We start from the raw sequence: 142,788 nt of genomic DNA, 5'->3' as shown, positions 1-142,788 counted from the left end.
TGGACCACCACGAGCATGCCTAGGTATTCCTTGCCATGCTCGATCACCGCAAATCAAATAGGTGTTGCCAGGCAATGCCTTTGCACTGTCATTAGCCCAAATCTTTGTGTCATTTTTTCCCCCAACCACAGGTTCTATAATCGCCACACATATATGTTTCGTTCCAAAAGGGATAGCTCCTGGGTGTAAGCCATAATGCAGGATCATTGACATTTTGCTTATAATCACCCAGTTCAACACATCCTGATTCATTTGCTGAACTATTCAACATTCTGCTACCTAAAAAGCCCGATTTCTTGAGGATCCCAGGGTAATGCTTTGTTTAAGGCAGCTAATAATTTGGCTGTCCATTTACTGCTGTCATCTAACCTATTGCATGTGGCAGTGGATAGCTTTGAAAAATCAGTTGTATTATATCCGGGTATTCCAACCAAACATGTACGAAAAGGATCAGTAGCAGAAGCCAATGCTAAGCAAAAGGAAGTAGTATGCGTTTTGTTAGCCCATGTTACCCATAAGTTTGGTGGAGAATTGAGATACATAGCAAAAACGGTATTATACACAAATAAGATGCAGTAGATCCAGGACCACACGATCGCAGTAATATTGGATCAGCTCTTCTTCAATCACCGTGCCTTTCTGTTGACTCCGTGGAACTTTGGGGATCAAGTACAGGTCTTGCCCATCTTGCAGGTATCCAAAGAGGTCCTGTAGGGGCAGAAACACAAAGATAGCCCCTCCCCCAAAATAAGACCTTTGCAGGTGTTTGCCGTACTCCTGTCTTAGGGTCCTTATACCGTACCCATATGGTACTAGTATCTTGACATTCAGATGAAGAGCTAGTATGTACAACTACGGGTGGATACTTTGCATCTCCAAAAACACACAAATGGTTAATTACGAATAAGGTTTTCAACAATCTTGAATGCGGATCAGCGATCTCTGCATGATGCGCCAAATGCTGTTTTAGGGTACCATGTGCCCGTTCCACTATAGCTTGTCCTGTGGGGGAGTGAGGAATTCCCGTGACATGTCTTACTCCCCATGTCTTCAAAAAATCTATCCATCCTGTGGCTAGTATAAGCGGGACCATTGTCCGTCTTTAACTGCTTTGGGACTCCCATGACAGCAAAACAACTAAGCACATGTCTTTCGACATGCAATACTTTCTCTCCAGCTTGTGCCGTTGCCCAAATAAATTTACTATATGTATCAATAGATACATGCACATATTTTAAACGTCCAAAAGAAGAGACATGAGTAACATCCATCTGCCAAAGGTCATTTGAGACAAGCCCTCTGGGATTAACTCCCACTCCTAATCCGCAACCTCCATTATGGTTACTACAGATTGGGCAAGCTCCAACAATACTACACGCCTCCGCCATGGAGATCCCAAATTCGACATGCAGGCCTTTGGCATTTTGGTGGAAAACCGAATGGGCCTCTCTGGCTAAAACAGTTTTTGCAATGGGAACAGCAGTGAAAACAGAGACCAGCCTATCCGCCCTATCATTACCCTCTCCAAGTCCAATATTCCCTTTATGACTTCGTATGTGGATTATAGAATAGGGATTTTCTCTAAGCTTCACTGCCTTTCTGAGTTGGATAAAAAGCTCATGTAACCTCTTATTTTGGACGTCTTTGATAAATGCATCCTCGATTCGCTCAACAATGCCCGTTACATAAAGTGAATCAGTTACAATATTTAGAGGCCCCATCAAGTTCATCATGGCCCATACGACGGCAGTCGGTTCCATGGTCTGTAAAGTATCCTCCTGTCTTGCGTGTAACAATTCCTGTTTCCATGAACCGTTGTCTTGCCATGTAACGGCAGCCCGTTGCGATTTACGTCCTGCATCAGTATATGCTGTTACCGCGTCTTTTATAGGGTTCTTTTCTCTTTTCGGGCATGTCATCCAGTTCCATTGCCCGATCCATCGTAATAATGGGGACTCAAAGCTATTAGTCTCAATCACACAACCAGCACCAAGCAACGCCTCTTGCAAATGTTCACTATTCTGTAGATACCATTGTAAAGAGTCTTTTCTTTGCATGGGTAAATATATTGTGGAAGGCTGGCAGCCTTGAACTTGTAAAATTCTTTCCCGTCCTCGTTTTATCAAATCCGCCAAATTTTCCACTTGTTGTACCAAGGTTTTAGCCTGCTGTAAAGCAGGGGATACCTATTCAAGAATACCCAATTCCCCGGTTTTCTTTAATTGCATGAGAGCTCCAATCAGGTACCGATGCCCTAACCACACAGCAAGATCAATCGGAACAGTAGCATCGAGTCGATGTACATGTCCTGTAATAGCGCGTTCTACAATTTGCTGTATGAGAGTTTTCTGATAAGGGGTAACTCTAAGTTCTTTCGTAGGGTCCGTACCTAGCAATTCATTTGGTATACCCACTATGGGCCGTAGCCACTGCAAGTCTCCTAAAAATCTTTGTGCATCATTAAGAGTCCGTAGTCGCGACTGTAACTGTAATTTCTGAGGGGACGCAGTTTTGTCAGTAAGCACCCATCCTAAATATTTCCATGGTGATGACTGTTGAACCTTATCTGAAGAAATTACCAGATTAGAACATTGTAACACTCGTTGGATGTGTTCAATCTGCTTGTCAGAAAAGGGGCGCAGCTTGAGCTATATCAGATTGAGATATATCAATCATGTAGATTGAGATATATCATCCATGTAATGATAAATTATAACATGTTTCCATTGTTCTCGTAAGGGCTGTAGTGCAGCAGCTGCATATAATTGACACAAGGTGGGGCTATTAGGCATACCCTGTGGTAATACTGTCCATTCAAATCGTTGATCTGGGCCCTCTCTGTTAAGGGAGGGTAAGGTAAAAGCAAACCGTTTTTGATCCTGAGGATGTAAATCGATTGTAAAAAAGCAATCCTTTAAATCAATAATTAGCAGAGACCAACACTCTGGAATCATGGCTGGATTAGGTAGCCCTGGCTGTAAAGCACCCGTCGGTTCCATCTGATTATTAATCTCTCTCAGATCATGTAACAATCGATATTTACCTGACTTCTTTTTTATGACAAATATTGGAGAATTCCATGGACTAGTGGACAAACATAAATGACCTTGTTGAAATTGCTCTTTGACCAATTGATGAGCATGAAATAGACTTTCCCGTTTTAGTGGCCATTGCTTAACCCATACCGGTGTGTTGGTAGTTCAGGTAATGGGAATTGGGAAAGTCCAAGCAATGGCTAATAGGCCAAAGGGTGCTCATTCGTAAGTACAACCGCCAACTGTGAGAGTATATCCCTTCCAATTAGACACTGCACAGTTGGTGGTAGTTGTACCACAGAAAACACAGCAGAAACTTGACGACCCTCCAGTTTTACTTTTAACGTAGGTGTTCTCTGAGCAAATGTCATACCCCCAACTCCAGAAACCGTAGTACCTGATGGAAACAGGGGCCATCCTTGGGGCCACTGTGATGGAGTAATTATACTAGAATCTGCCCCAGTGTCCAAAAGGGCCATAAGGATCAGTTTTTGATTGTCATAACCAATCTCAACCTTGTGTCTAGGTCGATCATTTAATGTCAAGGTTAAAAGAGTCAGTCCCCCTGAAGAGCCAAATCCTTCATCACCTCGATCCTTATCAGTTAACGACGGCATTCCCTTTGTAAGTTGTTCCAATGGGATCAACTGAGCGATACGTTGTCCATTGGTTATCCGTATGGGAGGAAAAGGGGTATATAACATTATCATTATTTCTCCGGTGTAGTCAGCGTCAATAACGCCAGGTAAAACAAAGAGTCCCAGCATTGATGCCGATGACCTGCCGAGTAATAATGCCCCCACAAACTTATTTTGAATCACCACAGGACCATACACTCCAGTGGGAATTCGATGTGGCTGAGTATTTAGGAGACTAATGTCTACAGCGGATGCCAGGTCAAGTCCGAGACTCCCTCTTGTTGCTGGTCTGAGGTGGGAGACGCTACCTGCTGTGCAGCAGCTACTTGTGTCTGCGCGCGGCTGCTCCGATTCGCGCTCCCAACGGAGTTTCCCGAACGGCGATGACAGGCTCCCGTTTTATGATTATCCGAACGACACTTGACACACCACACACCGGAGGCAGTACACTCTTTGCGAACGTGGCCCAGAAGGCCACACCGAAAGCACCTTGCTCGGCCAGTCCCCGGGGACGTCTTCTGTCGAGTAACGACCGACGCTTGGAGGGGTGCAAGAGCTGCTAACACTTGAGTCTGAGATGCCTTAGCTTGTTCTTGTAACCCAACCCCCAACTGCTTTATAGCCTCTACTACTAAAGCTTGAGGTCCAGTGGGCACCTGAGCCATCCTTTCTAATGCTTCCTCTATTGTCCAATTGGCACCAAGAGTGCTCAAAATATTACGAGTAGTAGTATTACAATTTTGTAAGGCACACTGTTTTAACAAGGTTCCTCGCATATGTTCAGGAACCCCAGCTCTCTCTGTAGCTGCAGCAGCCTTGTCTATGAATGCCCCAAACGTTTCGTCCCTGCCTTGTCTTATACCCATATAAACCGGAACGCCCCCCCGGTTCTTTCACTCGATCAATAGCTCTCCTTACTAGTTGCATTGCCTCTCTCAACTTATCTGGACCTATCATTGCTTGTGCTTCAGTGCGTAAAAACGGTCCAAGTCCCATAAGTTCCTCTACAGTCACTCCCTGCAACGGATCCCCAGGCTGTCTCTGAATTGCAACGGATTCATGCACTAAACTCTGCCAATGAGCATTAAACAACAATTGCTGATGCTGGGTAAATATCAATCGAATTATCCCTCGGCAGTCAGCAGGTAATAAAATTTGTGTACTCCAGATATAATCTAACATTTGTTTCGCTGGCTCGCTATGGACTCCAAATTGACTGACCGTGGCGCACAATTGGGACAATAATTTCCAATCCAAGGCTGAAATTGTCGCTTGCACACCGCCTCCCGGAATTGCTGGAATGTGACAGGACAGGCTAGCTGTGCAGCCACTTGCAATACCTCTCCATCCCCCCGCTCCAGCCCTTCCCGAGCTAGCGCAGCCCAAGCTTCTCTACATTCCTTTGCCATAGCCTCAGCCAGGTCCGCTTCCGCCCCTGGAGTTGGCTCCGACAGAAACGGATTAGTAGGGCTGCTTGATGTGTCCTTGGGAGCAAACTCGCTCTCGGGGGCTGAGGGTACAGAAGGAGGAGGTTTAAATCCATCAGTAGAAGGAGGAGGCGATGGAGGCAAGTATACGGTAGACACACTTGGGGGTAAGGGGGCATCTCGCGGCCAGTCAATCCCGTACGTCTTATTCTTTTCACGAGCAGCAGATGCCTGTTCAGCCGCCCTCTGTTCTGCCTGATATCGTAATAACTCATTATGTACAGCCCTCCATGGTTTTCCAAATTTCTTGGCTGACTTATCCCCATCAATTGCAGCCTCCCATAACCTATCACCCAATTTACGCCACTCAGATAATTCGTGAACAGTATGCGGGTTCTGAAAACAGCCCTGGGAGTGCCCATAAGCTAACAACCCAGGAAGATCCTTTTGTAAATCGATCTCCCTAATTTGTCTCTTTTGTAAGAGACATGTACATAAATCATATGCTGCTTGCCTCTGCATACCTGAATATCGTCAGCGCGCGCTGTTGCAGCTCTCCAAGGTCTCGGCAGCACGTTTCAGCCGGGTACGCCGATGCGAACGCCCGGGGCTCGACACAGTTTTCTTCGCTGTGTTTTAGCCGTCCTCGCTGCAAAGGACCTGACCACTCGTTGCTCCGTCGTGGATCACGTCGGGGTCACCATTTGTCGGAGACCAACGGGAGACAAGCACATCCGATGATGATCAACAAGTCTCAGTTTATTCAGAATTATCTTATGACTTATATAGCAGAGTTAATTAGCTCATACATATTGCAAAAGCCAAGCTCCTTATAGGTGGCTACAGTAGAAGGCATTGTTATCTATTAAATGGATACAGTAGAAGGCTATGCATCTTTTCCCAAGACACTAGTAGCAAGTCATGTACCTTTCCCAGGACACTAGTAGCAAGTCATGTACCTTTCCCAAGACACTAGTAGCAAGTCATGTACTTTTCTCAAGACACTGGTATCTACATTATTTTCTAGTTTCTAAACCAAGGTCCTGCATTCCGTGTCTAGCTACATTTAAGCAGGTCTTGTGATCTTGTTGTCATGCCCCTTGTCACGTAGCCACTATTCAATAATATCTTCCACATTTCCCCCGTCTTCTTTTAATAAAAACAAATTATTTTGTGTTTTATGGACCATGCGTATAACTATATTCTGTAGATAGGCTACAAAACAGGGTAAAAACAATATAATCAACAAAACCATCAATCCTATACCTATTGCATACATAATCATGGTCTTAAGCCAGGGACCAATACCGAGAGATGATAGCCAGGTATCAAGCGGGTTAGTTACAACAGTAATATCCTTAGTGTGATTCTTAAGCCATTGCAATTGCTTGTGAATTGATTCTGAATTAGAGGAGAGATTAAAACAACACATGCCCTCAAAATCTTTACAACCATGCCCATGAGCCAATAATAAAAAATCAATAGCAGCTCTATTTTCAAGTATCTGATGTCTGAGATTTTCCACGTCCTGTGCTAGTTCACTCAATATCTGTGTTGTTACGTTTGATTGCTTAACCATCCAGCATGCTAGTGTATTTATAGTACGAAGCGCATGAGCAGCACCTACCCCTGGAACAATTGACGCAAAAAAGTTAGCCGTGGGTCCCCACAGTTCTACTTGATCACTACAGTCGGGTGTGAGGGTTGCTACAGCTCGCTTATCACGATGTGTCTTATTAAAAAGGAATTGTGATATTACAGTAACATTTGGTGCGAAAAGAGTCAATTTTCCCAGATAACATGGACCACCACGAGCATGCCTAGGTATTCCTTGCCATGCTCGATCACCGCAAATCAAATAGGTGTTGCCAGGCAATGCCTTTGCACTGTCATTAGCCCAAATCTTTGTGTCATTTTTTCCCCCAACCACAGGTTCTATAATCGCCACACATATATGTTTCGTTCCAAAAGGGATAGCTCCTGGGTGTAAGCCATAATGCAGGATCATTGACATTTTGCTTATAATCACCCAGTTCAACACATCCTGATTCATTTGCTGAACTATTCAACATTCTGCTACCTAAAAAGCCCGATTTCTTGAGGATCCCAGGGTAATGCTTTGTTTAAGGCAGCTAATAATTTGGCTGTCCATTTACTGCTGTCATCTAACCTATTGCATGTGGCAGTGGATAGCTTTGAAAAATCAGTTGTATTATATCCGGGTATTCCAACCAAACATGTACGAAAAGGATCAGTAGCAGAAGCCAATGCTAAGCAAAAGGAAGTAGTATGCGTTTTGTTAGCCCATGTTACCCATAAGTTTGGTGGAGAATTGAGATACATAGCAAAAACGGTATTATACACAAATAAGATGCAGTAGATCCAGGACCACACGATCGCAGTAATATTGGATCAGCTCTTCTTCAATCACCGTGCCTTTCTGTTGACTCCGTGGAACTTTGGGGATCAAGTACAGGTCTTGCCCATCTTGCAGGTATCCAAAGAGGTCCTGTAGGGGCAGAAACACAAAGATAGCCCCTCCCCCAAAATAAGACCTTTGCAGGTGTTTGCCGTACTCCTGTCTTAGGGTCCTTATACCGTACCCATATGGTACTAGTATCTTGACATTCAGATGAAGAGCTAGTATGTACAACTACGGGTGGATACTTTGCATCTCCAAAAACACACAAATGGTTAATTACGAATAAGGTTTTCAACAATCTTGAATGCGGATCAGCGATCTCTGCATGATGCGCCAAATGCTGTTTTAGGGTACCATGTGCCCGTTCCACTATAGCTTGTCCTGTGGGGGAGTGAGGAATTCCCGTGACATGTCTTACTCCCCATGTCTTCAAAAAATCTATCCATCCTGTGGCTAGTATAAGCGGGACCATTGTCCGTCTTTAACTGCTTTGGGACTCCCATGACAGCAAAACAACTAAGCACATGTCTTTCGACATGCAATACTTTCTCTCCAGCTTGTGCCGTTGCCCAAATAAATTTACTATATGTATCAATAGATACATGCACATATTTTAAACGTCCAAAAGAAGAGACATGAGTAACATCCATCTGCCAAAGGTCATTTGAGACAAGCCCTCTGGGATTAACTCCCACTCCTAATCCGCAACCTCCATTATGGTTACTACAGATTGGGCAAGCTCCAACAATACTACACGCCTCCGCCATGGAGATCCCAAATTCGACATGCAGGCCTTTGGCATTTTGGTGGAAAACCGAATGGGCCTCTCTGGCTAAAACAGTTTTTGCAATGGGAACAGCAGTGAAAACAGAGACCAGCCTATCCGCCCTATCATTACCCTCTCCAAGTCCAATATTCCATTTATGACTTCGTATGTGGATTATAGAATAGGGATTTTCTCTAAGCTTCACTGCCTTTCTGAGTTGGATAAAAAGCTCATGTAACCTCTTATTTTGGACGTCTTTGATAAATGCATCCTCGATTCGCTCAACAATGCCCGTTACATAAAGTGAATCAGTTACAATATTTAGAGGCCCCATCAAGTTCATCATGGCCCATACGACGGCAGTCGGTTCCATGGTCTGTAAAGTATCCTCCTGTCTTGCGTGTAACAATTCCTGTTTCCATGAACCGTTGTCTTGCCATGTAACGGCAGCCCGTTGCGATTTACGTCCTGCATCAGTATATGCTGTTACCGCGTCTTTTATAGGGTTCTTTTCTCTTTTCGGGCATGTCATCCAGTTCCATTGCCCGATCCATCGTAATAATGGGGACTCAAAGCTATTAGTCTCAATCACACAACCAGCACCAAGCAACGCCTCTTGCAAATGTTCACTATTCTGTAGATACCATTGTAAAGAGTCTTTTCTTTGCATGGGTAAATATATTGTGGAAGGCTGGCAGCCTTGAACTTGTAAAATTCTTTCCCGTCCTCGTTTTATCAAATCCGCCAAAATTTCCACTTGTTGTACCAAGGTTTTAGCCTGCTGTAAAGCAGGGGATACCTATTCAAGAATACCCAATTGCCCGGTTTTCTTTAATTGCATGAGAGCTCCAATCAGGTACCGATGCCCTAACCACACAGCAAGATCAATCGGAACAGTAGCATCGAGTCGATGTACATGTCCTGTAATAGCGCGTTCTACAATTTGCTGTATGAGAGTTTTCTGATAAGGGGTAACTCTAAGTTCTTTCGTAGGGTCCGTACCTAGCAATTCATTTGGTATACCCACTATGGGCCGTAGCCACTGCAAGTCTCCTAAAAATCTTTGTGCATCATTAAGAGTCCGTAGTCGCGACTGTAACTGTAATTTCTGAGGGGACACAGTTTTGTCAGTAAGCACCCATCCTAAATATTTCCATGGTGACGACTGTTGAACCTTATCTGAAGAAATTACCAGATTAGAACATTGTAACACTCGTTGGATGTGTTCAATCTGCTTGTCAGAAAAGGGGCGCAGCTTGAGCTATATCAGATTGAGATATATCAATCATGTAGATTGAGATATATCATCCATGTAATGATAAATTATGACATGTTTCCATTGTTCTCGTAAGGGCTGTAGTGCAGCAGCTGCATATAATTGACACAAGGTGGGGCTATTACGCATACCCTGTGGTAATACTGTCCATTCAAATCGTTGATCTGGGCCCTCTCTGTTAAGGGAGGGTAAGGTAAAAGCAAACCGTTTTTGATCCTGAGGATGTAAATCGATTGTAAAAAAGCAATCCTTTAAATCAATAATTAGCAGAGACCAACACTCTGGAATCATGGCTGGATTAGGTAGCCCTGGCTGTAAAGCACCCGTCGGTTCCATCTGATTATTAATCTCTCTCAGATCATGTAACAATCGATATTTACCTGACTTCTTTTTTATGACAAATATTGGAGAATTCCATGGACTAGTGGACAAACATAAATGACCTTGTTGAAATTGCTCTTTGACCAATTGATGAGCATGAAATAGACTTTCCCGTTTTAGTGGCCATTGCTTAACCCATACCGGTGTGTTGGTAGTTCAGGTAATGGGAATTGGGAAAGTCCAAGCAATGGCTAATAGGCCAAAGGGTGCTCATTCGTAAGTACAACCGCCAACTGTGAGAGTATATCCCTTCCAATTAGACACTGCACAGTTGGTGGTAGTTGTACCACAGAAAACACAGCAGAAACTTGACGACCCTCCAGTTTTACTTTTAACGTAGGTGTTCTCTGAGCAAATGTCATACCCCCAACTCCAGAAACCGTAGTACCTGATGGAAACAGGGGCCATCCTTGGGGCCACTGTGATGGAGTAATTATACTAGAATCTGCCCCAGTGTCCAAAAGGGCCATAAGGATCAGTTTTTGATTGTCATAACCAATCTCAACCTTGTGTCTAGGTCGATCATTTAATGTCAAGGTTAAAAGAGTCAGTCCCCCTGAAGAGCCAAATCCTTCATCACCTCGATCCTTATCAGTTAACGACGGCATTCCCTTTGTAAGTTGTTCCAATGGGATCAACTGAGCGATACGTTGTCCCTTGGTTATCCGTATGGGAGGAAAAGGGGTATATAACATTATCATTATTTCTCCGGTGTAGTCAGCGTCAATAACGCCAGGTAAAACAAAGAGTCCCAGCATTGATGCCGATGACCTGCCGAGTAATAATGCCCCCACAAACTTATTTTGAATCACCACAGGACCATACACTCCAGTGGGAATTCGATGTGGCTGAGTGTTTAGGAGACTAATGTCTACAGCGGATGCCAGGTCAAGTCCGAGACTCCCTCTTGTTGCTGGTCTGAGGTGGGAGACGCTACCTGCTGTGCAGCAGCTACTTGTGTCTGCGCGCGGCTGCTCCGATTCGCGCTCCCAACGGAGTTTCCCGAACGGCGATGACAGGCTCCCGTTTTATGATTATCCGAACGACACTTGACACACCACACACCGGAGGCAGTACACTCTTTGCGAACGTGGCCCAGAAGGCCACACCGAAAGCACCTTGCTCGGCCAGTCCCCGGGGACGTCTTCTGTCGAGTAACGACCGACGCTTGGAGGGGTGCAAGAGCTGCTAACACTTGAGTCTGAGATGCCTTAGCTTGTTCTTGTAACCCAACCCCCAACTGCTTTATAGCCTCTACTACTAAAGCTTGAGGTCCAGTGGGCACCTGAGCCATCCTTTCTAATGCTTCCTCTATTGTCCAATTGGCACCAAGAGTGCTCAAAATATTACGAGTAGTAGTATTACAATTTTGTAAGGCACACTGTTTTAACAAGGTTCCTCGCATATGTTCAGGAACCCCAGCTCTCTCTGTAGCTGCAGCAGCCTTGTCTATGAATGCCCCAAACGTTTCGTCCCTGCCTTGTCTTATACCCATATAAACCGGAACGCCCCCCCGGTTCTTTCACTCGATCAATAGCTCTCCTTACTAGTTGCATTGCCTCTCTCAACTTATCTGGACCTATCATTGCTTGTGCTTCAGTGCGTAAAAACGGTCCAAGTCCCATAAGTTCCTCTACAGTCACTCCCTGCAACGGATCCCCAGGCTGTCTCTGAATTGCAACGGATTCATGCACTAAACTCTGCCAATGAGCATTAAACAACAATTGCTGATGCTGGGTAAATATCAATCGAATTATCCCTCGGCAGTCAGCAGGTAATAAAATTTGTGTACTCCAGATATAATCTAACATTTGTTTCGCTGGCTCGCTATGGACTCCAAATTGACTGACCGTGGCGCACAATTGGGACAATAATTTCCAATCCAAGGCTGAAATTGTCGCTTGCACACCGCCTCCCGGAATTGCTGGAATGTGACAGGACAGGCTAGCTGTGCAGCCACTTGCAATACCTCTCCATCCCCCCGCTCCAGCCCTTCCCGAGCTAGCGCAGCCCAAGCTTCTCTACATTCCTTTGCCATAGCCTCAGCCAGGTCCGCTTCCGCCCCTGGAGTTGGCTCCGACAGAAACGGATTAGTAGGGCTGCTTGATGTGTCCTTGGGAGCAAACTCGCTCTGGGGGGCTGAGGGTACAGAAGGAGGAGGTTTAAATCCATCAGTAGAAGGAGGAGGCGATGGAGGCAAGTATACGGTAGACACACTTGGGGGTAAGGGGGCATCTCGCGGCCAGTCAATCCCGTACGTCTTATTCTTTTCACGAGCAGCAGATGCCTGTTCAGCCGCCCTCTGTTCTGCCTGATATCGTAATAACTCATTATGTACAGCCCTCCATGGTTTTCCAAATTTCTTGGCTGACTTATCCCCATCAATTGCAGCCTCCCATAACCTATCACCCAATTTACGCCACTCAGATAATTCGTGAACAGTATGCGGGTTCTGAAAACAGCCCTGGGAGTGCCCATAAGCTAACAACCCAGGAAGATCCTTTTGTAAATCGATCTCCCTAATTTGTCTCTTTTGTAAGAGACATGTACATAAATCATATGCTGCTTGCCTCTGCATACCTGAATATCGTCAGCGCGCGCTGTTGCAGCTCTCCAAGGTCTCGGCAGCACGTTTCAGCCGGGTACGCCGATGCGAACGCCCGGGGCTCGACACAGTTTTCTTCGCTGTGTTTTAGCCGTCCTCGCTGCAAAGGACCTGACCACTCGTTGCTCCGTCGTGGATCACGTCGGGGTCACCATTTGTCGGAGACCAACGGGAGACAAGCACATCCGATGATGATCAACAAGTCTCAGTTTATTCAGAATTATCTTATGACTTATATAGCAGAGTTAATTAGCTCATACATATTGCAAAAGCCAAGCTCCTTATAGGTGGCTACAGTAGAAGGCATTGTTATCTATTAAATGGATACAGTAGAAGGCTATGCATCTTTTCCCAAGACACTAGTAGCAAGTCATGTACCTTTCCCAGGACACTAGTAGCAAGTGATGTACCTTTCCCAGGACACTAGTAGCAAGTCATGTACCTTTCCCAAGACACTAGTAGCAAGTCATGTACTTTTCTCAAGACACTGGTATCTACATTATTTTCTAGTTTCTAAACCAAGGTCCTGCATTCCGTGTCTAGCTACATTTAAGCAGGTCTTGTGATCTTGTTGTCATGCCCCTTGTCACGTAGCCACTATTCAATAATATCTTCCACATTTCCCCCGTCTTCTTTTAATAAAAACAAATTATTTTGTGTTTTATGGACCATGCGTATAACTATATTCTGTAGATAGGCTACAAAACAGGGTAAAAACAATATAATCAACAAAACCATCAATCCTATACCTATTGCATACATAATCATGGTCTTAAGCCAGGGACCAATACCGAGAGATGATAGCCAGGTATCAAGCGGGTTAGTTACAACAGTAATATCCTTAGTGTGATTCTTAAGCCATTGCAATTGCTTGTGAATTGATTCTGAATTAGAGGAGAGATTAAAACAACACATGCCCTCAAAATCTTTACAACCATGCCCATGAGCCAATAATAAAAAATCAATAGCAGCTCTATTTTCAAGTATCTGATGTCTGAGATTTTCCACGTCCTGTGCTAGTTCACTCAATATCTGTGTTGTTACGTTTGATTGCTTAACCATCCAGCATGCTAGTGTATTTATAGTACGAAGCGCATGAGCAGCACCTACCCCTGGAACAATTGACGCAAAAAAGTTAGCCGTGGGTCCCCACAGTTCTACTTGATCACTACAGTCGGGTGTGAGGGTTGCTACAGCTCGCTTATCACGATGTGTCTTATTAAAAAGGAATTGTGATATTACAGTAACATTTGGTGCGAAAAGAGTCAATTTTCCCAGATAACATGGACCACCACGAGCATGCCTAGGTATTCCTTGCCATGCTCGATCACCGCAAATCAAATAGGTGTTGCCAGGCAATGCCTTTGCACTGTCATTAGCCCAAATCTTTGTGTCATTTTTTCCCCCAACCACAGGTTCTATAATCGCCACACATATATGTTTCGTTCCAAAAGGGATAGCTCCTGGGTGTAAGCCATAATGCAGGATCATTGACATTTTGCTTATAATCACCCAGTTCAACACATCCTGATTCATTTGCTGAACTATTCAACATTCTGCTACCTAAAAAGCCCGATTTCTTGAGGATCCCAGGGTAATGCTTTGTTTAAGGCAGCTAATAATTTGGCTGTCCATTTACTGCTGTCATCTAACCTATTGCATGTGGCAGTGGATAGCTTTGAAAAATCAGTTGTATTATATCCGGGTATTCCAACCAAACATGTACGAAAAGGATCAGTAGCAGAAGCCAATGCTAAGCAAAAGGAAGTAGTATGCGTTTTGTTAGCCCATGTTACCCATAAGTTTGGTGGAGAATTGAGATACATAGCAAAAACGGTATTATACACAAATAAGATGCAGTAGATCCAGGACCACACGATCGCAGTAATATTGGATCAGCTCTTCTTCAATCACCGTGCCTTTCTGTTGACTCCGTGGAACTTTGGGGATCAAGTACAGGTCTTGCCCATCTTGCAGGTATCCAAAGAGGTCCTGTAGGGGCAGAAACACAAAGATAGCCCCTCCCCCAAAATAAGACCTTTGCAGGTGTTTGCCGTACTCCTGTCTTAGGGTCCTTATACCGTACCCATATGGTACTAGTATCTTGACATTCAGATGAAGAGCTAGTATGTACAACTACGGGTGGATACTTTGCATCTCCAAAAACACACAAATGGTTAATTACGAATAAGGTTTTCAACAATCTTGAATGCGGATCAGCGATCTCTGCATGATGCGCCAAATGCTGTTTTAGGGTACCATGTGCCCGTTCCACTATAGCTTGTCCTGTGGGGGAGTGAGGAATTCCCGTGACATGTCTTACTCCCCATGTCTTCAAAAAATCTATCCATCCTGTGGCTAGTATAAGCGGGACCATTGTCCGTCTTTAACTGCTTTGGGACTCCCATGACAGCAAAACAACTAAGCACATGTCTTTCGACATGCAATACTTTCTCTCCAGCTTGTGCCGTTGCCCAAATAAATTTACTATATGTATCAATAGATACATGCACATATTTTAAACGTCCAAAAGAAGAGACATGAGTAACATCCATCTGCCAAAGGTCATTTGAGACAAGCCCTCTGGGATTAACTCCCACTCCTAATCCGCAACCTCCATTATGGTTACTACAGATTGGGCAAGCTCCAACAATACTACACGCCTCCGCCATGGAGATCCCAAATTCGACATGCAGGCCTTTGGCATTTTGGTGGAAAACCGAATGGGCCTCTCTGGCTAAAACAGTTTTTGCAATGGGAACAGCAGTGAAAACAGAGACCAGCCTATCCGCCCTATCATTACCCTCTCCAAGTCCAATATTCCCTTTATGACTTCGTATGTGGATTATAGAATAGGGATTTTCTCTAAGCTTCACTGCCTTTCTGAGTTGGATAAAAAGCTCATGTAACCTCTTATTTTGGACGTCTTTGATAAATGCATCCTCGATTCGCTCAACAATGCCCGTTACATAAAGTGAATCAGTTACAATATTTAGAGGCCCCATCAAGTTCATCATGGCCCATACGACGGCAGTCGGTTCCATGGTCTGTAAAGTATCCTCCTGTCTTGCGTGTAACAATTCCTGTTTCCATGAACCGTTGTCTTGCCATGTAACGGCAGCCCGTTGCGATTTACGTCCTGCATCAGTATATGCTGTTACCGCGTCTTTTATAGGGTTCTTTTCTCTTTTCGGGCATGTCATCCAGTTCCATTGCCCGATCCATCGTAATAATGGGGACTCAAAGCTATTAGTCTCAATCACACAACCAGCACCAAGCAACGCCTCTTGCAAATGTTCACTATTCTGTAGATACCATTGTAAAGAGTCTTTTCTTTGCATGGGTAAATATATTGTGGAAGGCTGGCAGCCTTGAACTTGTAAAATTCTTTCCCGTCCTCGTTTTATCAAATCCGCCAAAATTTCCACTTGTTGTACCAAGGTTTTAGCCTGCTGTAAAGCAGGGGATACCTATTCAAGAATACCCAATTCCCCGGTTTTCTTTAATTGCATGAGAGCTCCAATCAGGTACCGATGCCCTAACCACACAGCAAGATCAATCGGAACAGTAGCATCGAGTCGATGTACATGTCCTGTAATAGCGCGTTCTACAATTTGCTGTATGAGAGTTTTCTGATAAGGGGTAACTCTAAGTTCTTTCGTAGGGTCCGTACCTAGCAATTCATTTGGTATACCCACTATGGGCCGTAGCCACTGCAAGTCTCCTAAAAATCTTTGTGCATCATTAAGAGTCCGTAGTCGCGACTGTAACTGTAATTTCTGAGGGGACACAGTTTTGTCAGTAAGCACCCATCCTAAATATTTCCATGGTGACGACTGTTGAACCTTATCTGAAGAAATTACCAGATTAGAACATTGTAACACTCGTTGGATGTGTTCAATCTGCTTGTCAGAAAAGGGGCGCAGCTTGAGCTATATCAGATTGAGATATATCAATCATGTAGATTGAGATATATCATCCATGTAATGATAAATTATGACATGTTTCCATTGTTCTCGTAAGGGCTGTAGTGCAGCAGCTGCATATAATTGACACAAGGTGGGGCTATTACGCATACCCTGTGGTAATACTGTCCATTCAAATCGTTGATCTGGGCCCTCTCTGTTAAGGGAGGGTAAGGTAAAAGCAAACCGTTTTTGATCCTGAGGATGTAAATCGATTGTAAAAAAGCAATCCTTTAAATCAATAATTAGCAGAGACCAACACTCTGGAATCATGGCTGGATTAGGTAGCCCTGGCTGTAAAGCACCCGTCGGTTCCATCTGATTATTAATCTCTCTCAGATCATGTAACAATCGATATTTACCTGACTTCTTTTTTATGACAAATATTGGAGAATTCCATGGACTAGTGGACAAACATAAATGACCTTGTTGAAATTGCTCTTTGACCAATTGATGAGCATGAAATAGACTTTCCCGTTTTAGTGGCCATTGCTTAACCCATACCGGTGTGTTGGTAGTTCAGGTAATGGGAATTGGGAAAGTCCAAGCAATGGCTAATAGGCCAAAGGGTGCTCATTCGTAAGTACAACCGCCAACTGTGAGAGTATATCCCTTCCAATTAGACACTGCACAGTTGGTGGTAGTTGTACCACAGAAAACACAGCAGAAACTTGACGACCCTCCAGTTTTACTTTTAACGTAGGTGTTCTCTGAGCAAATGTCATACCCCCAACTCCAGAAACCGTAGTACCTGATGGAAACAGGGGCCATCCTTGGGGCCACTGTGATGGAGTAATTATACTAGAATCTGCCCCAGTGTCCAAAAGGGCCATAAGGATCAGTTTTTGATTGTCATAACCAATCTCAACCTTGTGTCTAGGTCGATCATTTAATGTCAAGGTTAAAAGAGTCAGTCCCCCTGAAGAGCCAAATCCTTCATCACCTCGATCCTTATCAGTTAACGACGGCATTCCCTTTGTAAGTTGTTCCAATGGGATCAACTGAGCGATACGTTGTCCATTGGTTATCCGTATGGGAGGAAAAGGGGTATATAACATTATCATTATTTCTCCGGTGTAGTCAGCGTCAATAACGCCAGGTAAAACAAAGAGTCCCAGCATTGATGCCGATGACCTGCCGAGTAATAATGCCCCCACAAACTTATTTTGAATCACCACAGGACCATACACTCCAGTGGGAATTCGATGTGGCTGAGTGTTTAGGAGACTAATGTCTACAGCGGATGCCAGGTCAAGTCCGAGACTCCCTCTTGTTGCTGGTCTGAGGTGGGAGACGCTACCTGCTGTGCAGCAGCTACTTGTGTCTGCGCGCGGCTGCTCCGATTCGCGCTCCCAACGGAGTTTCCCGAACGGCGATGACAGGCTCCCGTTTTATGATTATCCGAACGACACTTGACACACCACACACCGGAGGCAGTACACTCTTTGCGAACGTGGCCCAGAAGGCCACACCGAAAGCACCTTGCTCGGCCAGTCCCCGGGGACGTCTTCTGTCGAGTAACGACCGACGCTTGGAGGGGTGCAAGAGCTGCTAACACTTGAGTCTGAGATGCCTTAGCTTGTTCTTGTAACCCAACCCCCAACTGCTTTATAGCCTCTACTACTAAAGCTTGAGGTCCAGTGGGCACCTGAGCCATCCTTTCTAATGCTTCCTCTATTGTCCAATTGGCACCAAGAGTGCTCAAAATATTACGAGTAGTAGTATTACAATTTTGTAAGGCACACTGTTTTAACAAGGTTCCTCGCATATGTTCAGGAACCCCAGCTCTCTCTGTAGCTGCAGCAGCCTTGTCTATGAATGCCCCAAACGTTTCGTCCCTGCCTTGTCTTATACCCATATAAACCGGAACGCCCCCCCGGTTCTTTCACTCGATCAATAGCTCTCCTTACTAGTTGCATTGCCTCTCTCAACTTATCTGGACCTATCATTGCTTGTGCTTCAGTGCGTAAAAACGGTCCAAGTCCCATAAGTTCCTCTACAGTCACTCCCTGCAACGGATCCCCAGGCTGTCTCTGAATTGCAACGGATTCATGCACTAAACTCTGCCAATGAGCATTAAACAACAACTGCTGATGCTGGGTAAATATCAATCGAATTATCCCTCGGCAGTCAGCAGGTAATAAAATTTGTGTACTCCAGATATAATCTAACATTTGTTTCGCTGGCTCGCTATGGACTCCAAATTGACTGACCGTGGCGCGCAATTGGGACAATAATTTCCAATCCAAGGCTGAAATTGTCGCTTGCACACCGCCTCCCGGAATTGCTGGAATGTGACAGGACAGGCTAGCTGTGCAGCCACTTGCAATACCTCTCCATCCCCCCGCTCCAGCCCTTCCCGAGCTAGCGCAGCCCAAGCTTCTCTACATTCCTTTGCCATAGCCTCAGCCAGGTCCGCTTCCGCCCCTGGAGTTGGCTCCGACAGAAACGGATTAGTAGGGCTGCTTGATGTGTCCTTGGGAGCAAACTCGCTCTGGGGGGCTGAGGGTACAGAAGGAGGAGGTTTAAATCCATCAGTAGAAGGAGGAGGCGATGGAGGCAAGTATACGGTAGACACACTTGGGGGTAAGGGGGCATCTCGCGGCCAGTCAATCCCGTACGTCTTATTCTTTTCACGAGCAGCAGATGCCTGTTCAGCCGCCCTCTGTTCTGCCTGATATCGTAATAACTCATTATGTACAGCCCTCCATGGTTTTCCAAATTTCTTGGCTGACTTATCCCCATCAATTGCAGCCTCCCATAACCTATCACCCAATTTACGCCACTCAGATAATTCGTGAACAGTATGCGGGTTCTGAAAACAGCCCTGGGAGTGCCCATAAGCTAACAACCCAGGAAGATCCTTTTGTAAATCGATCTCCCTAATTTGTCTCTTTTGTAAGAGACATGTACATAAATCATATGCTGCTTGCCTCTGCATACCTGAATATCGTCAGCGCGCGCTGTTGCAGCTCTCCAAGGTCTCGGCAGCACGTTTCAGCCGGGTACGCCGATGCGAACGCCCGGGGCTCGACACAGTTTTCTTCGCTGTGTTTTAGCCGTCCTCGCTGCAAAGGACCTGACCACTCGTTGCTCCGTCGTGGATCACGTCGGGGTCACCATTTGTCGGAGACCAACGGGAGACAAGCACATCCGATGATGATCAACAAGTCTCAGTTTATTCAGAATTATCTTATGACTTATATAGCAGAGTTAATTAGCTCATACATATTGCAAAAGCCAAGCTCCTTATAGGTGGCTACAGTAGAAGGCATTGTTATCTATTAAATGGATACAGTAGAAGGCTATGCATCTTTTCCCAAGACACTAGTAGCAAGTCATGTACCTTTCCCAGGACACTAGTAGCAAGTCATGTACCTTTCCCAAGACACTAGTAGCAAGTCATGTACTTTTCTCAAGACACTGGTATCTACATTATTTTCTAGTTTCTAAACCAAGGTCCTGCATTCCGTGTCTAGCTACATTTAAGCAGGTCTTGTGATCTTGTTGTCATGCCCCTTGTCACGTAGCCACTATTCAATAATATCTTCCACATTTCCCCCGTCTTCTTTTAATAAAAACAAATTATTTTGTGTTTTATGGACCATGCGTATAACTATATTCTGTAGATAGGCTACAAAACAGGGTAAAAACAATATAATCAACAAAACCATCAATCCTATACCTATTGCATACATAATCATGGTCTTAAGCCAGGGACCAATACCGAGAGATGATAGCCAGGTATCAAGCGGGTTAGTTACAACAGTAATATCCTTAGTGTGATTCTTAAGCCATTGCAATTGCTTGTGAATTGATTCTGAATTAGAGGAGAGATTAAAACAACACATGCCCTCAAAATCTTTACAACCATGCCCATGAGCCAATAATAAAAAATCAATAGCAGCTCTATTTTCAAGTATCTGATGTCTGAGATTTTCCACGTCCTGTGCTAGTTCACTCAATATCTGTGTTGTTACGTTTGATTGCTTAACCATCCAGCATGCTAGTGTATTTATAGTACGAAGCGCATGAGCAGCACCTACCCCTGGAACAATTGACGCAAAAAAGTTAGCCGTGGGTCCCCACAGTTCTACTTGATCACTACAGTCGGGTGTGAGGGTTGCTACAGCTCGCTTATCACGATGTGTCTTATTAAAAAGGAATTGTGATATTACAGTAACATTTGGTGCGAAAAGAGTCAATTTTCCCAGATAACACGGACCACCACGAGCATGCCTAGGTATTCCTTGCCATGCTCGATCACCGCAAATCAAATAGGTGTTGCCAGGCAATGCCTTTGCACTGTCATTAGCCCAAATCTTTGTGTCATTTTTTCCCCCAACCATAGGTTCTATAATCGCCACACATATATGTTTCGTTCCAAAAGGGATAGCTCCTGGGTGTAAGCCATAATGCAGGATCATTGACATTTTGCTTATAATCACCCAGTTCAACACATCCTGATTCATTTGCTGAACTATTCAACATTCTGCTACCTAAAAAGCCCGATTTCTTGAGGATCCCAGGGTAATGCTTTGTTTAATGCAGCTAATAATTTGGCTGTACCTTTACTGCTGTCATCTAACCTATTGCATGTGGCAGTGGATAGCTTTGAAAAATCAGTTGTATTATATCCGGGTATTCCAACCAAACATGTACGAAAAGGATCAGTAGCAGAAGCCAATGCTAAGCAAAAGGAAGTAGTATGCGTTTTGTTAGCCCATGTTACCCATAAGTTTGGTGGAGAATTGAGATACATAGCAAAAACGGTATTATACACAAATAAGATGCAGTAGATCCGGGACCACACGATCGCAGTAATATTGGATCAGCTCTTCTTCAATCACCGTGCCTTTCTGTTGACTCCGTGGAACTTTGGGGATCAAGTACAGGTCTTGCCCATCTTGCAGGTATCCAAAGAGGTCCTGTAGGGGCAGAAACACAAAGATAGCCCCTCCCCCAAAATAAGACCTTTGCAGGTGTTTGCCGTACTCCTGTCTTAGGGTCCTTATACCGTACCCATATGGTACTAGTATCTTGACATTCAGATGAAGAGCTAGTATGTACAACTACGGGTGGATACTTTGCATCTCCAAAAACACACAAATGGTTAATTACGAATAAGGTTTTCAACAATCTTGAATGCGGATCAGCGATCTCTGCATGATGCGCCAAATGCTGTTTTAGGGTACCATGTGCCCGTTCCACTATAGCTTGTCCTGTGGGGGAGTGAGGAATTCCCGTGACATGTCTTACTCCCCATGTCTTCAAAAAATCTATCCATCCTGTGGCTAGTATAAGCGGGACCATTGTCCGTCTTTAACTGCTTTGGGACTCCCATGACAGCAAAACAACTAAGCACATGTCTTTCGACATGCAATACTTTCTCTCCAGCTTGTGCCGTTGCCCAAATAAATTTACTATATGTATCAATAGATACATGCACATATTTTAAACGTCCAAAAGAAGAGACATGAGTAACATCCATCTGCCAAAGGTCATTTGAGACAAGCCCTCTGGGATTAACTCCCACTCCTAATCCGCAACCTCCATTATGGTTACTACAGATTGGGCAAGCTCCAACAATACTACACGCCTCCGCCATGGAGATCCCAAATTCGACATGCAGGCCTTTGGCATTTTGGTGGAAAACCGAATGGGCCTCTCTGGCTAAAACAGTTTTTGCAATGGGAACAGCAGTGAAAACAGAGACCAGCCTATCCGCCCTATCATTACCCTCTCCAAGTCCAATATTCCCTTTATGACTTCGTATGTGGATTATAGAATAGGGATTTTCTCTAAGCTTCACTGCCTTTCTGAGTTGGATAAAAAGCTCATGTAACCTCTTATTTTGGACGTCTTTGATAAATGCATCCTCGATTCGCTCAACAATGCCCGTTACATAAAGTGAATCAGTTACAATATTTAGAGGCCCCATCAAGTTCATCATGGCCCATACGACGGCAGTCGGTTCCATGGTCTGTAAAGTATCCTCCTGTCTTGCGTGTAACAATTCCTGTTTCCATGAACCGTTGTCTTGCCATGTAACGGCAGCCCGTTGCGATTTACGTCCTGCATCAGTATATGCTGTTACCGCGTCTTTTATAGGGTTCTTTTCTCTTTTCGGGCATGTCATCCAGTTCCATTGCCCGATCCATCGTAATAATGGGGACTCAAAGCTATTAGTCTCAATCACACAACCAGCACCAAGCAACGCCTCTTGCAAATGTTCACTATTCTGTAGATACCATTGTAAAGAGTCTTTTCTTTGCATGGGTAAATATATTGTGGAAGGCTGGCAGCCTTGAACTTGTAAAATTCTTTCCCGTCCTCGTTTTATCAAATCCGCCAAAATTTCCACTTGTTGTACCAAGGTTTTAGCCTGCTGTAAAGCAGGGGATACCTATTCAAGAATACCCAATTCCCCGGTTTTCTTTAATTGCATGAGAGCTCCAATCAGGTACCGATGCCCTAACCACACAGCAAGATCAATCGGAACAGTAGCATCGAGTCGATGTACATGTCCTGTAATAGCGCGTTCTACAATTTGCTGTATGAGAGTTTTCTGATAAGGGGTAACTCTAAGTTCTTTCGTAGGGTCCGTACCTAGCAATTCATTTGGTATACCCACTATGGGCCGTAGCCACTGCAAGTCTCCTAAAAATCTTTGTGCATCATTAAGAGTCCGTAGTCGCGACTGTAACTGTAATTTCTGAGGGGACACAGTTTTGTCAGTAAGCACCCATCCTAAATATTTCCATGGTGACGACTGTTGAACCTTATCTGAAGAAATTACCAGATTAGAACATTGTAACACTCGTTGGATGTGTTCAATCTGCTTGTCAGAAAAGGGGCGCAGCTTGAGCTATATCAGATTGAGATATATCAATCATGTAGATTGAGATATATCATCCATGTAATGATAAATTATGACATGTTTCCATTGTTCTCGTAAGGGCTGTAGTGCAGCAGCTGCATATAATTGACACAAGGTGGGGCTATTACGCATACCCTGTGGTAATACTGTCCATTCAAATCGTTGATCTGGGCCCTCTCTGTTAAGGGAGGGTAAGGTAAAAGCAAACCGTTTTTGATCCTGAGGATGTAAATCGATTGTAAAAAAGCAATCCTTTAAATCAATAATTAGCAGAGACCAACACTCTGGAATCATGGCTGGATTAGGTAGCCCTGGCTGTAAAGCACCCGTCGGTTCCATCTGATTATTAATCTCTCTCAGATCATGTAACAATCGATATTTACCTGACTTCTTTTTTATGACAAATATTGGAGAATTCCATGGACTAGTGGACAAACATAAATGACCTTGTTGAAATTGCTCTTTGACCAATTGATGAGCATGAAATAGACTTTCCCGTTTTAGTGGCCATTGCTTAACCCATACCGGTGTGTTGGTAGTTCAGGTAATGGGAATTGGGAAAGTCCAAGCAATGGCTAATAGGCCAAAGGGTGCTCATTCGTAAGTACAACCGCCAACTGTGAGAGTATATCCCTTCCAATTAGACACTGCACAGTTGGTGGTAGTTGTACCACAGAAAACACAGCAGAAACTTGACGACCCTCCAGTTTTACTTTTAACGTAGGTGTTCTCTGAGCAAATGTCATACCCCCAACTCCAGAAACCGTAGTACCTGATGGAAACAGGGGCCATCCTTGGGGCCACTGTGATGGAGTAATTATACTAGAATCTGCCCCAGTGTCCAAAAGGGCCATAAGGATCAGTTTTTGATTGTCATAACCAATCTCAACCTTGTGTCTAGGTCGATCATTTAATGTCAAGGTTAAAAGAGTCAGTCCCCCTGAAGAGCCAAATCCTTCATCACCTCGATCCTTATCAGTTAACGACGGCATTCCCTTTGTAAGTTGTTCCAATGGGATCAACTGAGCGATACGTTGTCCCTTGGTTATCCGTATGGGAGGAAAAGGGGTATATAACATTATCATTATTTCTCCGGTGTAGTCAGCGTCAATAACGCCAGGTAAAACAAAGAGTCCCAGCATTGATGCCGATGACCTGCCGAGTAATAATGCCCCCACAAACTTATTTTGAATCACCACAGGACCATACACTCCAGTGGGAATTCGATGTGGCTGAGTGTTTAGGAGACTAATGTCTACAGCGGATGCCAGGTCAAGTCCGAGACTCCCTCTTGTTGCTGGTCTGAGGTGGGAGACGCTACCTGCTGTGCAGCAGCTACTTGTGTCTGCGCGCGGCTGCTCCGATTCGCGCTCCCAACGGAGTTTCCCGAACGGCGATGACAGGCTCCCGTTTTATGATTATCCGAACGACACTTGACACACCACACACCGGAGGCAGTACACTCTTTGCGAACGTGGCCCAGAAGGCCACACCGAAAGCACCTTGCTCGGCCAGTCCCCGGGGACGTCTTCTGTCGAGTAACGACCGACGCTTGGAGGGGTGCAAGAGCTGCTAACACTTGAGTCTGAGATGCCTTAGCTTGTTCTTGTAACCCAACCCCCAACTGCTTTATAGCCTCTACTACTAAAGCTTGAGGTCCAGTGGGCACCTGAGCCATCCTTTCTAATGCTTCCTCTATTGTCCAATTGGCACCAAGAGTGCTCAAAATATTACGAGTAGTAGTATTACAATTTTGTAAGGCACACTGTTTTAACAAGGTTCCTCGCATATGTTCAGGAACCCCAGCTCTCTCTGTAGCTGCAGCAGCCTTGTCTATGAATGCCCCAAACGTTTCGTCCCTGCCTTGTCTTATACCCATATAAACCGGAACGCCCCCCTGGTTCTTTCACTCGATCAATAGCTCTCCTTACTAGTTGCATTGCCTCTCTCAACTTATCTGGACCTATCATTGCTTGTGCTTCAGTGCGTAAAAACGGTCCAAGTCCCATAAGTTCCTCTACAGTCACTCCCTGCAACGGATCCCCAGGCTGTCTCTGAATTGCAATGGATTCATGCACTAAACTCTGCCAATGAGCATTAAACAACAACTGCTGATGCTGGGTAAATATCAATCGAATTATCCCTCGGCAGTCAGCAGGTAATAAAATTTGTGTACTCCAGATATAATCTAACATTTGTTTCGCTGGCTCACTATGGACTCCAAATTGACTGACCGTGGCGCGCAATTGGGACAATAATTTCCAATCCAAGGCTGAAATTGTCGCTTGCACACCGCCTCCCGGAATTGCTGGAATGTGACAGGACAGGCTAGCTGTGCAGCCACTTGCAATACCTCTCCATCCCCCCGCTCCAGCCCTTCCCGAGCTAGCGCAGCCCAAGCTTCTCTACATTCCTTTGCCATAGCCTCAGCCAGGTCCGCTTCCGCCCCTGGAGTTGGCTCCGACAGAAACGGATTAGTAGGGCTGCTTGATGTGTCCTTGGGAGCAAACTCACTCTGGGGGGCTGAGGGTACAGAAGGAGGAGGTTTAAATCCATCAGTAGAAGGAGGAGGCGATGGAGGCAAGTATACGGTAGACACACTTGGGGGTAAGGGGGCATCTCGCGGCCAGTCAATCCCGTACGTCTTATTCTTTTCACGAGCAGCAGATGCCTGTTCAGCCGCCCTCTGTTCTGCCTGATATCGTAATAACTCATTATGTACAGCCCTCCATGGTTTTCCAAATTTCTTGGCTGACTTATCCCCATCAATTGCAGCCTCCCATAACCTATCACCCAATTTACGCCACTCAGATAATTCGTGAACAGTATGCGGGTTCTGAAAACAGCCCTGGGAGTGCCCATAAGCTAACAACCCAGGAAGATCCTTTTGTAAATCGATCTCCCTAATTTGTCTCTTTTGTAAGAGACATGTACATAAATCATATGCTGCTTGCCTCTGCATACCTGAATATCGTCAGCGCGCGCTGTTGCAGCTCTCCAAGGTCTCGGCAGCACGTTTCAGCCGGGTACGCCGATGCGAACGCCCGGGGCTCGACACAGTTTTCTTCGCTGTGTTTTAGCCGTCCTCGCTGCAAAGGACCTGACCACTCGTTGCTCCGTCGTGGATCACGTCGGGGTCACCATTTGTCGGAGACCAACGGGAGACAAGCACATCCGATGATGATCAACAAGTCTCAGTTTATTCAGAATTATCTTATGACTTATATAGCAGAGTTAATTAGCTCATACATATTGCAAAAGCCAAGCTCCTTATAGGTGGCTACAGTAGAAGGCATTGTTATCTATTAAATGGATACAGTAGAAGGCTATGCATCTTTTCCCAAGACACTAGTAGCAAGTCATGTACCTTTCCCAGGACACTAGTAGCAAGTCATGTACCTTTCCCAAGACACTAGTAGCAAGTCATGTACTTTTCTCAAGACACTGGTATCTACATTATTTTCTAGTTTCTAAACCAAGGTCCTGCATTCCGTGTCTAGCTACATTTAAGCAGGTCTTGTGATCTTGTTGTCATGCCCCTTGTCACGTAGCCACTATTCAATAATATCTTCCACATTTCCTCAGGTGAATGTGTGTGTGCTGGGCTAGCTGGCTGTTGCTGCACCCCTCCCAGGTGCTCCCTGCAGGGCCCCAGGCTGGCGGTGCTGCTCTGCAGAGCGAGTGGGCTGTTGGGCCCCAGGGCCACAGGGTGACTCCTGACTCAGCTCTGGCCCGTGCTGCTCAGGGCAGGAAGCAGACCCAGGCAGACATGGCTCAACATCCCTGATGCTGCTGGCACGTGTCTGTGCTCATGGATGGTGCTCAGAGTGACCCCAGGGTGTTTGCAGTGGCACACGATGTGTTCATGTGTGCACTAGCTCCAGCCTGTGGTGTTTTTTTGAGGGTGCATGAGTCACTCTCCAGTCCCCCTTCCCTGTGCTTCCTGAGTCCCCACTGCCTCTGCTGGGAATGCAGAGAAACTCTGGCTTCCCTATGCGTACCTGGACTTAGCATTTTACCTTTGGGTGACTGCATCATGGGCTGTCCCTCACTTTGTGAAGCTCTGCTCACTGCCCACCCCCAGGCACACGCTGTCTCTGGAGATCCCCTGAGCTCTCCTGGTGGCTCAGGTTCCGCTCCAGAAGGATGGGCATCTGTCATCAGCACTGTCACCTGTGCGACAGCCCCAAGCAGGCAGTTCACCATCTCCACTAGCACTGGTCACTGAGAAATGAGTCGTGAATCCAGCCATTGGTCCCTACCACATCACACTGGGACTCTGAGCTTGTCCCCTGGAGGCCATGGAGTACACAGGCAGAGCAGCGGGCCCTTTTCTGGTGCAATTGCTGGGGCATATTTTTGACTCCCTCTTCTGAAGAAAAGCCAGACTTGAGGCACATCTCTGAGGATATCCCCTTTTATTTTTACCTGGTCAGCCGGTACTCACAGGAACACCCACGGGAACACAACCCTACAACCACCGTGCAGAGAGAACTCTTGGGCTATATACATGCACGCTAGAGCACAGCAGGACAGTGGGGAAATGAGGAGACCAACCCCCAAAAGAGAAAGTCCTTCTGCTGTAGGTGGGCATGTCTCCAGAAAAGCTGCAGCCCTCACACAAAGGTTGTAGTGAGGAAATGGCTGCTGTGGCAATGGGAGAACGGTCCTGAGGAGCACAGGGTCTGTCCCCACAGGCTGCTCCCACTCTGCTTTGAGCATTGGAGCACAGTAGAGGGAAGGGACGAGGCCATGGTGAATCCTGGCCGCCACCCTCACAGGAGAGGGGTGCGAGATAACACCCTGATTGTGGCCAAGGGAGCTGAATTGCCCTAATGCACATGGGACACAAGGCCTCACCCTGTCTGTGCTCGTCTGAGCCTGACTCTGTTGCCATGGGCACCCTTGGTGGCAGTGCCAAAAGAGGGGCTGCAAAGGGAAACACTTACACTCCTTACACTGAGGGCATCCGAGGGAGCTCAGGCTAGCAGGTTCTGAAGTTCCCCCATCTCTGCTGATGAAGGGAGAAGCCTGGCTTCCTGCTTCAACAGGGTCTCTGGGTCAGACTTGGAAGAGCGCTTCCTAAGGATAAGTGCATTTTTTCTTTTGCAAGAGTGTAACAGAGAAAAGTGAGACAGGAAGAAATGAACAGCACTCATCTTTGATGCCAAATAGCCTTGGAGTGAGGAGTAGATGCACGTTGGACAGTTACTGGTGCTGGCATTGTAGCCAGTGAAGCAGTTTCCTGAGGGCATCCTTGGGCCCCTTGTTCCGCAAGCTGTAGCTGAGGAGGTTCACTGCTGGAGGCACCACCGCCTACAGAAGAGCCAGCACCAGATCCAGAGCTGGGGAGGAGGTGGAGGGGGGCTTCAGGTAGGCAAACACTGTAGTGCTGAGAGAAAGGGAGACCAGGGCCAGGTGCGGGAGGCACATGGAAAAGGCTTTGTGCTGGCCCTGCTCAGAGGGGATCCTCCGCACAGCAGTGGAGATCTGCATGTAGGACGGCACAGTGGAAACAAAGCACTCAAAGCCCAAACAAACACTAGCCGCAATAACCCCAGCTTCCCTGAGGGAGGATTCTGAGCAGGAGAGCCCGAGAAGCTGGGGAATTTCACAGAAGAACTGGCGCAGGACATTGCTTTGGCAGCTGCTGCCACTTTGACACAAGCTCTGCTGCCCAGGAGGGTCCCGTAGTACAGGGGTCTGCAGATGGCAGGGAAGTGGTTATGGGCCATGACAGTGAGAAGAGAACACTCTGGTGATAACAAGAACAGGAGCAGGAAGAGCTGGGCAGCACATCCTGAATAGGAAATAGGCCTGGTGTCCCCGAGGGAATTGGCCATGGATTTGGGGACAGTGATGGAGATGGAGTCAAGGTCAAGGAGGCAGAAGCTGAGGAGGAGGAAGTACCTGGGGGTCTGGAGGTGCTGGTCACAGGCTACAGCTGTGATGCTGAGGCGGTTGCCCAGGAGGGCAGGCAGGTAGATGCCCAGGAAGAGTGTGAAGTGCAAGAGCTGCAGCTCCCGTGTGTCTGCGAACGCCAGGAGGAGGAACTCGTTGAGGGAGCTGCTGTTGCCTAGATGTTCTCTCAGGGCACAGGGGGACTGCTGGAGAAGGAAGAGATGTTGACAAGTTAGGACAGACTTCTATGAATAAAACTTTCTCCTAACCGTCTCGCCTGATCCCAAAATATACACACCTCTCTGCATGTAAGAAAACTCCTGTTATTTCCCTTGGCATAACCTTGATTAAACTACTCCAAGCCTCAGTAGTGAAGCCTGCAGGCCTAAGCTTGAACTTTAACCAAACCTGTGGGCTACTGCTGACACAACAACTGCAGAAGCAGCCAGAATCAGCCCTCCAACATACAGAACACAATGGACAGAGGTCACGGTTAACCTTTGAGAAGATACAGAACACAACGGACAGAGGTCTCAGTTAACCTCCGGATAAGATAAGGCACTTTGAAGCAGGAACACAGCAACCGTCCTGGGATGTAGACACAATCCATTTACAAGGAAAGAGACCAGCAACTCAGGAAAGAAGACTGGAAGAGACTGTCACTGGCAGGCGGGGAAATAAGACTGGAAGGAGTATAATTAGCCCAGAATGTCTTTGTTCTGGGTCCCTCTTTGGAGGCACCCAGCTCCAGCTGAAACAAACGATCGTATAAGAGTCTGACTCTGACTTAGTGGTGAATGCCTGGGGACCTTTATACCAGTTTGGCGACCCAGATGGGACCGAGGCTTCTCTGTTTGGTGTGACTCTGTGGAGCAACCGCTGGCAGCATATGTGTGAGTTCACCTTATGGATTGCTCCTCAGGGTCGCACTGATCAGGGATACCAAATTTCCACTAAGTATTTTATTTGGGGCTCGAGTCCCTTGAAAAAGGAAAAAAAGCAGGTTATCTGGGGTTCAAGTTCCTTGAAAGGAGGGGGAAAAAAGAAGAAGAAAAAAGGGGTTGGGGGTTTGAAAAAGGGAAGAGGGAAAAAAAAGTGGGTTCAAGTCCCATAGTGTGCACACTGAAAGGGGTTGAGTGAAGGGGTTTGAGTTCTCCTCAAAAAAAAAAGCAAAAAAAAAAAAAGCAAGAAATTTGAATTTGAGTTCTACCCCACAGATAAAACACCTTCTGGGGAGACTTCCTGAGACTGGGTGAGTACTACATTTTCTATGTTCCTCTAAGCTTTTACAATTAGGTGGAGTGGGAGAGGAGAAGAAAGAAACAGAAAAAAAAAAAAGAGAAAGGAAAATAGGACCTGGATTAAGTGCCCCAAAGGGGACACCCTTGGCAGAAATTATTACTATTTGGAAACATATTGCAGGGATTGCAGGTATGTCATGGAGACAATGAATAATTTTGTGCCGGGAGGACTGGGCTTTTATTAGTCATGATGGCAATGCAGCCGAATGCTGGCCGGCAAGTGGTAGTTTTGATTCACAAGTATTAACTTTCTTACGGCACCAGCTTGAGGATCATTATCCTGGTCAACTGGATTACTGGTATGTGTGGGACAACTGGGCATATGAACGCCAGAAGGACAGCACAATCTGAACAATGGTGATGCATGCAGAAAGTAGCAGACAGTCAGTGCATGGTAGTAATGATAATGGCAATGGGAATGCTAAGAAGATTAGAAAGGTGAATGAGAATGGAAGTTATGAAGAATGTGAGGAAGGGAAAAATAATGATGAAGGAGGGGCTGCTTCCCGTTGTCTCCTGCCCTCCCATTACCAACTGCGAATGCTGAAATAATACAAGCCCCCTTATGGGCAGTCCCAAAAGCTGGTGCCCTGTGAGAGGGGGGAGCAGGAGTAGCCCAAGTGTTTACTGCTCGAGTTTATGGACCCTGGGGACAGCAGGATTTGATTCTGTGGGGGCAACAGACCCCTCGGTTGCGGGAGGATCCTGAGAAGGTCATTCGAATTGTGAAAGGCATCTTTCAGGCATATGAAATACGCCTACCTGGGGAGATTTACAGATGTTAGTAGACACTCTGTTTACACCCGATGAGAAACACGCGATTTTAGCTGCCAATCAACATTAGGCAGAACAGGGAGGGGATCCTGAGGCTCGTGCCCGCACTGGCCCACTATAGATCTTTGGTGGGATTATTGGAATGATGCGGATCACAGGCAGCTTAGACAGGCTCGGAGAGGATTGGAGGAAGCTATTAGGCTTGCAGGTGTTAGACCAGGGAATTGGTCAAGAGTAAGGGAATGTCAACAACAACCTACTGAACACCCATCCGCATATCTGTTGCGTTTGTTTAAGCAAATGTGACTGTATGGGGGTGGAGTGGACCCAGAAGCTGAGGCTCAGAGATGATTAGTTGTGTCTACTTTTGTTGATCAAGCTGCCCCAGATATAAAAAAGTCTTTTTCTAAACATGTGCCTGATTGGCCAGGAAAGACTGCAGATGAGATTGTCCGCTTGGCAACCTTTGTATATGACAGACGTGATGCTAAGAAATTAGAGGAGGAAAACCCTAAATTAAAAAAGGAAGAAGCCACAATTGTGGCTGCAGTCATGTGAGGAGCTATTTACTCCCTGTGAGTGCAGAACTGGGCTTTTTATAGGACCAGGTCATGGATCTTTTCCTGGACGGTGGACGGGTGGGATGGCAGCAGGACGAGGAGTCATGAGGGGAGGAAGGGGAATTCCATTAACTTCTGCACCTGGGTTAGGTTCTTGGGAGGGTTATTATTGTGGGAAGTGAGGACATATGCAGCGTGAGTGCCCAAGCTGTGCACGAATTCAGCCACAGTCAGGGGTGAATCCTCCTTCGGGAGAAAATCAAGATGTAGGCCGAACTGATGAATGACTAGTTGAGGAGGAATATCCTTGTGCTTGTATTCGATGTGTATGTATGTTTTTGGATGCAATCCCTTTGGCTAGTCAGGGCTGCATAACCAGGAAAGTGGCTGGAAAGCAAGTAACCTTTCTAGTGGCTACCGGGGCTACTTTATCTCTTTTGAATTATACAGATAAAGGGTTGTGTTCTGGGGAGGTCTGGAAAATATGGGGTGTGATGGGGGGAGGAGAAAAACCCCTGAGCAAACCATTACTGGCAGTTATAGATGCAAAAGCAATATGGAATCAATGTGTTTTGGTTGAAGAATCCCCTGTGTGTTTCTTAGGGCGGGCTTTGTTACCAGCACTTGCTGTAGAGACATGGGCAAGTGCCAGCGGTATGGATTTGGTAATTATGGGTGTTTCAGAAGTCGGTGCATCAGAAGTGCAAGTTCCGGTGGCAGATGTTCCTCTTGAACTAGGTGTTCAAGCACTCCTCCACTGCTGTGCCTGCTAAACTGTGGAGTGGGAAAGGAACAGGCGTGGGCTTGCTTTTATCTGCAGAGCCTGTATCCATAACAACTCTCCAAGGCCCCATCCAGCTGTAAAACAATATGCTATCCCGCATGAGGCAGAAAATTGTTCCAAAGCAGATGGATACCTATGTAGAACAGGGGATTCTGAAGCCCTGCATTTCTCCTTTCAATACACCCATTTTACCGGTACATAAACATCGCCTGGACAGTGATGGCGATCCTGAGTATCGATTTGTACAGGATGTACATGCTATTAATCACTATGTTGTCGGTTTTAACTCCAATTCCTGTATGGGCTAAGGGGTTTACAGTAATAGATTTAAGTTCTGCTTTCTTTAGTATACCTGCAGGAGAAGAGAGTCAACTTTTGTTTGCATTTACCTGGAAAGGACAACAACTGACCTGGACACGACTTGCACAAGGATTCACTGGCTCACCAGTGAATTTTTACTCGGTTGCTGCGGAAAGGTTTACATAACATTGTTTTATCCTGTGATTCCGTGTTAATACAGTATGTAGACGATTTATTGCTTGCTAGGAGAACAAAAAATGCTTGTACTTCACATACAATAATTTTGTGTACAGCCTTAGCTGAAAAGGGACATCATGCATCCCCACCTAAGCGCCAGTTCTGTCAAGAAAGAGTAAAATATTTAGGATTGATTCTAATGGAAGGAAAACGATCTCTCCATCCTGAACGCATTAAAGCAATTGAAGATCTACCTTGACCTGTGACGAAAAAGCAGATTAGAGGTTGTTTTTAGGGGCAGTAGGCTTCTGTAGACCATGGATTCCCGGGTTGGGGGACTTAGTAAACCCATTAGTGGGAGCAACTGAACAGGAAGCAGTAGAACCTATAAAGTGGACAGTCAGAGAGATTTGGCATTTAACAAAATTAAGGAGGCATTAGGTAAATCCCTGGCTTTAGGGCTCCCCCATTATAAAAAACCTTTCCAGCTGTACATTCATGAACAACAAGGGGTTGCCAGTGGAGTGCTGACTCAAATGCCAGGTCCTCAACCCAGAGCAGTCGCGTATTATGCAGTACAATTGTATGCTGTCCTTCTGGGGACTCCTGGATGTATGTGTGCGGGGGCTGCTGCAGGAATCATTGTTGGGAAATGTCGAACCATAGTTCTGGGACTATAGCAGATTGGTGTAAGTTGCAACATCCGTTGCAGTCATCTGTGATGGCATTAGGGAAAAGACAATGGCTAATATCAGACGTGTTACCTCGGTGGGAGGAGATGAATGAGCAAGACCCACCGATTAATAGTAGACCCTTTAGGGGTACGTCAAGGAAATACAAGGCCTTAGTTGCATTCAAGCCCAACTTTGGCTACAAACAGTAGCTGCATCCATAACAAGGGAAGGAGAGAATGGTATACTTCCCGCAGAAACCCGAAACTTGATATGGGAAACGAGTACCATATCTGAAGGGAAATATCCAGCTTGGTGGCAAATGCTTAATTTGCCATTCGATAAGGAGCAAAAAGTGATAACTGCTCTCGTTCTCACTATTCAAGAAGCACAGGTCTCTACAATCTAGCCTATTGTGCCTCTAGGCTGGATCCATGGGGATGTTGCATTACATCCTTTGGAAAACAGGGGATGGGCACAGCACATTCGTGATAAGTGGAACACTATAGATTTAGCCTCCTGGATGGGTTGGGATCAATTAGGATTTGTACGTGAAGGTAATGCCCTACAAACTCAAGGCATTTGTTTAGCCACGGAACACAGTGTTTGTCATGTTGGGGTGCAGACCCAAAGTGCAAATGAGAAGGTAACTTTGGTCTCTCCTGGGAAGGGTTGTCTATGTTTGTGGAGTCAGGGCAGCACTGTTATAATTGATGGTGCAATGTTGTATCACAATAATAGTTTAAATTTGTGCATGTGTAACTGTACAATGGTAAAGGGATGTGGCTACAATTATACAAGCCCCGTAACAACTCACCAGTTACTCCAGGGAAATTATTCATGGATTCATGAATTATCACCAGTACCGATTGGAATGCATCTCAGGTTAGTGAAGGAATTATTACACCATGAGCAGTTGCGGACGTTTCTCCAGAAGGTCAAAGAAACAGGGAAAAGTACCCTGATGACTGCAGAGCATGATACACAACAGAGTCAAGCGATACTTGAAAGAACCAAAAAAAAGTCACAGAGCATAAATGGTGGGAAACTTTAGGTGGTCTCCCACCACTTCTGGCTTGTATAATTGTTTGCTGCATGCTGTAGTGATTCTGTTCTGTCTGATCATTGTGTGCTTTGTGCTCCCCTTGGGATTGTATATAAAATTGTGAAGGCTGGCTGCTCGTCTTGAAAAATGGCTATATTACAAAGACAAACAGCCAGAAAAACAACGGGGGGATTTGTAAGAAAACTACTGTTAATTCCATTGGCCTAACCTTGATTAACTTAGCATCAGTGCCTAAAGTAGATGAAGCCTGCAGGCCTCAAGGCTGAACTGTCCTTGAACTCCAGAAACTTTGCGAAGGATGTGACCTTGCCAGTGCTGTAACTGCCAAACCAGTTAAAACTAGCTGACAAAGATACAAAACTAGCTCATGAGGCTACAAAGTAGACTGCAGGAGACAAGATGGGATGCACGTGGGTTGCGGTTGACCTTGGAGGAGATAAGGGCCTGGGATCCCTTATCTGGGAGACACAAGGACATGGCATCCATCCTCAGTTACACCAAAGCGGCATGGCTCCAGTGTGCACATCAGCAGATGACCGAGTGCTCAGCCCACAGCACTGCTCCTTGGGGTGGGTAACAATAGGCCCATTGACAGGTCGTTCTGTGGGGAATGGCTCCACAGCACCTAGATGTTTACAGTGTGGATCTGTGGTGTGGCTTCTCTTTTGCATGGCCTTGTCAATCATGGGCTGGTTAGAGGGTGTGCCCCTAGGCTTCAGCAACCCCACAGGTGGGGGCTCTGGCCCTAGTGCACTCAGGGTTCCTTCACTCTTGGGGAGCACCCCAGAGCAAACCTCTCTTCTAGCGGCTGCACCACCCGGAGTCCCACGCTTGCCTGGGTGGCGCCTGTCAGGATCACAGATGTGATGGGATAGCTCACACCACTGGAACCCGGCAAGGATGGGATTTAGGCTCTTTCAGAAAACAAAACCAGAAGTCAAGAGGAACATGCCGTAGCTCAATTTGTTTCATCAAAAGTTGAAACTACAAACTGACAACAGCAAGATGGTGGTGAGGTGGCCAAGAGGTTACAGGGATGCACTGCTAATCTATTCTGCACCATGCACACAGCCTCCAACCCCACCCTCCTCAAAGACACTCCTGTTTCTGGCTCAAGACCAACCTGGAAGGAGTGTGTTGGGGCAGTGACAGTCCTGCAGTTCCTGTCCCTACAGGCAAGCCTTTTCAAGCTCCTTCTCTAAGCTGGCAGCAGCTTCCTCTCCACCCTGCTCTCATTTGAGTTCAGTCACAACAAAAGCCCAACTTCCCTGGAGGTACATCTCTGGGGAGTCAGCTCTGGGACAGCAGATCTGCTGGTGGCTGGGACATGCATGTCGCTGTGGGATGTCCTTTCTGGACCATGTGGGATGGCCAGAGAAGCTGGAGAAGAGCATGGAAGATGCGTGGGTGTCCTGTTGCCGCTGAGCTGAGCTGAGCTGTGCCATCTCCTTCCCTGATGGGAAGGACAGAAGAGGGAAGAGTGTGTGTCAGTGCTGGGTGGTCGTGTCCGTACATCTCGTTACTGAACGGGGGGAAGGGAGGGTGCAGTGGCATGGGGCAGTGAAAGAGGCTGGCTGAGCCCCCTGCTCCAGCACCTGGGTGGCGACATGAGAGCTATTCAGACATCTGCCTGATGTGCAGACAGCTCTGCCAGAGACTCCCCCATGGTAAGGTCAGTACTTCATCCGCCCCGAGCGCAACCTCGGGGGAGAGGACAGTGCTCTCAGTCCAGGCTGCACTCGAGTCTTGGCCTGACTTGTTGGCTGGAGACAGGCTGAGACTGGAGACAGAGTGGGATGTCCTGGGTCACGGTTGCAGCTGAGCTGCTGACGGGAGAGCAGGGTTCAGCAGCAGCAAGAGCTGGCAAGAGGGGCAAGAGGACCAAAACAACTTGAGGGGTTGCAGGAGCAGGCCTTCCCCTTCTGTGCAGGGACGGAGGGCTGCAAGGTGCTGCAGCTGGGCTGGCCAGGACAGTCTGGTGGGTGAGTCGCTAGGCCACTCTCCATCATCTTTGAAAGGTCCTGGAGATCAGGAGAGGTGCCTGAGGACTGGAAGAAAGCCAATGTCACGCCAGTCTTCAAAAAGGGCAAGAAGGAGGAGCCAGGAAACTACAGGCCTGTCAGCCTCACCTCCATCCCTGGAAAGGTGATGGAACAGCTCCTCTTGAAGGTCATCACTAAGCATCTGGAGGACAAGAAGGTGATCAGGAGTAGTCAGCATGGATTCACCAAAGGGAAATCATGCTTGACCAATCTGATAGCCTTCTATGACGGGATGACTGGCTGGGTAGATGAGGGCAGAGCAGTGGATGTTGTCTACCTGGACTTCAGCAAGGCTTTTGACACTGTCTCCCATCACATCCTCCTAGGTAAGCTCAGGAAGTGTGGGCTAGATGAGTGGACGGTGAGGTGGATTGAGAACTGGCTGGATGGCCGAGCTCAGAGGGTTGTGGTGAATGGCGCAGAGTCAAGTTGGAGGCCTGTGGCTAGTGGTGTCCCCCAGGGGTCAGTCCTGGGCCCAGTCTTGTTCAATATATTCATCAATGACCTGGATGAAGGGACAGAGTGCACCCTCAGCAAGTTTGCTGATGATACTAAACTGGGGGGAGAGGCTAACACACCAGAAGACTGTGCTGCCATTCAGAGGGACCTGGACAGGCTGGAGAGGTGGGCGGAGAGGAACCTCCTGAAGTTCAACAAAGGCAAGTGCAAGATCCTGCACCTAGGCAGGAATAATCCCATGCACCAGTACAGGCTGGGGACTGACCTGTTGGAAAGTAGCTCTGCAGAGAAGGACCTGGGAGTGCTGGTGGACAACAAGTTAAAGATGAGCCAGCAGTGTGGCCTTGTGGCCAAGAAGGCCAAGGGGATCCTGGGGTGCATTAGGCAGAGTGTTGCCAGCAGGTCGAGGGAGGTGATCCTGCCCCTCTCCTCAGCCCTGGGGAGGCCTCACCTGGAGTACTGTGTCCAGTTCTGGGCTCCCCAGTGCAAGAGAGACATGGCACTCCTGGAGAGAGTCCAGCGGAGGGCTACAAAGATGATTAGAGGGCTGGAGCACCTCTCCTAGGAAGAAAGACTGCAAGAGCTGGGCCTGTTCAGCCTGGAGAAGAGAAGATTGAGAGGGGATCTCATCAACGTGTACAAGTATCTGAAGGGGGAGTGTCAAGAGGATGAGGCCAGCCTCTTCTCCGTGGTGCCCAGCAACAGGACAAGAGGCAATGGGCACAAACTGAACCACAGGAAGTTCCATCTGAACCTGAGAAAAAACTTCTTGACTGTGAGGGTGACAGAGCATTGGAACAGGTTGCCCAGAGAGGTAGTGGAGTCTCCTTCGCTGGAGATATTCAAAAGCCGTCTGGATGTGATCCTGGGCAATATGCTCTAGGTGACCCTGCTTGAGCAGGGAGGTTGGACTAGATGATCTCCAGAGGTCCCTTCCAACCTAAACGATTCTGTGATTCTGTGATTCTGTGATTCTGAGTAGGTTTGGTAAGGGAAGTGGGGAGGACTGAGACATTTGTGCTGTGGGCTGGTACAGAGGGAACAGGGAACACAAAAGCAAAGTCTGTTTGCAGTGTTCAGCACCATGCTCAGCACACACTGAAACACAGGAAGTTCCACCTGAACAGAAGGCAAAAGTTCTGGACTGTGAGGGTGACTGAGCACTGGCACAGGTTGCCCAGAGAGGCTGTGGAGTCTCCCTCCTTGGAGAGATTCAAAAGCCGTCTGGGTGGGGTGCTGGGCTGCAAGCTTTAGGGGAGCCTACTAGAGGAGGTGAGGCTCTTGGAGGCCCCAGGTGGGGCTGGCCAGGGACATAAAGGCCTGTTAGTGCCCTCAGGGCCCTGACAAACTCTGCGGTCATCTGGATCACAGCAACTCCATAGGTCATCAGCAACCAGGCAGCTGGGCAGGCATTGTGATGTCCTCAAGGGCATCAGAACATTGCCCCAGCCAAGGTGACAGATTTGGGGGAGAGAAGAGGGAGGACAGGAGAGAGGACATGGCTGGTGCCTTGACGGTGAGGTCACTCCTGTCTCAGCATTGTGATAAGGCAGCAGCAGGCAGGCAGCAGGGCAGCTGTTGGGAGGTCACCCAAGGCATATGAGAGCAGACCCGGTCGGATCAAAGATCCCTGACCCCATCCTCCACCACTGCTGCTGGTCCTTCTCCTCCTAGAACCCTTTCCCTAAGCACAGAGGCCCAGAGACCTTTTGGGGAAGACTGAGGCAAGTGGCACACAGTAGCTCCGCCTCATTGCTTTGTTCTCATTAATTCAGCCACCCTATTCAGCAAGGTACCAGTATTTTCCAGTTCAGCCTACACACTTAGCAGAGGAAGCTCTTGTTGTCCTCGACGTCCCTCGCAAGTCTCAACTCCAGCTGAGCTTTGGCCTTCTTGACACCATCCCTACACACCTGGGGCTTGTTTCTGTATTCCTCTGCTGTAGCCTGTCCTTGCTTCCACCTCCTCTATGCTCCCTTTTTTGCACTGCAGTTCCATCATGAGTTCCCGGCTCAGCCAAGTCAGTCGCCTGATACCTCTGTTTGTTTGCCTGCATATCAAGGTGCAGCCTTCTTGTGCTTGGAGGGTGCCGTCCTTACACACCTGCCAGGTTTCTTAAGCTCCTTTGCCCTTCAGACCTGCTTCTACGGGACACCCCAATCAGTTCCCTGACAAGGGTGAAGTCTGCTCACATCAAGCCCACGCTCTGCACTCTGCTGCTCTCCTTCCTTGCTCCCCTCAGGCTCTTGAACTCCATTATTTCATGGGCGCTACAACCAAGGCAGCCACGCACTATCATGGCCACTCCCTACTGGTTTTCAGCTTCCATTGCTAGTCCTTGCGATCCACATTATTCCCTTCACACCCCCAAAAGCCAAGTGCTCAGTGCAACAAACCTGCACACGAGAGTTGAGGTCCCTTCCCATCTTGCAGCCAGGACTGGCAGCAGGAGAGGGAGGCCCTGGCTCCACCCCTTTCTGCCTCAGGAGGGCTACACCAGCTCTTCCCACCTCCCTGGAGTGTCCCCTTGTCACCAGGGGATGTGCTGCCAGGCAAGGGCTGACTCCACTCCTCTGACTGGCTCCTGCAAAGAGTAGGAGGGCCCTGAGACATCGTGACCACAGCTGCGGACAAATAGTTATGGCATGACCTTGGCAGAGAGCTGCCCTGGGAGCAGGCACTGACACTCAACCCCTGACTGCTGAGCTCTTGTTTTGGGGCCCCTCTGGACAGTCACATGCTGCAAATGGCAGAGTTCACACCAGGCCAAGGAAATAGCCACAGCCCCTTGGAGCTCTGGTTTAATGCACAGGAAGGCAATTCTGTGAGGGCCGGGATGGCTGGCACTCACTGGTACCTCTGCTGTTGGCTCGGCAGGCGGCTCTTCTCTCCAGAGCTAAGGAGCAAGAAAGGAAGAGGCTCAGTGGGATGCACAGGCAGAAAGGCAGAGAAACACTGCCGGCTATTTCAGGCCATATATTTGTGGGTGTGCTTCTGATGGCATTTCCATACTCACTGGGATGTGATACAGGCCCCTGGCTCCACCCAAAGTCCTTGGAGCAGTTGGTCAGCCTGAGGCTGAGCCTGGTGGGGCCAAGACTGGGCGGGAAACCCGTTTCTTGGCTTCAGCATTCAGCATTCAGCATTCAGCATTCTGGGAGAGGTTTGAAAAGGGGCAGACAAACATGCCTTTGTGTTCAGTTGCTCAAGACTTCCATGTCCCACACTGTCATCCTATTTGGAGTGCCCAACAGCTGCCCCTTGGAGGGAAGGCATGTCTGAGGCATCCACCTCCAAGGGAGTGCTGGGCATTTGCTGGGGGCTGCAGAGAGGTGCATGGGATCAAGGTCTAAGCCAGGTCAATCCCAAGTCACAACAACTCCTATTCAAACCAGTGGCTCTGGCACTGGGATTCTGACACCTCGGTGGGTCACTACCCCTGCACGCTCCCAGGCTTTGCCTGGAGCTGCTACACACTTACTCCGTCTGTTGTGCCCCCAGCCTCTCGGCTGCTCTTTTCTGCTCCTCGTCTATTCTCCTCGGGAGAATAAAACATTGATGGTCACGTCCTCATCTGGTGCCAGGCAGTACTGGAGGACATCCTGAAAAGAAGGCTTTTCTTCACGCAGCTTCCCAGCACTCTCCTCCTCTTTCCCAGCTGGGGCTAGGGATGAGCCCGACTGCACCCTTGACTGGGTTTCACTTCTCTGCTGAACCTGCAAGACAAGTCAAGGAAGGTTTTAGCCCCACTTCCAAGCACGCTCAGAGGCTCTCAACAGGCACCAAGAGAGCAGCCAGTGCCTGCAGGATCTCTGCTGTCACCAGACCCCTTGCTCTGGCCTGGCCTCAGGCACCCCATGAAGGCACGCTGCCACTGTAGCTACAGAACTGGCAGGGTCCCTGCAGCATACCCTAGCCATGTCACAGCCTGACCAGGTTTCACTGCTGCTTCCCACTGGCACTTCTCTCTCAAGCTGGGCTCTCTCAAGGCAACACAAACGAGGGAAGGGAATTGTGACTTGCAGAGCAGGACACCTGCCCTGCCTTCATCCCAGGCAAAGACTGGGGATGGGGGTTTAGCAGGGCTCATTCTTCCTACAGGGCACAATTGTCTCACAACTGCCTCCTCTACACTGCTTGACTTGAGCCATCCAGTCAGCAATCTTAAGCTAATATTTGCAATACGAAGCCTCAACTCCCTTAAGCAAACACAGCCCACAACTTCGCACAGGGGCTCTTTTCAACCCATGAAGTGACCTCAACATGCTCTCAAGGGGAAACTGATGTGTCACCAGGGCATCACTGCAATTCCCCATTGGCCCCCCCTCTCCCACCAGGAGCTCACTCCTCACATCATGAATGAGTGGAAGGCATTGCCATTGGTAGAGCAGAACTCCAAAACGAAATCCTCCTACCGGGCTCAGGGGCTCAGAGCACACAGTCCACTCAAATGAGGGGAAGGAATTGCTGTTGGCTCAGCAGGTGCTAGGAATGCAGCCCTGCTGTGGCATTCAGCACGTCACACCAAACAAGCCTGAGCACCCCTGCTGACCTCAGGTTGCACCATCAGCATCAGTGCTCATGGCCTCCCTTGCTGCTTCCCCAACACCCAACAGCCCAGCAATGGGCCTTTCATACCACTGGCACTTCTCTTGGACCACGGAGCCCATTCCTGGGCGTCCTTGGCCTCTTATGGATGCTTCTGCAAAAGAGCTCCAGAGGAAATACGGCGGTCTTCTTCAAACATGCGCCTCTGTCTTCAGTTGCCTTGCTTGCTTTTCAGCCAAACCCACAGGAAAGGAAAATCTTCCTGGGCGTTCAGATTTTAGGAAAGGCAGGACTCCCCTGCCTCGCTCTTCGGCAGCAACAAGGCACCTCCAACCTGGCTCCCTGAGGAACCTGCAAGGCTCCGCTGCCCTGGAGCAGAGGAAAGGCTTTTTCTGTCGGAAGGTTTACAAAGTACCTGGCTCCTCTCTGCCTCTTCCTTTTCTCCCTTGCCTTTCAGGCCTGCCCTTTCTTTCTTCTCTTTTGGCTTAGCTGAGGAGTCCCACAGATCTCTTTGCCCCTGCACAACAGACAGAAAGGCTGCGTGCTGCAGGGCCACAGAAAAGACACAGCAAGGAGCACTACTGCCATCTGTTTCTTTCCAGTGGCGGAAGGTAATTTCTCTCTCTCTCCAGCCCTTTGTCTCGAGCCTTTCTCTCAGCGCTCTTAGGCCCTAAAGCTAGTACTGGCCAGACAGAAAATCCCTGCTTTCTTCTGACCAGGGAGCTAAATAACCACTCAGAGAAACAGAAGGTGGCCACCTTCCATCCCTGAAAGGCTCAGCAGGTACATTTCCACGAGGAACAGGGCCAAAGAGGGGCTTTTGATGTGATTCCGGAGAAGGCAGTAGTGACCAACGCCTAGAGAAAATAGAGCATAGCCTGCGCCTTTTAAAGCAAGCCCCTGAAAAGGTCAATCCAAGGTCTAATGAACACTTAGGAAGGAGGCTTCTATACCCGCTGCCCATAGAACTGCACTTTTCCACAAGCCCAGATGGCACAAGGAGGACCTCAGTCACTATCACATACCTGTCCTGCCCTCTCCTGGCTTTTACTGAGAGGGCTCACAGCTGGGAATCTCACTTCAGCACTTTGCTTCCTCCTGCCTTTCTCCACCTTCCTTGAGGAGCTCCCTCGGATGGCTGGCAGCACGCTGAAAACACACATCACGGGGAGGTGGTGTGAGCACAGGGGCAGTTTGCTCCCCAGCCCGCACTCACAAGCTGGGCACCTGCCACTGCAGCACAAGGCAGTTCTGCGTTCAAATACATGTGTTCCCTTCCACAGAGGCAGAGATCACCCCTGGCTGAAACAGCCTGGGCTGCCCAACATGCCCACAGAAATGCTCAGGATGCCCACATCCAGGCTCTCTCTGGATGCAGCCAGGACTTGTGGTGCCACGTCATGTGCAAGGACAGGCTCCGAGAGACACCAGTACGTCCCTTCCTGGCAATTGCATTTATCACTGCTCAGTGGTCCAAAATACTCTGTGGTTGGGGATGGAAAATGTAGTAGTATGGGGACTCAGTGTCAAGAATGGAGCAAGTGATCAGGGGAGGAAAGCACGCCTGCCATTTACCCATCCCTGCCACTCTCTTGGGCCTGCCACAAGACAACTTTTCAGATGAACGAAAAGGCTTAAAGGGAACCAAATCATTAACAGACCCTCCTGCTCTGTATCCTGGGTGGCGGGAGAACTGCAGTTTCACTTTGCCTTGCAAAGCAACGTCCTTTCCATTCAAAGAAAGAGCTCCTCCATGTTTAATCCCTTCTGACTTAGTACTCAGTGGCCATCGCAAACAGCCCAGAGAGTGGCACAGAGCTCAGACAAACACCTCCTCTGTCTAAAAGCCACTCCAAGAGCGTTCAGTCTTTCCCTCACCCTTGGAAAATGTCTGTGCATCCCCAACATTCTTGTCACCAAGAAAGAAATGATGCTGCTTACTTACATCTAAAGGGCATGAGAAAAGGGCCCTGGTCTGCCAGAAGCTACGTTTGCACTGAGTTGCCAAAAAGCCCGTACTCTGGAGGCAGAGTCAGGAGAACCATGAAGCGAACCCGGGGGTCTCCCAAGAACTTGCTGTGTGCTGGCCATCCAGCAAGGGAGCAGAGGTCATTGTGGCATGTGGTCAAAGGCCTTCAGAGTTACCACCAACACTGTCTCCAAAGGAAACGTCTCACTCAAACAACAAGAGTACAGGGTCACCCTCAGCCCTTTCTCCAAGTGCCTCACCTGCCAGGAGGAGCTTTGCCCTTGCCTGTGTCTCCCTTTCCTTTGTCCATGTTGAGAGCAGGAATTCTGGGTGGAGGAGGCTGCTCTCTGAAGAGCAGGTGGTTGGCAGGGAGATTTCCTGCAAGCAGGAGGCAAGAAAACACTTCAGGACAGCACTGTGGACTCCTTCTGAGCAGGAATGAGATGCAAATTGGCTCAAGCCTGTGGTAAAACTGTGAGGCCTCCAGCTGATTCCTTTGAAGCTTTGTTTTCTGGGGGGTCTTAGGCCCTTGGGAGTGCTGGCTCCTGTCCAACTTTCCGCTTGTACTGTGCAACAGCATTTTTTCTTTTGGGCTATTCATTTCCTCATGCTCTGTCCCAGTCACATGATGCAAAAGGGGACTTGCTGGGATGCGCCAGTGACCAGAGTCCCTTGAGAGGTAATCATTGCACACGAGGGAACAGAACCTTGCATCTGCCCACTCCTCTCATACTGCCTACAAGTCCTCTGTTGACAGAGTCAACCCAAAGGCATTGTTTTGGGGATGATGATGAGAAATTAAGAAAGAAAGGTTACTCCTTGCTTTGAAAATGAAAGGAAGCCTTGGCACAGGCTCCTAGACTTGTTACCATCTACTCGGGGTGACTTTTCCCATCAGATGAAAACACATTGGTTCCCTGAGATGGGCCAGCTGTTCTCAGGACCCCCATGGAAATGGGGGCAAGTTTAACTCGGAGGTAGCCACTGCAGGTAGGAGTGCTGGGCTGCCCCAAGGTCTTGTTCCCTCCAGAGATTGCCCATATTGGGACAGCAGTGTCACCTCTAGTGCCTCATGCTACCTGAGGCCACCTGGGCACTGCCACCTGGGCTCCTACGCCCTACCAAGGAGCACAGGAGGAGGAGAAGGCACAAAGCCCTGCCACGAATCAGCTCTTCCCTTGCTTGCCCCTGGAGTCAACTACCTTGCTTGCCCCTGGAGTCAACTTTTCTCCTCTCCTCTTCCCATGTGGGCTTCACAGGTGCCACGGGCTTCACGCGGGGTTTTCTAACTACACTCGCAAGCTTGTACCTGGACACAGGAAAAACACAGCAGCGGGAAGGGAGGGCAGCCCGCTTCCTTTGCACCTTGGGCAAAGAATGGGGACACAGTGGCACTGCGGAGCTACTGTGAAGTCCATCCTTTTCCAAAGCAGAAGATGCAGAATATGCCACATCCTGGAGGACTCCATCAGCAAGCTGAGTAACATCAGGAAGTCTTCCAGTGCCTGCAGGGGCATCAGCTTCCCCATCCTCCCTGGCAGAAAGCTCATTTTCACCTCCCTCCCCTGTGCTGCCATGGCAGACCATCTGCCATCTCCTGTGGCAGCCAGGGGCTCACAAGCAAACATACTCACTCTGGAAAGACAATGGCACGGCCACAAACGGTGAGAGAAGCAGCAGTTTTGGTGCCCGACAGGACTGAATCCCTCAGCTCTGGCATCTGCAAGGTGAGAGACACAGGGGAGATGATGCCAAGAAAACGAGGTCAGTGCTCACAAGGGCAGCACACTTTCCCATGGCTCAGAGAAGAACCTGCCTCTCAGAAATGCTGAAACAAAGCACTCGCTTCCTTACAGCAGCCCCTCAGTGCTACAGCAAAGCAACTGGAGGGAAATAAATGAGAAAGGGCAAGCACACGGTCAGGCTTTTTGCAAGGCTGACAATCCAGAGACTCAGCCCAGGGACCAGGTCTTGCCTCATGCCGAAGGCCATGGAGGCAAGCACAGGGGAAGGCATTTCACTAGCCAGGCTTCCTGGCTGCTGCGGTTTCCCTGCTGGCTTCAGCTGACGCCTCCTGAGCTGAGAACAAAGGCGTCACACGTGCCGTTAACCCCACAGTCTCTCCTAGCATTCAAATGGCTGCCTCTGCACCCTGGAGGAATAGAGACACTCAGCCCTTCCTTTCCCTTTGCACAGCGGGGGACAACTGTGAGGGCCAAGCCTCTGGTGGGTGTTCAAGGAGCAGCTGAGGGCCCTGCTCTGGGACCCACTGCAACAGAGGCTGGAGAACAGCCTTGGCCCAGAGAACAGCCTCAAAGGACACCACGGACTAAGACAGAAGGAAGAGACAGAGCTGGGAAGCAGGGCTCGGCTACAGCACTGAACCATGGCTTTCTGGAAGGAGACAAATCTAAGGGGAAAACACACCACAGACCTGCCCTTTTCTTTGAATTTGTCCCTCACCACATTGGAATGGGATCCTGGGCAGGAAGGAGCTTTGCTTTGACCCAGGACAGAAATCCCCAAGGTCTTCTATGTCACCGAGTCCTCTGAATGCCAGAGAAGAACAGTGCAGGGAGCTGGCATTACTCTAGGCCACGACTATCCACCCGCCCAGAAAGGTCGTGGCAGGCCATCAGAAATCCACTCACTCGTCCTTTGCTAGGATTCCCAAAAGATTAGAAGCAGCAGTGGAGAAAGGGAAACCTTACCCGCAGGTAAGAGCTGCTGTCAGCTCTCCAGTCCCATTTAGCCTTTGCAGAAAGTCTCTGTAAAACCTCATTTTCACCTCTTTTCCTTGAATGACAAGCAGGCCAATGTCCTTCCACACAAAGGCAACATTCTTCCCGCTCTTGAGGCAGCGAGAGAAAAGACACGTGCTCTCTTCTATGCAAGACTCCACTGGTTTCCGAGGAACAGAGACGTGCGAGGCTATGCGAGCATACTTCAGGGGCTCAGCTTGCTTATGACCTAGGAAGCAACACAGCAAGAACACAGTGCCTAACAAAGCAGTTCAGCAGGCTACAACGGAGCATTGGCAGCTTTGAGGTCTTCCCGCAAGACACTGCTACAGAGCTGTCTTCTTTAACCCTGCTGGTAAAGCTCATGTGGGAAGCTGATGCCATCCCTCCCGAGGAGAAGTTCAAAGCACTCTGCAACCGGATGTGCCAAGAGTACAGCAATGCTTTCTTCCCTACACAGGGAGAAAGAAAGGGCCCTAGCCATCTCCTATGAACAAGAGACATGATGGCAGAACAAGGAGAGGAGAAAGGAGGCCACTTCCCATGATGGGGGAGTGGGTGCCACCACGGTACTTGTGCCCGCACTCAGTGCCTTCCAGGTTGGGAGAGATTTAGCTGTGCCATGTCACAGGGATTCAAGGAAGAAGGAAAACCCACGTACTGCGTCGCTCCTCTTTAGATCCTTCCAGTCACCCGCAGCACCCTCAGCAGTGCACAGCAAACATCCCTGCTTTTGGGGTCAGAGGGCTCCTGCTGCCCCACAGGCATCCCCAATGTCCACTACAGCGGCAGTGCTGCTACCACTGACCAGCAATCACAGAACAGCTGCCCTCTCACAGCTTTGCATACACACTATTGTTCCCATCTCCGCTTCAGGGCTCTCTACAGCTGCCTGTGACCTAATTCTAAGGAGCGGGAGAATGGAAGAGCCACCATGAATACCAGTATTTGCCTTTACAAGCTCCAGGGTGGCATAAACATGAACCAACGGTGTTAACTAAATCTGACGAGAAGCAGCAGCCCCAATACATGTGGCATGTAGCCAGCTGTTAAAGCAAGTCATGCGGAGAGCAAGTGTAATTGTACTCTGCATTAGGATGTCAGGAGTAGTCCAAAAAAAAAATCTGAAGCTGTTCTCAGGGCCTGGTGAAGGAATTCCAGATTTCTAACAGTCACTGCTGAACAGCACTTATGCACACCCCAAAGCTGTCCCAAGGGGAAGCCAAAGTTTCAGCCTGTCTTCTTTACCAGGAGCATAGGCGTTATCATCGGAGAGGCCCTGGACCTCCGCAATATTCTTTGACAGATGGAACAGGGGTCTGCGCACAGTCAGAAGACCACGCTTCCCACCACCAACATGTTGTTGATGTAACAACATCAAAGGTCCCAAGGCGAATAATTCGGACTCCCTGAAAACAAGAAGGAAGAGAAGAATGAGGAGGCTCTTAGGTGGACAGGCTGGTGACTTGTCAGGGCATGGGGATGGTGCTCGGTGCCTTTCCCTACTCCTGGAAAGCTTTGGAGAAGCCTTGCAGAAGGTCTTGTGAAGACCTTTCCGGAGGTTTTCACCCCCCTCCTCTTCACCCTCTCAAAAATACAAGTAAAAGCAGAGAAGTCATCCCTTTAATACATAAGACCCAGAAGAAGGGCTTCCTGGCGAGGCCCAGGAGGGCAGACCCACCTGGTTCAGCATCAGCTGCCGTACAATGTAGTCAGACACACCTTCCCAGACAGCAAGGGTCTCTGGAAAAGAAGGGAAAGACACGTCATGCTCTGGGTGAGCCAGCTCACAACCATTCAGCACATGCCTAACCAAGGAGAGGCAGAGGGCAGGCATCATCAAACAGCACCCCCTCCCCAAACTAACCCCATTCCTCACAGGGGCCATCAGGCTAGAACCTGTCCTGTGACCCCAGCCGAGGTCTGGACCTGAAACAGAGCCATTAGGGCATGGAGATCATGCTACCGGACATCCACAGTGTGTCTCCCAGATCAATGCTTGCTCTGCCAGGCTGGAGGTACAAGGAGAGCCAGTGGGAAGGACTCGAGGCAGTGGCTGGGCTCCTGGACAGAAAGCCCCACTGAGCTGAGGAAAAGTGCAAGGGTTCATTTCAAGCACGGCAGTTTCCTGCAGCCTCTCCAGAGCCCAGCAGGAGCTGCAGGACCCCTCAGCCTTCTTCACACAGCTCTCCTTTCCTGACAAATGCAGCTCTCAAGCGGTGAGCCCCTCCCTAGGGATATTGGCAATGGATTTCCACCCCAGCGAGAGGATGCTGCTGTGCCCGTGGGAGTCCGGGGGCTCAGGGCATCCCCTGGAGGCTCCCCTGTGGGGCCAGCTTCCCCATATGGCATCCCTGCACACGCAGGCTCTGCATGGCCACCCAAGCAGCTCCACCTCCTTCCCACACCAGGATCTCAGGTGGGTGATCCCCACTGTGAGGCCAGCAGCGACCCTCGGGGCAGGGACTTCTGCCTGGGGTGCCCCAGGACAGCAGGGGCAGCATCAGGGCCAGGAGCCAGAAGTCCTGGTGGCCACACTGGCATCTGAGCCAAAAGGCACCATCAGTCAGACCATCAGACCATCCAGCTTCCCCCTGGCCCCAGGGTTTCCACAGCCATGTTCAGAGTTAATGAGCTCTGCGACAGCTCCTGGGAATGAGCTCCTGAAGTCTTTACCCTGGGTGGGAGTGTTGGCACCCTCCGCCCACGCCGTGTCCCGTGGCCGGCGTCCCAGAGCTCCATCTTTGTCCTCCTCGCCCTGCGTCAACCTCACAGTAGGAGGTGACAAGAAAACAGCTCCTCTCCTCCTCCTTCTCCTCCACACTTCACCACAGCCCCACGCTGCCTTGGCCTCCCCGCCGCTGAGGCTCAGCGGCTCCTGGCAGCAGAGCGGTGCCGAGAGCAGCCCCAGCGTCTGGGTTCCCTCGGGCTCACCGGGTCATTCCCCTAGGCAGAGAGGGGCTGCGTGGGGCAGGGCTGCTCACAGCTCCCGCTCACCCCCAGAATGCTTCCCCAGAGGATTCTCAGGAGGAAGCTCAAGGCAGGGACAACACCAAAGGCAAGGAGCTTCCCTGAGTCTCTGCTTTCAGCTCCCTGCTGTTGGGCTGGGGGCAAGGGAAAAGGAGCTGCCAAGCCTGGGCAAGAGCCAGAGACTCCCAAGGCCACGCAGAGACCAGCAGGTCTGCGAGGAAGCTCAGGAAGTGCCTTCCTGCACTCTCTGCCCACGCACAGCACCAGCAGCACCTCTGCTGGCCCCATCCGGCTCTCTCCCAGCTGCTCCACAGCACCTGCCAACATACAGATAGCCTTTGACGCTGCCCCACGGCCGGGGGGGTGTCCGTGGGGCAAAGCCAAGTGCATGGGGGGGGTCTGCGATGGGGGCTGGGAGCCAACGCTCCCCTAGGTAGACGTCACCTGCAGACACTCGACTGTCTCTGTGGAGGGGTCCTGAGGGGCTGCGAGCGCCCTCCAGCCGGGCACAGCCCTCACCACGGGGATGGCGCTGAGGAACGGCCACTGCTGCGGGAGGGGCTGCCAGGAGAAGGGGCGCAAATGCTGGGGGCTCCCGCGGGCCAGAGATGGCCCAGGCCAGGCCAAGCCTTCCTCAGAAGCTGCTGGCATCACAGAGGAGAGTCTGGCCCCATCCTCTTGACACCCTCCCTTCACATACTTGAACACGTTGATCACAACCCTTCTCAGTCTTCTCTCCTCCAGCCTCTACAGGCCCAGCTCTCGCAGCCTTTCTTCACAGGAGACATGCTCCAGGCAGCCCCTCATCCTCTTTGTAGCCCTCCGCTGGACTCTCTCCAGGAGTGCCATGTCTCTCTTGTCCTGCGGAGCCCAGAATTGGACACAGTACTCCAGGTGAGGCCTCACCAGGGCTGAGGAGAGGGCGAGGATCACCTCCCTCCACCTGCTGGCAACGCTCTCCCTAATGCACCCACCCCAGGATCCCATTGGCCTTCTTGGCCACAAGGGCACACTGCTGCCTCATGCTTCACTTGGTGTCCACCAGCACTCCCAGCTCCTTCTCTCCAGAGATCCTTTCCAGCAGGTCACCCCCCAACCTGTCCTGGGCCATGGAGTTCGTCCTCCCTAGGTGCAGGACCCTGCACTTGCCCTTGTTGAACTTCAGGAGAGTCCTCTCCACCCAGCTCTCCAACCTGTCCATGCCCCTCTGAATGGCAGCACAGCCTTCTGCTGTGTCACCACTAGCTACAGGCCTCCCACTAGACTCTGCACCACTGACCACAACCCTCGGAGCTCGGCCATCCAGCCAGTTCTCAACCCACCTCCCTGGCCACTTGGCCAACCCACACTCCCTGAGTTTACCTAGGAGGAAGGGATGCGAGGCAGTGTCCAAGGCCTTGCTGAAGTCCAGGCAGACAACACCCACTGCTCTGCCCTCATCTCCCCAGCCAGTCATCCCCTTCGAGAAGGCCGTCAGGTTGGTCCAGCATGAGGTCCCTTTGGTGAGTCCACGCTGACTACTCCTGACCACCTCCTTGTCCCCCTCCACGCCAGCGCCCATGCTCTGCCATGGCCCCGCCCCTCCCCTCTCTGCCCCCCCACCCCTCCTCGCCCCCCCCCACACTGCGCACGCGCACTGCCGCCCCCTGCCTGTCCCTCCTGCAGGTCCCGCCCCGGGAGGCCCCGCCCCCTCCGGAGCGAATGGGGGAGCGCGGGGTGGGCGGGGCGGGGGCGCTGGAGGCGTCACTTCCGGCGCGGGGGCGGGGCTGTGTGGGCGTGGCCGCCGGCCCTGGTGCCGCTGTGGAGGCCGGGGAGAAGCAGCGGAGCCAAAATGGTTGTTGCCGGCTGCTGCGCCGGGAGCCCCGAGCGCCGCCGCCGCCGCCTGTGGTGCGCTGGCGGTGCGGGAGCCGGCGGGGTCCCGGGGGCTGGGGCGGAGCGGGGAGCGCGGGGGCCCCGCTCTGGCCGGCGGCCCCGGGGCGGCGGGAGTTGTCCTCCGGGGGAGCCTGCGCGGGAGAGGGAGACGCTGCGGCCGGGAGCTGCTGCCGGCTGCCGTGGCCAGGGACGGGCAGGAAAGAGGGCTGTGCAAAGGGCAGGGCCTGAGCGCCTGCCTGCCTGTGCAGGGCTCTAGCGCCTGTTGCACAGCCTCCTTGTTGCGCTGCCCTTGCTAAGGAGGAAAGTCAAAGGTGGGGCACAAATGGGCTCTGCCCTCGCTAGACCGAGGAGAGGGATGCGAGCACCCCCTGGCGTGGAGAGCGTTTTCAGGAGGTTCTCCGGCCGGAGCCCGGGTTTCCTCTTGGTTTCCAATATTCCTCAGCACCAGTGTCCTTGTTCCTTTCTCCCAGGCCCTTGGTTAAACCTCCGGTGTCAAGACCGAGCGTAACCCTCTCCGGGAGGTGTGCATTGCTGTGGGGGGAGCTAAGCATAGATGGATTTTTCCTTGCTTCTGCCTTGCGTCCATGCATGTTCGCGGGCTCTGGCTGCTGTAGAAAGTCCAGTTTTCCCCTTTCCTTCCCCAAATTGTGAAGAGAAAATGGATCTTCCTGTGTCATCAAGGTACTTCTCATCCCTCAAGCGTTTGACAAAGGGCTGAACGAGGCTCTCACGGACGGTGAGCGCTCTCCAAAAACTGGAGCAGGGCGTGCTTCTGTTCAAGAGCGGGTGTTGTTCCCACAGCCAGGTACTGAAACTCTATTTCTCCCTGCAGGTCACCTGGAGGCGGTTGAATTGTACTTAGCCTCTGCTGGACGGCTGATGCTGGCAAGCAGTGCCTGGAGGCAGCTCGACTGAAACTTGTGTTGTGCTAAAGGTTCAACTGGAGGACACAGCAATGTGTTGCCTGCTTGAGTTTGGCCTTCTGAAAAAAACAGAATACGCAGAATGAGAAGATGTTTTTATGGGAGAAGATTTTTTGTCCAGGGGTGATAGTACAGGCTGGCTTTGGGAGCAAAAGCGTGGAGAAGAAGGGATTTTTGGTGAAGAAAGCCTGACGAAGCCTTCCAGTGTTTCCTTGTCGTTTTGAAAGCAGCTAGAAGAGACCTGAGAAAGCGCTTTCAGTCTGTGCTGCTGTAGCAGAACTCTTTGCAAGACTCCAGCTTTGTTTCAGCTGGCAAAATGTTTCAGCTGACTGTTGCCTTCTGCCTAGTGCGGAAGTGTGCAGCTGAGACTTGTGGAAAGACCTGGTTCCTGAGCCCTGCTTTAGCAGCAGGTGATTAAAGTGGGAGGCTGTGAGTTGCTTTTCTGTCTTTTATTGTGTGTGCTACGTGGACTTTTCTTTTCCTGGAGCTTGCAGTAGGGAGTGAGGTACATGTTTGCTTCTGAGGGTAGATGGCTTAGTACTCTTTAGGCTGTTGCTTTCCTTGAGGAGGAGGCAAGCTTGGCGTCTAGGTGGGGGTACTTTCTTGCCAGTAAAGCCCCCAGCCGTTGGGTGCTAGAAGGGAGTGTTACTGGAAGGCATGTGAGAAAGAGGCCAGAGATGGTGTGGTGGGCGAAGTAGCTGTGTGTGAGCGGTGTGTTGCCCGGGCGAGGTGTGGGGGGTGTTGCTGAGCTGCTGCAGCGGTGGCAGTAGCTGCGCTGGAGGGATCTTCCTGTGTTTCTGTCGGAGGTGATGGGTGAGGTGCTTGGAGGGGAGGACTTTGGGACGCGAAAGGTAACGTTGGGAGTGTGGGCCCTGTGCAGGGAAGTCAGTGTCTGAGAGGCTGCTCTGTGGCTGCCCAAGGCTGTTCTGCCTGTTCTTTCCTCAGCATCGAGCCACGTGTGGAGGAGCCTGGCCAGCCTTGAGCAAGGAAGAGAAAACCCAGAGTTCCACCTTATTCAGGTAATGAATAAGGCGCACCTTATTGTTCTGAGGTGTCACGTACCTTGGAAAACTCTGGTTCTTCTACTGAAGCGTTGTTACTGAAGTTGTGAGGGTTTTCATGCATTCTTTTCTCTTTGGGAGTGTCTGTGTGTCCAGGGGCCTGAGGAGGTATGGTGGGGGCTAGCCCCAGGCAGGACAGTATGTGTGCTGAGTGAATAGGCACTATTTCTCCTGCCAGCAGTAGAGATGCCCAAGTCAGTAGACTCCAGGCATTGTTTTCTGGTTGTGTGCCTCTACCCATGGGCAGCAGCGAGAGCATTTCAGCTGGCAGGCTCAAATCTTTTGGTCGAGGAAGTCTAAATCAGCCAGAGCATTTCTGCTATGTTATGCAGAGAACTGACTTTATCCCCACACAAAGGGGGCCAGAGGGTGACCTTTGTGTTCGATAAGTAGCCATAGGCATTAGCTAGACGTGTCACTTGAATTTGGATTTCAGTTCATTGCTGCATCACTCTGCTAAATCAAAAGTCCCGTGTAACATCAAATGTCTTCAAAATAAGCTTTTCTCTTCAACATGACACTCTCCGTATGTGTGGAATATCTGAAAGAACCTGGTCAGTGAGTACTGGACTCTGACGTAAAGGAGCAGCAAGACTCAGGGCACTGCCTGCAGGCGCCAGGATGAGATGAGCGACTCCAAAGTGAAAGACAGTTGGGAATCAGAGGACATCTGAGAGCTGCCAGTGGGGAGGAATCTTGAGAGCCCTTGACACAGTCGGTCTGTGGCTGCAGGGCACTGCTGCGCTGGTTCCCGGAGGGTTCTTCTAAAGGCAGCACCTTGCACAGCTGAGAGGGGCTGTCAGGGTGGCTCTCGGAGCTTCTCCTGTGTGGAGCAGGAGGTGCTTTAGATCAGGGATGCCCAGCCACACCGTCTCAGGGACAGGGCACGACGGTTACCTTCTGCCGGGGATGGTGCAGGGGTGTGAAGCCAGGGAGTGCGCCCAGGTCTGCACGGGCTGTAATTCAGAGCAGTGTGCCTGCATGCCAGGGGGCTGTGTGCATCAGGACCATGCCTTGCAGGTGGGCAAGGAGCCCTCAGGCTCTTGCCACGCTGTGGGAGAGGCGCTAGCCTCTCAGAGGACTGGGAGGAGGAGGCACAGATCCCTTGCAAAGTGAAGGTGCTGCTGACATGTGCCTGGGGCCAGGGCCATGGAACCTGCTAGGCCCTCTCCCAGCTGCTGGGAAGGCACTACAGAAGCAGACAAATCCCAGGGAAAAAACCTTCCGCATGTTCCTGGGAGTCAATGGAAGGGTCACTTCTGTTTGAGAACATGAGAGGGCAGCAGCAGGGAGGTGGCTGGGGTTTGTGCTTGTGAGAGGACTTCTGCCTGAGTAGCGGACAGGCCAGCAGCAGGAGCAGCATCAGCTAAGCCGCTGTGAGGTCCCTTCAGTCTGAGCAGCTGATCAGCAGGGAGAGGGCTGGGAAATTGCTTGTGGGGACACTTCTGTCTCTGTAGATGAGAGGCCAGAAATGCGCTGGCCTTGCAGGGCTGTTCCCTGCTGGGCTGGGGCACTCCGGGGAGGCCTGAGCCGCTCCCAGGTGGTGCTGGGCAGGGGGCTTGTGTGGGCTCCCACTGCCATGGATCCAGCAGGCTGCCTGGAGTCCACTGAGTAGACTCAGCACTGAGTTCACGCAAGCAGGGGTTTGGTTGGTTTGGTTGGGATTGTCTTTCCACACTGAAATAGAGACTGCTGTTACACTTAAAAACAAGATTTATCAGCTCGTTCCGATGAACCGCACACCACACGCAGCCGTGACAACACAGCTCATGCAGTTGGGTGGTGACTCTGTTCACTTGTGTGGGGACAAGTGCTCTGTCATTCTATATATATATATATATATATATAAATATATAAATATATAATATATATATAGATATGTATATACACACATACACATGTATATATATGTTTGTACATAGACATATATAGACACTATATGTATGGTGTCTAGGAACTACAGAAGGCATTCCTGATGATCAGCTGTTTTTATTCTTAGGAGAATAGGGCTTTTCACCATTGCAGAAATAGCCTCAGGCAAGTCAGGGGATTCAGGGGTGCTTTGTGCAGACTGTTTGTAGAGTCTCCTTAGTTGGGTGGTAGGATGGAGTTTTAAGCAAATAGCGTGTTGCCATTAAATCGAAAAATGCAAGATAAGGCATTCCAGCCCTAATTTAGAAGCTGTACTAGTGCAAGTGAGGCATGTGGACTATTCAGGGGAGTGAACTCATCTCTCTTGTCTTTCCGACAGGATAAACCATATCATAACAGAGGATGCACTGCATAGTGATGAAGAATCACCTTCAGGGTTTGAAGATGAGTTATCTCATCAGATGCCCGGTAGACGAAACAGGTAAATGTCTGGGTCCTTTGGATTCCAACTCTTGAGAGTGCTGGGTCTTTGTAAACAGTCCTTGCTGTTGTCAGCGTGAGGAGATGTAGAGGAGGGAGTAAAGACAAGTTTGTCAGGGAGGGAGGGTTATCTCAATACATGCACGAAGTAAGCGCAAAGATAAATCTAGGTACAGGAAAGTACATTGCTATTGTGGATCAAATGGAAGGACCCAGCTGCCTTTTCCTGCACATAAAAGATCCACAGACTATTGGGAGCCGTTGATTTAATCCAGGGTATTGCTTCAGTAACTCAAGCCCAAAGAAATGTGCTGTCTATCCTTTTAGATAAAAAACCTATACAGATTTGTGTAGCCCTCTTTGCCCTTCCCACTTCCAGCATTGTTAAAACAGCAGTGAATTATGTAGTGGGAATAACATTGCACAATTGCATGTGTTTCGATCCCCCCCCTTTTTTCCCTAAAAAGGCTACTCTGCTCCCGGCATCACGAAAATGAGTGTCTGGGTGGTGAAGAAATCCCGGCGGGTGCGTGCTGAGGGAGAAAGTTGTACTTCTCCCCCGGATCAGTCACCTGAGCCCTAGTCCCTGCATGCATTTGGCTGGCCAGTGGCCATGCGTTATGTGAGAACCATCACTTGCCTAGACAACATAGTGGGGAACCAGCGGACATGGTGGGGCTTGGCAGGATTGCTTAGGGGAGGTGTGGTACGAGTCAGCCAGAAAATGGGCTGTGGTAGTCTTCCTGATCCCAGAAGAGCTTATGACCTGCTGGAGGATGGAGACTATTAACAACAACAAAAGTGGCGGGGAAGGGGGAAAGAGAAGAAGAAAAGATTAACATCTCTGTCTTCCTTGCTAACTTTATTTGTAAACCTCTTTTTTTGCAATTGCTGTTGTTGAAATGCTGGTTGCCAGCCAGCATGGTCCAGGGCAGGGCTCTAAACAGCTGGAGAGCCAGGCTACAGGCCAAGGTCTCCTTTGGAGCCTGCAGCGAGACGTGCTTGGGAAAAGTTGGCAGTTCATACCCTGGGCCTGTCAGGTCTGCTTGTTAACACCACATCCCCACCACCTGTCGGGGCTCTGCTTGGGCCTTTGGAGGAGCTTGTTGGAAGTTGTGGAGGCTTTGTGGGGACCCCCGAGGAACTAGACAGTGCTTGCTGCTAGCAGGAAAGGAGAGCTAGGCAAGGACAACTGCAGGAGGCCTTAACTTCTCCTGGGAAGTTGTAGCTAGGTGTGGCTGCTGCTAACGAGCAGCACCTGGGTTGCCCCTGAGGAGAGGGAGTTGGGGCTTTTGATCCAGGTGGCACCACCTTGATTGGGTGGGTCAAGCACCCTGTGAGTCACTGCTAGGCAGAGGCCTCTAGAAGAGCCAGGCCTAGAGCACAGTGAACAGAGGCAGCAGTTTGTGCAGGAGGTGCTTTCCATTTCTGGTAGTGGTGTGTGCTTCCTCAGGTGTGGTCATGACATGCTGCAGAGCACCTTCCCCAGTGGCTGCTGGAGGTGCTGCATCACCTGTGTCTGAAGCTTCATCCCAGACAGACCCTCTGAGAGCAGATGCAGCTGTAGAGGTGTCAGGCTGCAGGGAGTGCCTAGGGCCTCTCTGTGAGGCCTGGGCTGACAGTCAGCTCTCCTGCAGAAGGTGTGCTGTGGCTGATCAGTTGTATTGGCAGGTAAAGGAGTCAGTCAGGGAGGAAGTCAGTAGGCTGCGTAGCATCCAAGAAGATGAGTAAGAGATGGACAGGGTATTCTCGGAGGCTGTGCAGCTCCAGGAGTCCCCACCCCGCACTGCAATGGAGTTGCTGGAGGGCTCTGCACCGTGTGAAACAGTACATCATAACACTGTTGAAGAAGGCTGGAAAGTGGTCACTTCTTGTAGCAGGAGAAAGGCTCTTGCTCCCCCTCAAGACTTGCCTTTGAGGAACAAGTTTCGTGCCCTGCAGGCTGAGGAGGAGCTGGGCATGACTTCAAGGGAAGCTCCTGGCCTGACAGACCCCGTGCCATGTGGGAACACCTGGAAGAAGCGGCGAGTAATTGTGGGTGACTCCCTGCTGCAGGGGACAGAGGCACCTATCTGCCGACCAGACCTCTTGTCTAGAGAGGTTTGCTGCCTGCCAGGGGCTCGAATAAGAGATGTCATGGAAAGACTGCCAAGGATCTTCTTACACCTCTCCTGAGAAGCCTGCATGCTCGATTGGCTCTCTGAAATGCCTGTACACCGATGCAGGCAGCAAGGGGAATAAGCAGGAAGCATTAGAGCTCTTGTGGGGTTGCAGGGCCATGGTCTCGTTGCAGTTACAGAAACATGGTGGGATAGCTCACATGACTGGAATGCTGTCATGGATGGCTCTGTGCTTTTTCAGAAAGACAGGCCAGGAAGGCGAGGTGGTGGAGTTGGTCTTCATGTGAGGGAGCAACTAGAATGTGTGGAGCTCTGCCTGGGGGTGGCTGAAGAGCAAGTTGAGAGCGTATGGGTCAGGATTAAAGGGCAGGCTAGCATGGGTGACACGGTGGTGGGGGTTTACTGCAGGCCACCTGATCAGGAAGAGGAAGTTGATGAGGCCTTCTAGAGAGCTGGAAGTAGCCTCACGATCACAGGCCCTGGTTCTCCTGGGAGGCTTCAACCACCCTGACATCTGCCGGGAAGAGAGCACAGCTAGGCACAAACAGTCGAGGAGGTTCCTGCAGAGCACTGAGGATAACTTCTTGACCCAGGTGGCAGAGACGCCAACAAGGAGAGGTGTGCTGCTAGACCTTGTCAAAGACAAAGAAAGTCTGGTTGGAAATGTGAAGGTTGGGGGCAGCCTTGGCTGCAGTGCCCAGGAGATGGTGGAGTTCAGGATGCTGTGAGGAGGGAGCAGGGCAATAAGTAAGACCACAACGCTGGACTTGAGGAGAGCTAACTTTGGCCTCTTGAGGGACCTACTTGGAGGACTCTCATGGGGTAGGGCCCTAGAAGGAAGGTGGGTCCAGGAGAGCTGGTTAATAGTCAAGTATCACTTCCTCCAGGCTCAAGAGCAGTGCATGCCTCTGAGTAAGAAGTCCAGCAAAGGGGGCAGGAGAGCTGCCTGGCTGAGCAAGGAACTCCTGGCAAAACTCCCAACAGAAGAAGGCAGTCTACAGAATGTGGCAAAGGGGACAGGCCACTTGGGAGGAATATAGGGATACAGAGAAGGCAGAGTTGCTGAATGCCTTCTTTGCTTCAGTCTTTACTGCTAAGGCCAGCCCTGGGGAATTCCAGACCCTGGGGACAGGAGAGGAAGTCTGGAGAAAGGAAGACTCTCCCTTGGTCGAGGAGGATCGGGTTAGAGATCATTTGTGCAAACCTGACATCCACGGGCCCCGATGGGATGCAGCCATGAAGGCTGAGGGAGCTGGCAGATGTTATTACTAGGCCGCTCTCCATCATCTTGGAAAGGTCCTGGAGATCAGGAGAGGTGCCTGAGGACTGGAAGAAAGCCAGTGTCACCCCAGGCTTCCAAAAGGGCAAGAAGGAGGAGGCAGGAAACTACAGGCCTGTCAGCCTGCCCTCCATCCCTGGAAAGGTGATGGAACAGCTCCTCCTGGAGGTCATCACTAAGCATGTGGAGGACAAGAAGGTGATCAGGAGTAGTCAGCATGGACTCACCAAAGGGAAATCATGCTGGACCAATCTGATAGCCTTCTCGGAGGGGATGACTGGCTGGGGAGATGAGGGCAGAGCAGTGGATGTTGTCTGCCCGGACTTCAGCAAGGCCTTGGACACTGCCTCGCATCCCTTCCTCCTAGGTAAACTCAGGGAGTGTGGGTTGGCTGAGTGGCCAGGGAGGTGGGTTGAGAACTGGCTGGATGGCCGAGCTCCGAGGGTTGTGGTCAGTGGAGCAGAGTCTAGTGGGAGGCCTGTAGCTAGCGGTGTCCCCCAGGGTCAGTACTGGGTCCGGTCTTGTTCAACGTATTCATCGATGACCTGGATGAAGGGACAGAGTGCACTCTTAGGAAGTTTGCTGATGAGACTGAAGTGAGAGGAGTGGCTGACACAGCAGAAGGCTGTGCTGCCATTCAGCAGGACGTGGACAGGCTGGAGAGTTGGGTGGGGAGGAACCTCCTGAAGTTCAACAAGGGCAAGTGCAGGGTCCTGCACCTAGGGAGGACGAACTCCATGGCCCAGGACAGGTTGGGGGGTGACCTGCTGGAAAGGATCTCTGGAGAGAAGGAGCTGGGAGTGCTGGTGGACACCAAGTGAAGCATGAGGCAGCAGTGTGCCCTTGTGGCCAAGAAGGCCAATGGGATCCTGGGGTGGGTGCATTAGGGAGAGCGTTGCCAGCAGGTGGAGGGAGGTGATCCTCGCCCTCTCCTCAGCCCTGGTGAGGCCTCACCTGGAGTACTGTGTCCAATTCTGGGCTCCGCAGGACAAGAGAGACATGGCGCTACTGGAGAGAGTCCAGCGGAGGGCTACAAAGAGGATGAGGGGCTGCCTGGAGCATGTCTCCTGTGAAGAAAGGCTGCGAGAGCGGGCCTGCAGAGCTTGGAGGAGAGAAGACCGAGAGGGGATCTCATCAATGCGTACAAGTATGTGAAGGGAGGGTGTCAAGAGGACGGGGCCAGACTCTTCACTGTGGTGCCCAGCAACAGGACAAGAGGCAATGGGCACAAACTGAACCACAGGAAGTTCCATCTGAACAGGAGGAAAAACTTCTTGACGGGGAAGGGTGACGGAGCACTGGCACAGGTTGCCCAGAGAGGCTGTGGGAGCACTGGCACAGGTTGCCCAGAGAGGCTGTGCAGTCTCCTTCCCTGGAGATATTCAAAACCCTCCTGGATGCGATCCTGGGCCATGGGCTCTAGAGGACCCTGCTTGAGCAGGGGGGTTTCACTGGATGATCTCCCGAGGTCCCTTCCAACCTTGGCCATTCGGTGATTCTGTGATTCTTTACTCTCATAGGATTAATTGACTCAGGTGAGGAAGGTGGGATTGGTGGTTAAGGAGGTGGCCTGGTTTTAATGTGCTGCCTGTTATTTCTGCCTTAATATCCACGTTTTCTTTTGGATTGAATGACCTCAAGTAAGGATGTTGCGCATGACCGTATTTTCTGCTCCAAATTGAAAGTCAGGATGTTGCTGGCAGCTCAGGGAGCTGGAAGATGCTGCTCATAAACCTCTCTGCATGGCAAGAACTCCTGCTGACCTTAGTGGGATTCAGACCGTGGGTTTCATCGCCTCGGAAGACTCTGTAGCTCCCAGGAGATGGCTCTGCATCAGCCTGACTGCAGGTCATGCACTTTTTCTGGCCTCCTTTTGTTATAATGGGGTAACGCAACCAAAGTTTCTTTGCGGCAAGAAAGGTGTTTCTTTTCTTTCATTTAACTTGAGGGGAACAGTTACAGTACACTTGTCGATTAATATGAACATTTCCTTTAGCTGGGTACGTTTACCAAACATAACCAGTCCGACAGCCTGTCATGCTGCACTGTAGGTGCTATAAAGCATTTCAACTCTCAGAAGCCTTCTCTGTCTACAGCCGTCTCTTTGTCTCAAGGAGCCGGATAAAGCACCAATAGGCTTAGTGATGTTTTGTTCCTTTTTACTTTTAGGCAGGCAATCTGTGCTGTTGTTTGGCAGCATCTGGACCTTTAGGAGAAGCACCTGAGAGCTGTGAAAGTGCGGACAGACCTGTTAGGTGGCTGGATGCTCCTCTGTCACATAAGAGGATTATCTCTAGTTGCCTGGTGTGAGGGCTGCCTCTGTGGTCATCTCCCAAGAATGTCTAGTTACTGCTAGCACTTTCCACCTGGGGACCAGGACTGTGTGAGTCTTGAGGATGTGATCAGATGCAGAGAGAAATGCATCCCGTGAAAGAGTGCTTGCTGCTTTGTTCATGAGGTAGAGGCTGGTCTGCTTATGTGCTTGAGGTATCATGTGGAGGCAATGGCTTGTGGTCTGCCCGAGCAAGGAACGTGGTCCAAAGGAGCCTCTGGAAAGGAGAGAGCAGGCTGTGAGCTGGGGAGCTCTTCAGAGAGCTTGAAGGCTGGTCACCTCCTCTAAAATTAACTTTGAAACTGTGATTCATAGCCAGGCTTCTTTGACAGGGCCTGCCCTCACCTTGTCTGACTGCGTTGTGCTGCTTGTGCTCCAGGCTGACTTGGGCACAAGCCCACCCTGAACTGAAAACTCGGCAGTCCCGGGGGTGTAGCAGTGCACCCAGGCTCACCCCCCTTGCTGAAGGGCTCGGCTTCTTTTCTCAAGCACACCCCGAGCCGCTGTGAGGCTCCTGAGGAGTGACCTTGCATCTCAGGAGCTCTGAAGTCAGGCAGAGGTTAAGGTCTGCTTCTGTTTGTGCAGCTAGGTCTTGAATGTAATCAAAGCAGAAATTGTACTTTCGTGTTAAGCAACGGGTTTGTCTTGGTAGGTGTGTTCTGACACTTAGTGCTGTGTGGTTGCTGCACAGTTTTCAGCTGACATCCTGTTTACATGTGCTCCCGTGTGTTAGTTTGCAGAGATCCATAGTTATGAGCTCCACAGCAGCCTCTTCTACATGCCTCAAGGTTCTCATACCAACTTCCTTGTCACCAGCATCTGGGAAGGCCAGAGGACAGCACCAACTGTCACTTATACTCCCCATGCCCACGTATGCTGGGAGGATATGGGAGTCTCATTGAAAGCTCCGCTTACAACATTATTGCAGAGCAGTGCAGCACAGGCACCAGTTGTGTTGCTTGCAACTCCAGGCGTATGGCTCCGTAGATACTATTGAGTTTCGTTTCATTTGCCTTTCCCACTTTCATTTTCATTTCTGTGCCCTTGAAGCACCTGGGTGCTGTGCTGTCCCAAGCAACCGGATGCTGTTGTCACTAGGGCACCCTACCGGCATCTCGTACAGTTTGCTTAGGCAGAAAACAATCCTGACAACTTGTGTCTAAACTGTTTTCTGAGTCAAGAGATTGCCTTGGAGCCAGCCTTGCCCACGTTCCCCCACACAGAGGCTTATTAGGCAGATCTACAAATTTGCCTAGGAGAATCACTCCAGGGACTTTGAGGTGGCTATTTATAGCCTGACTTCAGTGTATGCAGGCGTGTCACGTAGAAGGCAGTCAGGATGGGTGCACTAAAAGCCTGCCTGCCGACAGTTTGCCACTGCCAAGTGTAGTGGTTACAGTTTTCAGAAGAGAAATCGATTGAGCGTTTCCATGCCTTGACTACAGTGTCAGCTCTTTCTTCATAAAGGCCAAAGCTTTACAAATTAGGAAGCTAAATTCCATCTTGTGTTTCAGTGACTTTAGGAAGACAGCTACCTTGATTTCTGTCAGCACGCTTCCGTCGACATACAGCCTTCACTTTCCAGCCTGCTGAGAGCTGGCATTAAAGGAAGGTGTTGACAAGATGAAACAAGTTACTCTCCAGCTGATGATGTTTTCCTGACTATGGAAGCAAAATTCCTGACTGGATACTGTTTCCATCAAATGCTTTGAAAGTGCATAACTTGGATAGTGTTGGTAAACTCCTTCTAAGGCTGAATACTGAAATTCCAGTGTGTCAACAGTTCCTGGCATCAAAGCAGGTCCATCTTCTCACAGACGGCTCGAGTAGTTCAAGGCTAAGGCCCCAGGTCAGGGGTCAGTGCTGGCCCTGGAAACAGTCCTCCCTTTCGTCAGGATCGGAGAAGCCTTGTCGCTCTCTGATGTCCAGGAGCCAGGGTGCCAAGTTCCCGCCTTATTTTTTCAGAGAGGATGAGAAAAAAAACGGATTTGGGATATAATAGTTAACATTGGCCTCCTCAAAGAGTTCAAAGCCCTCCAGCCCAAGTAGCACTGCCTCAAACCCTGACACCTTTGAGCCTCTACCTGAAGCCTTTCTTGCAGCTCCTTCAAATAGCATGACTAATGCTGTCCTGCTATCTGAAACCTTGCAGCTTCTCCGCAAACTAGTGCTGCTCCCACGCAGTCCATCTGCCTCCTCCCATTTCCACTTCATGTCTTCAGCAGCTCACTAAACTCAGCCCACTAGTCAGTCCTCACCCATGTATCTGATCTATCTCCAGATGGACAGGCAGGAGGACTTGACAGGAAAGCCTGCCATTCCTTCCTAAAAGGATGTCAGTTCCTGGATTTGGTCTCCCCGCATTTTTCACAATAGCTGAAGAGAAAGTCTACAGCTGGCAGCAAGAAAAAGGTTTTCTGCATGGCCAGATAACCACTTAAATCTCAACTAGAAAAGCTAGCCTGCTGTTTTCTAGAAGAGAATTTCAAAGCAGCAAATCCTGTGAAGGTTTTTGTTTCATTGTTTTCAGCAATGTTTACGTTGTTGAAACCAAAGAACTTAAACCCGTAGTTCATCCTACTGTGGGTTGAGTTTTGCTGACCCAGGATGCATACAGCTAATCGTTAAATCTACAGATAGCACTCCCATCAAGGAAACAGCTGGTCTTTCAAGCAACAAATGACAAGTGACTTCCACTAGATAAACCTGGCCTGCTTAGAAACCGCTCAAGCTGGCATGTACAGAGAACACACAGACAACAGCCTCCCCAAACCCGCCTTTTTAAACCAGAAGACTGGTTTTAGGGAGTCTGCTCCCCTTTTTTATTACAGCAGACACTAAGCCTTCAAGCCTGACAAGGCATTGTTTATATTTGGAATCCACGTACGTTTGGCATTTTATCCATTCTTAAGAAACTTCTTTTTTTCTACTCCTAGAAAAGCTCAGTCCTGACAGACGTTTTGCAAGCGCACAAATGTATTGATTCCTCAGGTCTCTTCTCCTGCAAACAGGTGAGTCAGCATTTGTAGTTCTAACACAGCCTCCATTGCCTTGGATGTCACACTTTGAATCTGTCACCAGACTTCTGGATAAAGCAATGGAAGAATGACCATTTCTCTTCTAAAAGCTGAAATTTGGTCAAAGAGACCACCCACACCATCAAAGTGTACCTCAAGATGAATTCCACACAAGCCATGTGTCAAAGAAAGGTAAAGAAACTCCATCATTGTCTCCATACGTTTTCTGCTATGGGGGCTTTCTTTCTGAATAACCTACTGTAAAGCAGGGGCACCGTGGGATTTTACATTAGAATCTTTGGAGTTTGCTCCTAACCCCTCCAAAGAAATCTAACTGCGCTTGAAGAATCTGTTCTAAAAGAGAGCCCACTTAAAGCCATCAGTGCCAACAGATTAAATGTTATGCCAGTGGATTAAATACTGCCCCCATTTAGATTCCATAGGAGAGCAGGGAGGGGAACCCTTCACAGTCAGGCAGCTGCTCCTCGTCTTCAGTAATTTCCTCTCTCCCCTGTTCTCTAATGACACTCACCTTCTGGAAGCTCTGTTAGGGCTCTGCTTCCTATGCCTCTGAAAATGTTCCTCATCATTAGAGGAGGAGGATGGGGAAGTACTGTTGTAGAGTTCATCTTTCCATCTGAAAGCATTGGAAAGGCAACAACAAAAACAAGGTTAAGAACACACTAAGTCCTGCCAAGACTCAAGGGAGCGCTCTCAGAATGTCCTGTGAGAGCTATGAATTTTCCAGTCCGTTTTATTCCTCAGGCATGTGATTTCAAAAAGCATTACGAGTTTTCCCTTGTGAGAGCAAAATTCAGTCTTTCTTGGGAAGGGGAAATGTTGAACTATGACTTCTCTGTGTCTCTGCCTTGGTTTTCCTCACAGTTTGCCTCTTTGCCACAGGTAGAGCAGGCAGTGGTGCATGGAGCTTGGAAAGCAGATGCAGATCTATTCAAAGGCAGCACCAGCTGGGTCTAGCAGCCTGCCAGTGGAAAGGCGTGCCTGGACATAAGTTCTCAGTCTTCTTTAACGTCATGGCAGGCTACAAAATAGATGGCGTAAAAAACCAAGTGACAATAGAGATTATCTGATGCCATACATAACGCTGAAGTACTGACCGAGCTGCATACCCAGTTCTGCCTGTAAGCTAACAGTTGGTTCCAGCTTCTTTATTGACCCTAAGGACAGATGAGCTGCTCTGAATTTGCCATAGAAACAAGAACTGAGTTCCACCTCTGAGTCAAATGAAAAAGTTTTCATGAACCCTTTCTGAATCGTGGTGAACCCTTTCTGAATCGTGAGACGGAAGAGACTAAGAACACTGGAAAACTTCTACACAGACTCTTCTGCTAAGTCTAACTAAATTACCTCCCTGGTTTCCGAAATCCTTGGCTATCCTTGACGATTAAATAGTCTGATGAAGATTTTGAGAAGCGGCTTGTGGCTTCAAGTGCAGAACAAAAGGATTTCAGGTACAGAATCTCAGCCAACACTTCCTGAATCATGTCATCCCTGACCTCAGGCGTTGCATTTTTTGAAATCACTAGCTCTTGGAAGGTATTCTGTCTCCCAAGAAAAAGATCTTGCTTCCTTTGTACCTTCACACTGTCACAGTTACCATACTACAATGATTCTGTAATTACCACCCATGTGAAAATCCTTTAAAGCATTTTGGGGTGTTGTGACTGACACTACGACTGATAAAGAAGAACGATCGTTAGCCATACGCTTACCGATTAGGTCTTTTGCAGCAAAGGCTTCATGACTGGGCACTTCTCAATGTGCACGTTTGTGTGACTGGAGAAGACCAGCCTGCACACAATATCTTACTTTGTCTGAAAGCAAAGAATTCAGAAGAGTGTTACAAGCGCCTTCAAGATAAATCAGGTTAGCCGTGAGGCAGAACATGCGAGGTGTTTCACCCATCTCTTTTTGGACCACAGGGACGTTTCAAGTGTCTTTTATCAATGCACAAGTCAAGTGGACTACACACAGGCCTGCTTTTTCAGGAGGACTAAAAGTCACCCCAGAGAGAGCGAGGAAGCTGGTTTGGGTACTGTTCTTTGAGGGATACCCAGGCCATTGTTTTAACTCTGTGTGGAGAGCTTTAACTGAAAGCCGGGAAGTTTGATATGGGAACAGTAAAACTCAGTCGGTAACTCTTTGGTAAAAGTAGTGCAGTGAAATGGAAACGGTATTACCCAGCGCAGACTCCGAGTAGGAAAAGCTGAATTATAGAGAGTAGGCCTGTGGAAGTCACACTCTAGCAGTTAGCATTACATCTGCAGTAGACCTCTGATACCCTTTAGACACAGACCAGTGTATCTAAAAAAAGGAAAACAGCAAGGAGTAGGCCAAGTGACAAAGAAATACAGCGTGTGCAGAGACCTGCATCTAGCAAAACCAGGGAACTTGACTTGCAGAATGACAGCAAGAAATTTAAAGAAAAGTAGCGTGGGTGTTCATATGCTTTTCCTTCCTGAAATTATATCCTGCTTGTACACAAGAAATCAGCCCTTCACAGGAATTGCGCATATAACCTACTTTCCAAGGGAGCTTGACAGCATTCAACAGTTTTCCTTGGTCTAAGCTCTTAGGGCATTCAAGAATCTTTGTCATTTTCTGCTTCTCAGTCTTAGCTTTCTTCTGATGACACGATAATTACACTACGCGGACCAACATGCAACTGTTTAAATACTATTGGAAAGTATATCAAATCCAAAATGCACCATACAGGCACCTATGGGTTTTACTCTTGTCATCATGCCAAGGACACGCTAGACCTGGCAACCTGCAAAACCTCAAGAACAATATGGGCAAGACGCATTCCAGCAACTAGAAATCAGCACGGAGGAGCACGCATAGCGATTTGTCACTAGCCTCAGTGATAACAACGGACAAAACACCTTCCCCTTGCTTAGACAAGATTCAACTGCTGGGAAAGCAGTTATTTCTTGAAGTTATTCCTTGATATTCTGAGAAAATGTGTCCAGGAATTTTTTTCTTACTCTAGCGTGGTAATAAGTCTTGTAATCGAGTTACAAGGCTGAGCTCTGCCCCAGATGACATGAGCAACAACAGGCAAGTTCCCAACTGGAACATTCCCCAATGAGAAAAAACATACCCAATGCATGCAGGACAAGTTTATGCCATTAGCTTCTGTAAAGTACCTGGAAAGTCTTCCACCAAGATGTTTACATTCAGATTACCTCCTGACAATTCTTGCTGGGCTCCTCAAAACCCATGTCAGGCTACTGCTATAGTGAGAGCAGGGCTTATCATTCAGAGTAGGACTATCCATTGCCTTGTATGCCCACCTGCCAACAGCCAGCTGTCGCTTTTTCTGTTCTGCTAGGTTGTAAGCATTTGGGAAAGGCACTGATTTCTTCTGCTGACTCTCTGTCCTGAGCTTATGAGCAGGGCCCTGGAGTCCATGACTGTGGTCTGTAAGCTCTGTGGCGATAGACAAATGTGAAGAGAGAAAAATATCCAGCAGTTCAGCTCGTTTCCACTGTTTGTTTAAGGTAAGGCTTTGGGTCAGAAGCCAGTAAAGAAAATTGAAAGCCAGAACTAACCTACACTGCCCTCTTCATTGTTCGCAATTTCACAATGTCACCCCCAGATTTTTCAGTTTCTTTCTCGTACTTTCCTCCTCGGGTTTTCCTAATTAAAAGAGACAAGAAGGATCAGGCACAAACATGCAGCAAATCTGACAGGTGCACTCCCTGGACCACTTTGCAGACCCTCTTGCTGGGGGTAACTGCCTGCAGGTGTAGGGGATGCATTATGGGATTCCAGGAAGAACATCCTAAAATTGAGTGAGCCTTAATGGGGGATGTTTTGGAGGAGGCCCAAAGGCTGTGAAAGGGAGGGATCAAGCTGGTTTGGGGAGGAACCAATGTGGAGAAGCAGAGGGGGAAAAGGGATACAAGGGGCAGAGAGCTTCTGACCAGGTGCCTGGTCAGCAAGCTTCTCTAGCCATGCCCTGGGCCTGATAACTGCAGCCTGTCCTGTCTTCTTAAATCCCTTTTCCAACTCTTCTCCAGGGTGAGGAAACTCTCTACGCTGCGCGCATGTGTGTCTATGGAGGTCCAAGTGGCGGCCACTGGTGAAGGGGCCAGCGGTCACTGGGGCATGTGAGCTGAGGGTGCTCGCAACTGGAGAGAGCGAGTGTGTGCATTTGGTGTGCATGTGTATGTCAGTGTGTGGCATCACTAGCCAACATCAAGCTGGACAAGCCAGCGAGGGGGAGATGAGGTTTGGGAGTGAAGTCTTGGAGCAGCCCTAATTCTGGGCTGGATACTGGAGAGACCAGAGGCTCTGAGAGTAGGCTACTGGAGGGACCAGGGGCTCCAAGGCAGCAACCGGAGAGACTGTGCGGTCTGGGGGACAGCTGCTGGAAAGGCCATTGTGCTGGCCTTTTGTATGGGTATGTCTTGGGGAATGAGTGCCTAACAGGCCTTAATGGCCCTGACCAGCCTCACCTGCAGCCTCCACCCATACCCTCTGCCCATGGTGCCAGGGCATCACTGAAGACCAGCCCTGGACCTTCAGTCCCTGCCTGAGTGATGGTGTAGGAGGACTGGTCTCCAGCACAGCTGCAGCCATGTCCATGCCTGGCCATGGACCCTGAGAATCTGCACTCTGACCTGCAGACTGATTTCCAAGCCAGGCCTTGGACCTGCCTCCTCACAATGGATTTGCCCCACAATCACTGGACTGTGTCTGACACTGGTCACCCTCAACACACCTGAGGACTGACTTCTCGGCTTGACTGTGGACATGCCACATCACCACACACTTTCCTGATGGTCTGGATCCTTGCTTGAACCTGCACAGCATCCCTGCGCCTGCCCATATTTGCCTCGCTTGGGTACTGGGGGGTGGGCCCTGGCTGGCGAGGCCCCTGCCCTGGCAGCTGGGTTACTGCCTTTGGCTCTCCATTCCTGTGGGAGCAGCTGACCCTCACTGCTCCCCGACAGTGAGACCTCTGGGAGAGCAGGGCTCGAGGGCCCATTACTGCATAGTCTGAGCGTCTAAGGCCAGTTCCTGGTGTGATTGAGTGTGTAGGTGCGAGGGGACCTCCACCTGAACCCCACAACTGGAGTGGGGCTGTGGGTCTCTGGGGTTCACATGCCCAGAAACCAGTGACTGGGGAGACCAGGGGATCTAGGGCTGAGTGACTCAGTGGACCTGCCTGTCTAAGGCCAGACCTGGGTGGATCCATATCAATAGCTGTTTTTTTCCACTCATGGGCTTTCATCCTGATCAGTCGGAGAAAGGAACAGGATCTGGCCCGTGGTTGTGTTAGTGTTTGTGGGAGTGCTGTGTTTTCTGTGTTGATCTGTGTGGTCAGTGATAACTGAATGGAGGGTGTGTAGGTGTGCTTGTCTGCCTATTGGGAAAACAGGCTCAGCCTCGCTACTGCCTAGGCATGGAGACATGGAGCTGTGGCAGCCTCGCTTCCATTGGGCTGTTGGACTCAGTGTCTCCTACCTGAGTGCACCTACAAGGCTGAGTGGAGGCAAGCTCATGTGGGAGCTGCCACTGCTGCTCTCACTGCTGGCCTCCCTCTGTAGCACTGGCGCTGAAAAGCATCTGCCTAGAGGGGTATTATCCCAGCTGCTCAACTCCTCCTAAAAAGGCCAAAGGAAGATGGTTGGTGCCTCTTCCGAGCAGGGGCGACCAGCCTTTTGCTTGCCTTGGATTTCCCTGCGGGAAAGGGGAAGAGCTGTTAAATGCCACGGGCTATCCCACAGGCCTCTGTATGGCCACTGCAGCATACACAGCTCTGTCTGGATCACCTCTCCTTTCAGCTAGGAAGCTCAGGAGCAAGTGCAAGCCAGATCCTGGAGTGGGGAATCGAGGTCTCTGGGGGCTGCAGGGGCTCTCCCCCAGGGACCCCCCACCAAGGTAAACCCTGTCCCAGGGCCAGCACTGAACAGCCCAGGGACTGGCTAAGGCCCAGAGGGCAGAAGTGACATTCCCCAGACTTGTCTGCCAGCAGTGCGCTGCAGCTGGGAGAGAACCCAGGTGTCCAGGCTCCTAGTCAGCTCCTCCCCTCCTCTACCCCATAGACCCCTGCCCTTCCCCTTGCAGTGCCAACAGTGTGGACAGGTCTCTTATCCCCACTTGGAGTCCCAGGAATTAAGGGGGATCTTTGGCCACAGCATGCTGCATACTTCTGCAATGTGCCTGTTTAGTGGTTAATCCTCTTGCTCCAGACCAACCACGGGAGATATCTTGGGGACAAAGGCACTCGCACCAGCTCCGTGATTTCTGAGTCCAGCGAACCACATCTGTGTGTCAGAAGAGGAGCAACTCGGAATGTGTGAAATAACAAGAGAAGGGAAGAGAAGAAAGAGGGAAAACAAGAATCAGTGTAAACGCAGCAACTTTGGAAATTACTGTTGGTCTCGCTCATCTACTGACATAACTAAGGGCAAAGTGCAATGAACGCTAGCAGCATTGTGTTGATGTTTGGGGAAGTCCAGGTAAGCTGGTGCTGCTGGCTAGCTAGAGTGCCGAGGAAACTGCACGTTATCCTTGTACGTACCCTGAGATTTGCACTGTGGTCAGCTTCTATCACTTCCGCAGCACCTTTACTGAGGCAGCCTGAAAGAATGCAAACAGAAACGGAGTGCCCATACCTTCTGTGAGAATGGGTTGGGCTCTCAAGAACAATGGGTTGGGCTTTCTTTCCGCTCTGAAAGACGGAAAGAAACTCCCCTGATTCACCCGGGAAAGACATTTTCACAGCCAGTGGACAAGCTGCATCAATTTCCTGGCAAACATCAACAAGTCCTACAGTCTGTTCCAGCATGCATTTCCCCCAAACGCCTGGCCTGTTGTTTATTTGGGCTGCACTGACAGCAGATGCGCTGCTCTCCAGCAACTCCAGCCACAGCATGAGAAAGGCAGGAGCACAGCTCCCATCACCTTGCTCAGTGTGCACTCGAGAGGACCAGCAGGAGCAGGAGCAGGGTCCTGTTTTGCCTCTGCTCTCCTGCCTGCGGGATCTTGCAGTGAACTGCCAAATGCTTTGATTTCCTTTCCTTGTTAGGGGCACTAAACCCACCCACAGGTGCGCCTTGCTTCTCAGGCCTCTTTCAAGGAACACTGAGAAACCTTGAGGGCAGCTGCCACAGACCCAATCCCCATCAAAGCTGCCTTTCATTTACTGAGGGAAGGAGCTCATCACCAGGGCTTTCACACAGCCTCTGCTCTCAAACTGACTGCTGGCACTGCAATTTCTCACGTTGGACAAGGCTTCCTTGCCATAACTGGAGCGAAATTCCCCCGCAAGGCAATACAGTACCTGCTGACGTTCTGCCCACCAAGAGGATCAGGCTCTTGCTGAGAAGCACAGCCATCCTTCAGAGACGCCAACACGCCATGTTCCCAAACATCGACATGCGACAAGCATGTTCTTTTTTTCCACTTACCAGTCACTCTCCAGCACAAGTTCTCGGGCTGTTACAACCCTGTCCTTTTTGCTCTGGACTGCAAGCAGTAGAGTAAGATGCAGCAAGAGGACAGTCAAGTGTAACTCTCAGTTCAGGGAATGCTTGACGTAGCGTAAAATCCACCAAGACACTCCGGCGTGAATCTGAAAAACCATGAAAAGAAAAACTGTATAAATAAAATATTGTATATTAAAGCTTGCTGTAGATTGTTGAAGCAATACATTTTAAGTGTTTTTGACTGTACTTTGATTTCTACAAGCTGTCGCTTAGGTTACGTCTCCAGCTGCTCCCCCATAAAGAGTAATGTCGCTAATAATTTACTTCAAGTGTATATGCTGCTCAAGCAGACAAGTAAATATCATTCCTTAAAGTGGCAGCGACTGACCAAACGTGTTGCAGCCTGCCTACATGGGGCAGAGAGAGAGCACAGGTGGCTTTGCTGAGTAGCATCATCCTCAACCCCAGCAGGAAAAGACAAAGACTCCTTCCCTTACAGAGAGCAGCAAGCTAGGTGCATTGCCACTGGATTACTGACAACAGGCCAACAACCTCATGGGAAGGACAAACCACCTGGGACAGAAATGTAATCAGTGTGGCTTTTTTTCTGGTTTTCCCCCTCTAATTCGGTTGCCGCCAGGAACACTTCTGCTGGTGCTCCAGATAGGCCAGAGGACACAACTGCATGCTGTTCATTGCTTGCTTCCACCCAGGGGTCTCACAGCAAACATGGGAAGACCAGCCTTCCTGCAGCAAAAAAAAACCCAAAAAAACAAAAAAAAAAACCCACCCACACCCCTGAGGAGTGCTCTGATGGCTTCCCAGACTGGTGGTATTTTCAGGAAAAAAAGACAGTCTGCACTGCAGTCAGTGACCTGAGGGAAGAGCAATAACTGTTGAGTAGAGACTGTTCCCAGTCTCTACTCTCCCCTGACCCACGCACACACTCACCTCACAACCTCCCACACACTTCACACCTCCTACACTGCACAAACACACCCAACAGCCATCCCTGCTCAACCACCTCCTCTGCACCACCACCACCACAACCTTCCTCTAACCCTCCACATACAACCTCCCCCCGCAACACCCACCGCACCCACCCCAACACCTAATACACTCTCCACACCCCTCCCCAAACAAAATTCTCACACCACGCCCCTGCGAGCTGCTGCCTGCACTCGACCACTCCATCGGCTGGGCTGTGCTGGCTGACGACACCCCAGCGCTCTTCACCGCCTGCACAACACAAGCACCCATTTCCACACAAAGGCACATGCAAAGCCCCACCAACACACGCTGCCTCTTCCCTCCCACGTCCTGCCACACCACAACGCCAACAAACACATTCCCACACCTGCCCGCAACAAACCCTCTCCTCTTCTCCTCCACTCCATGCAACCAAAGGCACACAAGCCTCCACACACTACACCCTCCCCACCTCTCTCTCCCAACACCACCTCCCACCAGGGCCTCTTTCCTCACCCTCACACACCCTGCACCAGCCACCCTTCCCCGGGTCCTGCCCACCACAAAGCCCTCCTCCCACCTCCACCAGGCCTGCCCACGGGGCCCCCACCTCACCCCACCCACCTCTCACCCCATTGCCCTTCAGGCCTCCTACACTACCTAGCCTACACACAGCTCCTCACCTCTCTTCTCCCTCCTCCTCCTCCTCCAACAACCAGGACGCACTCACCTTCCCGCATCCTCACCTGCTCTCCACCACCTCCTCACACCGACATTCCCCTTCCCACTCACCCTCCACACCCTCCAACTCCCTCCCCCCACAAACCCTCCGCCCCACACCCCTCACAACCCGCCCCACACACCACCACCACAACACCCAACAACAACCCCCACAGCCACAACAACAAAACGCACCCCACTACACACACAGCCCCACTCCACAACACCCCCTCCAACCCTATCACCCTCCCATCACACCTTGCCCCACACACCCACACTCTTTCCTACACCTCCTCCTCCCCTTCCTTCACTCACACACCCTTCCCAGTCGCTACTCTCCCCTGACCCACGCACACACTCACCTCACAACCTCCCACACACTTCACACCTCCTACGCTGCACAAACACACCCAACAGCCATCCCTGCTCAACCACCTCCTCTGCACCACCACCACCACAACCTTCCTCTAACCCTCCACATACAACCTCCCCCTGCAACACCCACCGCACCCACCCCAACACCTAACACACTCTCCCCATCACTCCCCTGCCACCACGCACCTGCGAGCTGCTTTCCGTGCCCGACCGCTCCGTGGCCTGGGCTGTGCTGGCTGACGACAGCCTAGCGCTCCTCGCCGCCTGCACAACACAAGCACACATTTCCACACAAAGGCACATGCAAAGCCCCACCAACACACGCTGCCTCTTCCCTCCCACGTCCTGCCACACCACAACGCCAACAAACACATTCCCACACCTGCCCGCAACAAACCCTCTCCTCTTCTCCTCCACTCCATGCAACCAAAGGCACACAAGCCTCCACACACTACACCCTTCCCACCTCTCTCTCCCAACACCACCTCCCACCAGGGCCTCTTTCCTCACCCTCACACACCCTGCACCAGCCACCCTTCCCCAGGTCCTCCCCACCACAAAGCCCTCCTCCCACCTCCACCAGGCCTGCCCACGGGGCCCCCACCTCACCCCACCCACCTCTCACCCCATTGCCCTTCAGGCCTCCTACACTACCTAGCCTACACACACCTCCTCACCTCTCTTCTCCCTCCTCCTCCTCCTCCAACAACCAGGACGCACCCACCTTCCCGCATCCTCACCTGCCCTCCACCACCTCCGCACACAGACACTCCCCTTCCCACTCACCCTCCACACCCTCCAACTCCCTCCCCCCACAAACCCTCCGCCCCACACCCCTCACAACCCGCCCCACACACCACCACAACAACACCCAACAACAACCCCCACAGCCACAACAACAAAACACACCCCACTACAAACACAGCCCCACTCCACAACACCCCCTCCAACCCTATCACCCTCCCATCACACCTTGTCCCACACACCCACACTCTTTCCTACACCTCCACCTCCCCTTCCTCCACTCACACACCCTTCCCAGTCGCTACTCTCCCCTGATCCACGCACACACTCACCTCACAACCTCCCACACACTTCACACCTCCTACGCTGCACAAACACACCCAACAGCCATCCCTGCTCAACCACCTCCTCTGCACCACCACCACCACACCATTCCTCTTAACCCTCCACATACAACCTCCCCTCGCAACACCCACCGCACCCACCCCAACACCTAATACACTCTCCCCATCACTCCCCTGCCACCACGCACCTGCGGCTGCTCCCTGCGCTTGACCGATCCATGGGCTGGGCTGGGCTGGCTGATGACACCCCAGCGCTCTTCGCCGCCTACACAACACAAGCACCCATTTCCACACAAAGGCACATGCAAAGCCCCACCAACACACGCTGCCTCTTCCCTCCCATGTCCTACCACACCACAACGCCAACAAACACGTTCCCACACCTGCCCGCAACAGACACACTTCACACCTCCTACACTGCACAAACACACCCAATAGCCATGCCTGCTCAACCACCTCCTCTGCACCACTACCACACCATTCCTCTGACCCTCCACATACAACCTTCCCCTGCAACACCCACCACACCCACCCCAACACCTAACACACTCTCCCCATCATTCCCCTGCCACCACGCACCTGCGAGCTGCTCCCTGCGCTCGACCAATCCATCGGCTGGGCTGTTCTAGATGACGACAGCCTAGCTCTCTTCGCCGCCTGCACAACACAAGCACCCATTTCCACACAAAGGCACATGCAAAGCCCCACCAACACACGCTGCCTCTTCCCTCCCACGTCCTGCCACACCACAACGCCAACAAACACATTCCCACACCTGCCCGCAACAAACCCTCTCCTCCTCTCCTCCACTCCATGCAACCAAAGGCACACAAGCCTCCACACACTACACCCTCCCCACCTCTCTCTCCCAACACCACCTCCCACCAGGGCCTCTTTCCTCACCCTCACACACCCTGCACCAGCCACCCTTCCCTGGGTCCTGCCCACCACAAAGCCCTCCTCCCACCTCCACCAGGCCTGCCCACGGGGCCCCCACCTCACCCCACCCACCTCTCACCCCATTGCCCTTCAGGCCTCCTACACTACCTAGCCTACACACACCTCCTCACCTCTCTTCTCCCTCCTCCTCCTCCTCCAACAACCAGGACGCACCCACCTTCCCGTATCCTCACCTGCCCTCCACCACCTCCTCACACCGACATTCCCCTTCCCACTCACCCTCCACACCCTCCAACACCCTCCCATCACAAACCCTCCGCCCCACACCCCTCACAACCCGCCCCACACACCACCACCACAACACCCAACAACAACCCCCACAGCCACAACAAAACACACCCCACTACACACACAGCCCCACTCCACAACACCCCCTCCAACCCTATCACCCTCCCATCACACCTTGCCCCACACACCCACACTCTTTCCTACACCTCCTCCTCCCCTTCCTCCACTCACACACCCTTCCCAGTCGCTACTCTCCCCTGACCCACGCACACACTCACCTCACAACCTCCCACACACTTCACACCTCCTACGCTGCACAAAAACACCCAACAGCCATCCCTGCTCAACCACCTCCTCTGCACCACCACCACCACAACCTTCCTCTAACCCTCCACATACAACCTCCCCCTGCAACACCCACCACACCCACCCCAACACCTAATACACTCTCCCCATCGTTCCCCTGCCGCCACGCACCTGCGAGCTGCTTTCCGCGCTCGACCGCTCCGTGGGCTGGGCTGTTCTAGATGATGACAGCCTAGCTCTCTTCGCCGCCTGCACAACACAAGCACCCATTTCCACACCAAGGCACATGCAAAGCCCCACCAACACACACTGCCTCTTCCCTCCCATGTCCTGCCACACCACAACGCCAACAAACACACCTGCCCACAACAGACACACTTCACACCTCCTACGCTGCACAAACACACCCAACAGCCATCCCTGCTCAACCACCTCCTCTGCACCACCACCACCACAACCTTCCTCTGACCCTCCACATACAACCTCCCCCCACAACATCCACTGCAGCCGCCTCAACACCTCACACACTCTCCACACCCCTCCCCAAACAAAACCCTCACACCACCCACCTGCGAGCTGCTCCCTGCGCTTGTCCACTCCATCGGCTGGGCTGGGCTGGCTGACGAAACTCCAGCGCTCTTCGCCGCCTGCACAACACAAGCACCCATTTCCACACAAAGGCACATGCAAAGCCCCACCATCACACGCTGCCTCTTCCCTCCCATGTCCTGCCACACCACAACACCAACAAACACATTCCCACACCTGCCCGCAACTAACACACTTCACACCTCCTACGCTGCACAAACACACCCAACAGCCATCCCTGCTCAACCACCTCCTCTGCACCACCACCACCACAACCTTCCTCTAACCCTCCACATACAACCTCCCCCCACAACATCCACTGCAGCCGCCTCAACACCTCACACACTCTCCACACCCCTCCCCAAACAAAACCCTCACACCACCCACCTGCGAGCTGCTCCCTGCGCTTGTCCACTCCATCGGCTGGGCTGTGCTGGCTGACGACACTCCAGCGCTCTTCGCCGCCTGCACAACACAAGCACCCATTTCCACACAAAGGCACATGCAAAGCCCCACCAACACACGCTGCCTCTTCCCTCCCATGTCCTGCCACACCACAACGCCAACAAACACATTCCCACACCTGCCCGCAACTAACACACTTCACACCTCCTACACTGCACAAACACACCCAACAGCCATCCCTGCTCAACCACCTCCTCTGCACCACCACCACCACAACCTTCCTCTAACCCTCCACATACAACCTCCCCCTGCAACACCCACCACACCCACCCCAACACCTAATACACTCTCCCCATCACTCCCCTGCCACCACGCACCTGCGGCTGCTCCCTGCGCTTGACCGATCCATGGGCTGGGCTGGGCTGGCTGATGACACCCCAGCGCTCTTCGCCGCCTACACAACACAAGCACCCATTTCCACACAAAGGCACATGCAAAGCCCCACCAACACACGCTGCCTCTTCCCTCCCATGTCCTACCACACCACAACGCCAACAAACACGTTCCCACACCTGCCCGCAACAGACACACTTCACACCTCCTACACTGCACAAACACACCCAATAGCCATGCCTGCTCAACCACCTCCTCTGCACCACTACCACACCATTCCTCTGACCCTCCACATACAACCTTCCCCTGCAACACCCACCACACCCACCCCAACACCTAACACACTCTCCCCATCATTCCCCTGCCACCACGCACCTGCGAGCTGCTCCCTGCGCTCGACCAATCCATCGGCTGGGCTGTTCTAGATGACGACAGCCTAGCTCTCTTCGCCGCCTGCACAACACAAGCACCCATTTCCACACAAAGGCACATGCAAAGCCCCACCAACACACGCTGCCTCTTCCCTCCCACGTCCTGCCACACCACAACGCCAACAAACACATTCCCACACCTGCCCGCAACAAACCCTCTCCTCCTCTCCTCCACTCCATGCAACCAAAGGCACACAAGCCTCCACACACTACACCCTCCCCACCTCTCTCTCCCAACACCACCTCCCACCAGGGCCTCTTTCCTCACCCTCACACACCCTGCACCAGCCACCCTTCCCTGGGTCCTGCCCACCACAAAGCCCTCCTCCCACCTCCACCAGGCCTGCCCACGGGGCCCCCACCTCACCCCACCCACCTCTCACCCCATTGCCCTTCAGGCCTCCTACACTACCTAGCCTACACACACCTCCTCACCTCTCTTCTCCCTCCTCCTCCTCCTCCAACAACCAGGACGCACCCACCTTCCCGTATCCTCACCTGCCCTCCACCACCTCCTCACACCGACATTCCCCTTCCCACTCACCCTCCACACCCTCCAACACCCTCCCATCACAAACCCTCCGCCCCACACCCCTCACAACCCGCCCCACACACCACCACCACAACACCCAACAACAACCCCCACAGCCACAACAAAACACACCCCACTACACACACAGCCCCACTCCACAACACCCCCTCCAACCCTATCACCCTCCCATCACACCTTGCCCCACACACCCACACTCTTTCCTACACCTCCTCCTCCCCTTCCTCCACTCACACACCCTTCCCAGTCGCTACTCTCCCCTGACCCACGCACACACTCACCTCACAACCTCCCACACACTTCACACCTCCTACGCTGCACAAAAACACCCAACAGCCATCCCTGCTCAACCACCTCCTCTGCACCACCACCACCACAACCTTCCTCTAACCCTCCACATACAACCTCCCCCTGCAACACCCACCACACCCACCCCAACACCTAATACACTCTCCCCATCGTTCCCCTGCCGCCACGCACCTGCGAGCTGCTTTCCGCGCTCGACCGCTCCGTGGGCTGGGCTGTTCTAGATGATGACAGCCTAGCTCTCTTCGCCGCCTACACAACACAAGCACCCATTTCCACACCAAGGCACATGCAAAGCCCCACCAACACACACTGCCTCTTCCCTCCCATGTCCTGCCACACCACAACGCCAACAAACACACCTGCCCACAACAGACACACTTCACACCTCCTACGCTGCACAAACACACCCAACAGCCATCCCTGCTCAACCACCTCCTCTGCACCACCACCACCACAACCTTCCTCTGACCCTCCACATACAACCTCCCCCCACAACATCCACTGCAGCCGCCTCAACACCTCACACACTCTCCACACCCCTCCCCAAACAAAACCCTCACACCACCCACCTGCGAGCTGCTCCCTGCGCTTGTCCACTCCATCGGCTGGGCTGGGCTGGCTGACGAAACTCCAGCGCTCTTCGCCGCCTGCACAACACAAGCACCCATTTCCACACAAAGGCACATGCAAAGCCCCACCATCACACGCTGCCTCTTCCCTCCCATGTCCTGCCACACCACAACACCAACAAACACATTCCCACACCTGCCCGCAACTAACACACTTCACACCTCCTACGCTGCACAAACACACCCAACAGCCATCCCTGCTCAACCACCTCCTCTGCACCACCACCACCACAACCTTCCTCTAACCCTCCACATACAACCTCCCCCCACAACATCCACTGCAGCCGCCTCAACACCTCACACACTCTCCACACCCCTCCCCAAACAAAACCCTCACACCACCCACCTGCGAGCTGCTCCCTGCGCTTGTCCACTCCATCGGCTGGGCTGTGCTGGCTGACGACACTCCAGCGCTCTTCGCCGCCTGCACAACACAAGCACCCATTTCCACACAAAGGCACATGCAAAGCCCCACCAACACACGCTGCCTCTTCCCTCCCATGTCCTGCCACACCACAACGCCAACAAACACATTCCCACACCTGCCCGCAACTAACACACTTCACACCTCCTACACTGCACAAACACACCCAACAGCCATCCCTGCTCAACCACCTCCTCTGCACCACCACCACCACAACCTTCCTCTAACCCTCCACATACAACCTCCCCCTGCAACACCCACCACACCCACCCCAACACCTAACACACTCTCCCCATCACTCCCCTGCCACCACGCACCTGCGAGCTGCTCCCTGCGCTCGACCAATCCATCGGCTGGGCTGTTCTAGATGACGACAGCCTAGCTTTCTTCGCCGCCTGCACAACACAAGCACCCATTTCCACACAAAGGCACATGCAAAGCCCCACCAACACACGCTGCCTCTTCCCTCCCACGTCCTGCCACACCACAACGCCAACAAACACGTTCCCACACCTGCCCGCAACTAACACACTTCACACCTCCTACACTGCACAAACACACCCAATAGCCATCCCTGCTCAACCACCTCCTCTGCACCACCACTACCACACCATTCCTCTAACCCTCCACATACAACCTCCCCCTGCAACACCCACCACACCCACCCCAACACCTAACACACTCTCCCCATCACTCCCCTGCCACCACGCACCTGCGAGCTGCTCCCTGCGCTCGACCAATCCATCGGCTGGGCTGTTCTAGATGACGACAGCCTAGCTCTCTTCGCCGCCTGCACAACACAAGCACCCATTTCCACACAAAGGCACATGCAAAGCCCCACCAACACACGCTGCCTCTTCCCTCCCACGTCCTGCCACACCACAACGCCAACAAACACATTCCCACACCTGCCCGCAACAAACCCTCTCCTCTTCTCCTCCACTCCATGCAACCAAAGGCACACAAGCCTCCACACACTACACCCTCCCCACCTCTCTCTCCCAACACCACCTCCCACCAGGGCCTCTTTCCTCACCCTCACACACCCTGCACCAGCCACCCTTCCCCGGGTCCTGCCCACCACAAAGCCCTCCTCCCACCTCCACCAGGCCTGCCCACGGGGCCCCCACCTCACTCCACCCACCTCTCACCCCATTGCCCTTCAGGCCTCCTACACTACCTAGCCTACACACACCTCCTCACCTCTCTTCTCCCTCCTCCTACTCCTCCAACATCCAGGACGCACTCACCTTCCCGCATCCTCACCTGCCCTCCACCACCTCCGCACACAGACACTCCCCTTCCCACTCACCCTCCACACCCTCCAACTCCCTCCCCCCACAAACCCTCCGCCCCACACCCCTCACAACCCGCCCCACACACCACCACCACAACACCCAACAACAACCCCCACAGCCACAACAACAAAACGCACCCTACTACACACACAGCCCCACTCCACAACACCCCCTCCAACCCTATCACCCTCCCATCACACCTTGTCCCACACACCCACACTCTTTCCTACACCTCCTCCTCCCCTTCCTCCACTCACACACCCTTCCCAGTCGCTACTCTCCCCTGACCCACGCACACACTCACCTCACAACCTCCCACACACTTCACACCTCCTACGCTGCACAAACACACCCAACAGCCATCCCTGCTCAACCACCTCCTCTGCACCACCACCACCACAACCTTCCTCTGACCCTCCACATAAAACCTCCCCCCACAACATCCACTGCAGCCGCCTCAACACCTCACACGCTCTCCACACCCCTCCCCAAACAAAACCCTCACACCACCCACCTGCGAGCTGCTCCCTGCGCTTGTCCACTCCATCGGCTGGGCTGTGCTGGCTGACGACACTCCAGCGCTCTTTGCCGCCTGCACAACACAAGCACCCATTTCCACACAAAGGCACATGCAAAGCCCCACCAACACACGCTGCCTCTTCCCTCCCATGTCCTACCACACCACAACGCCAACAAACACGTTCCCACACCTGCCCGCAACTAACACACTTCACACCTCCTACACTGCACAAACACACCCAACAGCCATCCCTGCTCAACCACCTCCTCTGCACCACCACCACCACAACCTTCCTCTAACCCTCCACATACAACCTCCCCCTGCAACACCCACCACACCCACCCCAACACCTAACACACTCTCCCCATCATTCCCCTGCCACCACGCACCTGCGAGCTGCTCCCTGCGCTCGACCAATCCATCGGCTGGGCTGTTCTAGATGACGACAGCCTAGCTCTCTTCGCCGCCTGCACAACACAAGCACCCATTTCCACACAAAGGCACATGCAAAGCCCCACCAACACACGCTGCCTCTTCCCTCCCACGTCCTGCCACACCACAACGCCAACAAACACATTCCCACACCTGCCCGCAACAAACCCTCTCCTCCTCTCCTCCACTCCATGCAACCAAAGGCACACAAGCCTCCACACACTACACCCTCCCCACCTCTCTCTCCCAACACCACCTCCCACCAGGGCCTCTTTCCTCACCCTCACACACCCTGCACCAGCCACCCTTCCCTGGGTCCTGCCCACCACAAAGCCCTCCTCCCACCTCCACCAGGCCTGCCCACGGGGCCCCCACCTCACTCCACCCACCTCTCACCCCATTGCCCTTCAGGCCTCCTACACTACCTAGCCTACACACACCTCCTCACCTCTCTTCTCCCTCCTCCTCCTCCTCCAACATCCAGGACGCACTCACCTTCCCGCATCCTCACCTGCCCTCCACCACCTCCGCACACAGACACTCCCCTTCCCACTCACCCTCCACACCCTCCAACTCCCTCCCCCCACAAACCCTCCGCCCCACACCCCTCACAACCCGCCCCACACACCACCACAACACCCAACAACAACCCCCACAGCCACAACAACAAAACACACCCCACTACACACACAGCCCCACTCCACAACACCCCCTCCAACCCTATCACCCTCCCATCACACCTTGTCCCACACACCCACACTCTTTCCTACACCTCCTCCTCCCCTTCCTCCACTCACACACCCTTCCCAGTCGCTACTCTCCCCTGACCCACGCACACACTCACCTCACAACCTCCCACACACTTCACACCTCCTACGCTGCACAAACACACCCAACAGCCATCCCTGCTCAACCACCTCCTCTGCACCACCACCACCACAACCTTCCTCTAACCCTCCACATACAACCTCCCCCCACAACATCCACTGCAGCCGCCTCAACACCTCACACACTCTCCACACCCCTCCCCAAACAAAACCCTCACACCACCCACCTGCGAGCTGCTCCCTGCGCTCGACCACTCCATCGGCTGGGCTGGGCTGGCTGACGACACCCCAGCGCTCTTCGCCGCCTGCACAACACAAGCACCCATTTCCACACAAAGGCACATGCAAAGCCCCACCAACACACGCTGCCTCTTCCCTCCCATGTCCTGCCACACCACAACGCCAACAAACACATTCCCACACCTGCCCGCCACTAACACACTTCACACCTCCTACACTGCACAAACACACCCAACAGCCATCCCTGCTCAACCACCTCCTCTGCACCACCACCACCACACCATTTCTCTAACCCTCCACATACAACCTCCCCCCACACCATCTACCACACCCACCCCAACACCTAACACACTCTCCCCATCGCTTCCCTGCCCCCATGCACCTGCGAGCTGCTGCCTGCGCTCGACCACTCCATCGGCTGGGCTGTGCTGGCTGACGACACTCCAGCGCTCTTCGCCGCCTGCACAACACAAGCACCCATTTTCACACCAAGGCACACGCAAAGCCCCACCAACACACGCTGCCTCTTCCCTCCCACGTCCTGCCCACCACAACACCAACAAACACATTCCCGTGCCTTTCCCTTTATGGACTCGTCAACTCTCATCCCAGTGTCTCTTACTGTCAGCAGACAAGGATCAGCACACGACACCTAGTCTCGCTTTCTCTTCTAATGTTCACTCCTCCTCAGGACTACACACTTTTATCACATCCCTCTAGATACATCACCTCTCTGCCACCATCCCTTCTCCCTCCTCTGCAATCTACTCCAACAAGTTTCAGGTCAGAAATGTTAGTAGCCACAGCCCAAATCCCTCCTTTTCCCCAGAAGCTCCTTTTTTGTGCATAGCTGCAAGCTTCAATAGCCCAACAGGAAAGCCGTTATTGCTTCTCACTTCTCGCAATGCCACTAACTGTTTCTTGTAGACACCAGCATTTCATCTAGCCCACAGCTTGCCCTCAGTGTAATGGCGTCCCCTGAAATAGCCGCTCTTGCAATTGGTCTTTTTGTGGAAATCTCCTCTGCAGTGTTGGCAGTGAAGGACAATGGAGAGAAGAGAGAGGTCACCAAGTTCCTCTCCCCACATGGTCACTTATGAGCTGTGTCCTCAGGCAGTCCTTCCCCTTCCCTCACTCCCCTCGTCCTTTGGCTGCATTGCAATAACTTCTGTACCAGGAGCCTGAGCCCCTTCTCCAAAGCTCAGCCCAAGCTCTCTTGAAGGCCTGAGCCTAGCTGGTCTTACATGCTGCCCTGCTCTCCTCACCTTGACTAACTCTCCAGGACTCCCAGGACAGCCTTTCCCTGCTCTAGGCTCTCTCCTTTGTTTTGGTAGGCAACCGGACAAGGGGTTTACTGGGCCCCTTCATCTTTTCCTCTTGAGTGTAAGAAACAGGCTGCTTGTTCTCCTCATGCTCAGTTTTGCAGCCTGCACGCTCCTGGCTCTGGGGGTTCCTCCTAGGCAGTCCTCTCTAGTGTTTTACTAATTGCCTCTTCTTTACAGCGCTCCCTGTCTTGAAATGAGCTAGGTACAGCCCAGCTCTGGTTGCTTCCCACTCTGCTAGTCTCCTGCTAAGCCCAGCTGTGCTCACCACCCCAGAGTGACTCTCCTCACTACCTCTCCCACTAGAGCCTGTGCAACCATCCAGACCAAGGCCACCACTGTGTCTTTTCTCACTGCTTCCCCAACCACCTGGTGGAGGAAGCAGCCCTTTACAAGCGGCACACACACCACCTCTGAAGGCACCGGCTCCTGACAGGGCCTCTCGCCTACTAGCCAAGAATCACAAGACGTCAGTGCTGCCTCCGGGCCTCCTCCCCTCCGGCCTGCACAAGCCCTTTGCATTAGGCGACCCAACTGGGACCTCAGCCAGCCCTGCCAGGCCTTGGTCAGGCTCTCCCCCTCCTCCTCAGCCCAGGAGGAAGGCCAGTGCACAAAAGCCTGCCGCCTGCCCTGTCTGCTGGCAAAGGGCAGAGAGGCACGCCTGCCTCTGCTTCGCCCAGCACCTACAACTGCGTCACCACTGAGCAATGCGCCCACACTCCCCTGTGTCTCTCCCTTCACCTGCAGGTCAGGCGTGGCTATCAGCCCACAGGCTTTGTCTCCCTTGGCCAGGGCAGTTGCAAGCAGTTCGGGATCGAATGCCAAGGTCTTTTGCCTCTGCATCTCCAAGAGCCCCTGCCCTAAGTACCTTCTCCCAAAACTCCCCCACACCAGCTGACCATCCCCAGTGCAGCCTCTCTCCAACACCCCCAGAACATCAGGCAACGGTTCACCTTCAGGATTTTAACCCACAAAAGACTCCAGGCTCTCACCCACACATTCCCCTCCAGGCTGGAGGCTCCCCGGGGGCCGGGACCAGCTCCCCAGCAGCCACAACCCCTCCCTAGTCCCATCCCCCAGGGTCCAGTGGAGACTGCCCAGGCCAGGCCAGCTCCTCCTTCGCCTCCACCGCATCCACCCTGGGAGCTGCTCCCCAAGGCCGTGGGGAAAGTAGAAAGGTTCACAGGGAAACGAGCAGCCCAACCTCGGCTCTCCCCACCTCACCTCCATCACCCCCTGCCCCAACAGCCCCCTCTTGCGGGCCTGCCTCCCCTCTCACCCACCCCACAGGCCTCCCCCACGCCAGCCCCAGGCCTACCTGCCCGAGCTGGCCGGCCCTGCTGCGCACCCGGCCCCTTCTCCCCTGGCCAACGCCAGGGAGGCGACGGGCCTTCGCCTTCCCTCCTCGACGCCTGGGCATCCTGAGCAGCGCACACTGATAGCCACCGACCGCGGGGAGAACCGCTCTGGCACAGAGACCCAACGGCCAGAGCCCCGGGTGCATCTGTGTTCCCACGGCGATAACGGTCCCTCGGGATGGAAGCGGAAGGGGGAGCAGAAGGGGGCTGGGGGAGATGGCCCTGCTGGACTCACCCCAGCACTGCCCACCCCACCTGCAGGCACCAACCCTGGTGGCAGCCAGCACTTGCTGGGAGGGCGTTCACGTCTCCCACTTGTTTCCCCGCTGCTCTCCCAAACCTGTTTTCTTCTGGGTGCAGCGGTTTGGCCCTGAGTTTTGCAGGAGGACAGGGGTGCCCCCAGTGCTGCCCTCATGCTCAGACAGCAGGAGGCTGGGCTACAACGGGGCCCATCTTTCTCTCTCCCCACCAAAGCCCCCGGGCTGGGACCTCACCTGGGCATGTGTTGGCACTCCCGAACCAGCCTGGGTTACTGATACTGTGCACTGGAGCCACAGCTTTAGGGGCACCGTGCAAGGCAGCTGGACGCTTGGTGCTGCCCGTGCAGGCAGGCCCCTCTGCGCTGCTCCCACCGGGCCTCCTGGGCAGCAGCGCTGCGCTCAAGCCCAGAGGCGGCAAAACAAGGCAGAGCCCCAGCACTGAGCCTGGCCACAGCTGGTCTCTGCTGGCCCCTCTCCTCAGCCCTGGCCCTCGGCTGTGCAGCAGCACAGTGCTGCCCCTCAGGCTCCTGCAGGGGCTGGGGACCCCCTGCCGCGGGCCAGGCCCCGGCTGCTGGAGCCAGCCTGCGGCCAGAGCCGGTCGGTGCCTCCCGGCCGGCAGGCAGGGCCCTGGGCCAGCACGGCCACAGCCAAGGCCCAGCCCTGCCGGCCGCAGCGGGAGGGCTGTCGAGCCTCGCGACAGCCACAGGGCCGGGGCAGAGGGCGCGAGAGGACGCTGCCCTGCCCTGGGCGCAGCAGGACGCTGCCGCCGGCTCCGGCACCCCGGCCGTCCCCAGGGCCCCCAGGCCGGCGCCAGGGCCGGCGCCAGCACAGGCCCCGGGGCTGCTCCCCCGCGCCCGGCCCGGCCCCCGGGCGCAGGGCACCCAGGAGCCCCGGCCCCTGCGGCAGAGCCCAGCCCCTGCCGGCAGCCGCCCAGCCCCGCGGCCCCGCACTGCCCGGGCCCTCGGGGCCCCGGGCTGCCCCCAGGCCCACAACATGGCGCCCCAGAGGGGAACTGCCCAGGCCTCACATGGCCCAAGGGTTGCCACAGCAACGCGCCAGTGCTGCCCTCCTGGTGGCTGAGGAGAGCAGGAGGGCGGGGCTGGGTGTGACGGATGGCTCTGCCAGCCAATCCGAGTCCAGCACGGGGTGGGGGTGGGGGGGTCCTGCGGGGAGGGGAGGAAGCGGTGGGGCCTGGTGTGGGGGAGAGAAGAGGGAGGAGAGAGAGGGAGCGAGGGGGGCGAGAGGGAAGAAGGGTGCAAGAGAGAAGGGGAAGAGGCGAGGGAGAGCAGCAGGAGAGAGGGAGCGGGAGGGAGAGCGGGTGCGAGCGGGTCGGGGGGGCGGTGGGTGCGTGGAAATGCCGGTGGGTGCCCTGGCGCTGGGGTGGGGGCAGTGGGGCTGGCGGCGGGGCTGCTTTGGCCCAGGAGCTGCCGATGGGGCTGGTGGGGCTGTGACCACGGGACAGAGCGGCCTGGGCCAGAGGGGAGCTGGCCGCCAGTCAGACCTGCCACCCTGCCCCAGCCCGGTCCACCTGGGTGGCTCACTGGGGTGTTGGGTGCAGGAAACTTTGCCCCTGTGGCAGCTCTGAGACCCATTGGAAAGCATTTCCCTGAGCTGCTGCTGCCCCCGCAGCCCCCAGGTGCTGCCCAGAGCTGCGTTTGGGAGCTCCTGGGCAAAGGCTGACCGGGTGGCTGGTGTGCTCGCGAGGTGCCCTTCCCCATGTTCTTTTTTGTTTGGAAAATTGCATTTTGGCATGGCTCTGAGAGAGGCTGTCCCCATACGTCACGCCGTGCCCCAGCCGTTGTTCTTGCTCCATGCCTCTTGCTTTGCCCTGAGACCTGGGACGCTGGAAGCAGCCTGCAGGGTGTTTCCAGAACAGCTCTGTAGGTGAAAGCAGTTTTGGTTTTGGTGGGACAGGAGGCCCTGCTGCCTTCAGTTTCATGATCACTGCTCCCACGCAGTCACAGAATCACTGAATCACAGAACTGCTGAGGCTGGCAGGGACCTCTGGAGACCATCTAGTCCAACCCCCCTGCTCAAGCAAGGTCATCTAGAGCCCGTTGCCCAGGATTGTGTCCAGATGGCTTTTGAGTATCTCCAAGGAAGGAGACTGCACAGCCCCTCTGGGCAACCTGTGCCAGTGCTCCGTCACCCTCCCAGCCCAGAAGGTTTTTCCTCCTGTGCACATGGAACTGCCTGTGGTTCAGTTTGTGCCCGTTGCCGCTTGTCCTGTTGCTGGGACCACTGAGAAGAGTCTGGCCCCATCCCCTCGACACCCTCCCTTCACATACTTGTACGCATTGATGCGATCCCCTCTCAGTCTTCTCTTCTCCAGGCTCTACAGGCCCGGCTCTCACAGCCTTTCTTCACAGGAGACGTGCTCCAGGCAGCCCCTCATCATCTTTGTAGCCCTCCACTGGACTCTCTCCAGTAGGGCCATGTCTCTCTTGTCCTGGGGAGCCCAGAATTGGACACAGTGCTCCAGGTGAGGCCTCCCCAGGGCTGAGGAGAGGGGGAGCAGTTTGGTCATGGTGAAACCTGTTACCAAGAGGCAAGGACACCATGTGTGCACTTCAGACTAGAGACATGCTGGCATAGATAGCAGGGGGCAGTGCAATGGTGAAATGGGCTTCCCACTCACAGAGCAAACCCTGCAGAGCCCAGGGCCAGCAGGAACCAGAGGTGGGCTGTGCAGGAATGGCAGGAGAGGGCTTTGCTGAGCAAGTGACCTCTGCAGCACCTTGTTCCCTGTGAGAGACTTGAAGCGATCTCTGGGAAGGCCAAGGTGTGCCTGAGGAAGTCCCTGGGCCTGGACAGCCTGCAAGCCAGCTGCCCTGTGGATGTCATTAGCACAGTCCCTGATGATATCATCTGGGTCTGAGAAGAGGTTCGGGGGAAGGAAAGCTGGAAGATTTATTTAAGAGTGCAGGGACATGAGTGGAGAGCTTGGTGTGCTGTGCTTCGCATTGATGAAGCACACTTGGCTGTAGATGGGGTGGACTTGGCCTAAAGGCAGAGGTGGGATTAAGTTGTTTGGGCCCAGGTAGGAAATCTGAGATGCCCTGGGCACTTCCCCAGCAGCCACTCCAAAAGGGCATGGTTTTTCTGTAGGTCCCACACTGTATCTGCTCGAAACGTGTGGTTGTGCTGGACACCCCAGGCAGTCAACATGGCCCCTTCCAGCCTCTTTTTATGTCGTTAAGGCAAGTGTCTGCACTGAATTACATTAGCTGTTTGCTCTGTAGGGATCTGCATGTGTCTGAGCTTCATAGTAAGTGGTGAGAGCTCTCGCAGTAGTAGGCATCGAGGGTCATTTCAGATGAGCACCTGGCCCCCACTTGATGCTCTAGAAGGATGTGGTCTCACAGTTGCTCCATCAGAGCAAGCAGGCACCAGCACATGCCTTGGACCACCTCTGTCTCTTCTCATGTCACTAGGTGCTTGTGTGCGGGGGACTGAGACCCACTGCCCATCGCCATTGATTGTAAAGGGAGCTTAGACAAGGAGCGCGCCTGCAGACATCTCTGTTGTGCACATGTCAGCTTTGGCAGAGGGAATCTCACCTCCTGTGAATTTGTGGAGTTCATGGGACTACACACCTGCAGGTCGTGCCATGCAGCTTTGTCCGTGTCCCTGAGGTGCCCAAGTCCCTCTCTGTAACTTCTGGGGCTCTGGGCAATGCAGTGTCAGGGCTTGGAATGAGCCAAGCTGGGCTGCAAGCTGCTCTCCAGAAGGGCACAGGTCTCCCATTGCATCTCCGTATCATCTAGGAACGCCGTGGAAAAGCCACCTAGGTATTAAGGCCATGAAAATGCTGCTGGGCAGTGGGATGTGGGCAGCTGAAAGGAGCCCAGTGTCTCCCTGGCTAGAAGGGGAACGTTGAGACTTGCCTCAGATGCTCGGAGGAAGGGTGCTGAGTGTGTTGATCTGCACTTTGGAAGGGGATTCCTCTGCTCTCAGCAGTGTCATTCCTTTTTAGGGCAACATGGGTGCAATTGTCCTCCACCTCAGAGGTGAGCACAGGACAGCTGGGAACAAGACAGATGGACAGGCCAGCTCTCCGCACTCTGCACTAAAGCCAGAGTGAATCCTTTTGCCTCTCAGGAATCCCAGCTGTTCGCTCTGAGTGCAGGAGCAATGCTGAGAATGTCTGTCTCCTCGTGGCAAACTCAGCTGGCACAAACTGGAGCTCAAGCCATGGAGCTCAATGACAGTCCTTCCGAGATGGGTGTGTTATAAAGGTCTGCAGGCATTCACCACTAAGTCAGAGTCAGACTCTTATATGATCGTTTGTTTCAGCTGGAGCTGGGTGCCTCCAAAGAGGGACCCAGAACAAAGACATTCTGGGCTAATTATACTCCTTCCAGTCTTATTTCCCCGCCTGCCAGTGACAGTCTCTTCCAGTCTTCTTTCCTGAGTTGCTGGTCTCTTTCTTTTTAAACGGTTCATGTCTACATCCCAGGACGGTTGCTGTGTTCCTGCTTCAAAGTGCCTTATCTTATCCGGAGGCTAACCATGACCTCTGTCCATTGTGTTCTGTATGTTGGAGGGCTGATTCTGGCTGCTTCTGCAGTTGTTGCGTCAGCAGCAGCCCACAGGTTCGGTAAAAGCTTCGGCCTGCAGGCTTCAGGGCATTATTTTAAATAAAATAATTACTTATTTAAATGATTTTACAGCATAGAAACAGCTCGAAGTGGGTGCCTCTGGAGAAGGACACCGGACAAAGAAATATGGGGATAATTAGACCCCTTACAATTTTATTTTCCCACCTGCCAGTGAAGGCCTCCTCCAATCTTCTTTACTGAGTCAGTGGTCTCTCCCCTTCTGATTGGTGTCTCTCTCCTTCTGACAGCTCCTGGCCTACAGCCCAGGCTGGATGCCATGTCCTTGTTTCTCCCAGGCCCTTATCTCCTCCAAGGTCAACCCCAACCCACGTGCATCCCATCTTGTCTCCTGCAGTCTACTTTGTAGCCTCATGAGCTAGTTTTGTATCTTTGTCAGCTAGTTTTAACTGGTTTGGCAGTTACAACATTGGCAAGGTCACATCCTTCGCAAAGTTTCTGGAGTTCAAGGACAGTTCAGCCTTGAGGCCTGCAGGCTTCATCTACTTTAGGCACTGATGCTAAGCAAGAGTGAGACTTATGCGAAGCTGAAGCTAAATCGGCTACAATTTCCTTCTCCAACAGTCCTCCCTTGGTTTCTATGAGCACACCTGCTGGATACATATATTGGGGTAGAGTATTTGTGCACATCATAGAGGAGAATGTGAGGCACTTTTTCTCCCTTTTTTTTTTTTTTTGTGAAGTTTACCTTAGACTAAATAATCTAATGAAAAGGCGCCCAGGTGTTGCTGGGTTGTTAAGAAAGCCTTACTGCACGGATTTGGTTTGGAGACTCAAGAACTGAGATGCAGCTGTGCTTTTGCAGCCGGGCACTAATTCGTGAAGCACAAAGTATAGGCATTCCTCTTTTTCGATTGTAATCCCGTTCCCAATAGTGCGTTATGACAAACAAGAAGTTATGTTACCATTTTTAGTTATTGAAGGCAGAACACTGAAGGAGATAAGCCCGCCTTAACTAGGATAATCCTTCTGTTAAGCAAACATGAAGATGGTACTGCTCTTTTGGAAGTTTGTCTGCAGCTCTTGAAAAAGCAGGTATCTCCCTAAGAGACAGCATCTCGAAGATGTACACAATATGCTAAACATTTCTCTCTCCTCAGAGTTTCTGGATTCCCCTGTCTCTAGTCATTGTGAATACTGTCCACCCTCCCAAGCTGATCCGCTTGCCTGGGGGCTCCTTACTCCTGGGAGCCTTCTTGGACAAAGGGGACATTCTCTCTGCATACGTCCTACATTGCCACAGAAATAACATTCCGGTCCCTCACTGTCTGCCCATCTTCTCCTGTCCCCTTCTCGTCCTTGCCCTTGGCATTGCCCTAGCCTTCCTCGGCCTCCTCTGTCTCTTCCTCTACCCCTTCCTCTAATTTGCAAGTTCCGTCCTGAAGCTGCTGCTAAGAGATTAGCCTCTTCTTGGTTTTCCTTTTTCCGTTCCTTTGCTTGCTTCCCTTGCTGTTTCTCCTCTCGCCCGTCATAGACCAATACTGCCACGCTTAAAATCCTTTGTGAAGTTTCTCCTTGCCACCCTGGCATGTGCTCCTTCAACTCTTTTGGGCTATCCGGAGCGGCCTGATGGACAAAGACACTAATGGCTAGTGCATCATTCCAATTCTGGAAAGTCCTTCCCCCATAGTTCAACAAGGCTTGCCCTAGTCGTCCCCCAAAATCCCTGGCCTCTTTGTCCAAGCTCTGTCTACGCTCCTGCACTCTAGTCCAATCCACTCCTAGTTTGCTACATGCTCTAATAGCTTCTACCGAGTTCCGGAGTCCTGTCTGGCAAGCGACTCTGTCCCCTGCGTTATTGTAATCCCAATTTGGATCGTTTGCTGGCTAACGATTTGTGTTTCCCCCAGTCTGTTGTACAAACTTTGCCTCTTTATTAACTATTTTATCATCTCGCTCGTTTGGTCAGAACAACTCTCTCAAGAGTACTTGGGTATCCCGCCAGTTTGGTCAGAACAACTCTCTCAAGAGTACTTGGGTATCCCGCCAGTTTGGATTATACCCAGTGCATATATATTAGAAAACAGCTGAGCGCTCCTTTCCGCATCCTCCCTCAACCTGGGCATTTTGCTTGCCCACAATGCTCAATCACTCGGACTCCAGGGTTGGCTAGTAAATACATGCAGTACCACGTGAGGGGGGTTAGCTCCCCCCCCCCCACCCCCGCTGCACTCGGTTGTAATGCTGCTGCATTAGGTAAAACATTAGCAACCATAGGATGGAGGCCTGCCACGGGAGGAGGGGAAGTCTGAGTAAGAGGAGGAGAGGGACAGATAGACAGATCTTCAGGAGGCGCCACCGGAGGAGTGTAAGGCGGAGCAGTAGCTCCTGGGGCGTTATTTGGGACACCTATATCTGCTGCAGCAAGAGTAGTTTTACAGAGGGTGCCGTTTGTCCTCCTTGGATCTCGCCGGTCCCACATCCAATTATCCCCACACATACCAATAATCCATTCAGTGAGGCTTTTCATCTTCCAATATAAGCTGTAGCAGAGCTCATTTCTTAGAATCGAAGGATCCTTCCTTGGGTTAACCCCCACATTAATTGTAAGATGGACAATCATCCTGACATAAAGGGACAGCTAACTAGCTAGGGATCGATTTGACTGTAACGGCTTTTTTCTCCTTTTTGTTCCTTTTCCTTTTCTAAATTTGGATGTTTGGAGCCAAGAGGGTCCAATGGTGGTTGGCTACACTCCCATCTGGGGTGCCAAAGTGCTGTGCAAACACTTTGATCCTAGGTTTCCAAGAAGCAGAGCCTCACGCACATCTAGCAGCAAAATTTTATTTCTTTAAATGATGGTGCAGCATAGTAACTGCTGGAGCTGGGTGCCTCCAGGGAGGGACCTTGAACAAAGGAATTCTGGCCTAATTAGACCCTTTACAGTTTTATTTCCCACCTGCCAGGGAAGGTCTCCCCCAATCTTCTTTACTGAGTCTTCTTTACTCTCCTTCTGGTTGGTCTTGGCCTTCAGCCCACACTGGTTGCCATGTCCTTGTTTCCCACAGTCCCTTATCTCCTCCGAGGTCAACCCCAACCCACGTGCATCCCATCTTGTCCCCTGCAGTCTACTTTTTAGCCCCATGAGCGAGCTGTGTATCTTTATTAGCTGCTTTTAATGGGTTTGGCCGTTACATGCTCAGCAATGATTCTGGAGTTCATGGACGGTTCGGCCTTGAGGCCTGCATGCGCAGGGTAGGCAGTGGCGATAGAAACAGAGCTGCATGTCATACCCCAGCTCTGCCCTTCCACCTGAGATGCAAGCCCTGAAGACAGCAGGGGCCTGCTCTTGCCCTGGGGTGACTGGAGAGGGCAGGGGAGGCCAAAGCTTTTCTCCCCCTTTCCCTTGGCTATTGTGGGCCAGCAGAGCAGTTGACACTTTGCAGCAAAACCAAAGTGTGTCAGGCCGCTCTACGCTGGCCTGGCATATTGGAACGAGTGGACACCCCGTCCCCCCCAGGACAAGCCAGATTCATGCAGGCAGCAAGTTTTGCCCCTTGCCTTTGGCTCCCTAAAAAAAGAACACTCACTCCGGCTGAGGAAACGGGGCTGTATCTTTGCGGGAAGCCCAACAAAGCCATGAAGCGGTAGCACAACAGGGGCTGTGCTTGAGGAGTCGAGCTGTCCTGGGGCTGCGGGAGATGCCAGCAATGAGCCAGACCTTCCAGCACACTTGCGTGTGTGTGTCCGTGGTGTGCAGCACCATGGCATTGGCACAGCTGTGTCAGCTCTGCTCAAACAGAGTCACGTCCTGGCGGGAGGGTGCCACCTCGCCCATGCTCTCGGGAGCCAGGGACACAGTGCTCCGAGGTGGAATCTTGATGTTCTCCTTGGCACCCTCAGGTTCATGATGGTCTGTGACACCAGGCAACGGACTAAAGGTTCTGCATCATTTTCCAGGGGCTGGAGGGCTGCGAGAGAAAGGCACCGAGCTGAGAACAGACTCCCACCTTTGCAGAGATCCCAGGAATCCCCCCCCCAGGCAGGGCCAGCCCCACTCAGCTCTTCCCATGCGGAGGAAGGACAAATGGATCAGCTGGCACTTGCAGGTCGGCCAAGCCCCAGATGCGCCCCAAATACCCCCTGCTCTCCCCCACATAGGGACACAGAGCCTTCCTCACCTGGGGCAGGCCAGTGAACTGCAGCTCACTTCCCAGCCTCCTCCCTCCTCCCTGCCAGGGCTGCCTGACACAGCGCTGCTCTCACTCACCAGTGCACAGCTCCTGCACCTTCTCCTTCCTCCGCTTCTTCACTTGCTGCCCGATGAGCCCTAGGCAAACACCTCCGCTCACCCCTCATACTCCCCAGCAAGCCCCCAGCAGCACAGCTCCCATCTGGCCTTGCCAGCTTGGCCATGCAGCCTGCTCCCCTTGGGCAAGGCTGGCCCCAGCCCCGTCCCCACGGTGCAGGACCCAGGGACAGTGGGAGGGACTGAAGACCCTCCTGTGTGCCCGTCTGGGTGGGCAGGCATGGCCCTGGGCTTGTGGCTCACCAATGAACCTCACAGCTGCCTCCCGCAAGGATGCGTCCGGGTTCTCCAGGTAAGGCAGGCTCTGGCGCAGGTGTTGCTCCGCTCTGCTCCTGTCCCTCAGCAGCTGCAGACAGCACAAGGACAGGGGGTTGGCACCGAGCCTCCCCAGAAGGCCAGGCCTGTCCCTCCTCCCAGCTCCGGCCTCCTCTTCCTTCCTGTTCACGCCTCCCAGCTAGAAGCTGGCTGGTAGCCAGGTTCAGAGGGAGCAGAGGGCAGAGCGGGGCCTGCGGGTGCTGAGATCCCCGCCATGCTTCTGCCAAGGCCCAGCCAGGCCAGGGGCCCCTTCAGCACCCCAGCGGGCACTTAGAGTAGAGGGCTCTGGGCTGCAGCAGTGCATGAGGGGCACAGCTGTGCACCCTGCCCACTGGCCATGGCGGCAGGCCTCATCCCGCCACGGCCCCGGGGGCTTTGGCCACGTCCTTACCACGCACTCCCCGATCTTCCATGTCTCCGCTCTTCTGGCCAGCTGCTTGAGCTCCTCCCACTTGAGGAACTGTGCAGCGCTCACCAGGGCTTCCTGAGAGGCCTGCAGAGCAACAGAGACCAGGAGATGCCACCGCAGCCACGGCAGGACACCCTGGGTCCCCCTCGTCTTGGCAAGGCTCCCAGCCTTTCCCAGCCCCAAATGGCACGACGCAGCGTGCCACTAGGTCTGGCCCTCCCTGAAGGCAGAGGCAGCTCTGCCTTGTCCTTCGGCACACAGGAAGCTGCACCTCATGCTGCCATGCGTTCCAAGGCACACTTGGCAGCAGCCCTTGCCTTGCTGCTCACCTCCACCCACGGCATGTCAGCATTGCTTCCCCAAAACACTGCTCCCTACCTGGGCCACTCTCTGCACCTTGTCACTCATGTGGAGGAAGAGCGGCACCAGGCTCCTCTGTGCATGCTGCTTCAGGTTCCGTTTGTTCTTCCCCACCACAATCTCCAGCAGGTCTTTGAAGAGGAGCATGGAGAGCTCTCGCACTCTGCTGTCTTCCTGCAGGCAGGGAGGAGAGGAGGGGAGGCCTCAGCAACGACTCCAGGAACAGGGCCCGACAAGAGCGTTTGCCGTGGCAAGGCCTCGTCCTCTCCGGGCACAACTGTCCCCCAGCCCGGCCAGAGGTCGGAGCTGAGGACAAGCCTCTGCTGAGGCAGCCTGGACAATGAGGGTTGTCGGCAGCAGCACGACAAGCCTCCCTGGGCTCTGTCTCCCTCTCCCTCTGGAGGGAGCTTCTTGGATTTCCCGAGGCCTCCATCAGGGCCCCCGCACACAACAAGAGGACAGAAAGGGACAGCCCCGCGGCACGGCCTCTCCCTCGCTCTCTAGCCTGCTCCTACCTCTCTGCTCATCGCTGCCCCAGGCCACGGCAAGCGCCGCACGCAGTCAAGCATGAGACGCAGCAGCCGAGAGCAGACAGGGGGCTGGTTTGCTCTACTCCCACAGCCCTGGACACCAAGGCCAGCACAGGGCATGGGCTGAGAACCACAGGGCAAAAGGTTTCCTGACATACAGCAGGGCCTGTGTGGGGACGTGCCAACAGGCACGTATGCAGAGGGGCACACAGCACCCAGACCACGCATACGGACCCCCGGACACACCAGCAGAGCCCCGGCTCTCCCATCAGCCTTACGTCATCAAAGCGAGGCAGAAGCTTCTCGGCCAGCTGCAGAACAATCGGGTTGGAGCCCTTCTGTTCCAGGTAGCTGAGGATGTTTCTCAGCAGCATCAGGCTTCCTACACGCACTTCCCTGCAAGCATCCTGCAGCCACTCCATGCTGTCTGGGAGCAGGCTCTGCATTCTCCTTTTCTGTGGGAAACACACAACTTTCTTTGTGGGAAGCAAGGCCAGACCCCCCCCCCGCCCCGCCCAAAAGTGCTCTGCCTGCTCTTTTCCCATCAGGGCTCAGTGGCCAGGGCCAGGGCTCTGCACACACGCAGGCCTTGGGCACAGAGGCTGCAGTGCAGGGCACAGATCTCCAAGGGGGCCCTCAGCATGCACTGGCCTCTGTAGGGAGCAAAGCTGCTGCCTCAAGGCCCAGGAGCACCTGGCTGCCTTAGCCCGGCCCTGTGCTCCAGCTCATTGTCCCTCTCCCAGATCTTCCCGCTGGGCACTGGTGCCTTTCTCCTTGTGCAGCACGGCCAAGGGCCTGGCATGACACTCGGGGCAGATGAATGGGGCAGCGGAGACTTGGGAGCAGCTACCACACCTCCGGATTGCCAGCCAAGTCCAAGCCACTCTCTGACCCAGTGTCTCCTGTCAAGCCCCAGGCTGCCAGCATGGCTTCACCCGCCTGCCCCCCTCCTCACCATCTTGGGTCTATTCAACAGGGCCACGAGGCCTCTGAACGCCAGTCTGCGCATCTCCAGGCTCTCACTCTGCGCATAACCCTGGACGAGTGGCAGGACCTCCTCATCCATGTCGGCAAGGTCAGGGCATTCCAGCAGCTGAAATGGACACAGCACTGAAAGACTGGCACAGCCGGCAGCACTGCCCGCAGCGTGCAGCTCTCCATCCCACCCACCATCCAGGGCAAGGGCACCAGGCCCTCACAAAGCTCAGCCCAAACACAGCAGGCATTGTGCAGACACCCCTGGGCCCTGCTCCCAGCCCCGCGCCTCACGGCACACTGCACACACTGCTCGCCTCCTCCTCCCGTCCCCTGAACCCTCCACAGCCTCTTGTTCTCATCCCTTGGAGGAGCAATTGAACACAGACAGCTGCCACAAAGCAGGCACAAAATACAAGTGCTTACGAGTGGTCGCCCAGCAGAAACGAGCCAAGGCCGGGGCTACTAACAGGAGCGTATGCATTGCCCCAGCTCCATTCACCAGCATCACCCCACACGCATGTGCACAAGCGAGCACAGCATTTAGAGGCCCCTCCAGAGAGGCACTGCTTGCCATGAGGCCCACCTCGACAAAGAAAGCCATGACGGGCAGCTGATGAAACTGGTCCTCCCTCCTCAGCAGCCTTGCCAGCTGGCGGAAGATCCAGCGACGCAGGTGACTGGCAGCCCCCCTCATTGCTCTGTCAGAGGCAAGAAGGCAGTGTTGGGCCTCAGCCGAGCAGGCAAACCTCCTCTGGCATCGCTCTGCTTGGCACGCAGCTCCTGCAGCCAGCGGCATTTGCTCATGGAGCACTGCTCTTGCCCTACCACACCTTGCCATTAGAAAGTCAGCGTCAGGCATCATTACGTTCCTCTTGGTGGGAGACCGGAGAAACAGCCTTCCTGCCCAGGCGGCATGGCCTGCCCACACATCCCCTCTCCTGCCCGCTTTGGATTCCTGTGCCCCTGGGCCCTCCCCAGGTTCTCCTGCGCACGACCCTCTCCCACAGCTCCTAACACCACCTGCTCCCCCAGCAGCTCTCCAAGCTGGGCAGCATGGCAGCTCCCAGGGCCCTTCTGCTGGGCGAGCCCTTGCCACAAGGGCTGAGGCTGCAGCCTCTTTCTTGGAGAAGTGGCGTTCCCCCTCCCCCACCAAGAAGCACATGGGGAGGCACACCCCACAGCCAGGGAAGAGGTGCTGGGCCAGAGCAGGCCGGAAAGGGCTCTACCTGGCCAGCACCACCACTCCCTTCTGCGAGGTGTCCGCATGCAGAAATAGGTCCCAGCCGCCCTTCCTCTCAACAGCCACGGCTATGGTCTCATAGTGGGCGCAGCGCAGCAGACTTTTCATGGCCTGCACGGCGCACCTGCATGCAGAGCAAAGCCCAGGTCACACTGGCAGCCCGGCCCTGCCTCCAGGTGCAGCGCAGAGACAGGGCGAGCGGGATCGAGCACCTGACGTGGCTGGTGGGACGGGACTCATCCCGTTGGCATTCCCTCAAGAAGATATTTGCTTCCTGGTGGCTGAACTCTGCTGTGAAGACCATCTGCAAGAGCAGCGCCAGGAAGAGCTGGGGGAAAAACGCCTTCACCGCCTCTGGGCAGACGGGCTCCCGGATGATCTCACACAGTGCCCTCGTTGCCTGCAGAAAACACCCAGTCACACCTCTCACTCCCGAGCAGTCCCCGGCATGCTTCCACAGCCCTCCAGGTGGGAGGCTCGAGCACAGCCTTGGAGCATGGGAAGTGCAGCTGGAGGCCTCAGCCTGGCTGCCTGACCAGGGCCAGCGCCCGCAGGCTCTTGGGCCTCAGCTCCTGGTTGTACACAGTGAGCCTTCCTGCCTCAGCATGACCATCACCTCGGCAGGCTTCGTGTAGCGTGCACGCTCGGCCAGGCTCCCTGTCCCAGGCCGTGCTGCCTGCCCAGGTTTTGCAGGAGCCCTACTCCTGCCCCTCACCTTGCCCCCAACCCGACCCTGGCTTTCCAGCCTGCTGAGCGAGGTCGGCGGATGCAGGGACAGCGTCGGATGGAGATTTCCTGGGCATGGCCAGCCTGGCTGTTGGTGTGCAGAGAGGCCAGGCAGCACTTGGCAGCCCTGTGTGCTGGCACAGTCGGAGGCCTGGCGCTGGCCATGTTGTAGCCATGGGCCCAGGAGAGGTCCCTGCTTGGGGGCACACGGGCAGCGGAGAGGGGGAGGGGGCCCAGGGAGGCAGGCACCAGCCTGGGGGCACGGGAGGCCTCGTCCCCTAACTCACGGCCAGCGGAAGGATGCAGTTGTTGTCCCTGTCGGAGCTGGACTGCTTGCGCAGTGGCCGCTCCTCCAGCAAGCTCAGCAGCTCCCGCAGCATGTCCGGCGCAAGCATCGGCTTATCCATCAGCACCTTCCACATGCTCACAGCAGTGCTGCAGGCCCAGAGCGCCTTGTCAGTGGCACTTCCTTGGCCGCAGCACCGTAGCCTGGGCCAGCCCTGGAGGTCCCCAGCTGTGTGCCAGCCCTGCCCCTGCCCACCCCCTCCTCCCTGGCAGCCCCAAGAGGGTCCTGCCCAGGCAGGCAGCACATGACCAAGCTGAAGCCCCTTGCGCGGCAGGGAGCGTACAGAGCCGCTGCGCTCTGCGGCTCAAGGCAGGGACACTTGCTCAGCTCTGGCTCCTCAAGGCCTGCTTGAGGCACCAGGGCTGGGAAACGCTGGGCGAGACACAGGGCCCTGCCCCTCAGCCGTGTGCTGGCCATCTGCTTGCCTCTGGCCCTCTTTGGGCCCTTCTCCCCATGGCCAAGGAGCCACTGGAGCCCGTCCAGGCTGACGGGCCCCATACCTGTTGCACAGTGGCGAGCAGTACAGCAGGCTCACGGTCACCTCGCTGGGCTCCAAGCAGGCCAGCTGGCAAAGGGTCTTGTTTAGGGTGACCCGGGCCGACAGCTCCCTCACATACTTGACGTTCCTGTAGAGGCACCTTATGATGCGTGGCACCTGGAAGACACAAGGCGGACGGTGAGGCTGCTCCCAGAGAGCAGCCAATACCCCAGCTCCCACTCACTTCTCCTTCCCTCTCCACCACTCCCACCGCTCCTTGCTGCCTTCCAAGGGGCTCCGCTGCCCACGAACACTGGCTCTCGGCGGGGAAACAGCGCCCCAGAGGGTCGAGCCCCACGCACGCCAGCCCCAGGCTCCTTACATCTTCCAGCACAGAGAAAGCGTCCAGCAGGAACATGGTCAGCATGTGGGAAGCCACCTCCGTATTGTAGGTGCTGCAGTTCCTCATGCCCTCGATGGCTGTGACAATGACGTCTGTCCTTTCGGAAGGCTGCAGGTTTTTCACAAACAGCTGGGGCAGAAAGGACGTGAGAGAAGAAATGTCACGCTGCGGGCCGCACTACTGCTGCTTAGCTAAGCAGTGGATGTGGCTCTGGAGAGAGGTGCGGGGCAGTGCTGGCACCGTGGCCCAGGAGAGCCAGGAGCACGCGCTGTGCTGGGTAGCAGCAGCATGGGGCATGTGGCCAGAGGGCCACCAAGGCAAGGCAGGATGCTCGGGAGCAGGCTCACAGTGCACTGGCTCTGCAGGCAACCCTAGCTTGCCGGTGGCCAGCAGGCTGCAGCTGCTGCTGGGACTCTTGGAGCCAAGCCTCTGGCTAGTCCCCCCGCTCAGGGACAGCGGGAGACACAGCAGTGAGAGCAGGGCTGCTACCAGGCAGCAACCAGTACTCTAGGTGCCACTCAGAGCTGCTTCCTTCTCCACCACCACCTCTGCATCAACCCCAAGGCCCCCTCAGCCCCACTCGTTAGGCATCCCTTTGCTCATCCACGTCTCCTCAGGACCCCATGGCCAACAGTCCCAGCAAGGGAAGTGCTCCTCACCCTCATGATCACGCTCATGTTGCTCGTCCACGAAAGGCAGAGCTCATTGTCGGCTTCCCTCTCCTTCTGGGGCTCCACATACTCTGGATCATCCTGCAGCATCGCCCGGCCTGAACAGCAGCAGAAAGACACAGCGGTCAGCAGGAGTCATGCAGAGCTGCAGCTGGCAGACTCATGGCGTCAGAGAGAAACCAGCCTGGCAGAGACAAAGGGCATGCCAGGAATGGATGGGGAGCAGGATTCCCAGGGAGGGTCGGGGCCTATTCCAGGGCAGAGAAGGGCAACTGCTTCAAAGGGTACCAAAAGCCTCACGGGCTTTCCGGTGCGAAGCCCGACACAAGCCGTAGCCTCTGAGCAGGGGCTGCTGAGCGTTTTCCAGGCCAGTGGTATCCAGGACAGGTACTAACAGCCCGCTCCCCTGCTCCTACATCAGCTGCGCCTCCTGCTCCTTTGCCTCACTGAGCAGAGGGGCCGAGGCAGTGCGATGCCTTCCCCGGCCTTGCCAGCGTGGCCGCGTGCAGAAGCACACAGCCCAGCACAGCTTCTCTTACGTTTTCGCTGCACGACGAATCTGAAGAGGCAATGAAGAGCATCCAAGGCCCCACCCTTGGTCTCCGCATCCTCGTAAGCACAGCAAAGGATGAGACAGCCCACCAGCTGTCCCAGCATCGGCACGGGGATCTTCCCATAGCAGGCAGGGCTCTCATCCACTCCTCCAAAGGGGTGCCACACCTGGGCAAGGCGGGTGGGACAGGTAGAAGGGCTGACGGGAGGCAGTCGCCACCAAAGCCCTGAAGCCAAGACTCTGCCCAGGCATGGATCCCAGCGGAGCCAAAGCTCTCGAGGGCCCTGCAGGCCTTGCCTCCCAAAGCAGCAGCCCAGCAAAGGCAGCACTGCCAGGCTGCGGCTCACATCATGCTCCGCGCGCACTGCTCCCCTGCACAGGGCTGGGGGCACAGCTGGCTCCTGCGACAAAGGGACTGCAGAGAAAAGCCCATGGAGAGAGGGCCAAAGAGCTTTGCTTCAGGGCAGAGCCTTGCTCAGTGCCTTAACCTGTGCCCACGCTTCCCTCCAAGGGACCCCCTGAGCTGCACTGTGCTCTGGGCTGCTGCAAAGGGCCAAAGCGGGGGCTGCACGGTGCTTGGCTCCTTACCTCCAGCGAGGAATAGTTGGCCAGCAACTTGCTCAGCCTCCCAATCCTCCCCACGGCCCTCTCACGCACAGCTGCTCTCTCCGTCTTGGTGAAGGGCAGCAGCATCTGCAAGGAGAAAGGCTACTGCTCTGCCCGGGGAGCTGACGCCCACTCCAGCAGAAGCAGCTCTGCTAAGCGCCTGCCTGCAGTCCTACAGTGCACCAAGGCTTCCTCGGAGCTAGAGCCAAGCCTGGAATGGCCTTCCTGCCCCTACAGGCCCCAGCCTGCAAGGCCCACCTTGCCCTCAGGCAGCCAGCCACACCTAAGCCCCCTCCCAGCCTCTGCTCCTGGCCATGCACATGGCCCCGGGTGCCCTCTTCAGGATGGCACGCCTTTCAGGCCACACCTTCCCTAGGGGTCTGCAGTGGGCAGCCTGGCCTCCGGCCTCCTGGCATGGCAGAAGAACCAAGCTTCCGGGCTCGGCTCCCCTTGCAGCACGGGCAGCTCCCAGTGGGTCTCTGCCCCATTCCGATCTGGCAAGGAAAGCACAAGGCACGCGGAGGCGGGGGGGCAGCAGCACCAGCTGCCATCAGTGCAGTGCCTAGAGAAGAAGGGTGACATTCCTCCCACTGCTTTGGTGCAAGGAGAGCTTTGGGGGCAGAGGTGGCCCAGGAGTGCTCATGGGGGCAAGGTGTTCCCAAGAGCCTGGAGGATGTTTGGGGTGGGAAGGGACTTGGGCTGTAGCCAGGGGACACTGGGCTCACAGAAGAGCCCAGTGGGGAACCTCCGCTCACCCAAGCGAGAAACGCCCCCTGCCTGCAGCGTGCTGCCTGTACATGGCACTCGGGGGGGGGATGTCCACTCGAGGGTGTCACTTCCCTCTGGGCTGAGGAACAGGCCCAATGCAGCCCACTCTTTGCAAATGCCACACCTGCAAGATCTTCTGCAGCTCCAGGAGGCTGGAAGTGGCTGACTTGAGCACCAGCACCTCCAACATGTTGTCCATGGCATCGAGGGTCTGCAAGGAGGACAGGGGGCTGTGGCATTCCTTCCCCACTGCCTCTGACCCACAGCAGACTCAGTTGAACCCCTGCTGCCCAGCGAGAACACCCGCTGCCCTGCACGGGCCAACGAGAGGCCTCAGGGCAGGAGATCTGCTGTGCACGGACCAGCCCCTGGGCACTGCCCATGGCCCAGCCCACGGGAAGGGCATGAAGGCAGGAGGGTGGGAAAACAAAGCTGAGATCCTGCCCAGCCTTGGAGCTGACAGTCACCTCTCAGCACAGCGAAGCCAGGGGCAAGCCCAGAGGGGCTGGCGGGCTCCCTGTAGCTCACCCAGCACCTACCTTGGAGTAGAGGGACATGTCCACGGTCTCCATGTCTTCTCTTGGAGGAAGCAAGAAGACACTCTTGAAGCAGGCATGGAGAAGGCTGCTCTTTTTGCCCTCCAGAACCGGCTCCACTGCACTGCAAAGAGAGAGCGAGAGAGAGAGAGAGAGAGATGCCTGTTGGACACTGGTGCTGGGAGCAGTGCCTGGATGCCCTGGGGAGGTGGCTGTGGGCCGCTGGGGCAGGAGTCCCCCGGCTGCTACAGAGAGCACGTGAGGGAGCCCTACAGGGAGGCACCTCCTCCCTCCATGAACTGGCCCAGGGCCAGAGGAGAGCCCAGGCAGCTAGGCCTCCCCCCTTCTCTACCACCTGCCTCCCCTTCTGCACTACAAGCCAAGGGGCCCTGGGGAGCTGCAGCAGGCAACCCTCTGCCCTCCCATCTGCCCTGCTGACAAGCCTGGGCCAGGGGAGAGCAGAAGCGCAGCAGACAGCACCGCCAGCCTCCTCCCACCATGGTGCACACCTCCCAGCCAGGGACGGTGCCATCAGGCACATGCTGTGCACAGGTCCTGGCCAAACCAGGGGCTCTGCTAGCTACCTCATTGCCGTGATAGCAAGCATGGCTTGCTGGCGCACTGCTGTGCCCAGGCGCTCCAAGGGCTCCTCTTCCAGCAGCACCTGCACAGCACAACCGGCAGTCAGCGCGGCAACTGCCATCACCCAGCACCAGCAGACCCAGGGCCCAGCTGGCCTTGCCCCTGTCCTCACACCTGCTGCCTCTCCCCTCACCTCGATATGCTCGGCCAGCTCGTGTCGGCAGCAGAACACCTCCAGGCCCCAGGACAAGGTCTTGGCGCTGCTGCCTCCACAGAGGGTGCCGATGGACGCTAGAAACTTCAGCTTCTGCGCCTCTTGCTGACAGACGGGGAAGAGAGACAGAGTGAGCGCGAGAGGAGACAGGAAAGGCCAGCAGGACCAGAGCAGCCAGGGGGCTGCAGTGCTGGGCGGGACCCCGGACGGCAGCAGCTCTGCACAGCCAGCACCTCCCCAGCAGCCTGCCAGCAGACATGGGCGGACCCGCAGGGAGACCCAGGCACAGCCCCCATGGAAACGGCTGCACTTACCTGTTCTCGGCCACCCACAAAGGCCTGGATGAAGTCCAAGGCTTCCTCATCCTCTCTGGACAGCTCGGACCAGCTGCTGATGGAAAACCTTGCACCTGAGAAAGGAAGAGAGCCGGGAGCACTGCAGAGATGGAGGGCAGGCAGCAGAGAGCCGCGCAGTGAGCTCTGCCCGCCGGCCAGCCATGGGCCTGCTCCCGGGCACGCAGTCTCCCCCAGGCTGCTCAAGGCTGCACGGTGCCCAGCACATGGGCTGCCCTGCTGCAGCCAGCCAGGCAGGGCAAACCTCAACTGCACCAGGCTGGGGAACGTGCTGCCAGACGGGCAGCATCCCTCCTCCTGCCACGGAGCTGCCGCTCGCTGCCCGTCCCAGGCAGCAGGAGCTGCGTCCATCTGCGCTCTCCCTCCTGGGCGCATGCTGCGCTGGGGCCAGCTCCCAAGCCCCGAGCGGGCCCTGGCATCCAGGCACCGCTGTGCCACCACCCCGGGCACCCCGACACCACGTGCTGGGGACATGGGAGCCCGGCGCAGAGCAGGGTGCGCTCCCCGGCCCTCACCCCAGCCCGGCCCAGCCCCACGGGGGCTCACTCACCTCTCCGCCACGCCTGGGACTCGAACCCCTCCAAGGGCCTCGAGGCAGAGCTGCTCTCCTCGGCAACCCTGTCCTGCTCCTGGGATGCCCGGCGCGGGCAGCCGTACTCCTGCTCCCAGGCCACCCGTGGGCGGCTGGGGGGTCTCTCCGCCATCCTGCGGCACGGAGCAGAGGCAGGAGGGGGACACTTGTTTAATGCAGACCTGGGGAGGGTCCCCACGGGGGTGGGGGCAGCGCAGTCAAAGGTCCCCGCGCCCGTCCCGGCCCTGGAGCCAGCTCTCCTGCGCCTCAGCCCCTGCCGCAAGGTCCTGCCCCCGCCACGGCCGAGGGCCCCCGCAGCCCCGTGGCACTGCCGAGCCCGGCCCCGTCGCTCTCACCCGCAGCAGGAGCTGGCAAGGCCTCGGCAAACGCCTCGACTCCGCGGGGCTGCCGGGGCGGCAGGGAAAGACGCGGCTGCGCTCGGGGGCTCCTCCTCGAGCTCCACGCGCTCCTGCCCTCTCCCGTCGCCGTCCGCCCGGACACTGCCCGCACCTGACAGCGCCGCCGGTGTCACAACGGGGGGGGTCACAATGGCCCCGCCGGGGGCGGCTCTGAGGTCACCTCTGCTGCGCGAGCTGCTCCAGCAGCAGCAGCCGGCGCCGCCAGGGGCTCCAGGGCCGCAGCGCGGCCGCCCCGGGCAGGAGGGAGCTGGGGCAGGGCAGGGCGAGGCAGCTCGAGGGGCCGCGCGCGGCTCCGCATGGCCAGCTCCCTCCTCTTTCATCCCCGGCTGCCCACGCCTGGCCGCACTCACCTGCTCACCACTAACCACCAGCACCACCTCAAAACCTGACCCCACCGTACCTCTTGCCCCAATCCCCTCCTCTCATCCCTCACCCCAAACTCTAACCCTCCAGCCACAGCCCAGACCTCCAACCCCTTTCCCTAACTCTTGCTCCAGCCCTCACCGGCATCTCCAACCCTCAGCCCTAGACAACAAATGCTAGCCTTCACCCCAGCCCTCACCCCTGCCATAGCCCACTCCCCCACAAAGCTAGCCAACGCTCACAGCAAGCACCAGAAACCCGCAGCACAACCACCAAACCTCGCCCCACGCCTCACCCAACCCCTCACCCCATGCAGCCAGCTCTCGTCCCCAGCCCTGCCCTCAACACCAGCCCCCAAGCACCAACCCCAGGGAGATGCCCGAACCCCCACTGCCAGCCCCAACCCCTTCCCCAGCCGCCCTCCCCCTCGCACCAGCCCCCTACCCTGCAGCCCCGCCGCTCACCCTCACGCTCCCGCCGGGCCCCCTCGCGCCCCACCCCGGCAGGCAGAGGAAGGGCAGGACCGGGCCGTGCTGGGGCAGCTGAGCGTGGCAGGCACCGCTGCAGATGCTCTGCTCCAGCCCCGCTCCAGCAGGGGCACCTACAGCACGTTGCCCCACACCAGCACAGGCGGCTTTGCAGCTTCTCCTGCAGCGGAGACTCCACAGCCTCTCGGGGAACCTGCTCCACTGCTTAACCGCCCTCGCGGGGAAAAAGCGCTTTCCTGCGCTCAGGGGGAATCGCCTGCTTCGCCATTTTGGGCCACGGCAGCACCCAACTCCTGGGCCGGGGCCGGGGCTGGAGGGGCGGAGGGGCGGGGCCATGGCAGGGACGGGGCGCCAGCCGGGCCCCCCGCGCCGGCACAGGGAGCGCAGCAGGCTGCTGGGGCGCGGCCGTGGCGCAGACGCCCCCGCCGCACGCCCCTCGCCCACGGGCCCCGCCCGGGCCAGCCCCGGCCCCCGCGCACGCAGCAGGCCGCCGCCGCCGGGCCCTGCGCCACGCTGGCCCCGGCCGCGGCCGCAGGGACAGCCCGCCGGGCGGCCGTTGGGCGGCCTGCGTGTCGCTCACGGCTCACCCCGCCCCTCCCGGGCACCCATTCGCTCGCTGCCTCCCCTCGCTCCCCGATTGGCCGGGCGGGGGGCGGGCTCTCCACCCGCCCGCGGCAGCTGCTGGCGCCAAGCAGAAGCTGCAGCTCGGCTCTGTGGAGAAGAGGCGGCTGCAGAGAGCCGCTCGCTCTGCCCGCAGCCCCGCCGCCTCCGGGCAGCGTTCTCCCGCCCGGCACCTGGCCCCTTCTCTGCACGGCACAGGTTATTGGCCTTGCCAGTTCTGCTGGCCCCCGGGGCCGTGGCCGGGCTCCCAAGTGGGCGGAAAACCACACGGACGTCGGGCAAAGAGCTGGTGAGCAGCCTGGACTGCTTCAGGCTGGAGCACGTTGTACGGCGTAGAAATTATGCCCTCCACTCCTGCAAGTAGGAGGATGTTGGCCCGTTCAGCTGGCACGGTTGGAGCTGGAAAAGGATGCCTGCCCGTTGTCTAAAAGAAATTGTTGTAAAACCTAAAACCTTTTCCCTGTGTTTTACAAAAGCAAAACAGCTAACCTCGTGTGAACTCAAGGAGCAATTTCTCTGGGAGGACTGTATGAAAACTGAGGGGTTTTTTTTGTTTGTTTTGAGGAGAAAAGCACTCTTTCTTTTCCAAACCCTTGAGTTGGTGTTCTTTGACCTTCATACGTGAGTCGATTTCAGCCTAGAAGGCTCTTTTCCCACCAGTAGGTGTTGATGTTGACAGAGGCACCGCTGTGCTTTCTAGTGTGGCATGCTAGCACCTATTCCAAGAAGTGGAACTCTCTCTGCTTATTGCGTTGTGGCCAAGCAATACATCCGCACAATGGAAGAAGGTTGAGGGCAGAAGCCTGGCTGTGACTGACCACAGGTGTTGCCAAGAAAGCTGGATGAATCTCAGCACAAAGGGCGCCACAGGCTGGCCTTTGTTTTAAGGCATGCCCTGGACTCCTGCAAGCACCTGAAGGCTGGAAGTCCATCCTTCCAGGAGCAGAAACGATGAGCAGTAGAGGGAATGTGCTGCGCAGGTGAGCTGCAGCTGGTGCAGCAAGCATTGCTGGTTTGAAGCGGTGGCTTGCTCCTTTGCCCTTTCCCAGAGAAATGCAATCTGATAATGGATGACATCTGTAAGAACAAAGAACTGCAAAGGTGGAGTTCTTCCCGTGGAGTCCAGTGGACTTTCCACCTACCGTGTCGAGCTCAATGCAATGGGGGAGGAGAAAGATGCAATGGATGAGAGAAAGGACAGCAATGCAAGAGTGACTCTTCTCTCTTAGAATACTTCTAAGTGGGGATTGGATTTGTGGGAAGTCTGAAGTTGGCTACGTAAGTGACACCCTCCCACCATGGGAAGTGTCAGAGAAGGACATTGTATCTGATTTAGCTTCAGCTTAGTCTCAGGGCCTAAAGTAGATGAAGCCTGCGGGCCTCAAGGCCGAGCTGTGAATGAACTTGAGAAACATTGCTGGCAATGTAGCTGCAAAACCATTTATGACCAGCTACTAAGGCTACAAAAGCAGCTAATGAGGATGTAAAATAGGATGCAGGAGACAAGATGGGATGCACGTGGGTTGGGGTTGACCTTGGAGGAGATAAGGGCCTGGGCTGTAGGCCAGGAGCTGTCCGAAGGAGAGAGAGACCAGTCAGAAGGGGAGAGACCAGTGACTCAGAAAAGACGACTGGAGGAGACTGTCACTGGCAGGTGGGGAAATAAGACTGCAAAGGGTCTGATTAGCCCAGAATGTCTTTGTTCAGGGTCCCTGCGTGGAGGCAGCCAGCTCGAGCTGTTACTTCCTGTACTGTCATTTATTCTTGTAATTCATGTCAAAGAAATAATTAATTCTGCTCCTATATGTGCATGAGACTCTGCTCCTCGGAAACCTAGGGTGGGGCCATGTCTACAACAGGAAGTCCCCTAGATGAGGGGTTTGTGTCAGTAGCTGCACAAATTCCTTTGAAAACACTGTCAAGGTCCTGGAGAATCACCGATCACAGGACGGCTGAGGTTGGAATGGACCTCTGGAGATCATCTAGTCCAACCCCCCTGCTCAAGCAGGGTCCTCCAGAGCACATTGCCCAGGACCCCACCCAGAGGGCTTTTGAGTATCTCCAGGGAAGGAGACTGCACAGCCTCTCTGGGCAACCTGTGCCAGTGCTCCGTCACCCTCCCAGCCCAGAAGTTTTTCCTCCTGTGCACATGGAACTGCCTGTGGTTCAGTTTGTGCCCGTTGCCTCTTGTCCTGTCACTGGGCTCTACTGAGATCCCCTCTCAGTCTTGTCTTCTCCAGGCTCTACAGGCCGAGCTCTCGCAGCCTTTCTTCACAGGAGACATGCTGCAGTCCCCTCATCATCTTTGTAGCCCTCCGCCGGACTCTCTCCAGTAGGGCCATGTCTCTCTTGTACCCTCTTTCCAGCAGGTCAACCCCCAGCCTGTCCTGGGCCATGGAGTTCTTCCTCCCTAGGTGCAGGACCCTGCACTTGCCTTTGTTGAACTTGAGAAGGTTCCTCTCTGCCCATGAGGTTGTGATTAAACAAGGTTGTGGCTCTTTTTCTGGATGGTGGACGGGTGGGATGGCAGCAGGACGAGGAGTCATGAGGGGAGGAAGGGGAATTCCATTAACTTCTGCACCTGGGTTAGGTTCTTGGGAGGGTTATTATTGTGGGAAGTGAGGACATATGCAGCGTGAGTGCCCAAGCTGTGCACGAATTCAGCCACAGTCAGGGGTGAATCCTCCTTCGGGAGAAAATCAAGATGTAGGCCGAACTGATGAATGACTAGTTGAGGAGGAATATCCTTGTGCTTGTATTCGATGTGTATGTATGTTTTTGGATGCAATCCCTTTGGCTAGTCAGGGCCGCATAACCAGGAAAGTGGCTGGAAAGCAAGTAACCTTTCTAGTGGCTACAGGGGCTACTTTATCTCTCAAGCCATGGAGCTCAATGACAGTCCTTCCGAGATGGGTGTGTTATAAAGGTCCGCAGGCATTCACCACTAAGTCAGAGTCAGACTCTTATACGATCGTTTGTTTCAGCTGGAGCTGGGTGCCTCCAAAGAGGGACCCAGAACAAAGACATTCTGGGCTAATTATACTCCTTCCAGTCTTATTTCCCCGCCTGCCAGTGACAGTCTCTTCCAGTCTTCTTTCCTGAGTTGCTGGTCTCTTTCTTTTTAAACGGTTCATGTCTACATCCCAGGACGGTTGCTGTGTTCCTGCTTCAAAGTGCCTTATCTTATCCGGAGGTTAACCGTGACCTCTGTCCATTGTGTTCTGTATGTTGGAGGGCTGATTCTGGCTGCTTCTGCAGTTGTTGCGTCAGCAGCAGCCCACAGGTTCGGTAAAAGCTTCGGCCTGCAGGCTTCAGGGCATTATTTTAAATAAAATAATTACTTATTTAAATGATTTTACAGCATAGAAACAGCTCGAAGTGGGTGCCTCTGGAGAAGGACACCGGACAAAGAAATTCTGGGGTAATTAGACCCCTTACAGTTTTATTTTCCCACCGGCCAGTGAAGGCCTCCTCCAATCTTCTTTACTGAGTCAGTGGTCTCTCCCCTTCTGATTGGTGTCTCTCTCCTTCTGACAGCTCCTGGCCTACAGCCCAGGCTGGATGCCATGTCCTTGTTTCTCCCAGGCCCTTATCTCCTCCAAGGTCAACCCCAACCCACGTGCATCCCATCTTGTCTCCCGCAGTCTACTTTGTAGCCTCATGAGCTAGTTTTGTATCTTTGTCAGCTAGTTTTAACTGGTTTGGCAGTTACAACATTGGCAAGGTCACATCCTTCGCAAAGTTTCTGGAGTTCAAGGACAGTTCAGCCTTGAGGCCTGCAGGCTTCATCTACTTTAGGCACTGATGCTAAGCAAGAGTGAGACTTATGCGAAGCGGAAGCTAAATCGGCTACAATTTCCTTCTCCAACAGTCCTCCCTTGGTTTCTATGAGCACACCTGCTGGATACATATATTGGGGTAGAGTATTTGTGCACATCATAGAGGAGAATGTGAGGCACTTTTTCTCCCTTTTTTTTTTTTTTTGTGAAGTTTACCTTAGATTAAATAATCTAATGAAAAGGCGCCAAGGTGTTGCTGGGTTGTTAAGAAAGCCTTACTGCACGGATTTGGTTTGGAGACTCAAGAACTGAGATGCAGCTGTGCTTTTGCAGCCGGGCACTAATTCGTGAAGCACAAAGTATAGGCATTCCTCTTTTTCGATTGTAATCCCGTTCCCAATAGTGCGTTATGACAAACAAGAAGTTATGTTACCATTTTTAGTTATTGAAGGCAGAACACTGAAGGAGATAAGCCCGCCTTAACTAGGATAATCCTTCTGTTAAGCAAACATGAAGATGGTACTGCTCTTTTGGAAGTTTGTCTGCAGCTCTTGAAAAAGCAGGTATCTCCCTAAGAGACAGCATCTCGAAGATGTACACAATATGCTAAACATTTCTCTCTCCTCAGAGTTTCTGGATTCCCCTGTCTCTAGTCATTGTGAATACTGTCCACCCTCCCAAGCTGATCCGCTTGCCTGGGGGCTCCTTACTCCTGGGAGCCTTCTTGGACAAAGGAGACATTCTCTCTGCATACGTCCTACATTGCCACAGAAGTAACATTCCGGTCCCTCACTGTCTGCCCATCTTCTCCTGTCCCCTTCTCGTCCTTGCCCTTGGCATTGCCCTAGCCTTCCTCGGCCTCCTCTGTCTCTTCCTCTACCCCTTCCTCTAATTTGCAAGTTCCGTGCTGAAGCTGCTGCTAAGAGATTAGCCTCTTCTTGGTTTTCCTTTTTCCGTTCCTTTGCTTGCTTCCCTTGCTGTTTCTCCTCTCGCCCGTCATAGACCAATACTGCCACGCTTAAAATCCTTTGTGAAGTTTCTCCTTGCCACCCTGGCATGTGCTCCTTCAACTCTTTTGGGCTATCCGGAGCGGCCTGATGGACAAAGACACTAATGGCTAGTGCATCATTCCAATTCTGGAAAGTCATTCCCCCATAGTTCAACAAGGCTTGCCCTAGTCGTCCCCCAAAATCCCTGGCCTCTTTGTCCAAGCTCTGTCTACGCTCCTGCACTCTAGTCCAATCCACTCCTAGTTTGCTACATGCTCTAATAGCTTCTACCGAGTTCCGGAGTCCTGTCTGGCAAGCGACTCTGTCCCCTGCGTTATTGTAATCCCAATTTGGATCGTTTGCTGGCTAACGATTTGTGTTTCCCCCAGTCTGTTGTACAAACTTTGCCTCTTTATTAACTATTTTATCATCTCGCTCGTTTGGTCAGAACAACTCTCTCAAGAGTACTTGGGTATCCCGCCAGTTTGGATTATACCCAGTGCATATATATTAGAAAACAGCTGAGCGCTCCTTTCCGCATCCTCCCTCAACCTGGGCATTTTGCTTGCCCACAATGCTCAATCACTCGGACTCCAGGGTTGGCTAGTAAATACATGCAGTACCACGTGAGGGGGGTTAGCTCCCCCCCCCCCACCCCCGCTGCACTCGGTTGTAATGCTGCTGCATTAGGTAAAACATTAGCAACCATAGGATGGAGGCCTGCCACGGGAGGAGGGGAAGTCTGAGTAAGAGGAGGAGAGGGACAGATAGACAGATCTTCAGGAGGCGCCACCGGAGGAGTGTAAGGCGGAGCAGTAGCTCCTGGGGCGTTATTTGGGACACCTATATCTGCTGCAGCAAGAGTAGTTTTACAGAGGGTGCCGTTTGTCCTCCTTGGATCTCGCCGGTCCCACATCCAATTATCCCCACACATACCAATAATCCATTCAGTGAGGCTTTTCATCTTCCAATATAAGCTGTAGCAGAGCTCATTTCTTAGAATCGAAGGATCCTTCCTTGGGTTAACCCCCACATTAATTGTAAGATGGACAATCATCCTGACATAAAGGGACAGCTAACTAGCTAGGGATCGATTTGACTGTAACGGCTTTTTTCTCCTTTTTGTTCCTTTTCCTTTTCTAAATTTGGATGTTTGGAGCCAAGAGGGTCCAATGGTGGTTGGCTACACTCCCATCTGGGGTGCCAAAGTGCTGTGCAAACACTTTGATCCTAGGTTTCCAAGAAGCAGAGCCTCACGCACATCTAGCAGCAAAATTTTATTTCTTTAAATGATGGTGCAGCATAGTAACTGCTGGAGCTGGGTGCCTCCAGGGAGGGACCTTGAACAAAGGAATTCTGGCCTAATTAGACCCTTTACAGTTTTATTTCCCACCTGCCAGGGAAGGTCTCCCCCAATCTTCTTTACTGAGTCTTCTTTACTCTCCTTCTGGTTGGTCTTGGCCTTCAGCCCACACTGGTTGCCATGTCCTTGTTTCCCACAGTCCCTTATCTCCTCCAAGGTCAACCCCAACCCACGTGCATCCCATCTTGTCCCCTGCAGTCTACTTTTTAGCCCCATGAGCTAGTGTGTATCTTTATTAGCTGCTTTTAATGGGTTTGGCCGTTACATGCTCAGCAATGATTCTGGAGTTCATGGACGGTTCGGCCTTGAGGCCTGCATGCGCAGGGTAGGCAGTGACGATAGAAACAGAGCTGCATGTCATACCCCAGCTCTGCCCTTCCACCTGAGATGCAAGCCCTGAAGACAGCAGGGGCCTGCTCTTGCCCTGGGGTGACTGGAGAGGGCAGGGGAGGCCAAAGCTTTTCTCCCCCTTTCCCTTGGCTATTGTGGACCAGCAGAGCAGTTGACGCTTTGCAGCAAAACCAAAGTGTGTCAGGCCGCTCTACGCTGGCCTGGCATATTGGAACGAGTGGACACCCCGTCCCCCCCAGGACAAGCCAGATTCATGCAGGCAGCAAGTTTTGCCCCTTGCCTTTGGCTCCCTAAAAAAAGAACACTCACTCCGGCTGAGGAAACGGGGCTGTATCTTTGCGGGAAGCCCAACAAAGCCATGAAGTGGTAGCACAACAGGGGCTGTGCTTGAGGAGTCGAGCTGTCCTGGGGCTGCGGGAGATGCCAGCAATGAGCCAGACCTTCCAGCACACTTGCGTGTGTGCGTGGTGTGCAGCACCATGGCATTGGCACAGCTGCGTCAGCTCTGCTCAAACAGAGTCACGTCCTGGCGGGAGGGTGCCACCTCGCCCATGCTCTCGGGAGCCAGGGACACAGTGCTCCGAGGTGGAATCTTGATGTTCTCCTTGGCACCCTCAGGTTCATGATGGTCTGTGACACCAGGCAACGGACTAAAGGTTCTGCATCATTTTCCAGGGGCTGGAGGGCTGCGAGAGAAAGGCACCGAGCTGAGAACAGACTCCCACCTTTGCAGAGATCCCAGGAATCCCCCCCCAGGCAGGGCCAGCCCCACTCAGCTCTTCCCATGCGGAGGAGGCAGCAGGTAGGACAAATGGATCAGCTGGCACTTGCAGGTCGGCCAAGCCCCAGATGCGCCCCAAATACCCCCTGCTCTCCCCCACATAGGGACACAGAGCCTTCCTCACCTGGGGCAGGCCAGTGAACTGCAGCTCACTTCCCAGCCTCCTCCCTCCTCCCTGCCAGGGCTGCCTGACACAGCGCTGCTCTCACTCACCAGTGCACAGCTCCTGCACCTTCTCCTTCCTCCGCTTCTTCACTTGCTGCCCGATGAGCCCTAGGCAAACACCTCCGCTCACCCCTCATACTCCCCAGCAAGCCCCCAGCAGCACAGCTCCCATCTGGCCTTGCCAGCTTGGCCATGCAGCCTGCTCCCCTTGGGCAAGGCTGGCCCCAGCCCCATCCCCACGGTGCAGGACCCAGGGATGGTGGGAGGGACTGAAGACCCTCCTGTGTGCCCGTCTGGGTGGGCAGGCATGGCCCTGGGCTTGTGGCTCACCAATGAACCTCACAGCTGCCTCCCGCAAGGATGCGTCCGGGTTCTCCAGGTAAGGCAGGCTCTGGCGCAGGTGTTGCTCCGCTCTGCTCCTGTCCCTCAGCAGCTGCAGACAGCACAAGGACAGGGGGTTGGCACCGAGCCTCCCCAGAAGGCCAGGCCTGTCCCTCCTCCCAGCTCCGGCCTCCTCTTCCTTCCTGTTCACGCCTCCCAGCTAGAAGCTGGCTGGTAGCCAGGTTCAGAGGGAGCAGAGGGCAGAGCGGGGCCTGCGGGTGCTGAGATCCCCGCCATGCTTCTGCCAAGGCCCAGCCAGGCCAGGGGCCCCTTCAGCACCCCAGCGGGCACTTAGAGTAGAGGGCTCTGGGCTGCAGCAGTGCGTGAGGGGCACAGCTGTGCATCCTGCCCACTGGCCATGGCGGCAGGCCTCATCCCGCCGCGGCCCCGGGGGCTTTGGCCACGTCCTTACCACGCACTCCCCGATCTTCCATGTCTCCGCTCTTCTGGCCAGCTGCTTGAGCTCCTCCCACTTGAGGAACTGTGCAGCGCTCACCAGGGCTTCCTGAGAGGCCTGCAGAGCAACAGAGACCAGGAGATGCCACCGCAGCCACGGCAGGACACCCTGGGTCCCCCTCGTCTTGGCAAGGCTCCCAGCCTTTCCCAGCCCCAAATGGCACGACGCAGCGTGCCACTAGGTCTGGCCCTCCCTGAAGGCAGAGGCAGCTCTGCCTTGTCCTTCGGCACACAGGAAGCTGCACCTCATGCTGCCATGCGTTCCAAGGCACACTTGGCAGCAGCCCTTGCCTTGCTGCTCACCTCCACCCATGGCATGTCAGCATTGCTTCCCCAAAACACTGCTCCCTACCTGGGCCACTCTCTGCACCTTGTCACTCATGTGGAGGAAGAGCGGCACCAGGCTCCTCTGTGCATGCTGCTTCAGGTTCCGTTTGTTCTTCCCCACCACAATCTCCAGCAGGTCTTTGAAGAGGAGCATGGAGAGCTCTCGCACTCTGCTGTCTTCCTGCAGGCAGGGAGGAGAGGAGGGGAGGCCTCAGCAACGACTCCAGGAACGGGGCCCGACAAGAGCGTTTGCCGTGGCAAGGCCTCGTCCTCTCCGGGCACAACTGTCCCCCAGCCCGGCCAGAGGTCGGAGCTGAGGACAAGCCTCTGCTGAGGCAGCCTGGACAATGAGGGTTGTCGGCAGCAGCACGACAAGCCTCCCTGGGCTCTGTCTCCCTCTCCCTCTGGAGGGAGCTTCTTGGATTTCCCGAGGCCTCCATCAGGGCCCCCGCACACAACAAGAGGACAGAAAGGGACAGCCCCGCGGCACGGCCTCTCCCTCGCTCTCTAGCCTGCTCCTACCTCTCTGCTCATCGCTGCCCCAGGCCACGGCAAGCGCCGCACGCAGTCAAGCACGAGACGCAGCAGCCGAGAGCAGACAGGGGGCTGGTTTGCTCTACTCCCACAGCCCTGGACACCAAGGCCAGCACAGGGCATGGGCTGAGAACCACAGGGCAAAAGGTTTCCTGACATACAGCAGGGCCTGTGTGGGGACGTGCCAACAGGCACGTATGCAGAGGGGCACACAGCACCCAGACCACGCATACGGACCCCCGGACACACCAGCAGAGCCCCGGCTCTCCCATCAGCCTTACGTCATCAAAGCGAGGCAGAAGCTTCTCGGCCAGCTGCAGAACAATCGGGTTGGAGCCCTTCTGTTCCAGGTAGCTGAGGATGTTTCTCAGCAGCATCAGGCTTCCTACACGCACTTCCCTGCAAGCATCCTGCAGCCACTCCATGCTGTCTGGGAGCAGGCTCTGCATTCTCCTTTTCTGTGGGAAACACACAACTTTCTTTGTGGGAAGCAAGGCCAGACCCCCCCCCCGCCCCGCCCAAAAGTGCTCTGCCCGCTCTTTTCCCATCAGGGCTCAGTGGCCAGGGCCAGGGCTCTGCACACACGCAGGCCTTGGGCACAGAGGCTGCAGTGCAGGGCACAGATCTCCAAGGGGGCCCTCAGCATGCACTGGCCTCTGTAGGGAGCAAAGCTGCTGCCTCAAGGCCCAGGAGCACCTGGCTGCCTTAGCCCGGCCCTGTGCTCCAGCTCATTGTCCCTCTCCCAGATCTTCCCGCTGGGCACTGGTGCCTTTCTCCTTGTGCAGCACGGCCAAGGGCCTGGCATGACACTCGGGGCAGATGAATGGGGCAGCGGAGACTTGGGAGCAGCTACCACACCTCCGGATTGCCAGCCAAGTCCAAGCCACTCTCTGACCCAGTGTCTCCTGTCAAGCCCCAGGCTGCCAGCATGGCTTCACCCGCCTGCCCCCCTCCTCACCATCTTGGGTCTATTCAACAGGGCCACGAGGCCTCTGAACGCCAGTCTGCGCATCTCCAGGCTCTCACTCTGCGCATAACCCTGGACGAGTGGCAGGACCTCCTCATCCATGTCGGCAAGGTCAGGGCATTCCAGCAGCTGAAATGGACACAGCACTGAAAGACTGGCACAGCCGGCAGCACTGCCCGCAGCGTGCAGCTCTCCATCCCACCCACCATCCAGGGCAAGGGCACCAGGCCCTCACAAAGCTCAGCCCAAACACAGCAGGCATTGTGCAGACACCCCTGGGCCCTGCTCCCAGCCCCGCGCCTCACGGCACACTGCACACACTGCTCGCCTCCTCCTCCCGTCCCCTGAACCCTCCACAGCCTCTTGTTCTCATCCCTTGGAGGAGCAATTGAACACAGACAGCTGCCACAAAGCAGGCACGAAATACAAGTGCTTACGAGTGGTCGCCCAGCAGAAACGAGCCAAGGCCGGGGCTACTAACAGGAGCGTATGCATTGCCCCAGCTCCATTCACCAGCATCACCCCACACGCATGTGCACAAGCGAGCACAGCATTTAGAGGCCCCTCCAGAGAGGCACTGCTTGCCATGAGGCCCACCTCGACAAAGAAAGCCATGACGGGCAGCTGATGAAACTGGTCCTCCCTCCTCAGCAGCCTTGCCAGCTGGCAGAAGATCCAGCGACGCAGGTGACTGGCAGCCCCCCTCATTGCTCTGTCAGAGGCAAGAAGGCAGTGTTGGGCCTCAGCCGAGCAGGCAAACCTCCTCTGGCATCGCTCTGCTTGGCACGCAGCTCCTGCAGCCAGCGGCATTTGCTCATGGAGCACTGCTCTTGCCCTACCACACCTTGCCATTAGAAAGTCAGCGTCAGGCATCATTACGTTCCTCTTGGTGGGAGACCGGAGAAACAGCCTTCCTGCCCAGGCGGCATGGCCTGCCCACACATCCCCTCTCCTGCCCGCTTTGGATTCCTGTGCCCCTGGGCCCTCCCCAGGTTCTCCTGCGCACGACCCTCTCCCACAGCTCCTAACACCACCTGCTCCCCCAGCAGCTCTCCAAGCTGGGCAGCATGGCAGCTCCCAGGGCCCTTCTGCTGGGCGAGCCCTTGCCACAAGGGCTGAGGCTGCAGCCTCTTTCTTGGAGAAGTGGCGTTCCCCCTCCCCCACCAAGAAGCACATGGGGAGGCACACCCCACAGCCAGGGAAGAGGTGCTGGGCCAGAGCAGGCCGGAAAGGGCTCTACCTGGCCAGCACCACCACTCCCTTCTGCGAGGTGTCCGCATGCAGAAATAGGTCCCAGCCGCCCTTCCTCTCAACAGCCACGGCTATGGTCTCATAGTGGGCGCAGCGCAGCAGACTTTTCATGGCCTGCACGGCGCACCTGCATGCAGAGCAAAGCCCAGGTCACACTGGCAGCCCGGCCCTGCCTCCAGGTGCAGCGCAGAGACAGGGCGAGCGGGATCGAGCACCTGACGTGGCTGGTGGGACGGGACTCATCCCGTTGGCATTCCCTCAAGAAGATATTTGCTTCCTGGTGGCTGAACTCTGCTGTGAAGACCATCTGCAAGAGCAGCGCCAGGAAGAGCTGGGGGAAAAACGCCTTCACCGCCTCTGGGCAGACGGGCTCCCGGATGATCTCACACAGTGCCCTCGTTGCCTGCAGAAAACACTCAGTCACACCTCTCACTCCCGAGCAGTCCCCGGCATGCTTCCACAGCCCTCCAGGTGGGAGGCTCGAGCACAGCCTTGGAGCATGGGAAGTGCAGCTGGAGGCCTCAGCCTGGCTGCCTGACCAGGGCCAGCGCCCGCAGGCTCTTGGGCCTCAGCTCCTGGTTGTACACAGTGAGCCTTCCTGCCTCAGCATGACCATCACCTCGGCAGGCTTCGTGTAGCGTGCACGCTCGGCCAGGCTCCCTGTCCCAGGCCGTGCTGCCTGCCCAGGTTTTGCAGGAGCCCTACTCCTGCCCCTCACCTTGCCCCCAACCCGACCCTGGCTTTCCAGCCTGCTGAGCGAGGTCGGCGGATGCAGGGACAGCGTTGGATGGAGATTTCCTGGGCATGGCCAGCCTGGCTGTTGGTGTGCAGAGAGGCCAGGCAGCACTTGGCAGCCCTGTGCACTGGCACAGTCGGAGGCCTGGCGCTGGCCATGTTGTAGCCATGGGCCCAGGAGAGGTCCCTGCTTGGGGGCACACGGGCAGCGGAGAGGGGGAGGGGGCCCAGGGAGGCAGGCACCAGCCTGGGGGCACGGGAGGCCTCGTCCCCTAACTCACGGCCAGCGGAAGGATGCAGTTGTTGTCCCTGTCGGAGCTGGACTGCTTGCGCAGTGGCCGCTCCTCCAGCAAGCTCAGCAGCTCCCGCAGCATGTCCGGCGCAAGCATCGGCTTATCCATCAGCACCTTCCACATGCTCACGGCAGTGCTGCAGGCCCAGAGCGCCTTGTCAGTGGCACTTCCTTGGCCGCAGCACCGTAGCCTGGGCCAGCCCTGGAGGTCCCCAGCTGTGTGCCAGCCCTGCCCCTGCCCACCCCCTCCTCCCTGGCAGCCCCAAGAGGGTCCTGCCCAGGCAGGCAGCACATGACCAAGCTGAAGCCCCTTGCGCGGCAGGGAGCGTGCAGAGCCGCTGCGCTCTGCGGCTCAAGGCAGGGACACTTGCTCAGCTCTGGCTCCTCAAGGCCTGCTTGAGGCACCAGGGCTGGGAAACGCTGGGCGAGACACAGGGCCCTGCCCCTCAGCCGTGTGCTGGCCATCTGCTTGCCTCTGGCCCTCTTTGGGCCCTTCTCCCCATGGCCAAGGAGCCACTGGAGCCCGTCCAGGCTGACGGGCCCCATACCTGTTGCACAGTGGCGAGCAGTACAGCAGGCTCACGGTCACCTCGCTGGGCTCCAAGCAGGCCAGCTGGCAAAGGGTCTTGTTTAGGGTGACCCGGGCCGACAGCTCCCTCACATACTTCACGTTCCTGTAGAGGCACCTTATGATGCGTGGCACCTGGAAGACACAAGGCGGACGGTGAGGCTGCTCCCAGAGAGCAGCCAATACCCCAGCTCCCACTCACTTCTCCTTCCCTCTCCACCACTCCCACCGCTCCTTGCTGCCTTCCAAGGGGCTCCGCTGCCCACGAACACTGGCTCTCGGCGGGGAAACAGCGCCCCAGAGGGTCGAGCCCCACGCACGCCAGCCCCAGGCTCCTTACATCTTCCAGCACAGAGAAAGCGTCCAGCAGGAACATGGTCAGCATGTGGGAAGCCACCTCCGTATTGTAGGTGCTGCAGTTCCTCATGCCCTCGATGGCTGTGACAATGACGTCTGTCCTTTCGGAAGGCTGCAGGTTTTTCACAAACAGCTGGGGCAGAAAGGACCCAGGAGAGAAGAAATGTCATGCTGCGGGCCGCACTACTGCTGCTTAGCTAAGCAGTGGATGTGGCTCTGGAGAGAGGTGCGGGGCAGTGCTGGCACCGTGGCCCAGGAGAGCCAGGAGCACGCGCTGTGCTGGGTAGCAGCAGCATGGGGCATGTGGCCAGAGGGCCACCAAGGCAAGGCAGGATGCTCGGGAGCAGGCTCACAGTGCACTGGCTCTGCAGGCAACCCTAGCTTGCCGGTGGCCAGCAGGCTGCAGCTGCTGCTGGGACTCTTGGAGCCAAGCCTCTGGCTAGTCCCCCCGCTCAGGGACAGCGGGAGACACAGCAGTGAGAGCAGGGCTGCTACCAGGCAGCAACCAGTACTCTAGGTGCCACTCAGAGCTGCTTCCTTCTCCACCACCACCTCTGCATCAACCCCAAGGCCCCCTCAGCCCCACTCGTTAGGCATCCCTTTGCTCATCCACGTCTCCTCAGGACCCCATGGCCAACAGTCCCAGCAAGGGAAGTGCTCCTCACCCTCATGATCACGCTCATGTTGCTCGTCCACGAAAGGCAGAGCTCATTGTCGGCTTCCCTCTCCTTCTGGGGCTCCACATACTCTGGATCATCCTGCAGCATCGCCCGGCCTGAACAGCAGCAGAAAGACACAGCGGTCAGCAGGAGTCATGCAGAGCTGCAGCTGGCAGACTCATGGCGTCAGAGAGAAACCAGCCTGGCAGAGACAAAGGGCATGCCAGGAATGGATGGGGAGCAGGATTCCCAGGGAGGGTCGGGGCCTATTCCAGGGCAGAGAAGGGCAACTGCTTCAAAGGGTACCAAAAGCCTCACGGGCTTTCCGGTGCGAAGCCCGACACAAGCCGTAGCCTCTGAGCAGGGGCTGCTGAGCGTTTTCCAGGCCAGTGGTATCCAGGACAGGTACTAACAGCCCGCTCCCCTGCTCCTACATCAGCTGCGCCTCCTGCTCCTTTGCCTCACTGAGCAGAGGGGCCGAGGCAGTGCGATGCCTTCCCCGGCCTTGCCAGCGTGGCCGCGTGCAGAAGCACACAGCCCAGCACAGCTTCTCTTACGTTTTCGCTGCACGACGAATCTGAAGAGGCAATGAAGAGCATCCAAGGCCCCACCCTTGGTCTCCGCATCCTCGTAAGCACAGCAAAGGATGAGACAGCCCACCAGCTGTCCCAGCATCGGCACGGGGATCTTCCCATAGCAGGCAGGGCTCTCATCCACTCCTCCAAAGGGGTGCCACACCTGGGCAAGGCGGGTGGGACAGGTAGAAGGGCTGACGGGAGGCAGTCGCCACCAAAGCCCTGAAGCCAAGACTCTGCCCAGGCATGGATCCCAGCGGAGCCAAAGCTCTCGAGGGCCCTGCAGGCCTTGCCTCCCAAAGCAGCAGCCCAGCAAAGGCAGCACTGCCAGGCTGCGGCTCACATCATGCTCCGCGCGCACTGCTCCCCTGCACAGGGCTGGGGGCACAGCTGGCTCCTGCGACAAAGGGACTGCAGAGAAAAGCCCATGGAGAGAGGGCCAAAGAGCTTTGCTTCAGGGCAGAGCCTTGCTCAGTGCCTTAACCTGTGCCCACGCTTCCCTCCAAGGGACCCCCTGAGCTGCACTGTGCTCTGGGCTGCTGCAAAGGGCCAAAGCGGGGGCTGCACGGTGCTTGGCTCCTTACCTCCAGCGAGGAATAGTTGGCCAGCAACTTGCTCAGCCTCCCAATCCTCCCCACGGCCCTCTCACGCACAGCTGCTCTCTCCGTCTTGGTGAAGGGCAGCAGCATCTGCAAGGAGAAAGGCTACTGCTCTGCCCGGGGAGCTGACGCCCACTCCAGCAGAAGCAGCTCTGCTAAGCGCCTGCCTGCAGTCCTACAGTGCACCAAGGCTTCCTCGGAGCTAGAGCCAAGCCTGGAATGGCCTTCCTGCCCCTACAGGCCCCAGCCTGCAAGGCCCACCTTGCCCTCAGGCAGCCAGCCACACCTAAGCCCCCTCCCAGCCTCTGCTCCTGGCCATGCACATGGCCCCGGGTGCCCTCTTCAGGATGGCACGCCTTTCAGGCCACACCTTCCCTAGGGGTCTGCAGTGGGCAGCCTGGCCTCCGGCCTCCTGGCATGGCAGAAGAACCAAGCTTCCGGGCTCGGCTCCCCTTGCAGCACGGGCAGCTCCCAGTGGGTCTCTGCCCCATTCCGATCTGGCAAGGAAAGCACAAGGCACGCGGAGGCGGGGGGGCAGCAGCACCAGCTGCCATCAGTGCAGTGCCTAGAGAAGAAGGGTGACATTCCTCCCACTGCTTTGGTGCAAGGAGAGCTTTGGGGGCAGAGGTGGCCCAGGAGTGCTCATGGGGGCAAGGTGTTCCCAAGAGCCTGGAGGATGTTTGGGGTGGGAAGGGACTTGGGCTGTAGCCAGGGGACACTGGGCTCACAGAAGAGCCCAGTGGGGAACCTCCGCTCACCCAAGCGAGAAACGCCCCCTGCCTGCAGCGTGCTGCCTGTACATGGCACTCGGGGGGGGGATGTCCACTCGAGGGTGTCACTTCCCTCTGGGCTGAGGAACAGGCCCAATGCAGCCCACTCTTTGCAAATGCCACACCTGCAAGATCTTCTGCAGCTCCAGGAGGCTGGAAGTGGCTGACTTGAGCACCAGCACCTCCAACATGTTGTCCATGGCATCGAGGGTCTGCAAGGAGGACAGGGGGCTGTGGCATTCCTTCCCCACTGCCTCTGACCCACAGCAGACTCAGTTGAACCCCTGCTGCCCAGCGAGAACACCCGCTGCCCTGCACGGGCCAACGAGAGGCCTCAGGGCAGGAGATCTGCTGTGCACGGACCAGCCCCTGGGCACTGCCCATGGCCCAGCCCACGGGAAGGGCATGAAGGCAGGAGGGTGGGAAAACAAAGCTGAGATCCTGCCCAGCCTTGGAGCTGACAGTCACCTCTCAGCACAGCGAAGCCAGGGGCAAGCCCAGAGGGGCTGGCGGGCTCCCTGTAGCTCACCCAGCACCTACCTTGGAGTAGAGGGACATGTCCACGGTCTCCATGTCTTCTCTTGGAGGAAGCAAGAAGACACTCTTGAAGCAGGCATGGAGAAGGCTGCTCTTTTTGCCCTCCAGAACCGGCTCCACTGCACTGCAAAGAGAGAGCGAGAGAGAGAGAGAGAGAGATGCCTGTTGGACACTGGTGCTGGGAGCAGTGCCTGGATGCCCTGGGGAGGTGGCTGTGGGCCGCTGGGGCAGGAGTCCCCCGGCTGCTACAGAGAGCACGTGAGGGAGCCCTACAGGGAGGCACCTCCTCCCTCCATGAACTGGCCCAGGGCCAGAGGAGAGCCCAGGCAGCTAGGCCTCCCCCCTTCTCTACCACCTGCCTCCCCTTCTGCACTACAAGCCAAGGGGCCCTGGGGAGCTGCAGCAGGCAACCCTCTGCCCTCCCATCTGCCCTGCTGACAAGCCTGGGCCAGGGGAGAGCAGAAGCGCAGCAGACAGCACCGCCAGCCTCCTCCCACCATGGTGCACACCTCCCAGCCAGGGACGGTGCCATCAGGCACATGCTGTGCACAGGTCCTGGCCAAACCAGGGGCTCTGCTAGCTACCTCATTGCCGTGATAGCAAGCATGGCTTGCTGGCGCACTGCTGTGCCCAGGCGCTCCAAGGGCTCCTCTTCCAGCAGCACCTGCACAGCACAACCGGCAGTCAGCGCGGCAACTGCCATCACCCAGCACCAGCAGACCCAGGGCCCAGCTGGCCTTGCCCCTGTCCTCACACCTGCTGCCTCTCCCCTCACCTCGATATGCTCGGCCAGCTCGTGTCGGCAGCAGAACACCTCCAGGCCCCAGGACAAGGTCTTGGCGCTGCTGCCTCCACAGAGGGTGCCGATGGACGCTAGAAACTTCAGCTTCTGCGCCTCTTGCTGACAGACGGGGAAGAGAGACAGAGTGAGCGCGAGAGGAGACAGGAAAGGCCAGCAGGACCAGAGCAGCCAGGGGGCTGCAGTGCTGGGCGGGACCCCGGACGGCAGCAGCTCTGCACAGCCAGCACCTCCCCAGCAGCCTGCCAGCAGACATGGGCGGACCCGCAGGGAGACCCAGGCACAGCCCCCATGGAAACGGCTGCACTTACCTGTTCTCGGCCACCCACAAAGGCCTGGATGAAGTCCAAGGCTTCCTCATCCTCTCTGGACAGCTCGGACCAGCTGCTGATGGAAAACCTTGCACCTGAGAAAGGAAGAGAGCCGGGAGCACTGCAGAGATGGAGGGCAGGCAGCAGAGAGCCGCGCAGTGAGCTCTGCCCGCCGGCCAGCCATGGGCCTGCTCCCGGGCACGCAGTCTCCCCCAGGCTGCTCAAGGCTGCACGGTGCCCAGCACATGGGCTGCCCTGCTGCAGCCAGCCAGGCAGGGCAAACCTCAACTGCACCAGGCTGGGGAACGTGCTGCCAGACGGGCAGCATCCCTCCTCCTGCCACGGAGCTGCCGCTCGCTGCCCGTCCCAGGCAGCAGGAGCTGCGTCCATCTGCGCTCTCCCTCCTGGGCGCATGCTGCGCTGGGGCCAGCTCCCAAGCCCCGAGCGGGCCCTGGCATCCAGGCACCGCTGTGCCACCACCCCGGGCACCCCGACACCACGTGCTGGGGACATGGGAGCCCGGCGCAGAGCAGGGTGCGCTCCCCGGCCCTCACCCCAGCCCGGCCCAGCCCCACGGGGGCTCACTCACCTCTCCGCCACGCCTGGGACTCGAACCCCTCCAAGGGCCTCGAGGCAGAGCTGCTCTCCTCGGCAACCCTGTCCTGCTCCTGGGATGCCCGGCGCGGGCAGCCGTACTCCTGCTCCCAGGCCACCCGTGGGCGGCTGGGGGGTCTCTCCGCCATCCTGCGGCACGGAGCAGAGGCAGGAGGGGGACACTTGTTTAATGCAGAGCTGGGGAGGGTCCCCACGGGGGTGGGGGCAGCGCAGTCAAAGGTCCCCGCGCCCGTCCCGGCCCTGGAGCCAGCTCTCCTGCGCCTCAGCCCCTGCCGCAAGGTCCTGCCCCCGCCACGGCCGAGGGCCCCCGCAGCCCCGTGGCACTGCCGAGCCCGGCCCCGTCGCTCTCACCCGCAGCAGGAGCTGGCAAGGCCTCGGCAAACGCCTCGACTCCGCGGGGCTGCCGGGGCGGCAGGGAAAGACGCGGCTGCGCTCGGGGGCTCCTCCTCGAGCTCCACGCGCTCCTGCCCTCTCCCGTCGCCGTCCGCCCGGACACTGCCCGCACCTGACAGCGCCGCCGGTGTCACAACGGGGGGGGTCACAATGGCCCCGCCGGGGGCGGCTCTGAGGTCACCTCTGCTGCGCGAGCTGCTCCAGCAGCAGCAGCCGGCGCCGCCAGGGGCTCCAGGGCCGCAGCGCGGCCGCCCCGGGCAGGAGGGAGCTGGGGCAGGGCAGGGCGAGGCAGCTCGAGGGGCCGCGCGCGGCTCCGCATGGCCAGCTCCCTCCTCTTTCATCCCCGGCTGCCCACGCCTGGCCGCACTCACCTGCTCACCACTAACCACCAGCACCACCTCAAAACCTGACCCCACCGTACCTCTTGCCCCAATCCCCTCCTCTCATCCCTCACCCCAAACTCTAACCCTCCAGCCACAGCCCAGACCTCCAACCCCTTTCCCTAACTCTTGCTCCAGCCCTCACCGGCATCTCCAACCCTCAGCCCTAGACAACAAATGCTAGCCTTCACCCCAGCCCTCACCCCTGCCATAGCCCACTCCCCCACAAAGCTAGCCAACGCTCACAGCAAGCACCAGAAACCCGCAGCACAACCACCAAACCTCGCCCCACGCCTCACCCAACCCCTCACCCCATGCAGCCAGCTCTCGTCCCCAGCCCTGCCCTCAACACCAGCCCCCAAGCACCAACCCCAGGGAGATGCCCGAACCCCCACTGCCAGCCCCAACCCCTTCCCCAGCCGCCCTCCCCCTCGCACCAGCCCCCTACCCTGCAGCCCCGCCGCTCACCCTCACGCTCCCGCCGGGCCCCCTCGCGCCCCACCCCGGCAGGCAGAGGAAGGGCAGGACCGGGCCGTGCTGGGGCAGCTGAGCGTGGCAGGCACCGCTGCAGATGCTCTGCTCCAGCCCCGCTCCAGCAGGGGCACCTACAGCACGTTGCCCCACACCAGCACAGGCGGCTTTGCAGCTTCTCCTGCAGCGGAGACTCCACAGCCTCTCGGGGAACCTGCTCCACTGCTTAACCGCCCTCGCGGGGAAAAAGCGCTTTCCTGCGCTCAGGGGGAATCGCCTGCTTCGCCATTTTGGGCCACGGCAGCACCCAACTCCTGGGCCGGGGCCGGGGCTGGAGGGGCGGAGGGGCGGGGCCATGGCAGGGACGGGGCGCCAGCCGGGCCCCCCGCGCCGGCACAGGGAGCGCAGCAGGCTGCTGGGGCGCGGCCGTGGCGCAGACGCCCCCGCCGCACGCCCCTCGCCCACGGGCCCCGCCCGGGCCAGCCCCGGCCCCCGCGCACGCAGCAGGCCGCCGCCGCCGGGCCCTGCGCCACGCTGGCCCCGGCCGCGGCCGCAGGGACAGCCCGCCGGGCGGCCGTTGGGCGGCCTGCGTGTCGCTCACGGCTCACCCCGCCCCTCCCGGGCACCCATTCGCTCGCTGCCTCCCCTCGCTCCCCGATTGGCCGGGCGGGGGGCGGGCTCTCCACCCGCCCGCGGCAGCTGCTGGCGCCAAGCAGAAGCTGCAGCTCGGCTCTGTGGAGAAGAGGCGGCTGCAGAGAGCCGCTCGCTCTGCCCGCAGCCCCGCCGCCTCCGGGCAGCGTTCTCCCGCCCGGCACCTGGCCCCTTCTCTGCACGGCACAGGTTATTGGCCTTGCCAGTTCTGCTGGCCCCCGGGGCCGTGGCCGGGCTCCCAAGTGGGCGGAAAACCACACGGACGTCGGGCAAAGAGCTGGTGAGCAGCCTGGACTGCTTCAGGCTGGAGCACGTTGTACGGCGTAGAAATTATGCCCTCCACTCCTGCAAGTAGGAGGATGTTGGCCCGTTCAGCTGGCACGGTTGGAGCTGGAAAAGGATGCCTGCCCGTTGTCTAAAAGAAATTGTTGTAAAACCTAAAACCTTTTCCCTGTGTTTTACAAAAGCAAAACAGCTAACCTCGTGTGAACTCAAGGAGCAATTTCTCTGGGAGGACTGTATGAAAACTGAGGGGGTTTTTTTGTTTGTTTTGAGGAGAAAAGCACTCTTTCTTTTCCAAACCCTTGAGTTGGTGTTCTTTGACCTTCATACGTGAGTCGATTTCAGCCTAGAAGGCTCTTTTCCCACCAGTAGGTGTTGATGTTGACAGAGGCACCGCTGTGCTTTCTAGTGTGGCATGCTAGCACCTATTCCAAGAAGTGGAACTCTCTCTGCTTATTGCGTTGTGGCCAAGCAATACATCCGCACAATGGAAGAAGGTTGAGGGCAGAAGCCTGGCTGTGACTGACCACAGGTGTTGCCAAGAAAGCTGGATGAATCTCAGCACAAAGGGCGCCACAGGCTGGCCTTTGTTTTAAGGCATGCCCTGGACTCCTGCAAGCACCTGAAGGCTGGAAGTCCATCCTTCCAGGAGCAGAAACGATGAGCAGTAGAGGGAATGTGCTGCGCAGGTGAGCTGCAGCTGGTGCAGCAAGCATTGCTGGTTTGAAGCGGTGGCTTGCTCCTTTGCCCTTTCCCAGAGAAATGCAATCTGATAATGGATGACATCTGTAAGAACAAAGAACTGCAAAGGTGGAGTTCTTCCCGTGGAGTCCAGTGGACTTTGCACCTACCGTGTCGAGCTCAATGCAATGGGGGAGGAGAAAGATGCAATGGATGAGAGAAAGGACAGCAATGCAAGAGTGACTCTTCTCTCTTAGAATACTTCTAAGTGGGGATTGGATTTGTGGGAAGTCTGAAGTTGGCTACGTAAGTGACACCCTCCCACCATGGGAAGTGTCAGAGAAGGACATTGTATCTGATTTAGCTTCAGCTTAGTCTCAGGGCCTAAAGTAGATGAAGCCTGCGGGCCTCAAGGCCGAGCTGTGAATGAACTTGAGAAACATTGCTGGCAATGTAGCTGCAAAACCATTTATGACCAGCTACTAAGGCTACAAAAGCAGCTAATGAGGATGTAAAATAGGATGCAGGAGACAAGATGGGATGCACGTGGGTTGGGGTTGACCTTGGAGGAGATAAGGGCCTGGGCTGTAGGCCAGGAGCTGTCCGAAGGAGAGAGAGACCAGTCAGAAGGGGAGAGACCAGTGACTCAGAAAAGACGACTGGAGGAGACTGTCACTGGCAGGTGGGGAAATAAGACTGCAAAGGGTCTGATTAGCCCAGAATGTCTTTGTTCAGGGTCCCTGCGTGGAGGCAGCCAGCTCGAGCTGTTACTTCCTGTACTGTCATTTATTCTTGTAATTCATGTCAAAGAAATAATTAATTCTGCTCCTATATGTGCATGAGACTCTGCTCCTCGGAAACCTAGGGTGGGGCCATGTCTACAACAGGAAGTCCCCTAGATGAGGGGTTTGTGTCAGTAGCTGCACAAATTCCTTTGAAAACACTGTCAAGGTCCTGGAGAATCACCGATCACAGGACGGCTGAGGTTGGAATGGACCTCTGGAGATCATCTAGTCCAACCCCCCTGCTCAAGCAGGGTCCTCCAGAGCACATTGCCCAGGACCCCACCCAGAGGGCTTTTGAGTATCTCCAGGGAAGGAGACTGCACAGCCTCTCTGGGCAACCTGTGCCAGTGCTCCGTCACCCTCCCAGCCCAGAAGTTTTTCCTCCTGTGCACATGGAACTGCCTGTGGTTCAGTTTGTGCCCGTTGCCTCTTGTCCTGTCACTGGGCTCTACTGAGATCCCCTCTCAGTCTTGTCTTCTCCAGGCTCTACAGGCCGAGCTCTCGCAGCCTTTCTTCACAGGAGACATGCTGCAGTCCCCTCATCATCTTTGTAGCCCTCCGCCGGACTCTCTCCAGTAGGGCCATGTCTCTCTTGTACCCTCTTTCCAGCAGGTCAACCCCCAGCCTGTCCTGGGCCATGGAGTTCTTCCTCCCTAGGTGCAGGACCCTGCACTTGCCTTTGTTGAACTTGAGAAGGTTCCTCTCTGCCCATGAGGTTGTGATTAAACAAGGTTGTGGCTCTTTTTCTGGATGGTGGACGGGTGGGATGGCAGCAGGACGAGGAGTCATGAGGGGAGGAAGGGGAATTCCATTAACTTCTGCACCTGGGTTAGGTTCTTGGGAGGGTTATTATTGTGGGAAGTGAGGACATATGCAGCGTGAGTGCCCAAGCTGTGCACGAATTCAGCCACAGTCAGGGGTGAATCCTCCTTCGGGAGAAAATCAAGATGTAGGCCGAACTGATGAATGACTAGTTGAGGAGGAATATCCTTGTGCTTGTATTCGATGTGTATGTATGTTTTTGGATGTAATCCCTTTGGCTAGTCAGGGCCGCATAACCAGGAAAGTGGCTGGAAAGCAAGTAACCTTTCTAGTGGCTACAGGGGCTACTTTATCTCTCAAGCCATGGAGCTCAATGACAGTCCTTCCGAGATGGGTGTGTTATAAAGGTCCGCAGGCATTCACCACTAAGTCAGAGTCAGACTCTTATACGATCGTTTGTTTCAGCTGGAGCTGGGTGCCTCCAAAGAGGGACCCAGAACAAAGACATTCTGGGCTAATTATACTCCTTCCAGTCTTATTTCCCCGCCTGCCAGTGACAGTCTCTTCCAGTCTTCTTTCCTGAGTTGCTGGTCTCTTTCTTTTTAAACGGTTCATGTCTACATCCCAGGACGGTTGCTGTGTTCCTGCTTCAAAGTGCCTTATCTTATCCGGAGGTTAACCGTGACCTCTGTCCATTGTGTTCTGTATGTTGGAGGGCTGATTCTGGCTGCTTCTGCAGTTGTTGCGTCAGCAGCAGCCCACAGGTTCGGTAAAAGCTTCGGCCTGCAGGCTTCAGGGCATTATTTTAAATAAAATAATTACTTATTTAAATGATTTTACAGCATAGAAACAGCTCGAAGTGGGTGCCTCTGGAGAAGGACACCGGACAAAGAAATTCTGGGGTAATTAGACCCCTTACAGTTTTATTTTCCCACCGGCCAGTGAAGGCCTCCTCCAATCTTCTTTACTGAGTCAGTGGTCTCTCCCCTTCTGATTGGTGTCTCTCTCCTTCTGACAGCTCCTGGCCTACAGCCCAGGCTGGATGCCATGTCCTTGTTTCTCCCAGGCCCTTATCTCCTCCAAGGTCAACCCCAACCCACGTGCATCCCATCTTGTCTCCCGCAGTCTACTTTGTAGCCTCATGAGCTAGTTTTGTATCTTTGTCAGCTAGTTTTAACTGGTTTGGCAGTTACAACATTGGCAAGGTCACATCCTTCGCAAAGTTTCTGGAGTTCAAGGACAGTTCAGCCTTGAGGCCTGCAGGCTTCATCTACTTTAGGCACTGATGCTAAGCAAGAGTGAGACTTATGCGAAGCGGAAGCTAAATCGGCTACAATTTCCTTCTCCAACAGTCCTCCCTTGGTTTCTATGAGCACACCTGCTGGATACATATATTGGGGTAGAGTATTTGTGCACATCATAGAGGAGAATGTGAGGCACTTTTTCTCCCTTTTTTTTTTTTTTTGTGAAGTTTACCTTAGATTAAATAATCTAATGAAAAGGCGCCAAGGTGTTGCTGGGTTGTTAAGAAAGCCTTACTGCACGGATTTGGTTTGGAGACTCAAGAACTGAGATGCAGCTGTGCTTTTGCAGCCGGGCACTAATTCGTGAAGCACAAAGTATAGGCATTCCTCTTTTTCGATTGTAATCCCGTTCCCAATAGTGCGTTATGACAAACAAGAAGTTATGTTACCATTTTTAGTTATTGAAGGCAGAACACTGAAGGAGATAAGCCCGCCTTAACTAGGATAATCCTTCTGTTAAGCAAACATGAAGATGGTACTGCTCTTTTGGAAGTTTGTCTGCAGCTCTTGAAAAAGCAGGTATCTCCCTAAGAGACAGCATCTCGAAGATGTACACAATATGCTAAACATTTCTCTCTCCTCAGAGTTTCTGGATTCCCCTGTCTCTAGTCATTGTGAATACTGTCCACCCTCCCAAGCTGATCCGCTTGCCTGGGGGCTCCTTACTCCTGGGAGCCTTCTTGGACAAAGGAGACATTCTCTCTGCATACGTCCTACATTGCCACAGAAGTAACATTCCGGTCCCTCACTGTCTGCCCATCTTCTCCTGTCCCCTTCTCGTCCTTGCCCTTGGCATTGCCCTAGCCTTCCTCGGCCTCCTCTGTCTCTTCCTCTACCCCTTCCTCTAATTTGCAAGTTCCGTGCTGAAGCTGCTGCTAAGAGATTAGCCTCTTCTTGGTTTTCCTTTTTCCGTTCCTTTGCTTGCTTCCCTTGCTGTTTCTCCTCTCGCCCGTCATAGACCAATACTGCCACGCTTAAAATCCTTTGTGAAGTTTCTCCTTGCCACCCTGGCATGTGCTCCTTCAACTCTTTTGGGCTATCCGGAGCGGCCTGATGGACAAAGACACTAATGGCTAGTGCATTATTCCAATTCTGGAAAGTCATTCCCCCATAGTTCAACAAGGCTTGCCCTAGTCGTCCCCCAAAATCCCTGGCCTCTTTGTCCAAGCTCTGTCTACGCTCCTGCACTCTAGTCCAATCCACTCCTAGTTTGCTACATGCTCTAATAGCTTCTACCGAGTTCCGGAGTCCTGTCTGGCAAGCGACTCTGTCCCCTGCGTTATTGTAATCCCAATTTGGATCGTTTGCTGGCTAACGATTTGTGTTTCCCCCAGTCTGTTGTACAAACTTTGCCTCTTTATTAACTATTTTATCATCTCGCTCGTTTGGTCAGAACAACTCTCTCAAGAGTACTTGGGTATCCCGCCAGTTTGGATTATACCCAGTGCATATATATTAGAAAACAGCTGAGCGCTCCTTTCCGCATCCTCCCTCAACCTGGGCATTTTGCTTGCCCACAATGCTCAATCACTCGGACTCCAGGGTTGGCTAGTAAATACATGCAGTACCACGTGAGGGGGGTTAGCTCCCCCCCCCCCACCCCCGCTGCACTCGGTTGTAATGCTGCTGCATTAGGTAAAACATTAGCAACCATAGGATGGAGGCCTGCCACGGGAGGAGGGGAAGTCTGAGTAAGAGGAGGAGAGGGACAGATAGACAGATCTTCAGGAGGCGCCACCGGAGGAGTGTAAGGCGGAGCAGTAGCTCCTGGGGCGTTATTTGGGACACCTATATCTGCTGCAGCAAGAGTAGTTTTACAGAGGGTGCCGTTTGTCCTCCTTGGATCTCGCCGGTCCCACATCCAATTATCCCCACACATACCAATAATCCATTCAGTGAGGCTTTTCATCTTCCAATATAAGCTGTAGCAGAGCTCATTTCTTAGAATCGAAGGATCCTTCCTTGGGTTAACCCCCACATTAATTGTAAGATGGACAATCATCCTGACATAAAGGGACAGCTAACTAGCTAGGGATCGATTTGACTGTAACGGCTTTTTTCTCCTTTTTGTTCCTTTTCCTTTTCTAAATTTGGATGTTTGGAGCCAAGAGGGTCCAATGGTGGTTGGCTACACTGCCATCTGGGGTGCCAAAGTGCTGTGCAAACACTTTGATCCTAGGTTTCCAAGAAGCAGAGCCTCACGCACATCTAGCAGCAAAATTTTATTTCTTTAAATGATGGTGCAGCATAGTAACTGCTGGAGCTGGGTGCCTCCAGGGAGGGACCTTGAACAAAGGAATTCTGGCCTAATTAGACCCTTTACAGTTTTATTTCCCACCTGCCAGGGAAGGTCTCCCCCAGTCTTCTTTACTGAGTCTTCTTTACTCTCCTTCTGGTTGGTCTTGGCCTTCAGCCCACACTGGTTGCCATGTCCTTGTTTCCCACAGTCCCTTATCTCCTCCAAGGTCAACCCCAACCCAGGTGCATCCCATCTTGTCCCCTGCAGTCTACTTTTTAGCCCCATGAGCTAGCTGTGTATCTTTATTAGCTGCTTTTAATGGGTTTGGCCGTTACATGCTCAGCAATGATTCTGGAGTTCATGGACGGTTCGGCCTTGAGGCCTGCATGCGCAGGGTAGGCAGTGGCGATAGAAACAGAGCTGCATGTCATACCCCAGCTCTGCCCTTCCACCTGAGATGCAAGCCCTGAAGACAGCAGGGGCCTGCTCTTGCCCTGGGGTGACTGGAGAGGGCAGGGGAGGCCAAAGCTTTTCTCCCCCTTTCCCTTGGCTATTGTGGGCCAGCAGAGCAGTTGACGCTTTGCAGCAAAACCAAAGTGTGTCAGGCCGCTCTACGCTGGCCTGGCATATTGGAACGAGTGGACACCCCGTCCCCCCCAGGACAAGCCAGATTCATGCAGGCAGCAAGTTTTGCCCCTTGCCTTTGGCTCCCTAAAAAAAGAACACTCACTCCGGCTGAGGAAACGGGGCTGTATCTTTGCGGGAAGCCCAACAAAGCCATGAAGTGGTAGCACAACAGGGGCTGTGCTTGAGGAGTCGAGCTGTCCTGGGGCTGCGGGAGATGCCAGCAATGAGCCAGACCTTCCAGCACACTTGCGTGTGTGCGTGGTGTGCAGCACCATGGCATTGGCACAGCTGCGTCAGCTCTGCTCAAACAGAGTCACGTCCTGGCGGGAGGGTGCCACCTCGCCCATGCTCTCGGGAGCCAGGGACACAGTGCTCCGAGGTGGAATCTTGATGTTCTCCTTGGCACCCTCAGGTTCATGATGGTCTGTGACACCAGGCAACGGACTAAAGGTTCTGCATCATTTTCCAGGGGCTGGAGGGCTGCGAGAGAAAGGCACCGAGCTGAGAACAGACTCCCACCTTTGCAGAGATCCCAGGAATCCCCCCCCAGGCAGGGCCAGCCCCACTCAGCTCTTCCCATGCGGAGGAGGCAGCAGGTAGGACAAATGGATCAGCTGGCACTTGCAGGTCGGCCAAGCCCCAGATGCGCCCCAAATACCCCCTGCTCTCCCCCACATAGGGACACAGAGCCTTCCTCACCTGGGGCAGGCCAGTGAACTGCAGCTCACTTCCCAGCCTCCTCCCTCCTCCCTGCCAGGGCTGCCTGACACAGCGCTGCTCTCACTCACCAGTGCACAGCTCCTGCACCTTCTCCTTCCTCCGCTTCTTCACTTGCTGCCCGATGAGCCCTAGGCAAACACCTCCGCTCACCCCTCATACTCCCCAGCAAGCCCCCAGCAGCACAGCTCCCATCTGGCCTTGCCAGCTTGGCCATGCAGCCTGCTCCCCTTGGGCAAGGCTGGCCCCAGCCCCGTCCCCACGGTGCAGGACCCAGGGACGGTGGGAGGGACTGAAGACCCTCCTGTGTGCCCGTCTGGGTGGGCAGGCATGGCCCTGGGCTTGTGGCTCACCAATGAACCTCACAGCTGCCTCCCGCAAGGATGCGTCCGGGTTCTCCAGGTAAGGCAGGCTCTGGCGCAGGTGTTGCTCCGCTCTGCTCCTGTCCCTCAGCAGCTGCAGACAGCACAAGGACAGGGGGTTGGCACCGAGCCTCCCCAGAAGGCCAGGCCTGTCCCTCCTCCCAGCTCCGGCCTCCTCTTCCTTCCTGTTCACGCCTCCCAGCTAGAAGCTGGCTGGTAGCCAGGTTCAGAGGGAGCAGAGGGCAGAGCGGGGCCTGCGGGTGCTGAGATCCCCGCCATGCTTCTGCCAAGGCCCAGCCAGGCCAGGGGCCCCTTCAGCACCCCAGCGGGCACTTAGAGTAGAGGGCTCTGGGCTGCAGCAGTGCGTGAGGGGCACAGCTGTGCACCCTGCCCACTGGCCATGGCGGCAGGCCTCATCCCGCCGCGGCCCTGGGGGCTTTGGCCACGTCCTTACCACGCACTCCCCGATCTTCCATGTCTCCGCTCTTCTGGCCAGCTGCTTGAGCTCCTCCCACTTGAGGAACTGTGCAGCGCTCACCAGGGCTTCCTGAGAGGCCTGCAGAGCAACAGAGACCAGGAGATGCCACCGCAGCCACGGCAGGACACCCTGGGTCCCCCTCGTCTTGGCAAGGCTCCCAGCCTTTCCCAGCCCCAAATGGCACGACGCAGCGTGCCACTAGGTCTGGCCCTCCCTGAAGGCAGAGGCAGCTCTGCCTTGTCCTTCGGCACACAGGAAGCTGCACCTCATGCTGCCATGCGTTCCAAGGCACACTTGGCAGCAGCCCTTGCCTTGCTGCTCACCTCCACCCATGGCATGTCAGCATTGCTTCCCCAAAACACTGCTCCCTACCTGGGCCACTCTCTGCACCTTGTCACTCATGTGGAGGAAGAGCGGCACCAGGCTCCTCTGTGCATGCTGCTTCAGGTTCCGTTTGTTCTTCCCCACCACAATCTCCAGCAGGTCTTTGAAGAGGAGCATGGAGAGCTCTCGCACTCTGCTGTCTTCCTGCAGGCAGGGAGGAGAGCAGGGGAGGCCTCAGCAACGACTCCAGGAACGGGGCCCGACAAGAGCGTTTGCCGTGGCAAGGCCTCGTCCTCTCCGGGCACAACTGTCCCCCAGCCCGGCCAGAGGTCGGAGCTGAGGACAAGCCTCTGCTGAGGCAGCCTGGACAATGAGGGTTGTCGGCAGCAGCACGACAAGCCTCCCTGGGCTCTGTCTCCCTCTCCCTCTGGAGGGAGCTTCTTGGATTTCCCGAGGCCTCCATCAGGGCCCCCGCACACAACAAGAGGACAGAAAGGGACAGCCCCGCGGCACGGCCTCTCCCTCGCTCTCTAGCCTGCTCCTACCTCTCTGCTCATCGCTGCCCCAGGCCACGGCAAGCGCCGCACGCAGTCAAGCACGAGACGCAGCAGCCGAGAGCAGACAGGGGGCTGGTTTGCTCTACTCCCACAGCCCTGGACACCAAGGCCAGCACAGGGCATGGGCTGAGAACCACAGGGCAAAAGGTTTCCTGACATACAGCAGGGCCTGTGTGGGGACGTGCCAACAGGCACGTATGCAGAGGGGCACACAGCACCCAGACCACGCATACGGACCCCCGGACACACCAGCAGAGCCCCGGCTCTCCCATCAGCCTTACGTCATCAAAGCGAGGCAGAAGCTTCTCGGCCAGCTGCAGAACAATCGGGTTGGAGCCCTTCTGTTCCAGGTAGCTGAGGATGTTTCTCAGCAGCATCAGGCTTCCTACACGCACTTCCCTGCAAGCATCCTGCAGCCACTCCATGCTGTCTGGGAGCAGGCTCTGCATTCTCCTTTTCTGTGGGAAACACACAACTTTCTTTGTGGGAAGCAAGGCCAGACCCCCCCCCCGCCCCGCCCAAAAGTGCTCTGCCCGCTCTTTTCCCATCAGGGCTCAGTGGCCAGGGCCAGGGCTCTGCACACACGCAGGCCTTGGGCACAGAGGCTGCAGTGCAGGGCACAGATCTCCAAGGGGGCCCTCAGCATGCACTGGCCTCTGTAGGGAGCAAAGCTGCTGCCTCAAGGCCCAGGAGCACCTGGCTGCCTTAGCCCGGCCCTGTGCTCCAGCTCATTGTCCCTCTCCCAGATCTTCCCGCTGGGCACTGGTGCCTTTCTCCTTGTGCAGCACGGCCAAGGGCCTGGCATGACACTCGGGGCAGATGAATGGGGCAGCGGAGACTTGGGAGCAGCTACCACACCTCCGGATTGCCAGCCAAGTCCAAGCCACTCTCTGACCCAGTGTCTCCTGTCAAGCCCCAGGCTGCCAGCATGGCTTCACCCGCCTGCCCCCCCTCCTCACCATCTTGGGTCTATTCAACAGGGCCACGAGGCCTCTGAACGCCAGTCTGCGCATCTCCAGGCTCTCACTCTGCGCATAACCCTGGACGAGTGGCAGGACCTCCTCATCCATGTCGGCAAGGTCAGGGCATTCCAGCAGCTGAAATGGACACAGCACTGAAAGACTGGCACAGCCGGCAGCACTGCCCGCAGCGTGCAGCTCTCCATCCCACCCACCATCCAGGGCAAGGGCACCAGGCCCTCACAAAGCTCAGCCCAAACACAGCAGGCATTGTGCAGACACCCCTGGGCCCTGCTCCCAGCCCCGCGCCTCACGGCACACTGCACACACTGCTCGCCTCCTCCTCCCGTCCCCTGAACCCTCCACAGCCTCTTGTTCTCATCCCTTGGAGGAGCAATTGAACACAGACAGCTGCCACAAAGCAGGCACGAAATACAAGTGCTTACGAGTGGTCGCCCAGCAGAAACGAGCCAAGGCCGGGGCTACTAACAGGAGCGTATGCATTGCCCCAGCTCCATTCACCAGCATCACCCCACACGCATGTGCACAAGCGAGCACAGCATTTAGAGGCCCCTCCAGAGAGGCACTGCTTGCCATGAGGCCCACCTCGACAAAGAAAGCCATGACGGGCAGCTGATGAAACTGGTCCTCCCTCCTCAGCAGCCTTGCCAGCTGGCGGAAGATCCAGCGACGCAGGTGACTGGCAGCCCCCCTCATTGCTCTGTCAGAGGCAAGAAGGCAGTGTTGGGCCTCAGCCGAGCAGGCAAACCTCCTCTGGCATCGCTCTGCTTGGCACGCAGCTCCTGCAGCCAGCGGCATTTGCTCATGGAGCACTGCTCTTGCCCTACCACACCTTGCCATTAGAAAGTCAGCGTCAGGCATCATTACGTTCCTCTTGGTGGGAGACCGGAGAAACAGCCTTCCTGCCCAGGCGGCATGGCCTGCCCACACATCCCCTCTCCTGCCCGCTTTGGATTCCTGTGCCCCTGGGCCCTCCCCAGGTTCTCCTGCGCACGACCCTCTCCCACAGCTCCTAACACCACCTGCTCCCCCAGCAGCTCTCCAAGCTGGGCAGCATGGCAGCTCCCAGGGCCCTTCTGCTGGGCGAGCCCTTGCCACAAGGGCTGAGGCTGCAGCCTCTTTCTTGGAGAAGTGGCGTTCCCCCTCCCCCACCAAGAAGCACATGGGGAGGCACACCCCACAGCCAGGGAAGAGGTGCTGGGCCAGAGCAGGCCGCAAAGGGCTCTACCTGGCCAGCACCACCACTCCCTTCTGCGAGGTGTCCGCATGCAGAAATAGGTCCCAGCCGCCCTTCCTCTCAACAGCCACGGCTATGGTCTCATAGTGGGCGCAGCGCAGCAGACTTTTCATGGCCTGCACGGCGCACCTGCATGCAGAGCAAAGCCCAGGTCACACTGGCAGCCCGGCCCTGCCTCCAGGTGCAGCGCAGAGACAGGGCGAGCGGGATCGAGCACCTGACGTGGCTGGTGGGACGGGACTCATCCCGTTGGCATTCCCTCAAGAAGATATTTGCTTCCTGGTGGCTGAACTCTGCTGTGAAGACCATCTGCAAGAGCAGCGCCAGGAAGAGCTGGGGGAAAAACGCCTTCACCGCCTCTGGGCAGACGGGCTCCCGGATGATCTCACACAGTGCCCTCGTTGCCTGCAGAAAACACTCAGTCACACCTCTCACTCCCGAGCAGTCCCCGGCATGCTTCCACAGCCCTCCAGGTGGGAGGCTCGAGCACAGCCTTGGAGCATGGGAAGTGCAGCTGGAGGCCTCAGCCTGGCTGCCTGACCAGGGCCAGCGCCCGCAGGCTCTTGGGCCTCAGCTCCTGGTTGTACACAGTGAGCCTTCCTGCCTCAGCATGACCATCACCTCGGCAGGCTTCGTGTAGCGTGCACGCTCGGCCAGGCTCCCTGTCCCAGGCCGTGCTGCCTGCCCAGGTTTTGCAGGAGCCCTACTCCTGCCCCTCACCTTGCCCCCAACCCGACCCTGGCTTTCCAGCCTGCTGAGCGAGGTCGGCGGATGCAGGGACAGCGTCGGATGGAGATTTCCTGGGCATGGCCAGCCTGGCTGTTGGTGTGCAGAGAGGCCAGGCAGCACTTGGCAGCCCTGTGTGCTGGCACAGTCGGAGGCCTGGCGCTGGCCATGTTGTAGCCATGGGCCCAGGAGAGGTCCCTGCTTGGGGGCACACGGGCAGCGGAGAGGGGGAGGGGGCCCAGGGAGGCAGGCACCAGCCTGGGGGCACGGGAGGCCTCGTCCCCTAACTCACGGCCAGCGGAAGGATGCAGTTGTTGTCCCTGTCGGAGCTGGACTGCTTGCGCAGTGGCCGCTCCTCCAGCAAGCTCAGCAGCTCCCGCAGCATGTCCGGCGCAAGCATCGGCTTATCCATCAGCACCTTCCACATGCTCACGGCAGTGCTGCAGGCCCAGAGCGCCTTGTCAGTGGCACTTCCTTGGCCGCAGCACCGTAGCCTGGGCCAGCCCTGGAGGTCCCCAGCTGTGTGCCAGCCCTGCCCCTGCCCACCCCCTCCTCCCTGGCAGCCCCAAGAGGGTCCTGCCCAGGCAGGCAGCACATGACCAAGCTGAAGCCCCTTGCGCGGCAGGGAGCGTGCAGAGCCGCTGCGCTCTGCAGCTCAAGGCAGGGACACTTGCTCAGCTCTGGCTCCTCAAGGCCTGCTTGAGGCACCAGGGCTGGGAAACGCTGGGCGAGACACAGGGCCCTGCCCCTCAGCCGTGTGCTGGCCATCTGCTTGCCTCTGGCCCTCTTTGGGCCCTTCTCCCCATGGCCAAGGAGCCACTGGAGCCCGTCCAGGCTGACGGGCCCCATACCTGTTGCACAGTGGCGAGCAGTACAGCAGGCTCACGGTCACCTCGCTGGGCTCCAAGCAGGCCAGCTGGCAAAGGGTCTTGTTTAGGGTGACCCGGGCCGACAGCTCCCTCACATACTTGACGTTCCTGTAGAGGCACCTTATGATGCGTGGCACCTGGAAGACACAAGGCGGACGGTGAGGCTGCTCCCAGAGAGCAGCCAATACCCCAGCTCCCACTCACTTCTCCTTCCCTCTCCACCACTCCCACCGCTCCTTGCTGCCTTCCAAGGGGCTCCGCTGCCCACGAACACTGGCTCTCGGCGGGGAAACAGCGCCCCAGAGGGTCGAGCCCCACGCACGCCAGCCCCAGGCTCCTTACATCTTCCAGCACAGAGAAAGCGTCCAGCAGGAACATGGTCAGCATGTGGGAAGCCACCTCCGTATTGTAGGTGCTGCAGTTCCTCATGCCCTCGATGGCTGTGACAATGACGTCTGTCCTTTCGGAAGGCTGCAGGTTTTTCACAAACAGCTGGGGCAGAAAGGACCCAGGAGAGAAGAAATGTCACGCTGCGGGCCGCACTACTGCTGCTTAGCTAAGCAGTGGATGTGGCTCTGGAGAGAGGTGCGGGGCAGTGCTGGCACCGTGGCCCAGGAGAGCCAGGAGCACGCGCTGTGCTGGGTAGCAGCAGCATGGGGCATGTGGCCAGAGGGCCACCAAGGCAAGGCAGGATGCTCGGGAGCAGGCTCACAGTGCACTGGCTCTGCAGGCAACCCTAGCTTGCCGGTGGCCAGCAGGCTGCAGCTGCTGCTGGGACTCTTGGAGCCAAGCCTCTGGCTAGTCCCCCCGCTCAGGGACAGCGGGAGACACAGCAGTGAGAGCAGGGCTGCTACCAGGCAGCAACCAGTACTCTAGGTGCCACTCAGAGCTGCTTCCTTCTCCACCACCACCTCTGCATCAACCCCAAGGCCCCCTCAGCCCCACTCGTTAGGCATCCCTTTGCTCATCCACGTCTCCTCAGGACCCCATGGCCAACAGTCCCAGCAAGGGAAGTGCTCCTCACCCTCATGATCACGCTCATGTTGCTCGTCCACGAAAGGCAGAGCTCATTGTCGGCTTCCCTCTCCTTCTGGGGCTCCACATACTCTGGATCATCCTGCAGCATCGCCCGGCCTGAACAGCAGCAGAAAGACACAGCGGTCAGCAGGAGTCATGCAGAGCTGCAGCTGGCAGACTCATGGCGTCAGAGAGAAACCAGCCTGGCAGAGACAAAGGGCATGCCAGGAATGGATGGGGAGCAGGATTCCCAGGGAGGGTCGGGGCCTATTCCAGGGCAGAGAAGGGCAACTGCTTCAAAGGGTACCAAAAGCCTCACGGGCTTTCCGGTGCGAAGCCCGACACAAGCCGTAGCCTCTGAGCAGGGGCTGCTGAGCGTTTTCCAGGCCAGTGGTATCCAGGACAGGTACTAACAGCCCGCTCCCCTGCTCCTACATCAGCTGCGCCTCCTGCTCCTTTGCCTCACTGAGCAGAGGGGCCGAGGCAGTGCGATGCCTTCCCCGGCCTTGCCAGCGTGGCCGCGTGCAGAAGCACACAGCCCAGCACAGCTTCTCTTACGTTTTCGCTGCACGACGAATCTGAAGAGGCAATGAAGAGCATCCAAGGCCCCACCCTTGGTCTCCGCATCCTCGTAAGCACAGCAAAGGATGAGACAGCCCACCAGCTGTCCCAGCATCG

The 142,788-nt window shown here is 54.5% G+C and overlaps 1 protein-coding gene across 1 annotated transcript in view; it reads right to left on the bottom strand.

The window, feature by feature from the left end:
- Nucleotides 1–134,188: 134,188 nt before the first annotated feature.
- Nucleotides 134,189–142,788, bottom strand: part of LOC138061140 (maestro heat-like repeat-containing protein family member 7) — a 9,173-nt gene continuing 573 nt past the window's right edge. The window contains exons 2-15 of the mRNA XM_068909397.1: nt 142,669–142,788; nt 142,118–142,227; nt 141,436–141,585; nt 141,076–141,230; nt 140,517–140,664; nt 139,716–139,903; nt 139,490–139,627; nt 138,847–138,961; nt 138,241–138,378; nt 137,563–137,739; nt 136,773–136,928; nt 136,377–136,478; nt 135,914–136,016; nt 134,189–135,323 (exon numbers count right to left, since the gene is read on the bottom strand). The exon at nt 142,669–142,788 is cut by the window's right edge and continues 61 nt beyond it. Of these exons, the coding sequence (XP_068765498.1) occupies nt 135,157–135,323; nt 135,914–136,016; nt 136,377–136,478; nt 136,773–136,928; nt 137,563–137,739; nt 138,241–138,378; nt 138,847–138,961; nt 139,490–139,627; nt 139,716–139,903; nt 140,517–140,664; nt 141,076–141,230; nt 141,436–141,585; nt 142,118–142,227; nt 142,669–142,786 (1,965 nt within the window). The 5' untranslated portion in view covers nt 142,787–142,788 and the 3' untranslated portion in view covers nt 134,189–135,156. The remainder of the gene's footprint in view (nt 135,324–135,913; nt 136,017–136,376; nt 136,479–136,772; nt 136,929–137,562; nt 137,740–138,240; nt 138,379–138,846; nt 138,962–139,489; nt 139,628–139,715; nt 139,904–140,516; nt 140,665–141,075; nt 141,231–141,435; nt 141,586–142,117; nt 142,228–142,668) is intronic.

Source organism: Struthio camelus, chromosome 16, assembly GCF_040807025.1.
Source record: "Struthio camelus isolate bStrCam1 chromosome 16, bStrCam1.hap1, whole genome shotgun sequence".
In the NCBI taxonomy this organism is placed as follows: domain Eukaryota; kingdom Metazoa; phylum Chordata; class Aves; order Struthioniformes; family Struthionidae; genus Struthio; species Struthio camelus.
Note: the sequence above shows the minus strand (reverse complement) of the source record. Positions and strands in the feature narration are given on the sequence as shown.